This window comes from Schistocerca piceifrons, chromosome 6, assembly GCF_021461385.2.
Source record: "Schistocerca piceifrons isolate TAMUIC-IGC-003096 chromosome 6, iqSchPice1.1, whole genome shotgun sequence".
Classification (NCBI taxonomy): domain Eukaryota; kingdom Metazoa; phylum Arthropoda; class Insecta; order Orthoptera; family Acrididae; genus Schistocerca; species Schistocerca piceifrons.
In genome coordinates this window covers 495893739-496020887 of record NC_060143.1, presented here as the reverse complement: position 1 = coordinate 496020887, position 127149 = coordinate 495893739, and the positions used below count along the sequence as shown (strand labels likewise).

The following is a 127149-nucleotide window of genomic DNA, read 5'->3' as shown; positions in this document are numbered from 1 at the left end:
TTTTCTCAGTAATTCCTACTTGTTTTCCCTTTTCAGACTTTTAGTTTTCAGTTTCGATCAAACATTATAGAAGTACGGAAAAAATATTTTTGTGGATATTTTCTGGTTGTATTTCATAACTCAGATATTCTGAATATAATCATACGAGGATGTAATTTAAGGCTGTTGAATCAAACAGGTGGTATCCATATTCATGTGACCAACATAAAAAGATGTACTTTGAATATACTATTGAAATGCACAGCATTTAGGTATTAGAGAAAACTAGTGCACTTTAAAAACACTAAGAAGATAACTTTCAAAGTTTTGAAATAGAATAAGTTTTGTGTACTTCTTGTCAAACTTAATTCTTGGGTGAAACATGCTTCACACCCATTGTATCAGTTACACAGAAACTGGCAAGTCTTGAATCTTACCCCCTCAGGGAAAAATGTTTTGTGGATGGCTGTATCCATGACATTCCTTTTTGCAAATTGTAGAGGGTGAGGTTTTGTAAAGAATGATTCATATTCCTGCATCCAATAAAAATATTGCTGTACATTTTTGCAGTACATTGGCCTAAATATTTTATACACTCATTCAAATCATAAATCCTCCCTAATTTCTGTCATACATTGCAATTTACGTCTTTCTCTGATATTTTCTGCATCAGCACATAGAAATCCATGGGGATTAATTGCAACCCCTGCATCATAGTAAGACTTAACTGTTCATCACTATCATTTATTCATATCACATACCCTATAAAAATAATTTTTCTCTCATTAACGTCCTTCCACATAATCATATAATTCTCAAAGAAACTTATTTATTGTGTCCAAACATGTAACTGATGTAAAATATTCTTCCTGTTATATTATAAACCTCATCAGCACCCGGTCATGTACTGATTTACTTTTGTTACGAACTACTTTGGATTTTCCAAACACACGTACTGAAAATGCACATAGTTCTTCGTACAAATTCATTGCTACTACACTGACATTTATGCCACTGTTCAGCAGAGCACCAATCTCCATTCTAAGAATTTTTGTTTCCTAAATTGACATTAGCATTTCGTTTGTGTTGTAACTACCAAATGTATGTGTGTGCCATATCATAGTTCACAAGTGAAGTTTGTGTTTTATTTGGCCAGTAGAGGCCATCTGGCCTGCTAATAAGACAGCAGCTGTGTGCACAGCCTGCCGGCTGCACCTCCTGTTGGACTAATGAATATGTAGGCCAGAGCGCCAGTCTCCACTGACCACTTGTGCATTGCTTTTATTGTATCTTGTCTTTTACTTGTGTGAACTGTGTGAGCAATGAATAACAGTGCAGTGTTCCTTGATTACAGTGCTTACTGGCAAGAAGGATGGGATTCAACTCCACATGCCCACTTCAATCATTAGTCCTTTGAGTATAATTTCCATGGAAGTAGTGCTTATATCTCTTCTCAAGCAACAGCAGGTGCTGACAGTTGCTGTTTCCAGTTTAACAACTGCACTGACACAACCTGCGACAAGGCCAGCAACATATCCACCTCTGTTCTCTGTGTATGACAATGCAGCAAAAGACTGGAATGCTTACAGAAAATGCCTGTGGCAACACTTCCAGGCATTTTGGGCAACAGATGTAAAACATGCAAGACCCTTTTTTGTCATGGCTGTGTCAGCTTACCCCCTTACAAGAATCCTAAAGTCTTTCTTTCAATCAGAATAGTGAGTTACTTTCTACCTAACACTGTAAATGTAAGCATGTTATTGCTGCTCAGTGAACTTCCGATGTCATCCACAAGGTCATTTATGTACCGTATATTGTGAATAGCAACAGTCCTACGACACTCCCCTGTGGCACACCTGAAATCGCTCTTACCTCGGAAGACTTCTCTCCATTGAGAATGACTTGCTGCATTCTGTTATCTAGGAACTCTTCAATCCAATCACACAATTGGTCTGATAGTCCATATGCTCTTACTTTGTTCATTAAATGACTGTGGGGAACTGTATCGAACGCCTTGCGGAAGTCAAGAAACACGGCATCTACCTGGGAACCCGTGTCTATGGCCCTCTGAGTCTTTTGGATGAATAGCGCAAGCTGGATTTCACACGATCGTCTTTTTCGAAACCCATGCTGATTCGTACAGAGTAGATTTCTAGTCTCCAGAAAAGTCATTATACTCGGACATAGTACGTGTTCCAAAATTCTACAACTGATCGATGTTAGAGATATAGATCTATAGTTCTGCGCATCTGTTTGACGTCCCTTCTTGAAAACGCGGATGACCTGTGCCCTTTTCCTATCCTTTGGAATGCTACGCTCTTCTAGAGACCTACAGTACGCCGCTGCAACAAGGGGGGCAAGGTCGTTTGCATACTCTGTGTAAAATCGAACTGGTATCCCATCAGGTCCAGCGGCCTTTCCTCTTTTGAGCGATTTTAATTGTTTCTCTATCCCTCTGTCATCTATTTTGGTATCTACCATTTTGTCATCTGTGCAACAATCTAGAGAAGGAACTACAGTGCAGCCTTCTTCTGTGAAACAGCTTTGGAAAAAGACATTTAGTATTTTGGCCTTTAGTCTGTCATCCTCTGTTTCAGTACCATTTTGGTCACAGAGTGTCTGGACATTTTGCTTTGATCCACCTACCGCTTTGACATAAGCCCAAAATTTCTTAGGATTTTCTGCCAAGTCAGTACATAGAACTTTACTTTCGAATTCATTGAACGCCTCTCGCATAGCCCTCCTCCCACTACATTTCGCTTCGCATAATTTTTGTTTGTCTGCAAGGCTTTGGCTATGTTTATGTTTGCTGTGAAGTTCCCTTTGCTTCTGCAGCAGTTTTCTAACTCGGTTGTTGTACCACAGTGGCTCTTTTCCATCTCTTACGATATCTATCACATATTGTACGATGGTTTTGAACTTTGTCCACTGATCCTCAACACTATCTGTACTTGAGACAAAACTTTTGTGTTGAGCCATCAGGTACTCTGAAATCTGCTTTTTGTCACTTTTGCTAAACAGAAAAATCTCCCTATCTTTTTTAATATTTCAATTTACGGCTGAAATCATCGATGCAGTAACCGCTTTATGATTGCTGATTCCCTGTTCTGCGCTGTTTCAAATAGTTCAGGTCTGTTTGTCACCAGAAGGTCCAATATGTTATCACCACAAGTTGGTTCTCTGTTTAACGGCTCAAGGTAGTTTTCAGACAAAGCACTTAAAAAAAATTTCACTGGATTCTTTGTCCCTGCCACCCATTATGAACATTTGAGTCTCCCAGTCTATATCTGGCAAATTAAAATCTCCACCCAGGACTATAACATGGTGGGGACATCTACTTGAAATATTTTCCAAATTATCCTTCAGGTGCTCAGCCACAACAGCTGCTGAGCCAGAGGGCCTATAGAGACATCCAATTGCCATGTCTGAGCCTGCTTTAACTGTGACCTTCACCCAAATTATTTCACATTTCGGATCTCCGTCAATTTCCTTCGATACTATTGCACTTCTTATCGCTATAAACATGCCTACCCCTTCACTGTTCAGCCTGTCTCTGTGGTATACATTCCAATCTGAATTTAGAATGTCATTACTGTTTACATCTGGTTTCAGCCAACTTTCTGTCCCTAGTACCATGTGGGCATTGTGACCATTTATTAATGAGAGCAGTTCTGGGACCTTTCTATAGATGCTCCTGCAGTTTACTATTAGCAGATTAATATTGTTATTCCCTGTTGCATTCTGCCTACTCCTACCTTGCCACGTTTCAGGAGGCGTCTTGTCGGGCCTAGGGAGGGAATTCTCTAACCTAAAAAACCCACATGTGCACTCCACACATACTCCGCTACCCTTGTAGCCACTTCCTGCGTGTAGTGCATGCCTGATCTATTCAGGGGGACCCTACATTTCTCCACGCGATAGCGGAGGTTGAGAAATTTGCACCCCAGATCTCCCCAGAATCGTCTGAACCTGTGGTTTAAGCCTTCCACTCGGCTCCAAACCAGAGGACCACAAACGGTTCTGGGAACAATACTACAAATAGTTAGCTCAGATTCCACCCTGTGAGCGAGGCTTTCTGCCTTTACCAACTCCGCCAACCACCTGTATGAACTGAGGATGACCTCTGAACCCAGACAGCAGGAGTCATTGGTGCCAACATGAGTAACAATTTGCAGTTGGGAGCACCCAGTGCTCTCTATCGCCGCCAGCAGGGCCTCCTCCACATCTCAGATGAGACCCCCCAGCAAGCAGACAGAGTGAACACTGGCCTTCTTCCCCAACCTTTCCGCTATTTCCCTAAGGGGCTCCATCACCCGCCTAACGTTGGAGCTCCCAATCACTAATAAACCCCTCCCCCGGTGTGCTTGCTCGGACCTTGGAGCTCCCAATCACTAATAAACCCCTCCCCCGGTGTGCTTGCTCGGACCTTGCTGAAGGAGCGGCCACATGTCCACTCACAGGCAGAGCGGGCGACGCCACCTGGCCAGCCTCCACATTGACCCTCCGCCTTGTGCGCCATGAACGCCGCTACTCCCCTTGAGGAGAGGGTGGGCCAACCCTGCCCGTTACCCACGAAGACGTCTCGACAGCAGGGACAGTGGGTAAAGCATGTAACACCTGGGGTGTACCATGCAACGCACCAGACTCCCCACTGCCGTTGCACTCCAAGGCAGCAGCCTGAAGACAGCTGACAGCGGCCATCAACACGTTCAGCTGTTCGCGAACAGTGGCCAGCTCCTCCTGCGTCCGTACACAGCAGTCACACATCCTATCCATCCTAAGAAATCAATTTAGTGTAGAGAGTTAATCAAGTTTTAACTAGACTGCTAATTCAGTAAAGGCAGCTTAAAGTTGAATAAACTGTGGTTACTAGACACTTCTTGTAGAAGACAATGAAAATAGCACTACCTGTCTCTGGACTGTATTCAAAACAAACACTAGCACTACTGGCACTGTGGCTGACTAAAGGAACCCTCTCTGATTGTATTCAAAAGAAACATGAAATCTATGTAACACTATTACTAGCACTTGACAATTAAAGCTTCCTAAAAGCAAAAACACACGGAAGAAGAAGTGACAAGTAAGAAAAATGCAGTTCAGACGTAGCTCGCTGCACAGCAGACGTGACACAGATGGCGGTTACGATGACACTGATGCTACTGGCACTATGGCTGACTAAAGGGACTCTCTCTGACTGTATTCAAAACAAACACGAAATCTATGGAACACTATTACTAGCACTTGACTATTAAAGCTTCTTAAAAGCAAAAACACACAGAAGAAGAAGTGACAAGTAAGAAAAATACAGTTAATACTTAAATTAACATAGCTCGCTGCACAGCTTACGTGACACAGACGGCTACCAAGGCCAGAGACTGCAGTCATGTGTATGTGAGTTGTGTTTGTATGAGTGTGTGGGTGTGTGTGTGTGTGTGTGTGTGTGTGTGTGTGTGTGAGAGAGAGAGAGAGAGGGCGCACGCGCGCGTGTTATCTAATTCTGATGAAGGCTTATTTGGCCAAAAGCTTTGGTGACAGCCTTTTTGTTGTGCCTATCCACGACTCAGTATCTCCACTACGTAGTGAGTAGCAACTATCCTTTTCATAATATTATTATTCTTCCACTCTGGATTTTCCATTGTTTCAATCTATAAGCTATGTACACTCACTCTGTGACAAAATAACTTCGGCTTGTATGGTCCCACTGAACCTGGTAAATAAAAAATGAAATAACAACAATTTTTAATTGACTTTCTTGTGTTTCTTTTTTATATTGCAAATAATTTATTTTATGCATCTTATTTATTTTTCACAGACCCTTTGCGACCCTATGACAATGTAGAACGTACATTTCCAGCAGCTGATGTATCAAGAACTATATGTACGTTGTTCCTGATGATTATCCCCTTAATAGGAGTTGTTTGGGTTTACCTCGGACTGTATTTCTCAGATAAGGAGGACAAAGAGAAAGAGAAAGGTAAAAGCAATGAGCTGGTAACTGAAAATTTCTTTGCACTTTATTATATTAAAAATTTTGTAATTTATGTAATATCAACTACAATATTAACTTTATATTTTATAAGATATTATCACTTAAAGTATATTATTTTAATTTTAGTAGGTATTACACTCACAGACCAAAACTGATATCATTGCATCAGACTTTAGACCACTGCAAATACTATCAGATTTTTATGTCCCTACAATTTGACAAACTACATCTGCATCGACATTCATACTCCGCTAAACATTATGAAGTGCATAGAAGAGGGGGTATTTCTCAGTGTGCAAGTTAATAGTACCTATTTCCATTCCATAAACATATTGATTGTGGTAAGAATAATTGCTCAGACACTTCTGTGCATTAATTAGTCAGATCTTGTATGCATAATCCCTGTGTAGGGAGTTGTAGTATATTCCAAGATTTCATACTTAAAGTTTGTTGTTGAAACTTTGTAAGTAGTCTTTCACAGGATAGCTTACATCTATCTTCAAGCATTACCCAGTTCCGTTTTTTCAGCTCCTCTGTCACACTCTCCAGTTGGTCAAATAAACCTATAACTGTTTATGCTGCCTTTCTTTGAACACATCTGCTATACCCTGTCAGTCCTATTCGGTTTGGGTACTACACACTTCAGCAATATTCTATGATGATATGCACAAGTGTTTTGTAAGCAATCTCATTTGCAGATTGGCTGCATCTTCTCAGTATCCTACCAATAAACAGGAATTTGCCATCTTCTTTTCCTAAAATTGAGCCTATGTGATTATTCCATGTCCTGTTGTCACAAATTGTTGCACCCTAGTATTTAAAAAATGAAAAATAGAGGATGGAATGTAACAATATTATGAAAAGAATAGTTGCTACTCACCATATAGCGGAGATGCCGAGTCGCAGCTAGGCACAAGAAAAATACTGTCACAAAATAAGCTTTCAGCCACACACACACACACACACACACACACACACACACACACACATGCCCAAGGGCGGGCATAGGGAGAGTTAGCGGGGTAGGGGTAGGGGACAAGTGTAGAGCATGCAGGGATGAGATGGAGAGATGGTAGGGCAGCTATGCACCGCCAAGAGGTTACACGTACGGCGGGGAGGAACAAGGGGAGGGGCGGGTGACTGGAAAAGGAGAGAAGTAGAAAGACTGGGTGCATAGGTGGAATAGAGGGCTGTGTTGCGCTGGAATGGGAACAGAGAAGGGGATAGATGGGTGAGGACAATGACTGACAATGACTAATGCCAGGAGGATTGTGAGAACATAGGATACATTGCAGGAAGAGTTCCCACCTGCACAATTCAGAAAAGCTGGTGTTGTTGGCACAGGCTATGAAGCAGTCATTGAAATGAAGAATGTCATGTTGTGTGACGTGCTCAGCAACAGGGTGGTCCAGTTGTTTCTTAGCCACAGTTTGTTGGTGGCCATTCATGCAGACAGACTGTTTGTTAGTTGTCATGCTCACATAGAATGCAGCACAGTGGTTGCAGCTTAGCTTGAAGATCACATGACTGGTTTCACAGGTAGACCTGCCTTTGATGGGATAGGTGATATTTGTGACCAGACTGGAGTAGGTGATAGTGAGAGATGTATGGGACAGGTCGTTCATCTAGATCCATTACAGGGATATGAGACATGAGGTAAGGGGTTGGGAACAGGGGTTTGTTGGGATGGACGAATACATTGTGTAGGTTTGGTCGACCACAGAACACCACTGTGGGAGGGGTTGGAAGGATAGTGGGCAGGACATTTCTCATTTCAGGGCATGATGAGAGGTTGCCAAAACCCTGGCAGAGAATGTAATTCAGTTGCCCCAGTCCTGAGTGGTACTGAGTTATGAGAGGAATGCCCTTCTGTGGCTGGAAGGTAAGACTTTGGGAGGTGGTGGGTGACTGGAAAGAAAAGGCACAAGAAATTTGTGTTTGTATGAGGTTGGGGGAATAATTATGGTCTGTGATGGCCTCTGTAAGACCCTCAGCATATTTTGAGAGGGACTGCTTATCACTGCAAATGCAACAGCCATGGCTGGTTAGGCTATATGGAAAGGACTTCTTGGAATGGAATGGGTGGCAGCTGTTGAAGTGAAGGTATTGCTGGTGGTTAGTAGTTTCAATATGGACAGAAGTACCGATGTAACCATCTCTGAGGTGGAGGTCGACATCTAGGAAGGTGGCTTGTTGGGTTCAGTAGCACTAGCTGAAATGAATGGGGGAGAAGCTGTTGATGTTCTGGAGGAATGTGGATAGGGTGTCCTTACCTTCAATTCAGATTGCAAAGATGTCATCAATGAATCTGAACCAGGTGAGTGATTTAGGATTCTGAGTGTTTAGGAAGAATTCCTCTAGATGGCCCATGCATAGGTTGGCAGAGGGTGGTGCCATGTGGGTGCCCATAGCCTTAGCCTGGATTTGTTTATAGGTAATGCCATCAAAGGAGAAGTAATTGTGGGTGAGGATACAGTTGATCATGGGAATTAGGAAGGAGGTTGCTGGTTGGAATTCATTGGGCATTGGGAAAGATAGTGTTCAGTAGCAGTAGGGCCGTTGGCATTAGGGGTGATAGTATAGAGGGAGGTGTCATCAATGGTGATGAGCAGGGCACTGTGTGATAAAGGAACAGGAACTGTGGAGAGTCAGTGGAAGAAATTGTTGGTATCTCTTATATAGGAAGGTAGGTTCCAGGTAATAGGCTGTAGGTGTTGGTCTATGAGAGCAAAGATTCTCTCATTGGAGGCACAGTAACTGGTCACAGTGGGACATCTTGGATGGTTGAGTTTATAGACTTCAGGCAGCATTAAGAAGATAGGAGTGTGGGAAGTGGTAGAGGGGAGGAGAGAGATGAACTCCAGGGAGAGGTTCTGAGATATGCCTAAGGATTTGAGGAGAGATGGGAGACGCTGCTGGATTTTTGGAATGGGGTCAATGTGGCTATGTTTGTAAGTGGATTTATCTGACAGGTGGTGGAGTCCTTATGCCAGGTAATCCTTGTGGTTCCAAACAACAGTGGTGGAGCCTTTTTTTGCAGGTAGGGTTCTAAGGTTGAGATCAGTTTTTTGGTGGTGGACTGTGGACATCAGGTTAGTTTGCATGTTGAGGGATTTGGCAAATGATGGTGAGGCAAGATTCAAGGTTAAGAAATTCTGGAAAATTAACAGGGGTGGTTTTGGGGCAGTGGGATTGGCTCATGGTTGGATGGAGGAGTGAACTGTGTCAGGCAGGGTGCACTATTGGTCTTTGGTTGAGTCTGATTGGTAGGGTTGGTGGCGAAAAAGTATTTCCACTGTAGGGACTGGAAGATGGAGAGAAGGTATTAAACAAGTTCTGCATGATTAAATTTGGGAGTAGGACAAAAAGTGAGGCCTTTGGAAAAGGACTGATATTTCTTTGGGGCTTAGGCTTTTGGAGGAAATGTTCATGACTGTGCTTCATGTCTGTTTAGGTTCTGGATTCTGTGTGGTGGTGGTAGGGAGTTTTGGAGGGTGGAGTAAATGTAGTAGGTCAGTGAGACAGGGTTCACCAGCTATGAGAAAGCGTTGGGGAGGTTTTGAGGTTGTTGTACATGTGGTGGACAGTGGCTCACAAAGGTGGGAGTAGGAAGTGAGCAGGGTGGAGAGTTTTTTTAGGTGGCATTGTGCATGTTGCTCTATTTCCTGGAGGACAAGAGTTTCAATGTGTTGTGGGTTCCAGAATTTGGGATTGCATAGCAGTAGAATTTTATGGATGGAGAGAAGGTATTACAAGGAAGTTGGGACTTGATTAATATGGTTTTGCAGGACTATGTTGGTGAGCGCCAAGGAGTCGCAGAATCTGAACAGATGGAGGTCATTGTGGAAGGAAGAGTGGCAGCCGAAGATGGGTAATTCAATGATAAGACCATTTGGGGTGATTCAACGAGCCAAGCAACAATGCAGGAACAGTATGTGAGACTGGAGTCTTGCCTTGCCTTTCCTCACCATCATTCCCCAAATACCTCAACATGCAAACTACGAGGTGGAATCCAAAATTTTCGGGACTGGTGCTGCCATCTGGAATGGAGGAGTAGTAGATCTTTTCACCACTAGGTGGCAAGAGCTGCATATCTGATGAGTCAGTGTGCGGAGTGGCATCGTTGAACATGATGCTCACACTGGCAGGCCCGTTAGCCACACGATACTAGATACCATGGGATTTATGCAGAAAGAATTCAACCCAACCAACCAAACAGTGAATTCCACATACTACTGTGACATTTTGTGATGGCTCTGTGAAAACATGCTTCAACAATGGCCCAAACTTTGGCTTCAAGGGAACTGGCTGCTGCATCATGTCAACATGCCCTGTCACACGTCCTTGCTCACCAGGACCTTTTTGCCAAAAAACAACATGGCGGTTGTACCCCACCCACCGTACTCACCAGATTTGGTACCTTGTGACTAAAACTCAAGTTGAAAGGCCATCAGTTTGACACTCTAGAGAGGATTCAAGAAGCATTGCTGGCACTGATAAACACCCTCAAGGAATAGGACTTCCATAAAATATTTGACCAGTGGCAGAAGTGCTCGGACCAGTGTTTACATGTGGATGGGAACTACTTTGAGGGTGATGGTGATCATTAGTCCAAAGTAAGGTTTTCAACAGTCCTGAAGATTTTGGATTTTTTTTTTTGGTCATCAGTGTACTGACTGGTTTGATGCGGCCCGCCACAAAATCCTTTCCTGTGCTAACCTCTTCATCTCAGAGTAGCACTTGCAACCTACGTCCTCAATTATTTGCTTGACGTATTCCAATCTCTGTCTTCCTCTACATTTTTTGCCCTCTACAGCTCCCTCTAGTACCATGGAAGTCATTCCCTCATGTCTTAGCAGATGTCCTATCATCCTGTCCCTTCTCCTTATCAGTGTTTTCCACATATTCCTTTCCTCTCCGATTCTGCATAGAACCTCCTCATTCCTTACCTTATCAGTCCACCTAATTTTCAACATTCATCTATAGCACCACATCTCAAATGCTTCGATTCCCTTCTGTTCCAGTTTTCCCACAGTCCATGTTTCACTACCATACAATGCTGTACTCCAGACGTACATCCTCAGAAATTTCTTCCTCAAATTAAGGCCAGTATTTGATATTAGTAGACTTCTCTTGGCCAGAAATACCTTTTTTGCCATAGCGAGTCTGCTTTTGATGTCCTCCTTGCTCCGTCCATCATTGGTTATTTTACTGCCTAGGTTGCAGAATTCCTTGACTTCATTGACTTCGTGACCATCAATCCTGATGTTAAGTTTCTCGCTGTTCTCATTTCTACTACTTCTCATTACCTTAGTCTTTCTCCGATTTACTCTCAAACCATACTGTGTACTCATTAGACTGTTCATTCCGTTCAGCAGATCATTTAATTCTTCTTCACTTTCACTCAGGATAGCAATGTCATCAGCGAATCGTATCATTGATATCCTTTCACCTTGTATTTTAATTCCACTCCTGAACCTTTCTTTTATTTCCATCATTGCTTCCTCGATGTACAGATTGAAGAGTAGGGGCGAAAGGCCACAGCCTTGTCTTACACCCTTCCTAATATGAGCACTTCGTTCTTGATCGTCCACTCTTATTATTCCCTCTTGGTTGTTGTACATATTGTATATGACCCATCTCTCCCTATAGCTTACCCCTACTTTTTCCAGAATCTCAAACAGCTTGCACCATTTTACATTGTCGAACGCTTTTTCTAGGTAGACAAATCCTATGAAAGTGTCGTGATTTTTCTTTAGCCTTGCTTCCATTATTAGCCGTAACGTCAGAATTGCCTCTCTCGTCCCTTTACTTTTCCTAAAGCCAAACTGATCGTCACCTAGCGCATTCTCAATTTTCTCTTCCATTCTTCTGTATATTATTCTTGTAAGCAGCTTCGATGCATGAGCTGTTAAGCTGATTGTGCAATAATTCTCGCACTTGTCAGCTCTTGCCATCTTTGGAATTGTGTGGTTGATGCTTTTCCGAAAGTCTGATGGTATATCACCAGACTCATATATTCTACACACTAACGTTAATAGTTGTTTTGTTGCCACTTCCCCCAATGATTTTAGAAATTCTGATGGAATGTTATCCATCCCTTCTGCCTTATTTGACCGTAAGTCCTCCAAAGCTCTTTTAAATTCTGATTCTAATACTGGATCCCTTATCTCTTCTAAATCGACTCCTGTTTCTTCTTCTATCACATCAGAAAAATCTTCACCCTCATAGAGGCTTTCAATGTATTCTTTCCACCTATCTGCTCTCTCCTCTGCATTTAACAGTGGAATTCCCGTTGCACTCTTAATGCTACCACCGTTGCTTTTAATGTCACCAAAGGTTGTTTTGACTTTCCTGTATGCTGAGTCTGTCCTTCCGACAATCATATCTTTTTCGATGTCTTCACATTTTTCCTGCAGCCATTTCGTCTTAGCTTCCCTGCACTTCCTATTTATTTCATTCCACAGCGACTCGTATTTCTGTATTCCTGATTTTCCCGGAACACGTTTGTACTTCCTCCTTTCATCAATCAACTGAAGTATTTCTTCTGTTACCCATGGTTTCTTCGCAGCTACCTTCTTTGTACCTATGTTTTCCTTCCCAACTTCTGTGATGGCCCTTTTTAGAGATGTCCATTCCTCTTCAGTTGTACTGCCTACTGCGCTATTCCTCATTGCTGTATCTATAGCATTAGAGAACTTCAAACGTATCTCGTCATATCTTAGTACTTCCGTATCCCACTTCTTTGCGTATTGATTCTTCCCGACTAATGTCTTGAACTTCAGCCTACTCTTCATCACTACTATATTGTGATCTGAGTCTATATCTGCTCCTGGGTACGCCTTACAATCCAGTATCTGATTTCGGAATCTCTGTCTGACCATGATGTAATCTAATTGAAATCTTCCCATATCTCCCGGCCTTTTCCAAGTATACCTCCTCCTCTTGTGATTCTTGAACAGGGTATTCGCTATTACTAGCTGAAACTTGTTACAGAACTCAATTAGTCTTTCTCCTCTTTCATTCCTTGTCCCTAAGCCCATATTCTCCTGTAACCTTTTCTTCTACTCCTTCCCCTACAACTGCATTCCAGTCGCCCATGACTATTAGATTTTCGTCCCCCTTTACATACTGCATTACCCTTTCAATATCCTCACACACTTTCTCTATCTGTTCATCTTCAGCTTGTGACGTCGGCATGTATACCTGAACTATCGTTGTCAGTGTTGGTCTGCTGTCGATTCTGATTAGAACAACCCGGTCACTGAACTGTCCACAGTAACACACCCTCTGCCCTACCTTCCTATTCATAACGAATCCTACACCTGTTATACCATTTTCTGCTGCTGTTGATATTACCCGATACTCATCTGACCAGAAATCCTTGTCTTCCTTCCACTTCACTTCACTGACCCCTACTATATCTAGATTGAGCCTTTGCATTTCCCTTTTCGGATTTTCTAGTTTCCCTACCACGTTCAAGCTTCTGACATTCCACACCCTGCCTCGTAGAACGTTATCCTTTCATTGATTATTCAATCTTTTTCTCATGGTAACCTCCCCCTTGGCAGATTTTGGATAGTACCTCATATTCTTACATCCACAGGAAGAACTGCAGTCCACCATCTAAAAACTAATTCTGAGCTTTAATCCAACCTGCAATCAGAGGCTACACCACTGTTGTTTTGAATCACAAGGATTACCTGACAAAAGGACTCTGCCAGTTGCCAGATACATCAACCTACAAACCTTGCCACAGTGACCCCATTCCCGAAATCCAACAGGATCTCCAGTGTCAAATCCTTAGGCCCATCCCAGAGCCCCTCCCCAGATTCCATCTCTCTCCTTGCCCCTACCACTCCCCACACTCCTACCTTATACATGCTTTCTAAAGTCTATAAACCCAACAGTTGGATGCCCCATTGTGGCTGGTTATGGTGCCCCTTCTGAGAGAATCTCTGCTCTTGTAGACCAACCACCCATTCCTTACCAAGAAGTCCCTTCCATATAGCCTATCCACACATGGCCACCGCATCTGTAGTGACAAGTAGTCCCTCTCAAAATATACCAATGGTCTCTCTGAGGCCTTGACAGACTGTAATTATCCAAATGATTAATGGAAAATCTCATATAAAGATGTGAAACAAATACTAACAAAGAGATAGAGGGGCTGCCCAGTACTTACCTCAGCTCAGTACAGCCGATAGATACACATAAAACAGAACTGAAAATTTACATTCCTAGCTTTCGGAACAAATGTTCCTTCATCGGGGAGGAGAGAGGGGAAAGAAAGGGAAGAAGGGAAAGGAGATTCAGTTACTCACAACCCAGGTTATGAAGCAACAGGGAAAGGAAAATGGGAGGGTAGCAAGGATGGAGGCATGGTTGTCAGAGGGAAGCCAAAGATATTCTACTGTAAGTACTGTGCCAGCTTCAAACCAAAGAGGATGCATACAGAAATAAAGAGGTATATAGTATAAAGATAAACACAACTATGTAGGATGAAAAGATGCGTGAATGGCTAAAGAGGAAAGGGAACGAGGAGAAGACAGAAGAGTGAATGGGAGTGAGGTAGTTTAACGTAGGTTCAGTCCAGGGGGATGGCGGGATGAAAGGATGTGTTGGAGTGCAAGTTCCCATCTCCGCAGTTCAGAGGGACTGGTGTTGGGTGGGAGAAGCCAAATGGCACATACGGTGTAGCAGGTTCCTAGGTCCCTAGAATTATGCTGGATGGTATGCTCCGCTACTGGGTATTGGGCATCTCTTAGGCGGACAGTTCGTCTGTGTCCGTTCATGCGCTCAGCCAGTTTAGTTGTTGTTATGCCGATGTAAAAGGCTGTGCAGTGCAGGCATGTCAGTTGATAAATGACATGTGTATTTTCACACGTAGCCCTGCCTTGAATTGTGTATGTTTGACCAGTAGCGGGGCTGGAGTAGGTGGTTGTGGGGGGATGCATGGGGCAGGTCTTGCAGCGGGGTCGGTTACAGGGGTAGGAACCGCTGGGTAAAGAAGTTAGTCTGGGAATATTGTAGGGTTTAACAAGGATGTTACGGAGGTTAGGGAGGCGATGAAAGGCAACTCTGGGTGGTGTGGGGAGAATTTTGAGTGGTCTGGGGGTAGGAACATTGTTGTTGGACGGGGAGGAATGTATTGCTCGGGAAATCTGTTTGTGGACAAGGTCTGCAGGATAGTCGCGGGAGAGGAAAGCACTGGTCAGGTTATTGGTGTAATTGTTGAGGGATTCGTCACTGGAGCAGATACGTTTGCCACAAATACCTAGGCTGTAGGGAAGGGAGCGTTTGATGTGGAAAGGATGGCAGCTATCAAAGTGAAGGTACTGTTGTTTGTTTGTGGGTTTGATATGGACAGAGGTGTGTATGTGAGCTTCAACAAGATGAAGGTCAACATCCAGGAAGGTGGCTTGGGTTTTGGAGAAGGACCAGGTGAAATTCAGATTCGAAAAGGAGTTGAGGTTATGGAGGAATTAAGGAGTGTTTTTTCACCATGAGTCCAGATCACAAAGATGTCATCTATAAACCTATACCAAGCAAGGGGAAGCAGCTGTTGGGTCTTCAGGAAAGCCTCCGCCATGTGGCCCATGAAGAGGTTGGCATAGGACGGAGCCATCCTGGTTCCCATGGCCGTTCCCCTGATTTGTTTGTAGGTCTGGCCATCAAAAGTGAAGTAATTGTGGGTGAGGATGAAGTTGGTAAGTGTGATAAGGAACGAGGTTTTTGGAAGATCTTCGGGTGGGCGTTGGGGGAGGTAGTGCTCAAGGGCAGAGAGACCATGGGTATGTGGGATGTTTGTGTAAAGGGATGTAGCATCTATGGTGACAAGAAAGGTTTCAGGTGGGAGAGGAGTGGGAATGGATTTGAGGCGTTCTAGGAAGTGGTTTGTGTCTTTGATGTAGGATGGGAGTCTGCGGGTGATAGGTTGTAGGTGCTGGTCTACCAGAGCTGAGATAGAATCGGTTGGGGCTTTGAAGCCTGCTACAATGGGATGGCCAGGATGGTTCTCTTTGTGGATTTTGGGTAATAGGTAGAAGGTAGGGGTACATGGCTCAGGTGGAGTGAGTAATTCTATGGAAGCCGTTGTGAGGCCTTGTGAGGGACCTTGGATTTTTAGGATTTTTTGCAGCTCAGTCTGGATGGAGGGAATGGGGTCCTGGGTAACAGCTTTGTAGGTTGAGGTGTCAGAGAGTTGACGCAGTCCTTCTGCCACATACTCCACACGGTCAAGTACGACAGTAGTGGAGCCTTTATCCGCTGGGAGGATGGCAATAGAGCGGTCTATTTTCAGCTCCTTAATGGCACGGGATTCAGCTGTGGTGATGTTGGGGGTTGTCGGGATGTTCTTCAAGAAGGACTGGGAGGCAACGCTGGATGTGAGGAATTCCTGAAATGTCTGCAAGGGATGGTTTTGGGGGAGGGGAGGAGGATCCCTTTGAGAAGGTAGTCGGAACTGTTCTAGACAGGGTTCAACACTGGGTCTAGTATTTGGGGGCTGTGTTTGGGTAGTGAAGGGATATTTCCAGTTGAGGTTCCGGGTGAGTGAGAGGAGATCTTTAACGAGGGCAGTGTGGTTGAATTTAGGTGTGGGGCTAAATGTTAAGCCTTTTGATAGAACAGATGTCTCTGGAGGAGAGAGGGATCTGGATGAGAGGTTTTGGACTGAATTGGGACTGGTGATATGTGGCATTTGACTGTGGTTATAGTTGAGATTTGGTCTGTGTGGGGTATGTGCTGGGATGGGGAGATTGAGTAGGGTGGCTAGGCTAGGTTTATTGGCTATGAGGGGGGTTTGTTGAAGGTTCTGTTGTGGTTGGTGTTTGTGAGGGATAGGGAGAGGGACCCCACTTCTTAGGTGTTGCACTAGCACTGTGGATAGTTTTTTCAGGTGGTGTGTGGCATGGAACTCAAGTTTGCAGCTGGCTTCTAGGATGATGTTCCTGAGTGTGTTCTCCAAGCAAGGGTTTGAGAGGTGGAGGACTTTGAAGAGAGATAGGAGTTGAAAGGGATGGTTTTGGGGGAGGGGAGGAGGATCCCTTTGAGAAGGCAGTCGGAACTGTTCTAAACAGGGTTCAACTCTGGGTCTAGTATTTGGGGGCTGTGTTTGGGTAGTGAAGGGATATTTCCAGTTGAGGTTCCGGGTGAATGAGAGGAGATCTTTAACCAGGGCAGTGTGGTTGAATTTAGGTATGGGGCCAAACGTTAAGCCTTTTGATAGAACAGATGTGTCTGGAGGAGAGAGCGATCTGGATGAGAGGTTTAGGAAGTAGTGTAGAGATTCAGGCCAAGTTGGGTAAGGGCTAAGGATTGAAGGTTCTGGAAGTCCAGGAGAGACTGGTGGAAGGAGGAATTGCACCCGGAGATGGGAACTTTTAAGGTAAGCCCTTTAGGAGTGATTCCAAAGGTTAAGCAGGACCGGAGGAAAAGTATGTGGGATTGCAGTCTGGCTATGGTGAATGCATGTTTCCGGAATGAATGTAAATAATTTGGTATAGGATTAGGGTACATAGTGGGTAAATGGTGGGTAGGGAAATTAAATAACTAAAGTTGAAATAGTAATCATAAGAAGGAATGAAACACGGAGGGAAGGACGAGAAGGAAAGAAATTGTGTTGGTAATGTTCTATACCAAAGGAAGACCACTAAATAAGAAAAATATGAAAAAAGTTGACCAGACCAAGCAAGTATGTCCAGATCAGGGAAAAAGAACACACGTTGCTCAAAAACAGAGATAGCGAGTGGCGAAAAAAGATCGCGCGTGCCGCAAAAGCGATCGTGCGTGCCGCAAAAAAGATCGCGCGTGCCGCAAAAAAGATCGCGCGTGCCGCAAAAACGATCGCGCGTGCAGCAAAAAAGATCGCGCGTGCCGCAAAAAAGATCGCCCATGCCGCAAAAAAGATCGCGCGTGCCGCAAAAAAGATCGCGCGTGGAGTAGAAATGTCCCAAAAAAATTTTCTTGTGGCAGAGAAACATAGCCAACGGCACAAAAATATCGCCAGCAACAAGAAATCGACGGAATTGGATGAGACTGTTAGGTGTGGAAGAACCATCCCTTGCAGACATTTCAGGAATTCCTCACATCCAGTGTTGCCTCCCAGTCCTTCTTGATGAACATCCCGACAACCCCCAACATCACCCCAGCTGAATCCCGTGCCATTAAGGAGCTGAAAATAGACCGCTCTATTGTCATCCTCCCGGCGGATAAAGGCTCCACTACTGTCGTACTTGACTGTGTGGAGTATGTGGCAGAAGGACTGCGTCAACTCTCTGACACCTCAGCCTACAAAGCTGTTACCCAGGACCCCATTCCCTCCATCCAGACTGAGCTGCAAAAAAACCTAAAAATCCAAGGTCCCTCACAAGGCCTCACAACGGCTTCCATAGACTTACTCACTCCACCTGAGCCACGTACCCCTTCCTTCTACCTATTACCCAAAATCCACAAAGAGAACCATCCTGGCCGTCCCATTGTAACAGGCTTCAAAGCCCCAACCGAACGTATCTCAGCTCTGGTAGACCAGCACCTACAACCTATCACCCGCAGACTCCCATCCTACATCAAAGACACAAACCACTTCCTAGAACGCCTCAAATCCACTTCCACTCCTCTCCCACCTGAAACCTTTCTTGTCACCATAGATGCTTCCCCTGGCTTGGTATAGGTTTATAGATGGCATCTTTGTGGTCTGGACTCATAGTGAAGAAAAACTCCTTAATTTCCTTCATAACCTCAACTCCTTTTCGAATCTGAATTTCACCTGGTCCTTCTCCAAAACCCAAGCCACCTTCCTGGATGTTGACCTTCATCTTGTTGAAGCTCACATCCACACCTCTGTACATATCAAACCCAGAAACAAACAACAGTACCTTCACTTTGATAGCTGCCATCCTTTCCACATCAAACGCTCCCTTCCCTACAGCCTAGGTATTCGTGGCAAACGTATCTGCTCCAGTGACGAATCCCTCAACAATTACACCAATAACCTGACCAGTGCTTTTCTCTCCCGCAACTATCCTGCAGACCTTGTCCACAAACAGATTTCCCGAGCAATACATTCCTCCCCGTCCAACAACAATGTTCCTACCCCCAGACCACACAGAAGCATCCCCCTTGTCACTCAGTATTATCCTGGCCTCGAAAACATCAACAAATTACTCCACCAGGGATATGACTTTCTCAAGTCAACTCCTGAAATGAGATCATCCCTTGACAAAATTCTCCCCACACCACCCAGAGTTGCCTTTCGTCGCCCCCCTAACCTCCGTAACATCCTTGTTAAACCCTACAATATTCCCAGACTACCTTCTCTACCCCCTGTAACCGACCCCGCTGCAAAACCTGCCCCATGCATCTCCCCACAACCACCTACTCCAGCCCCGCTACTGGTCAAACATACACAATTCAAGGCAGGGCTACGTGTGAAACTACACATGTCATTTATCAACTGACATGCCTGCACTGCACAGCCTTTTACATCAGCATGACAACAACTAAACTGGCTGAGCGCATGAACGGACACAGACGAACTGTCCGCCTAGGAGATGCCCAATACCCAGTAGTGGAGCATACCATCCAGCATAATTCTAGGGATCTAGGAACCTGCTACACCGTATGTGCCATTTGGCTTCTCCCACCCAACACCAGTCCCTCTGAACTGCGGAGATGGGAACTTGCACTCCAACACATGCTTTCATCCCGCCATCCCCCTGGACTGAACCTACGTTAAACAACCTCACTCCCATTCACTCTTCAGTCTTCTCCTCTTTCCCTTTCCTCTTTAGCCATTCACGTGTCTTTTCATCCTACATAGTTGTATTTATCTTTATACTATACACCTCTTTACTTCTCTATGCATCCTATTTGGTTTGAAGCTGTCACAGTACTTACAGTAGAATATCTTTGGCTTCCCTCTGACAACCATGCCTCCATCCTTGCTACCCTCCCATTTTCCTTTCCCTGTTGCTTCATAACCTGGGTTGTGAGTAACTGAATCTCCTTTCCCTTCTTCCCTTTCTTTCCCCTCTCTCCTCCCTGATGAAGGAACATTTGTTCCGAAAGCTAGGAATGTAAATTTTCAGTTCTGTTTTATGTGTATCTATCAGCTGTACTGAGCTGAGGTAAGTACTGGGCAGCCCCTCTATCTCTTTGTTAGTATTTGTTTCACATCTTTATATGAGATTTTCCATTAATCATTTAGATCACCTATATGGTCCACATCCTTCATTGTTTTGTCCCTTTTGTTAACTATCACTTACGTCTGTCATCTTAACACTTTCTCTTCTTCAGTGTTTTATATATACATAAATAAATATTTTCGTCACCAACTGTGCGAGTTTCATCTTCCTCCTATTATCTTGTTCCGTTTATAGTCCTCTTCTCTTTTTTATTTATTGATTTATTTATTCAACATTCCATAGTTTTAACGTTTGTTATTCGCTGTTTCCCAGCCAACAGTCACTGCCAACAATCTCTTCCACACCTACCAGTATCATCCATTTCCGTCGATTTCTTGTTGCTGGCGATATTTTTGTGCTGTTGGCTATCTTTCTCTGCCACAAGAAAATTTTTTTGGGACATTTCTGCGCCACGCGCGATCTTTTTTGCGGCACGCGCGATCTTTTTTGCGGCACGCGCGATCGCTTTTGCGGCACACGCGATCTTTTTTCGCCACTCGCTATCTCTGTTTTTGAGCAACGTGTGTTCTTTTCCCCTGATCTGGACATACTTGCTTGGTCTGGTCAACTTTTTCCGTATTTTTCATATTTAGTGGTCTTCCTTTGGTATTGGACATTACCAACACAATTTCTTTCCTTCTCGTCCTTCCATCCGTGTTTTATTCCTTCTTATGATTACTATTTCAACTTTAGTTATTTAATTTCCCTACCCACCAGTTACCCACTATCTACCCTAACCCTATACCACATTATTTACACTCATTCCGGAAACATGCATTCACCGTAGCCAGACTGCAATCCCACATACTTTTCCTCCGGTCCTGCTTAACCTTTGGAATTACTCCTAAAGGGCTTACCTTAAAAGTTCCCATCTCCGCGTGCAATTCCTCCTTCCGCCAGTCTCTCCTGGACTTCCAGAACCTTCAATCCTTAGCCCTTACCCAACTTGTCCTGAATCTCTACACTACTTCATGTAACCACCACTCCCAACAGCTCCTATCTCTCTTCAAAGTCCTCCACCTCTCAAACCCTTGCTTGGAGAACACACTCAGGAACATCATCCTAGAAGCTAGCTGCAAACTTGAGTTCCATGCCACACACCACCTGAAAAAACTATCCGGGGGTGCTAGTGCAACACCTATGAAGTGGGGTCCCTCTCCCTATGCCTCACAAACACCAACCACAACAGAACCTTCAACAAACGCCCCTCATAGCCAATAAACCTAGCCTAGCCACCCTACTCAATCTCCCCATCCCAGTACATACCCCACACAGACCAAATCTCAACTATAACCAAGTCAAATGCCACATATCACCAGTCCCAATTCAGTCCTAAACCTCTCATCCAGATCCCTCTCTCCTCCAGATACATCTGTTATATCAAATGGCTTAACCTTTAGCTTCACGCCTAAATTCAACCACACTGCCCTGGTTAAAGATCTCCTCTCATTCACCCGGAACCTCAACTGGAAATATCCCTTCACTACCCAAACACAGCCCCCAAATACTAGACCCAGTGTTGAACCCTGTCTAGAACAGTCCCGACTGCCTTCTCAAAGGTATCCTCCTCCCCCCCCCCCCCCCCCAAAACCATCCCTTGCAGACATTTCAGGAATTCCTCACATCCAGTGTTGCCTCCCAGTCCTTCTTGAAGAACATCCCGACAACCCCCAACATCACCCCAGCTGAATCCCGTGCCATTAAGGAGCTGAAAATAGACCGCTCTATTGTCATCTTCCGGTGGATAAAGGCTCCACTACTGTCGTACTTGACCGTGTGGAGTATGTGGCAGAAGGACTGCGTCAACTCTCTGACACCTCAACCTACAAAGCTGTTACCCAGGACGCCATTCTCTCCATCCAGACTGAGCTGCAAAAAATCCTAAAAATCCAAGGTCCCTCACAAGGCCTCACAACAGCTTCCATAGACTTACTCACTCCACCTGAGCCACATACCCCACCTTCTACCTATTACTCAAAATCCACAAAGAGAACCATCCTGGCCGTCCCATTGTAACAGGCTTCAAAGCCCCAACCGAACGTATCTCAGCTCTGGTAGACCAGCACCTACAACCTATCACCCGCAGACTCCCATCCTACATCAAAGACACAAACCACTTCCTAGAATGCCTCAAATCCATTCCCACTCCTCTCCCACCTGAAACCTTTCTTGTCACCATAGATGCTACATCCCTTTACACAAACATCTCTCTGCCCTTGAGCACTACCTCTCCCAACGCCCACCCGAAGATCTTCCAAAAACCTCATTCCTTATCACACTTACCAACTTCATCCTCACCCATAATTACTTCACTTTTGAAGGCCAGACTACAAACAAATCAGGGAAACGGCCATGGGAACCAGGATGGCTCCGTCCTATGCCAACCTCTTCATGGGCCACATGGAGGAGGCTTTCCTGAAGACCCAACAGCTGCTTCCCCTGGCTTGGTATAGGTTTATTGATGACATCTTTGTGGTCTGGACTCATGGTGAAGAAACACTCCTTAATTTCCTCCATAACCTCAACTCCTTTTCGAATCTGAATTTCACCTGCTCCTTCTCCAAAACCCAAGCCACCTTCCTGGATGTTGACCTTCATCTTGTTGAAGCTCACATCCACACCTCTGTCCATATCAAACCCACAAACAAACAACAGTACCTTCACTTTGATAGCTGCCATCCTTTCCACATCAAACGCTCCCTTCCCTACAGCCTAGGTATTCGTGGCAAACGTATCTGCTCCAGTGACGAATCCCTCAACAATTACTCCAATAACCTGACCAGTGCTTTCCTCTCCCGCAACTATCCTGCAGGCCTTGTCCACAAACAGATTTCCCGAGCAATACATTCCTCCCCATCCAACAACAATGTTCCTACCCCCAGACCACACAGAAGCATCCCCCTTGTCACTCAATATTATCCTGGCCTCGAAAACATCAACAAATTACTCTGCCAGGGATATGACTTTCTCAAGTCAACCCCTGAAATGAGATCATCCCTTGACAAAACTCTCCCCACACCACCCAGAGTTGCCTTTCGTCGCCCCCCTAACCTACGTAACATCCTTGTTAAACCCTACAATATTCAAAGGCTAACTTCTCTACCCAGCGGTTCCTATCCCTGTAACCGACCCCGCTGCAAGACCTGCCCCATGCATCCCCCCACAATCACCTACTCCAGCCCCGCTACTGGTCAGACATACACAATTCAAAGCAGGGCTACGTGTGAAACTACACATGTCATTTATCAAGTGACACGCCTGCACTGCACAGCCTTTTACATCGGCATGACAACAACTAAACTGGCTGAGCGCATGAACGGACACAGACGAACTGTCCGCCTAGGAGATGCCCAATACCCAGTAGCGGAGCATGCCATCCAGCATAATTCTAGGGACCTAGGAACCTGCTACACCGTATGTGCCATTTGGCTTCTCCCACCCAACACCAGTCCCTCTGAACTGTGGAGATGGGAACTTGCACTCCAACACATGCTTTCATCCCGCCATCCCCCTGGACTGAACCTACGTTAAACAACCTCACTCCCATTCACTCTTCAGTCTTCTCCTCTTTCCCTTTCCTCTTTAGCCATTCACGCATCTTTTCATCCTACATAGTTGTGTTTATCTTTATACTATATACCTCTTTACTTCTGTATGCATCCTCTTTTGTTATAAGCTGGCACAGTACTTACAGTAGAATATCTTTGGCTTCCCTCTGACAACCATGCCTCCATCCTTGCTACCCTCCCATTTTCCTTTCCCTGTTGCTTCATAACCTGGGTTGTGAGTAACTGAATCTCCTTTCCCTTCTTCCCTTTCTTTCCTCTCTCTCCTCCTCGATGAAGGAACATTTGTTCCGAAAGCTAGGAATGTAAATTTTCAGTTCTGTTTTATGTGTATCTATCGGCTGTACTGAGCTGAGGTAAGTACTGGGCAGCCCCTCTATCTCTTTGTTTGTAATTATCCAAACTTGTACAAAAACAAATCTCCCGTGCCTTTTCTTTCCAGTCACCCACTACTTCCCAAAGTCTCACCATCTGACCACAGAGGAGCATTCCTCTCATAACTCAGTACCACCCAGGACTGGAGCAACTGATTTACATTCTCTGCCAGGGTTTTGACTACCTCTCATCGTGCCCTGAAGTGAGAAACGTCCTGCCCACTATCATTCCCACCTCTCCCACAGTGGTATTCCACCGTCCACCAAATCTACACAATATCCTCATTCATCCCTATATAAACCATGTTCCCTACCTCTTACCTCATGGTTATATCCCTGTAACAGACCTAGATGCAAGACCTAGCCATACATCTTCCCACCACCTCCTACTCCAGTCTGGTCACAGACATCACCTATCCCATCAATGACGGGGCTATCTGTGAAACTGGTAATGTGATGTACAAGTTAAGCTGCAACCACTGTGCTGCATTTTATGTGAGCACGGCAACCAAAAAGCTGTCTGTCCATATGAATGGCCACTGACAAACAGTGTCCAAGAAACAACTGGACACCCTGTTGCTGAGCATGCCACACAACACTACATTTTTCATTTCAGTGACTGCTCCACAGCCTGTGCCATATGGATCCTTCCCACCTACACCAGCTTCTCTGAATTGTGCTGGTGGAAAATCTCCCTGCAATACATCCTGCATTCCCATAACTCTCCTGGCCTCAACCTTTGTTAGTCAATGTCCTTGTCCATCTGGCCCTTTCTCTGTTCCCATTCCAGCAATACACAGCCCTCTGTTCCACCAATGCACCCTGACATTTTACTTCTCTCCTTTTTTGCTACCCTCCCCCCCCCCCCCTCACTCTCCCCCACCATCCATCTAATCTTCCAACTGCACCTAGCTGCCTCTATCTTGTCCTTGTATGCTTCCAAGCAACACCTCACCATCCACCACCCGTACGATGCTATCCGTCCTCCTCCCTGTCCCGCCCTCCTCCTTACCCATCCAGTTGCCACCTGCACTGCTATTGCTGCTGCTCATAGTCTGGCTTCAGCTGCCAGAGGCTGTAGTCATTTGTATGTGAGTTGTGTTTGCATGAGTATGTGTGTGTCTGTCATCTATTTATGACAATGGCCTTGTTGGCCAAAAGCTTATTTTGTGGCAGTCTTTTTGTTGTGCCTATCTGCGACTCAGCAGCTTCACTATGCCCTGGTGAGCAGCAACTATCCTCTTCATAAAACTGTTACACACTAGTGTTTGTACAAGCTGAATGGATCCCACTTGTGATTCCCTGATATTGAAGATATAGGATACTATGTTTTTTGGTGACTTGCTCAGTTTTAGAGTTATGAGAATTTGAAGCAAGTTGCCAATGTTTGCACCTCTTTGAAATCTTATCAAGATTCAACTGAATATTCATGCAGCCTATTTTTAGACATTAATTCGTTATAGATAGTCTGAGGTTACCATTAGTATTGTCTACAAGGTCATTGATATACAACATGAACTGCAAGGGGGTGAACATTCTTCCATGTAGCGCACCTGATGCAACTTCTACATTCTTTTAGGAGTCTCCCTTCAAGATAATAAGCTGTGTTTTTCCTACCTAGAAATCCTCAATTCAGTCACAAATTTCACTTGATACCCCATTTGATCATAATTTCAACAATAAATGTAGATGTGCCACCAAGTCAAATGCATTTTGGAAGTTGAAGAATGTTGTATGTGTCTCGCTGCCTTGTCCTATAGCTTTCAGGATGTTGTATGAGAAAAGTGTGATTTGGGTGTGACATGACAGTTGGTTTCAGATTCCTTGCTGGTTCACACAATACTTTCTTTATGTACTGTACATAACATTTTCTTTGTTAAAATAGAGCTCATCAGTGTAATTTTCCCATGACAGAAATTTGCCTGCCTCTATTCCCAAAAACCTGTTACAGTCCACTTCTAACTCTGCATCCCCAATCCTAAAAATAAAATACTGAGTCAACAAGGCAGAAGCATTAATTTCTCTGATCACTCCTAGAGCTTCGATCAGTGTTAAAAATTTATGTATATACTTCATTCTGTTAGATGTTTTGATTGCAGTTTAACATATTAATTGTTTGTATTTACAGTCACGTCAGATACAGAAAATTAACTTAGTTAATTTAATTGCAGATCCAGACAGGCCAGAACCTATTCCATATCTAAAATTTAAGGTGTTACTTTTATATCCTCAGGATTGTGATTCTTTCATGGCTACAATGAAAAGTCTGAAAATTTTTTTGCAGAGTTTTAACTGCTTTGAGGTGAGTGATTTTTCCAGAACTCAAAAAATTTTATAAAACTAGAGTTTAATATTGCTTGTTCTAACTCACTTTGTGTTGGTGAAGTGATTTAGTTGTTCAGAGACAATGAAATGATAATTAAATGGACACCCTAGCTGCAAACAGGCATTGATGTACTTCATTGGGGACATGTTGAAAATGTGTGCCCCGACTGGGACTCGAACCCGGGATCTCCTGCTTACATGGCAGACGCTCTATCCATCTGAGCCACCGCGGGCACAGAGGATAGTGCGTCTGCAGGGACTTATCCCTTCCACGCTCCCCGTGAGATCCACATTCCCAACATGTCCACACCACTACATTCATAGTGCGCCTAATAGATGTTTGCCCATCATACTCATTACTCGTGGCAGATTAATCTACCAAGTCCCGTACGAGTTCGGGCATAGCGTGTACGTTCGCACACAAGAAGGTCAATGGCCAGGAAACCATATTTTAACTATATATATGACGGTAGTATCTGTTCCAGAAAGAACATGGCGTCTGCCATGTAAGCAGGAGATCCCGGGTTCGAGTCCCGGTCGGGGCACACATTTTCAACATGTCCCCAATGAAGTACATCAACGCCTGTTTGCAGCTAGGGTGTCCATTTAATTATCATTTCATTCCTAGCAAAGCTGCATGGTCATCCACGGTAACTGTAACAGTGAACTTTCCATAAAACTGAAATTACTGTACACCATCTAAATAATAAAGAAGCCCAGAGGAAGCTACATGTGACTTTTGCTGGAACTGAAGGGCCACATGACTACAAGCCATAATACCTAGGAATCCTTCTGAACTGGGCCTTGACATTTGCGATGGGGTAGAAAATAAGTGTGGTTGAAGATTTCACATGAATGTGCATATACAAACGTTCATTAAAAAATGTTATTGCAAATTTTGGCTCTCACGTAAGTCTCAGGGGATGATTTTCACACTTGGTGCATTAGTACACTGTTCCACACCTGCACATTAGTTATAGTTTTTGAATTAATATTCATGAGTACAGTTTATGCTAGGGAACAAAAATTAGACGATTATTATAGCAAAATCATTTTTTCATGACACAGTTCAAGCACTATTTATTGGCATCGTCCTTTTCTTTCACGCAATGAAATTAGCACTGGTGAGATAGTTTACAGTTTTACTTTAATAATAATTTGACTCCAAGCCCCCAATAGCAGTAATGTAGGCTGCTATTAATGAAAATTAATCAATCAATTTGAACAGAACCACAAGTCCCACTGTCCTCTTTGTTCTAACAGTTTTGGCACGAAACCACAGCTCACCACATGTTCACTTATGCTGATGTATACCTCATAATTCGTACTCACACAAATAATGACAGCACTTCCAGTTCACCAAATATATTCTTGCACACTTGCACTATTAAACAATACTCTTTGTCAAAATAAATCGGTGCGAAAAATTCTTACTCAAATGACCACATGGGCCACCCACAAGTGGGGCTCGCGCATGCCACCCACTTGCCACATTACTGACTAACGACTGACCCCTGACCAAGATGGCTGCTTGCTTATATAGGCTCAGATGTCTACCCCCCTACCCCTTCCCCCTGGTTATGCAAGTACCAATCTCCCCATTTAAGGTTACAAATTTTTACACATACATCCCTCAACAGAAATAAGTACACCATCGGAACTGCACTAAAAAGTACATCTTATTTACTATGTTACGTTAATTTCTAGGATTATTCTATCGCCCGTAAATCAAGTTTTAATTTTTTGCACAATTTCGCCACTTAGCACAAATTTGTTTGCTTACATCTGTGCTGCAAAGTTTTAACACAGAACTGCATATAGCACTGTTTGTAGACGTAATCAATACCAAGCTACACATTGCGCTACTCAAAATCTTCATATCTGTAATAATTAATTAATTATGCGTGATAAATGTTAATAATAATTTGCAAACAATGAAAACTATTGCAAGTTAAGTGTATAGTATAACTTAACTAGTTTAAAATATGTGTGATGCCACCCAAAATATTATATAGTGCCGTTCTTTATGTCATGAATTTTCTATTGAATTTTATAAACAGTTTCCCATTTTAAAACACATGTGATGCCACCCAAAATATTATATAGTGCCGTTCTTTACATCATGAATTTTCTACTGAATTTTATAAACAGTTTCCCATCTAACTTTGTTTATTGCTCTTTACAAGCTTAATTATTTTTTATTTATGAATCTTAACATATGACTATGGTACTCGATCTGCTATGATGAGACGTTTTTAATGAGTGCTCACTCATCCCTGTAAGCTGTTATTTCCTATTTTTATTAATCTTTCAGTATTCATGATATTAACCAATTTTGAGGTCACTATAACTTTTGCGTCTCGTGACTTAAAATAAAGATCGATCTTTCAGAAGGTGCATATCGCTGACCACAATCCACTGCCGCACCACTCTTCTCAGTAAGTTACATAGTTTTCACGTAATGTGCGAAAAACCAAACAATGCCCCAAGCTGCGGGCCAAGTGGCCACCCGGCGTCGGATGCATCCCACCAACCATTGCAAATCTCAAGCGGGTGCACCATGCACTTCCATGAATGGCGCACCATGCCGCGTGCTTGCTCTCCACAAAGATATCCTTGCATACTAGACCTATTCATCTAGTAACGTGGGTTTGTAGCGTCACACATTGCAACAACAGTGCACAAGTTATCTAATAAACTTGGTTCAAGAGTGAATCCGCTTCCAAGATTGCCAGAAGCAGTTGCATTGCATTTGCTCTTTTGTATTCAGCTGGTGGACATTTTGGTTCAGTGTGTAAAAACAGCATGCACACACAACAAATATTGATGCATAACTTTATAAAACCATGAGAGTGACCATTAATGAGTTACACCTATTCCCTTCCAGTGGTTACCTGTCCTAGCTAATATTGCTCCATGAGATCTAAGGAGGAAATCAAATTTTCTCAACAAGATTGTATCTCATAAAAACTCTTCCTTGTATGATACCCTACAACATAATCAATAACTCATCTGAAAAGATATAAACCATCCTGGGTTTATTCAGAAAGTATCAATTCTTTTCACATGAGCTCCAGGTGATAACAATGCTGGAATGAACATCCATCCAACAATGCTCATCTGGTTCAAGATCCAAGAAAGGAGGTACATGGATTCCTGTCACTGTGCCAAACATGATCAAGGCTGAACAACATTGGGGCAGGTCAAGGGAGGTGTGGTTTCACCTTGAGGAACTGAAGTTTTCATTCATCTGCTGCCTGAAACTGCAAAATGGAGGACCAACAGTAGAATATATTGTTAAGGACTGAGTGCTGAGCAAGTTGTCACAGTGGTTAGCAGACTTGTCGCATTTGGGAGGATGACAGTTCAAACCCATGTCCAGCCGTCTGCTTTAGGTTTTCCATGATTTCCCTGAATTGATCCAGGCAAATTCTGGGATGTTTCCTTTGAAAGAGCATGGACAATTTTCTTCCCCATCCTTCCCTAATCTGTGCTTGTGCTCTGTCTCTAATGACCTCATTATCAACAGAAGGAAACACTAATTTCCTTCTTGCCCCCCATATTGTTAAGAAGTGTCCACTTCAAGCATTTGATGGTGATCAGAGTACTCTGCTCCAAGTGAATTCAAGTGCTGTCCATTGATTGTCGCATTTTAATACTTCCATGTGATTGTACTTTTGCATACTTGTAAAACCATATGATAAATAAAATAATAACCTACCATTAAGTCATTTTCTCAGTTTTTTCTATACCTTGCAATTTCTTGGCTTATCTGTAATCCACTCATCTGACCAAATGTCTCTTTCATTGTTAAATATTTAGCCTGTGAACATCCTGTTAACATTGACAATTAAAAATGAACCGTATTGTTATGTCTGTATCATGTGAGTTTTCATACTTTTGTTGTGCTAATGCAATGTAATCTTTGGACAGGTAAAACTGAAAGTGTTTGCTGGTATATTATTGTGAGTGTATATCTCAGGAATCAAGCTTCCTAAATCTCTTGCAGTCTGTTTTCAATAAATATTCATAATACATCCAAAAACTTGAAAATGTCAGAAATGCCACATAAATCTTCAGGCCTGCAAATCTTCATGGTACAAATAGGAATGTTTCTCTGAAGTTGTAGGAAAAAATCAATCTCACTCTTTGTTGATCAGCCCTCATAAAAATATGTAATTTTATATTCTTATCTTTCAATAATTTCTAGAGTAAACCCATTTGCTCAGAAAAGATAACAAAAATAGGCAGGTCCTGTTACTCTTTTTGTTCCAAATGTGACATACTCACTCTTTCTCCTTTATTCTCAAGTGTTCAGATTATTTTGTGAGATATATTTCCATTGTTTTCATACTTTGAATGTATAAAAGGTGATGTTGTCAGTGTATGTATGCATTAGAGAGAGAGAATCTGAACTCGATATTTACATTGTGTCTTGGTGCATGTAGTTAATGTGCTGGTATAATGTTGTTATGAAAGTAATTTTCTACAGTCTAAAAGGTGATAGATAATTGACAAAGGTCATTCTATACTCATTTCCTCTTTTTAATAACAAGATGTAAATCTACCAGTATGTGCATCCATATGCACAATGTGACTGGAGGATCATAAGCAAATGAAGACTAATATTTCATAACAAGTGTACAAAATCATTAACTCCCTAACATTGGACAAATATGGAGAAAGAAACAGTGACTTATTGCTACAAACTATTTTTCAGATTCATTCCATATCTCTTTTTTTCTGAAATAAATGCAACTGATTTACTATCATTATACTAGCAAAAGTAGCCAGACACATTTTCCAGAATCTACACTATGCTCCGTTTTCATTATTGCTTCCTTTTAGGAAGAATATTACAGATCCTAGACTTATTAAGGTTATGATATCCTTCTTTGCATTATAAATATTATGAAATTAAATAATTTTTTCCAGGTATATGATTACTTTGATCCCAAGAGGTTTGGAGAAATAGCATGTGATCCACAGGGTTGGATCAGCAGCCTACTTTCACATAAAGATGTGAGGATAATTCTAGCAGAAACTGATACTGCTTTGCTCCATCAACTAGCTATAGCAAAGATATGTGTTGTTAACTATGTTTCACCTTTGCCATATAGCAATCTTTTTGCATATGGTTTACAAAATCTTCTGCAGAGTCTCAGACCACAGGAATATAGTCGTATTTTTTTGATAAGGTAAGTAAGTACCAGTTGACACTTTTTTTCCTTTTTGGTGCATGTGTGATTCAGTTTTAAGTGTAATTTTTTTTACATCAATTTGTTGTAGATTATGATACAATGGTTTATCAACAAAGACTGACTCTGATTTTTTTCACAGATGTGTATTATTCCATTTCAATGTTTATGTGATCTATTTTGAAGTATTTCCCTCCTACTTCAATGCACTTTTTACAGTATACCTGACAGTCCTTGAATGCATAGTGCAGGCCATTCTATGTCAGCTCCTTGAAAATCACCTCTTTTTTCTTGAGCCCTGCTTCAGGGTTCTGGAATCAAATGTCCTGAAGCTTTGCCTTTAGTGATGGGAATAAAAACATCACAGAGGGGAAAATCAGGGTTAAACGGTGGATGTGGCAGACAGGTAATGTTAAATTAAGCCAGAAACTGCATGAGTTGATTTGTCACCTGAGGGCCTGCATTGTCATGATGAGTCACCACCCAGCCCAAGAAAGTTCTGGTTGTTTATTGAAATGTGCTTCTCCAGTTTAGCCAATACTGGCATGTAGTATGCTGCTGTAACAGTAATGTGAGGAGGAACTGTATGCTGGTAAATCATCCCATGTCGCTCAAAAAATATGCTCTCCATCACTTTCACCTTTTTTGGTTTTGGAGAACCTGGAGATCTCCACACTGTGCTCACTATTTTTCCTTCAGGACCATAATAGTGTAACTGTGACTCATCAGCCATTATAACTGATTCCAGAAATGCATCCCCTCCATCAGCAAAGAGTCATGGTCATAAGAAATTCTTTACACTTCACTGAGGTTACATAATGTTATCCACCAATCCTCATAGACAATCAGAGCAACTGTGTTGATGCTGACTTCAGTCAGCAGAAGTTGAAACTCCAGGCTTACGTTGCTTAGCACAGACAATTTGGCCTTTTTTGAAGCTCTGAACCACCTAAACACTGTTGCACAAGGTAGTGCATCTTTGCAGTACACTTGCTGCAAGTTTTTATAAGTTTCACTGGCTGTATGATTTATATGAACACAGAATTCTATTGTGCTGAACTCTTCCTCCAGCATCACCTCCACTGTTTGCTATGTGAAATGCAAAGAGCATAAACAAAATTGAGAATCACTGACCAATTGAGAGTACTCTCATGTATGGATATCACACATAAAAGCCAACTCTTTTCAGATATTCATGGTACAAATAGGAATGTTTCTCTGAAGTTGTAGGAAAAAATCAATCTCACTCTTTGTTGATCAGCCCTCATAAATATATGCAATTTTATATTCTTATCTTTCAATAATTTCTAGAGTAAACCCATTTGCTCAGAAAAGATAACAAAAATAGGCAGGTCCTGTTACTCTTTTTCTTCCAAATGTGACATACTCACTCAAAATAGTGACTTTGTTATGCATCTCGTGTATTACAAACACAAAAAAATTATTTACTAAATGTATTTGAAAAGTCATATTCTCACTTGTGTTAGGGGAAAAAACCCCTTGTGTGGCAAGTTATAAAATATGCAATCTGTTGCAAATATATAACAGAATTTCATCATTAGTAACAAACAATTGAAAAAAGTACAAACAAAAAACTGTGGTGTTCATTTAATAATTACAACAGTTAATTTCATGTAGAACACCACCAATTGCTCAGTGCAAGTGGTAAAAAATCTGGAAGATTCCATTTGCCTCACCATGTAAGTGAGGGGTTGATAACTTTGTAAGCTAGGCAAGTGTCATTATGTGCACAGTGTTAATGTATTTCCATTATAATGAAAAAATCCTAAGTTGGCACATGTATCAACAGCTGGCATGTGCCTTTCTTAACTTGTATATATATACATAGTTGTTTCTATTTTTGAGACGTGTTTTGTAACATGGAACCCTATTTTATATACTGTCAACTATCATTACAGAAATATACTGCTCATGCTGGTGACCAGCTGTTGACAGTTTCATTTGTTCAATTTTATTAGCGTATAGTACGTATGTCACTAAGATGATGAACGTAACATTTACATATGTCAAAGCACATGACAGTGGTATCATCTGAATCACATTTCAGCAGATAACACCTCACAGATATATTTTATGACTAAGTTTTACTACTTTTACTACATTCACAATTATTATAATGTCCATATTCTGGGCATTTTGTCACTCATGAACCAAGTATTTAAATTGATGGTGCTTTCTGGGAAAGAACTGAGGATATTCTCTAGTAAATTATTTCAGTCCTTTACTCCTCAACCAACTTATGATTATTAATCCTCAGTTTTGTCTCCAGGTTTAAATGCTTACTTTATAGTGATGGTCTTCCCTTTCCCCATATACACATTCTGTGATCAATGTACATCTTAATGCATTCCCATGTACTTTCAACCACACCAACATAATCCACTGCTGGATATGGGGTTATTTCATACTTCTTCATATTTTATGATCTTCAGCTTCCTGCATCCAAGATTTTCCTGCATCTTTAAGCTGACAATCCATTAGGCTGTCCTTTAGCTCTTACATTATCATGAGGAATTCAATAAGGAACATCATTTGGCGATAAATCACTTAAAGCCAGTTGTTGCATTCACATGAGGCAGATGACACAAGAACTCCACATCTCCATTGGCAGTGTAGTGGATATCCTGCACAACTGGTTGGACTACCAGAAGATATATTCTCACCAGGCACTGCACCAACACTCTGACCAGGATACAACCACAGTCACTTAATGCAGTATCAGACAGTGTGTTACATTCCTGTGCTGTATCATCACATGGTACAATATGTAGGTGGCTCATGTGATACCTGAGATGATTGCACCATTGTCATGGAGACACACCTCGACTCCCCACAAAGGAAGTTTGAAACAATGTAAAACAGATAGAAAATTACAGTCACAATACTGTCATTTACTGTACCATGCCGGAATGGTTGTGGACGGTGCTTCAGAGAAAAGGACTAGGATTTCTCCTGAAAAGTGTCATGTTGTTACAGAACAACATTTAAGAGCATATATCTCAGGTAAAAAAATAGAACATTTGAATATAATACTCAATTCCCAGATCATCTGTCAGGAGATTGTCGGGATACGTGAATAGTTACAGGAAACAGGAACTGCTAATATTTGCAGAAATAATACACCGTCAGAATGAAACATAGTTATGCTCTTTCAATAAATTTATCATGCAAAAAATACCTGATCTTGACTCTTGTGACCAAGTGCCATCAAAGCTGAAACCTAACAGTAATTTTTACTCAAACTAGTTTAGCAGTCCCTGTGAAGATATTCATCTATGGAGTAGAAGGATTTGCCTCCAAAAATTCTTTCAAACTCTGTTTAACTTGTGCTATATCAGATACCAAGTTTTTAGTGGTTGCTGGCAATTTATTGGAAATGTGTGTTTCTGAATATTGGATCCCTTTTTGAACCAAAGTAAGTGATTTTAGGTCTTTATGTAGATTGTTTTTACTCCTAGTATTGATATTATGTATTCAGTTATTGGTTGGAAATAGAGACATATTATTTGCAACAAATTTCATTAAGCAATAAATAAACTGAGGAGATGCAGTTAGAGTACACAATTCCTTGAACAGGTGTCTACATTATGTTCTTGAATTTACATGACAAAGGAGTCTATTACATGCTTTTGCACTCTAAAATCTTTTGCTCGGTTTGACAAGTTATCCAAGAATATGATGCTTTATGAACAAAAGTAAGCAAAGTATGCAAGTTCTTTTATATTTACATCTCTTGCATCTGACATCATCCACATTGCAAATACAGACTTGTTTAGGAACTTTTAGCAATTCTGTGGTAAGTCCTTCCCAATGGAATTTATTATTGAGATGTACCCAGAAACTTAACACTGTCAACCTCTCCTATATGCAAGTCTCAGTTGCGAATGATTTGGACCAGCATTTCTGATGGGCTTTAATGGATTACCCTCTATATAGCCCAGATATATGAAGCAATTTTCATCTCTTCAGACTGGTTGGTAGCTACTACAAACCAACATTCAAGAGGCTGTTAGTTAAGCAGCTTCTAGATCAGAACTCTGGTTTGTTTTATGCTGATTTCGAAAGATTTGTTCTACAGTGAAACAAACACATACGCCTCACTAAAATGCACAGTGGGAGGGTCATCTGACATAAATGTCAGAAAAATACCTACTACACTATTACATTGTTGTTCTCCTTTGAGGAGAAAACATTTTAATAGCTATAGATGACACTAATGATCCTTAGAATGTGTCTAAACTATACTCTATTTTTTCCCAGAGAAACGCGTCACATTAATATCCTATCATTCAGCAGTCATGAACAATTATGTTTACAGACAAACATAATGTATACTGAAAAGAATAGTCGCTGCTCACCATACAGTGGAGATGCTAAGTCGCAGACAGGCACAACAAAATGACTGTCACACAATTAGCTTTCGGCCAACAGTGCCTTTCTCAAAATTAGACAACATACACACACACACACACACAAATGCAACTCACACACACATGACCACAGTCTGTGGAAGCTGGAGTCAGACTGCCTTTTTGCGACTCAGCATCTCTGCTATGTAGTGAGAAGCAACTATCCTTTTCATTATATTGTTACAGTCCATCCAGGATTTTCCATTGTTTAAATGTAATGTATCATTGTTTAAAATATTGAAATGAAGGAAAATTAAGGTTTAATCAGTGGCGAATTTACATATAGGCCCACTAGGCATGGGCCTAGGGCAGCACCTTAAGGACGGAAGACATTATGTGCTCTGTACTCATTTTAAACTTTTGCATTTTAAAATAACTGCACTTACAAACAACAAAAATTTTGAATATTGTTAAACAACTTGCTAGTTTAAATGAGCCTTAAGAATGAAATTCGACAATACAAGCTTGGAAATATACATAGTTTACTTGGTGACTGAATGGAAATTTAACATTGGGTTTCTGTCTGGTATCACTGTCATGATTGTTCAAAATATTTTGAAGTAAGGTGTCAGGACAGCAATCTGCAAAATAATGTTTGAAACATTATTATTCCGAGAATGTTGTTGGCTTCTACTTAACCCTACCACATTTTCCCCGTGAAAATACCAAGACCCATGAAAAGCTGTGATAAACTAATCAGCAGTTTCTTAAATACTGTAACATGTGTGCGCCTCAGTATGTACAACCCGGCTCTCTTAAATTTCTTGTAGAAATTATGGGGAAGTATCAAGTCAATCATTCATTACTGTAATTAATGTGGAAGCTCTGTAGTCTTCAATATCTGAGCTTTGATTTAATGACACCTGTTTAACAAAACATGTTGATACTGGGCACGTTTTACAATTTTAAACACCTGTTTATATGAAAAGAACATAAGCAGAATATCTAATAATGTGTTAAATACACTTCACAACAGTCTAAAAATGTTATTTATTTATTTACTTAGTTATATGTAAAAACAAATATGATGTAAATTACCAAACGAAAGTGCTGGCATGTTGATAGACACACAAACAAACACAAACATACACACAAAATTCAAGCTTTCGCAACCAACGCTTGCTTCATCAGGAAAGAGGGAAGGAGAGGGAAAGACGAAAGGATGTGGGTTTTAAGGTAGAGGGTAAGGAGTCATTCCAATCCCGGGAGTGGAAAGACTTACCTTAGGGGGAAAAAAGGACAGGTATACACTCGCACACACACACATATCCATCCGCACATACACAGACACAAGCAGACGTCTGCTTGTGTCTGTGTACGGACAGGTATACACTCGTACACATATCCATCCACACATGTTCACTATTAGATTATAAAAGAAATTTGATTTTTCCACACCAGTCTGTGAAATTATGTAATAGCAAATCTAGTTCTGTGTTTGTTCATCTGTATTTAGCTATTTGCTCGTGCACCGAAATCTCTATTTCATTTTCATTTCCTACACTTTCCTATAGATTCACGTGTTAATACTGGATGTATGTGTGTGTGTGTGGGTTTTTTTTTTTTTTTTTTTTTTTTTTTCTTTTTTTTAAATTCTGCTACATATTCAGGTTAATAGATTGTACATATTAATTTCTAATGTATGACATGTTCACTTCAATGTTTAGATCATAACACAACTTCTTTATTTTCATTTTCAACAGTTTTGTGCAAAAGAACATATTAAAGGTGAATGTATAACAAAAATCTGTTGTCTCCTACACACTCTGCTGAATTTTTAGGCCATAAAAGAAAAGTTATTTTCCTTGCATTCATTTCTGTTATCTTTAGACAGAAGAATGTGTTAACACAATGCATTTTTAGGTTTGCCTTATTCACTGCCATACACCAAGTACAGTTCAGGAACCATATTACATTTTGATTGAGTACTGACATGTCCTTCAGAACAACGAATAGCAGAGTATGGAAACAAATCACAGCACTCCCTCCCAAAATGGCAGTTGTGAAGTGATCGTGTAATAGTTATTATTTAAAACTTTTTTTTGTGGGGGGGGAGGCATATAATATGGTGTGCCTAGGAGCACAAAATTTTTAAATCTGCCACTGGGTTTAATATCATGTTGATGATGGGCTCTGTAAGAGATAGTGTAGACGCTTGGATTGGGAAAGGATGCAGAATGAAAACATGCACCTACATTCCAAAACAGCCTTCCTGGCTTTAGTCTTAAGTGATTTACAGTAAGCAAAGCAAACATAAACCTCACTGGCCAGATGGGGATCGGAACCACGATCCTCCTGAATGTAAGTCCAGTGTTATACCGCCTGTGCCTCTTTGCTCAATTTTGTGAAATATGGGTATATCCAATCATGCAATAAAGATCTTCATTATCTGCCATCACTATCACCTCTTTCTTTTATGGGAAAAATATACCATAGTAATAAAAGTAGTAATGATAGTCACTTCCATTATGTGTTTTCCAGGTCTAAGATTTAACTATCTATAGAGTACAGTGTACATACCTCTGTGTGAGAAATATTTTTTAATTCCAGATTTGAAGATATTACTCAAGACAAGGAAATCCTTAAGCTTTCTAGATATCAGAGGTATAAACTTCCAGAACATGTCAGAAATCTTATTTCCCATATGAGCAAGTAAGTACACCTTGAAGATACACCTTAATTAATATAATATAATATAACAAATATAATACATAATTAATCAAAAGAATATCATGTAGATAGAGACAGAAGTTATAATTATTTAACAAAGACCGGTAGCCATATTCACAAATACGAGATTTTGAGTCAGTCACAGTTTGGATTCCACAGAGCACTCTTTACTTCCCACCAACTAAGATTCTTTTGTGGCCTGCCTAAGGCATTCAACTGTGTAAATCACAGTGTTCCTTTATAGAAATGTAAGGTTTATGGCTTTCAGTGTAGTACTGCCAGACACATTTAAAATTAAAAGTGACATACTACCTACCTTTAGGAACTAATAGTTCCTGTAGACCCTGCAATGATGTGCACTTCCTTTTTCAACCTTCCACAACTTATCCCCCTCTCTTCCTTGAGAAAGGGATTGTTAGTAACAAAATTTATGTAGTATGTCCCTGACAGAGTATAAATAGTAGTCTTTACTGGTGAAACAAGCACCATAATCTAGCCCAAAAGAGGGGCAAAAACAGAAGAGACAAGAATGAAATATCAAGAAAAATTATTGATTGGTTCCTGGAAAACAGCCTGTCACCTAACCCAGCTCACTTTTGTCTGTGCAAGGTAGTATATATTATCATCAACAACAGTTGAGCCTATGGGAAAGGAAATATCTAAAACAATGCTCAAAATTCCTGTGAGAGCATAACTGCTCTGATACTGAGATGGATACCACATGTTAAATATCTCCTCAAACACCTGAGGTCCGCAACATTTTTTCTACATGTAACTCTTGTTTAGCAATGAAAGCTTTAGAAAATTGGCTTACTTTGCCTACTTCCATACATGAACATAATATGGAGTAGTTTTCTGCATCATTTCTACACGTAGACACTAAACATTCATTGAACAGAGATCTACCTATGCCCAGTCCTAATACAGGCAACTATTTTTTTTTAAATTATGTACACTGGCAACAGCCCCTCAATAAATTCACTCTCTCCTAAAGATTGTTGTGGAAAGCTGGTCAAAATATGAAAATAATAGTATTTACACATGTTACACTACAAACGAGGCCAAACTCCACTATCCAGAACTCAATCTAACTCTTGCACAAATGTAGCCATCAAAATATTGGACCACCTCTTCATGAATCTGAAGCGTTGGCAGTTACTGGGAGTTTTAAAAATAAATTGACATAATTTCTGCTTGACACTCATTGGTGAATATCTGAATAGATAATATTTTTATGTGGTTGGGTTACGTTTCAGTGATTACACACACAATAATAAGTATGTGAGTAAAATGGAAATCACTTCAATCAGAAAACAGTTTAGAATTTCCATACATTGTCCAAATACAATCCATCAAATGTGCATGCCAATCAAAATTCAGTGCTGCCTCAAATATTTGATCATGCCTCCACCTGCAGCTGGGCATGCACCACTGTGCGCTGTTGTGGACAAGTAGAATCATGATGGTATTGCCAACTGAGGTGGCAGTATAGCATGACTGACAATGTAGGTTTGCCACAATATTTATTAAATTTTATTGTGCATTAAGAATCAAGTAAAACAGTTATAAGTGAACAGCATATTACCATCTCTTGAAGGGGGAAAAGGACACTAGCTAGAACAGTGTGACCACTTACCTAATAGCCTGTATGTCCACCATTGGCACAAACAACAGTAGTTCAGCTACATTTGCCATCCAGACAATCACCAAACTTTGAGACATCAATGTCTCAAAATCTGCTTACTTTGGCTGCTTCCATTCACTTATGTGTTATGGAATAATCTCCTGGGGCACTTCAAAACTCTTGGAAAAAGTCTTGACAAGTCAGAAAAAGGTCGTCCAAATTTTGTGTAGAGTGCCTCCAAGAACCTCACATCGCAACCTTTTTAAGCAAATAGGACTGCTAACCACTACTTTACAATATCTCATTTCAATCATGACATTCATGCTTCACAGTCCTTCTCAATATGAAACTAATGAAACATACCATCATCATAACACAAGAAGGAACTGTGACATACACTGTGACCTGAAAAATTTGAGTCTGGTGCAAAAAGGTGTAAAATACACAAGCACAAAAATCCTTAATGTATCTCCAAGCAGTATCAAATGTCTACAGGGTAAATATATACTATTTAAAAGTATGCTAAAGGAGTTCTTGCTTGAAAAAAAGTTTCTATTCTCTAGAAGTATCCTGTAGCAGAGATAGCTAATATTATTTACTACATATTGTTGTGCGTTCCAGATTCAGTATATCTTGCTGCTGTAATTAGATTAATTGGTGATCTATAAATCTTTTACTCTGTAAAAATTGTTTGGATAAGATATGAAAATAGCACCTTAACCTCTGTGAGTGGAATTAGAACTTACTGATTGCATTACTTTATTATTAGTTTCAATCTGTTTTCTTAATCTTTGTTTTTTGTCTTGCTGGAAACAAATGTAATTATGAATTAAATGTTTTGACTCATTCCACATCCATGCATTTCCATGCAAAAATGGTTCTATGGAATACATATTGCAATAAAAATAAAAGTCATGTCATGGAAGCAATGAGGCCTAGGTAGTCACTGGAGGGATATGGCACCACATCTGCACATACAAGTCACCTAATTCCTGTAAATTCCAGGGAGGGGGCAATAAGCTCTGCTGCTTCAATAACATCCCATGTGTTCAGTTGGTTCAGATCTGACAAGTTGGCGCCCAAAACATCAACTGGAACTCACCACTGTATTCCTTGAACCAGTCCCACACACTCTTGGCCTTGTGACAAGGCGAATTATCACATAGAAAAATGCCACTGCCATCCGGAAACATGGTCATCATGAAGGAGTGTACATGGTCTGCAACCAGTGTACAATACTCCTTGGCTGTCATGGTGGCTTGCACAAGCTCCATTGGACCCATGGATACCCATGTGAATGTTCCCCAGAGAGTAATAGAGCTGCCACTATCTTTTTTCTGTTCCACAGTACAGGTGTCAAGGAGCTGTTCACCCATGAAGAGGACAGATTTGCACCCTCCCATTAGCACGATGAAGAATGCAATAGGATTCCCGAGACCATGCAATGCTCTGACACTGTGCCAACATCCAGTGCTGATGGTCATGTGCCGATTTCAGCTGTAGTTGCCAATGTCTTTGTGTTAACATTGGCACATGCATGAGTTGTCAGGTGTTTAGTGTACTGTGTGTTCAGACATACTGTACTCTGCCCAGCATTAAAGTCTGTTGTTAGTTTCACCACAGTTTGCTGCCTGTCCTGTTTTACCAGTCTGACATCTGTAACAAGCAATGGCCACCCAACCCCACAACATCTGGATGTAGTTTCACCTTGGTTTTGCCACGCATTGAAGACACTCACCACAGTGCTCCTTGAACACTCAACAAGTCATGCAGTTTCCAAAATGTTCATGCTGAGCCTCTGGACCATCCCAATCTGCACTCAGTCAAACTCCTTCCCCATTCTGTGTACCGACAGCATGCTCACTGACACCCCATGCACTGTGTGTGTGTGTGTGTGTGTGTGTGTGTGTGTGTGTGTGTGTGTGTATCTAGCAGTCATTCCTCACCAGGTGACACTGCTATCACCTGGATGGGTTTATATCGATAATAGACCAGTGGTCACAATGTTGTGGCTGATTAGTGTATGTTATTTTTATTACCCATATAGAGCAGATTAGATTAGTACTTGTTCCATAGGTGATGAATACGACATTTCGTAATGATGATAAATAAAAGGTGTCTATACAAGGTATTACATTACAAAAAATATTACATGACACTCATTTCTCTCTCACTCTCTCTCTCTCTCTCTCTCTCTCTCTCTTCTTTTTTTTGGGGGGGTGGGGGGGTGGGGGGGGGGTAAAATGCTGTATGGCTATCTGTCAGACATTTGATGCTATTAGGTAAATGACCAAAGACTTTTGTGGCATCATAGTTTACCCCCTTCTGAGCCAAAGTTAGATTTAACCTCGAGTAGTGAAGATCATCCTTTCTCCTAGTGTTGTAGCCATGTACACTGCTATTACTTTTGAATTCGTTCGGATTGTCAATAACAAATTTCATAAGTGAATATATATATTGTGAGGCTACAGTGAAGATCTCTAGCTCTTTAAATAAGTGTCTGCAGGATGATCTAGGATGAGCTCCAGCAATTATTCTGATTACACGCTTTTGTGCAATGAATACTCTTTTACTCAATGATGAGTTACCCCAGAATATGATGCCATACGAAAGCAGAGAATGAAAATAGGCTTGGTTAGCTAATTTACTCAGATGTATATCTCCAAAATTTGCAGTGACCCTAATAGCATAAGTAGCTGAACTCAAACATTTCAGCAGATCCTCAGTGTGCTTTTTCCAGTTCAACCAATCATCAACACATACACCTAGAAATTTTGAATATTCTACCTTAGCTACCGATTGAAGTCTGTATTTATTAATGGTGTCATTCCATTTACTGTGGGGAGCTGTATGTACTGTGTTTTGTCAAAGTTTAATGAGAGCCCATTTGCAGAGAACCACTTAACGATTTTCTGGAAAACATCATTTATAATTTCACCAGTTAATTCTTGTCTGTTGGGTGTGATAGCTGTACTTGTATCATCGGCAAAAAGTACCAGCTTTGCATCTTCATGAATATAGAATGGCAAGCCATTAATATATATTAAGAACAGCAGAGGACCCAAGACCGAACCCTGTGGCATCCCATTCTTAATTGTTCCCAAGTTTGAGAAATCACCAGTTTTTTGCTTATTATGTGAACTGTTTATTTCAACTTTCTGCACACTTCCAGTTAGGTATGATTTAAACCATTTGAGCACTGTCCCATTCATACCACAGTACTTGAGCTTATCTAGAAGTATTCCATGATTTACACAATCAAAAGCCTTTGACAGATCACAAAAAATCCCAACGGGTGACCTCCGGTTACTCAGAGCATTTAATATTTCATTAGTGAAAGTATATATAGCATTTTCTGTTGAAAAACCCTTCTGAAAACCAAACTGACATTTTGTTAAAACTTTATTTTTACAAAGGTGTGAAGCTACTCTACAATACATTACTTTTTCAAGAATTTTGCATAAGGCAGTCAGAAGAGAGATTGGGCGGTAGTTGTTGACATCAGACGTATCCCCTTTTTTATGCAGTGGTTTAACAATGGCACGCTTCAGTCTATCTGAGAAAATACCCTGCTTCAGAGAGCTATTACATATGTGGCTAAGAATTTCTTGGGAACAAGCTTTTATTATCCTGCTGGAAATGCCATCAATTCCATGTGAGCTTTTATTCTTGAGAGAGTTTATTATCTTCCTAATTTCAGAAGGAGAGGTGGGTGGAATTTCAATTGTATCAAATGGTGTGGGTAAGGCCTCTTCCATCAACTGCCTTGCTTCTTCTAATGAACATTTAGGTCCTATTTTCTCTACAACATTAAAAAAATGATTATTAAAAATGTTTTCAACTTCCAGCTTGTTGTTTATCAAGTTTCCATTCGCTTTGATGATGATGCTGTCATCCTGTACTCTTGGTTGCCCTGTCCTCCTTGTAATAATGTTCCAAATTGTTTTGATTTTGCTATCAGAGGTATTAATCTCAGACATAATGCACATGCTTCTGGACTTTTTAGTAACCTTTCTTAATGTGGCACAGTAGTTTTTTATAATATTTGGCTGTTTCTGGGTCATTACTCTTTCTTGTTGTTAGATACAGTTCCCTTTTGTGGTTACAAGATATTTTTATTCCTTTAGTAAGCCAAGATTTTTTGCACGGTTTCTTATAATTAGATTTAACTACTTTTTTGGGGAAACAGTTTTCAAATTCTCTTACAAGTGTACCATGAAACAAGTTATATTTTAAATTAGCACTGTTTTCCTTGTACACCTCATCCCAGTCATGCAAATAACTCACTAGAAAAATAGCAAAAGGTCCTTTAACTATAACTGAAACAAAAGAAAATGAACTATCAAATATAATAATGCAGTTATTAAGGAAAAGGTAAGAGTTTAAAGCAAACAATAAAGACAATGATAGATCATGCTGAATTAATGAAAATTATTCAGATATATCAAATTATTCAGATGTATCAGTAAAATGATGTCAGAAGATACAATGAAAATCTAGTGAGATGAACATCTACATCTATACTCAGTAAACCACTGTGAAGTGTGTGGCAGAGGCCATTTTCCTATTGTACCAATTATTACTGATTTTTCCCAGTCAACACACAGACAGAACCTGGGAAGAATGGTCTGTGTGTTCTGTGAGTAATCTAACCTTGTCACCATGACCCCAATGGGGGCAGTATGCAGTTGGTTGTAGTACATCCTTAGAGTCACAATTTAAACCCAGTTCTTGAGATTAGCAGACTTTCTCAGGATAGTTTCTGTTTTTCTTCATGAGTCTGCCAGTTCAGTTCTTTCATCATATCTATGGCACTCTCCTGCAGGTCAAACAAACCTGTGGCCATTTGTACTGCCCTTCTCTGTATATGTTCAGTTTTCCATTTTAGTCCTATTTGATATGGGTCCCCAGCTCTTGGCCAACAAGACCTTTGTCAAAATCAGACAATATACACACATGCATACACTCATGCAAATGCATCTCACAAACACACACAACCACACCACAACCATTGCCAGACTGGCTCCATTTTTTTTTCCACAGGTATGATTAAAGCTGGATACAAAGTAACACAAAAGAAACTTGCTAAACAATCTGCAGAGGATTAGAATTACACAATACTGAATCTGCTTTAGTTCTGCTTAACAAGAATGGAAGCTGACAACATGCAACTTACCTGCCTCCTTCAGAATTTACTATCTGTTCACCAACTACACACAGAAAACATTGATGTTTAATGAAGGAAAGCAGCCAGTTAGCTCTAAATATATCAACATATTGTTTCAGATTTCAAGACAGTTTCTAATTCTGTTTCAACAAAGTCTATACTAAGCCCTTGAGAAGTTCAATATACTTAAAAATGCATACATCAATACTACTACTTCCATCAGGCATAATAAGGATAATGGTACATTCAGAATTGAAAAAGGAGTCACACTAGGTGCAACCCTATAGAAACTTTGCATCACTAAACTTGGAAAAAGAAGAAGGAATGTATTTCAAAGAAAAGTATGTGAACCATCTTCATTTTACTGGTAAGATGGAACTCAATACATTAGGTTTGAAAGCAGGCCTGAAAATCAATTACAATAAGACCAAAATGACGTAAATCAATAGTTCTTACAGAACAAATTAACAATGAAGTCATAGAATCATTTGATGAATTTTTATATGAAAACATCAACTGGATGGTCAGTAAAAGAAATAAATTTAAGAGCAACAAAGATAATAAAACTTATTAAATATGATATTTTTAAAAACTTCCCAGCATGTCTGAAATCTAAATTTTTCAACATACACAGTTTTACAGTGAATTACCAATTGTGCTTTATAGCAGTAACATGTGGACTTTTAATATGAAAACAATTAAAAAACTGGGCACTGCTCAGTAACCAATGAGGAAGTCATCAGTCTTCTGACTGGTTTGGTGTGGCCCACAACAAATTCCTCTCTTATGCCAACCTTTTCATCTCAGAGTAGCAATTATTTGCTGGATGTATTCCAGTTTCTGTATTCTTCTAAAGTTTTTACTATCTACAGCTCTCTCTACTACTGTGGAAGCTATTTCCTGATGACTTAACAGATGTCTGTCATCCTGTCCCGTCTTGTTGTCAGTGTTTTCCATATATCCCTTTCCTCACTGATTCTGCACAGAACTTTCTCATTTCTTGCCTTAGCAGTTCACCTAATTTTCAGCATTCATCTGTAGCACCATGTTTCATATTATTCGATTCTCTTCTGTTCCAGTTTTCTCATGATCCTTGTTTCACTACCATATAATACTGTGCTCCAAACATACATTATCAGAAATTTCTCAAACATTTGACACCAGTAGACTTCTCTTGGCCAGGAATGTCCTTTTTGCCAGTGCTGTTCTGCTTTTATACTTCATGATCCCCAATTCTGATGTTAAGTTTATTGCTGTTCTTGTTTCTGCTACTTCTTATTTTTTGATTTACTCTCAATCCATATTCTGTACTCATTAGACTGTTCATTCCATTGAACAGATCCTGTAATTCATCTTCACTTTCACTGAGGATAGCAATGTCATCAGTGAATCTTTTCATTAATATTCATTCACCTTGAATTTTAATCCTACTTCTAAACCTTTCTTTTGTTTCCATCATTGTTTCTTTGATGTGTAGATTGAACAGTAGGGGCAAAAGACTACATCACTGACTTACACCCATTTTAATCCAAGCACTTTGTTCCTGGTCTTCTGCTCCTCTGTTCCCTCTTGGGTCTTGTACATATCATATATTACCCACCTATCCCTATAGCTTAGCCCTATTTTATTAAGAATTGTGAACATCTTGCACCATTTTACATTGTTGAACATTTTCGATAGATTGAAGAATCCTATGAATGCATCTTGATTCTTCTTCAGTCTTGCTTCCATTACCAACCAAAGTCAGAATTATCTCACTGTTCCCTTTACCATTCCTAAAATCAAACTGAACATCTAAAAGCTCCTCAATTTTCTTTTCCATTTCTTATCAGAAACATGGATGCATAAGCTGTTAAACTGATTGTGCGATAACTCCACATTTGTCAGTTCTTGCTATTTTTGGAAGTGTGTGGAGAATGCATTTCCAAAAGTCTGACAGTATATCACCAGTCTCATACATCCTACACACCATTGTGAATAGTTTTTTTCCAGTTCCCCAGTGATTTTAGAAATTCTGATGGAATGCTAACCACACCTTCTACCTTATTTGATCTTACATCATCCAAAGCTCTTTTAAATTATGATTATCATATTCAATCCCCTATCTCTTCCCTGTCAGCTCCTGTTTTCTCTTCTATCGCATCATCATACAAGCCTTCAGTGTGCTCTTTCCACCTATCTGCTCCTCCTCTGCATTTAAGAGTCAAAGTCCCATTTTATGCTTAATGTTACCATCCTTGCTTTTAATTTCATTGAATGTTGCTTTGATTTTTCTGTATGTTGAGTCAGTCTTTTGAATAAAAGTTTCTTTTTTAATTTCTTCATATTTTTCATGCAGTCATTTCACTTTAGCATTCCTGCACTTCCTGTTTATTTCACTCCTAAGTCAGTTGTACTTTGTATTCCTGAATTTCCCTGAGCATCTTTGTACTTCCTTCTTTCATTGATCAGCTGAAGTATATCTTCTGTCATCTATGTTTTTCTCACAGTTACTTTCCTTGTACCTATGTTTCTTTTTTCAACTTCTGTGATTGCCATATTTAGAGGTGTCCATTCCTAGTCAACTGAACTTCCTACTGAGGTATTAATTATCGCAGAAGCTGTAGCCTCTGAGGACTTCAAGCATACTTCTCCATTCAGTAGTACTACTGTATCCCACTTCTTTGTGCAGTGATTCTTCATGAATTGACTTCTAAACTCCAGGATATTCTTCATCATTGCTAAATTGTGACCTGAGTCTGTATCTGCTCCTGGGTATGCCTTACAGTCAGTGGTGGAGATGGAAAAACCTCAAGGAGAGGGCACTAAAGATATCATCATGGTTGATAGTTGTGCTAATTACACAGAATGCCAGTCTTGCATGTGCATTAGTGCAGTATTCCAGGCGCATACGTAGTAAAAAGGATCCATTAATATTGAGTTTTGATGAGTGAGTTTGTGAGTCTCAAAATGTTACATAAGTGGCCGTATCACTTGATTGCATTGAATTAGAAGCTTCAATCTTTTACCCTGCCAAGGGTCCATTGGCCTTAGTAAGTGACATAAATTTCAATATCATACCTTTACCAGTTCCTGAAAAGAAGGGTTTTTAACAGTCGGACAGACAGGCAGAAAAGCAGATGGACCACTAAGTGATTCTATAATGGTTCCATTTTTACTATTCAGCAAATAGTCCATATTTATAATGCTACATATCAAAGGTTCTCTGTACATGAAAACAGTAGAATATTCATGACTTTTCTTGTACAAATGTCAGACAGAATAACATATCGAGATCACTAGAATGGCCACGACTTTTCTCGTAGGTACGTGTTAGCTATCTGTGTGCCAGACAGAAATGTATAAAATACAATGATGTGGATGCACATGATACATAGGAAAGTACAATTACTTGATAACCCGATTCAGTCCAGTCGACCGATGAAAGAAATGAACGAATATCGTGCGAGCTGACTGGCGGGGGCAGCGCGGGTGGAAATGTGGGCAGCCGCCCAAGAAGTGTGCGCGCGCCCCATGCACCTCCCATATGTATCCGCCACTGCTTACAGTCCAATATCTGTTTTTGGAATCTCTGCCTGACCATGATGATATATATCCGGAACTTTCCCATAGCTTTCGACCTTTCCCAAGTATACCTCCTCCTCTTGTGATTCTTGAACAGGCTGTTCACAAATACTAGCTTAAATTTATTGCAGAACTCAATTGGTCTATGTCCTCTCTCATTTCTACTTCCAATCCCATATCCTCCCATAATCTTTCTTCTACTACTTACCCTGTAACTGCATTCCAATCCACCATGACTGTTGAATTTGCATCTCCCTTTACATATTTAATTATTCATTCAATATCCTCATATACTTTCTCTGTCTGTGGCTCCTTAAAATCAGCAAAGTGCTTGTATAACGGGACACTTCATCATCTCTTCATCGTCTGCTTGCATCAGCATGTATAGTCATTTTTGGTTAGCTATCATTCTGATGAGATCAAGCATCTCACTGAACTATTCACAGTAACTCACTTTCTGCCCTACCTTCCTATTTGTAATGAACCGTACACCTGTTAAACCATTTTCTGCTGCTGTTGATATTATCCTACACTTGCCTAACAAGAAAGCCTTGTCTTCTTTGCATTTCATCCATTTCATTTCAGTGACTCTCACGACATTTAGATTGAGCCTTTGTTTTTCCCTTTTCAGATTTCTTAGCTACCTGCCATGTTCAAACTTCTGGCATTCTGTGCCCCAGTTCATAGGACTTCTTTACCTTTTCATTGATTATTCTGTCATTTTTCATGGTCACTTCCCCCTTGGCAGTCCTCTCCTGGAGATCTGAATGGGGGCTAGTCTGTAATCTTTTGCCGAAGAAGAGATCACCATGATACATTGCCAATTACAGGCAGCATGTTGTGTGCATACACGTTATGTGTCTTTAATGCAGTGGTTTCTGCATCCTCATGCTGTTGATCATTGCCAGATCTTCTGCATTTTAGGAGCATTTTCCCACCCCAAAAGCAAGAGAATGCCATAAACTTCTGTCCACTTCTCTGCACTCCTTAACAAGGCCATTGGCAGAACGGAGTGACTTCTTATGGCAGAAGTCTTCAGACACCGTTGCTGATGATTTTTATTCCAAATTTAAGCAATGGTGAGTTTTGAACCTGGAATCCAGGTTCTTTTGATCAGAAGTCAAAGACGCTGCTCTTAGCCCACAGGTGAGTGAGACTCTGCCCGTCATCACCCTCTTGTAACTCAAAGTCGATTAATTAATTTTGAAGTAAATTTAAATGTGGGTGGCTTGTCACAATTTCACAGCACTTGGCATGGTGAGATAGTGAGACATTGTCGAGAGAGGTAGCAAGGTAGAATTTGAATAAACAGTTTTCATAACACTCATCTTTTATTGTTCTTTGTTGTTGAAAGTTGTAGGCTCATAGTCCATTCTGAGATGCAACTTTATATACTGATCTAGAGGACGCTCAGATTCATTTTGTGAAATAATATGGACACTGGTGGAGTTTCTGTTATTGAATAGATATATTTTTAGTCATTTCACTTCACAGTACAAATTAACATCAGCCACCATGTTAACACAACAAACACATAAACTGTGCTACTACTCGTACTCCCAACTCATACTGAACAAGAACAAAGATTTACCTAGAACAACATGTAGCAAAGAAAATACGGTCATATATCAGTCTATAAAAGACCTCTATAAAAAACCCTCAGTCTGAAGATGTCCAACATGCTGATGAGATGCATGATTGTTGAGGTATAACAGTCATTAGTGGGCAAACTCTGGGAAACCTGCCACTCCTCAGTTTCACAAGGCTTACCTAGGCTCTCTGGGCTCTGCCTAGGTGGACTTTTATTTAGCTAGCTGCTTGTGGGACTGAAATGGACCCTTCAATATTTTCGTTTCCTTCTCTCAGTAGAAAGGTTCAGTCACTGATAGGTACCAACACCTAATCTAACAAGAGGGATCATGTAGCCAGTCCTCCTGACTCAGGAGTATTGTCTCAAGTAACAGAATGCATGTTGGTCATCAGAATGTGTTTTTAGTAGTGAAAAGAAAAGAGGGTAGATTTGAGAAGGTTTTCCCCTTCTTTATACAAAAGAATTAGAAGGAATCTGTGGCTCCTTAAAATCAATAAAGTGCTTGCACAGTGGGACACTGCTAGCAGAAACTTCAAATTTCCAGCAAACTACTAACGTCCAAAAAGCTAAATGCCTTGTGGATTATGCCATAGACACTGAACTGTGCAGCACCTTGAGTTACAGAAATGGTGTTGTGACTTTCAGGGATCTAGTCGACATTCCCAAGGTGGAACTGCAAGGTGAGTGGTTTCCAGAAGTTATAGTCAATGTGCAAAACATCATGAAGAGGGTGTATGGGGATCTTGTCAAATTCAACGCCTTTTTCCAACATTCGATAGTACAAAACTTCTTGAGCACATTAAGGTAGGTTTCCTTCTTCTACATATGAGGCCATGTGTCCCCAGCCCAATGCACTGTTTCAAATGCCAGCACTTTGAGCATACTATTATTGGGTGTAAGGGAGAAGCCACTTGTGGCAAATGTGGTAAGGCCAACCACAAAGCAGTCAGTTGTTCACCTCCTTTGAAGTGTGTGAATTGCTGTGGGGCTCACTCTGTGTAGAAGATTGAAAGATACAAGAGTTTAAGACTATAAAGTGTATCCCATATAATGAGGCCAGAAAGGGTATAAAGCCATGTTGCCCCCAACGTATGCCATTTCATTTGCTTCGGTTCTTAAGCAGCCACTGCTGGAAGCTGATGCTGCCACACAAACAGAGGTTACTAGTGTCAGCACTAGTACCTGTGCTTGTCAATGCACTTGTGCTGCTGCAGTCATTTCAAAACTTGTCCCTTTCCCATAACTTCAGAAAAGGCAACTGTTGCAAATGTTGTGGAACGCGCTGCTCCTCGAAAGACTCCATCTGGTCCAAAGTCCAGTGCTGTCACTATCACTTCTGCAGTTGTGACTGAAAAGCCTATTCAACCAAAAAATCAAAGCTGAAGATAAGGAATCACCCACTGCTAGAGGCAGGAAGTACACAGTCTGACAGTGTCAATATCATCCTGTCATAAGCCTCTCTCGATTCTTCTTCAGAGGCTATGGACCTTAATGTCAGACTGGGGTGCTCATCTCTCCGAAAGACTGAGCCTCCACCCACTGTGAGCTGCCTTCCCCGACAGAAAGTCAAGATGAAAGTTCTAAACCCCATGACAGATGGCTCCCTTCCTACAGTGGGACACCGATTGGTTCAGGACACTTGTGGAGGAACTAAACTCCTAGCACAGGCATGCCCCTGTGCTTGTGTTTACAAGAAACACATTTTAAAGCCACTGATGCTCCTGTGCTAAGGGGCTATGCTCTTCACTTAAAGGATGACCTGACTGAGGACAGAGCCAAGGGAGGGGTTACTGTGTTTGTCAATAACACGCACCACTCCTGTGCTCTCTCCTTGGTTACTGATTTACAAGCAGTAGCCTTTACTGTTCATGTGGGTCAGAAGATCACTATCCGCTCACTCTACTTACCTCTGAAGGATGCAATAAACTCTGAGGCTCTCACAGGTCTTATTGAACAAATCTGCCACCCATTTATTCTACAGGGTGATTTCAATGTCCATAATGTATTATGTGGCTCATGCTGTACTTGCTGTAGGGATCAAGGCTTGGAGAAACTCATTCTCTCAAGAGCTGTGCATCCTCAATACAGGCAGCCCCTTTCATTTCTTGGCTGCTACTTGATTGTCCTCAGCCACTGACCTCTTAGTCTGCTCTCCCAACCTTGCAGATTCAGCTCAGTGGGAAGCAACTAACGACATTCATTCTGGTGACCACTTCCCACTGTGGATCCACCTACTCAGCGGTGGTTTATTTCAAGAAAAGCAACTGAAATGGATGGTGACCAGGGCTAAATGGACACTGTTCAGCCAGCTGGCTGTGTCATCATGACACTGTCCAGGAGTGGGTCGACCACATCACACAAGTGATCGATAATGCTGCTGAGTTATTAAAGAAAAAGTCCTCAGGTCATCTTAGCAGGCAACCTACTCCTTAGTGGACTGGTGAGTGCTGCTCAGCAATCCAGGACAGGCATGCAGCTCTCTGTTTAAGTACTGATTGACCACAGACAATGTCACAGCATTTCAGGTCATGAGGGCCAAGGCTCTACACATAATTAAGGTGAGCAAGAAAAGGTCATGGCAAGTGTTCCTGGAGTCCATCAACCATTCCACTTGGCCTGCAAAAGTATAGGGAGCCATCAGGGAGATTTCCAGTAAACACAGTTGTTTACCCATAGAAGCAGTGCTGAAGCAGGGGTGTCTCCAAATAATACCAAAAGACATTGGCTTATGATGACAGAGCATTTTGCACTGACTACTGCTGGTGCCAGGCAGGATCTGGCATTTTGTTGCTACATATGACTGCAGAGAGGAGCAAGCCAGATTTCAGATTCCATCACTCTAAGTCTCACAACTGCCATTTCTCCATGTGGGGTCTGGAATTGGCATTGTCTGACACACGTAACACTGCACCTGGTCACTACCAAATCCAGTACTGCATGCTTCAACATTTGTCAGCCTCATCAAAGGAAATCCTCCTCAAATGTTTTAATTTGATATGGCAGACAGGCCAGTTTCCCAGCTCATGCACAGAGGCTATTTTGATACCTCTCCTCAAGCCAGGAAAGGACTGCACATGTCCCAGTAGTTACTGGAGCTTAGCCTTAATGAGATGTGTTGGAAAAACTCTGGAGTGAATGGTTAACCATTGGCTGGTCTGGTTGTTAGAGAAGAGGCAACTCCTTAGCCACTCTGAAGTGTGGATTCTGGAGATTTCAACATGACCTGACTACTAGAGGCAGCTATTCAGCAGGTTTTCCTATGTAAACATCAATGTCTGGGTATATTATTTGATATCAGTAAGGTGTATGACACTACTTGGAGACACAGTATTCTCATGCAACTCCATCAATGTGGCTTTCATGGCCAGCCCCATCTTCATATGGTCCCTTCTGTCTTAAGCACTTTTTAGGTCCTGAGTTGGTGACATGCTGTTGGATCATTTTGAGCATGAGAACAGTGTTCCCCAGGGCAGTGATTTAAATGCTACCCTCTTTGCCATAGCCATAAAGAGTATAATGTCTACTGTATGGAGTGCTCTTTATTTGTGGTTGATTTTGCTGTTTTCTGTTTCTCCTCTGGTATTGTAACACTGACCTCTCAGTTGCAACTTACAGTGCAGAGGTTAGAGGAGTGGTCTGCAAAGACAGGTTTTCAGTTTTCTGAAATAAATCTCTGTGTGTTCATTTTAATCATTCTCATCATATTTTTAATGTAGCTGATTTGCAGATGAGGGATACCATTATACATTTTAGAGACTGAATGAGATTTATAGACCTCATTTTTGGCTCCAAACTTCCGTGGTTTCACACCTGAGAGTCTGAAAGCTACAACCCAGAAGGAATTGAATATCATGAAGTGCCTTAGCCGCAGGTCTTGGGGAGCAGAGTGTGTCTGTTGCATTTTCATAGAGCTTTTGTGTGTTCATATCTAGACCGTGAATGTATAGTGTACTGGTCAGCAAGAACTTCTTACCTAAAGATTATTGATGCTATCGACCATGAGGGGATTAGGCTAGCCATAGGTGCTTACAGCACTAGCTCCATTCTCAGTCCATAAGCCTATTTGCCTAGGCTGGATAACCACCACTCATTATCCGGTGGCAGCTCTTCAAGATGCATCAGGTATGTAAATTCCTCACAGCTCATCAGAATACCATGCTATTGTTTGTCCATTCTGGAATGCCTTTTCTCTGATCATCTGTGAACAACAACGTCACTTGTGATCCATGTGTGGCATGCACTGGAGTCACTTGGCGTGGAGCAAGTACAACCCCACATCCAGAGTTTTAACCATCCGCCACCCTGGTTACTGCAGAGGCCCAGATTAATTTTAGATTTAGTGCAGTACTGGAGAGATTGGACTCCTGCATATGTTTTTAATACTTTATTTACTGTCATTTTAACTGAGCACCACAATTATACAGCTGCCTTTATGGATGATTCAAAACAGGGGGATTCTGTTTGTTGCTCTGTTTTCCCTGATTGTGTCTTCAAGGTCTGACTGCCTCAAGACATTACTGTCTGTGACACAGAAATGTATATGATCTCGCAGGCACTGGAGCAGATTAGCCATGCCTGTTTGTACTGATTCTCTGAGTGCCCCTCAGTCTCTACAGTGCATGTATCCAGCAGATAAAGTAGTCCAAAATATCCAAGATGCACTTCTTCAACAACAGTGGCAGGGGAAGGAGGTGTTTCTCTGTTGGGTACCGGGACAAATGTGTATTGCAGGGATCAAAAGGGCAGAGCACTCAAGGAGGCATGTAGTTATTTCAGTGTGCTATCCCCCTGCATGCTATCGCCTAACTATTGAGGTACAGAGTTATGTGTTGATGGGAAAATGAGTGGCTGGAGGTGGCTGATGATATTCTGCATCTAGTGGAACCCATTACACAGCAATGGTGTACCTCCTTTCAGCCATGAAGATGGGATTAGGTCCTGCTTACTCATGTGAGGTCTGGAATTGGCATTGTCTGGTACATGTGATACTGCACCTGGTCATGACCAAATCCAGTGTATGGAGTTTGTGGTGTATTGAGCAAAACATGGGTGATCTACTGAAAAAGAATGCCAACAATTTGGCTGAATGGAAGAAAGTATCCAACAAATAGAATGCATTAGGTGCAAAAATGCCACTGACAGTAAATGATACAAGGTTTGAGACTGTAAACAAATTTAATATGCTCTGTTCTAGTAACAGTTTTCCAGTGAGTGGCTCAGAACTAAAGCTGAATTCGAATGTTAAAGTGACATTCGATCTGCCAAAGCCTGAACTTCCAGCTCCGGGAAGAGAAATTTCTGCTGTGAATAAAACAACAAAGTGTGTTCATATTTTTGCAGACAGTCATGGAAGAGATATGGCCAAAATGCTAAAAAACAGTTTTTATAGTGCTGATTCTTGTGGATTCATGAAACCTGGTGCAAAAATTCAGGAAGTCGTAGCAGGCTGTGATCCTGACAGAGTAAAAAATGATTATGTGATTATAATAGGTAGTTTGAACAATGTAGCCTGCAATGAAGGTTTTGATGTTACATGATAACTCAAGGAGAAATTAATGGTGCTTCAGCTTTCTATGGTGTTTATTGTGAACATTCAAAAGAGACGACTTAATCCCACAGTCCTGTGTAAAATGAAACTGTCTCTCAAACAAACTCTAAATTAGCAAAGACTTGCAAACAATTTAGCAATACTTGTGTTGTGGATACGAGCAATTTTCAAAGAGAGTCGTTTACCAGACATGGCATGCACCTTAACAGGTCAGGTAAACAAACCTTAGGTACTCTTTTAAATGCAGCAATCATGAAAGAAATCAACAAAATATCTCCTCACTTGAAACCTATTCCCCTTAAGTGGCTCCAGCAATCCCAAACAGTAGCAGCTGATCAACACTGCCTGAGGAGGAGCCAAAGGCTACGTACAGCTGCTTCACTTAGTGATGATTTTTTATGGCACCAAATGAAGAAAAGGAAGAGATTGTGCAAGATCAGCCTGAAAAAATTGCAGATAAGTGTCAAAAATCAGCAACAAAGCAGCACTTCACCAGGTATTGGCAAAATAACAAATACTTGCCAAACTTTCAAGAAAATGAGTCAAAACATTCAGTGCCTCAAGAATAAAGTGTTATAATTAGAAGTCATCATAAACAAATTTGTAGATATCTCTTGTATTTGTCTATCAGAACATTGGTGCAGGGTCAGTGAATTAAGTCTTATAAATATAAGCAATTTTGAATTAGCATCTCATTATTGCTGCAGTGTTTGTAAAAATGGTGGAGTATGCATATACACTAGGACTGGGCTGCAATATAAAGTTAGATCTGAAACAAACCATCTAAATATCAAGAAACATTTTGAATCATATGACATAGAGCTAAAATCTGAGGAGAAGCATAAAAATCTAATTGTCATATCAATATACAGGTCACCACTAGGTGACAAAAACATATTTTTTTAAAATTTGGAAGCAGTGCTAAACATTTTGTATAACAATGAAGTGAACTTATTACTATGTGGGGATTTTAACATCATCTTGTTAATTGAAAATGAAGAAAAAAGACAGCTTTTGAGTATCCTAAACAGCTTTCACATGAAACCACTCTTCATAGACCCCACTAGAATAATGGAGTCATCTTCGTCCCTATTAGATAATATCTTTACAAACATAGAAAATGATGTTATGGGGGCACAAAATGTAAACTTAGCTCTTTCAGACTACAACACACTAGTAACATGCACAAATTCTTCTGTGCCTGAGGTTGTTAAATACAAGTGGGAACATAAAAGGCATTTCTGCCCAGAAAATGTTAATATTTTTATCCAATCATTAGAAAAGAAACTTGAGAAGATGTGTACTCAAAATCATCAACTGATGAATCATTCAATGCATTTTATGATACTTTCATGTCCATATTTGATATGCGTTTTCCAAAAAAACTGACAAGAATTAATGTCATGCCAAGAAACTGCAACCAGTGGATAACACATGTTATCAGAGTATCCAGTCAAAAGCTAAAACTTCTCAATCAACTGAGAAAAGACAACCAAGATGAACACTTTGCAGAATATGTTAAGACATATAAAAAAATTTATAAGAAAATAATTAAAACAGCCAAAACAATGCACAATGACAAAGTAATCATAGGGACACAAACAACTTGAAAGCAATATGGAATATAGTAAAAAAGGAAGCAAACAAAAGTCTTAAAAAGCAAGATGACATTCTATTAAAAGATGATCATGGTGTGTTACTCAGAAATGGTACTCTAGCAAATTACATAAATGACTATCTCTTGAACACTCCAGTCAATCTGAGTAAAAATTTTGCTAGTAATAGTAGTACCACAGTTCAAAGCGAGCGAAGTGGTAATTCAATATTGCTATGTCCCACAAATAAATTAGAAGTTCTTAAGATATTAAAAACAATGAAGAATAAACTGTCCTCTGGAATTGATGAGTTACCAGATTCAGTCATAATTAAATGCGCTAGTGTCATAGCAGAACAACTGTCACATATCATAAACATATCATTAACAGAAGGGGCGTTCCCACAAAGATTAAAAATTTCAAAAATAAAACCATTGTATAAAAAGGGTAATATATATGAAGTGGAAAACTATAGATCAATAGCTTTGTTATCTGTATTTTCAAAAATAATAGAGACTGTCATGAAAAATATAATCACAAATTACCTCTTGTCTGTAAACCAACACGGTTTTCGCACAGGCATGAGTACGGAAACAACAATTACCCAATTCATTGAAAACATTGTAATAGGACTTGACAGTAATAACAGTACAGTAGGAATAAACTTGGACTTATCTAATGCATTCAATACTGTTGATTATGATATCTTGCTAGACAAACTAGAAGCTATAGGTATACAAGTAGTTGCATTAAAATGGTTTCAGTCATATCTCCACAATAGAAAACAGGTAGTAGAAATCATCTCAGCAAACAATAAAAACCAAAGATTGTGTACAGATAGGACATACAGACTGTACCAGTCAGAGCATCTAAAGACAGCATTCTAGGACCTCTCTTATTTCTTACATATCTTAATGATATCAAGATCCCAATCAGTGGCACACACATAACTTTTGTGGAGTCGATAGTTCTTATTGACCACAAAACTTAATATCTCTGAACTCTAAGTGCTCTGTCGAGCCTCTATCTTGAACGACATGGGTTGTGCAGGCGGAGTGGCGAGAGGCAGGTCCACTTCGTAGTCAGTCAGCCACCGTAGCCGGATGAGACAGCGGCCGGCCTGGGAGTAAGTGGGTAGGGAGGTCCACAGCGTGGTGGAGGCGTGTGTGGCCCTTAAGTGCATCGAGCGGCACATAGAACTGCTCTGTCACACTCACGTGGGAGTGTGAAATTGTGTGCAAAGTTGACGTGTAAGGGACCATCTGATGGCGGGACCTCGGTATCTGTCAAAAGAATGAGCACTCAGTTGTCGAACATCACTATAGAAACTGAACCAGAGGCTCAGGTGGTTCTGTGACTGTGTTGGCTGCAGACTCCTTGACATGCACCATGGGGTGGTGAGTTTCTGGGTTCTGCTTAATAGGTCAGGAGTCCACTATACACAGGCAGTGGCTACACAAGTAGCGGGGGCTGTCTGGAAGGGAACAGGTGATTTTTTAGGTTAGAGGGTCTCAGGAAACCACATAAAGGGTATCTGTCTAAAAGGGTGCAGGTGAAACACAGTGACGGAAATTGTGCGCTTAGGCAGGCGCACCACAGGTACGTCCATCCGAGTGTGCAAGAACGTGGTGAGGACAAAATAGTGGGCTCCTAGGCCCAGCATTCGGAGGCATTGGTCACCTCAGACACACCTGCAGTCAGGCCTCAACTACTGGAGATGACAGTAGCTGTGTGTGTGGGCATCCAGTTATTATTGCTGTCACCATTTGCTAATATGCTTGTTATAACTGTTTCACATCCACATCCCATAAACTCCTTTCTCTCTTCTGCCCCACCCCTTCCCCTCCCTTTTAAACTTTTTCATCACATTCACAGTTTGTCCATATAACATTGTGGTCTGTGCCATTACTGAGTTGTAAAAAATGTTTGGCTTATACATTCCCTACTTTTAATCTTTGAATATACTGTAATATAAGATTTATTTGTTTAGTCTTTTTGGTACTACATTTGTGTCAATATAGTCACAAAATTTCACATATCTTTGTACAACAATCTTATCAGATGATGGCCTAGAAAGTTGAAACCTGGTTCATAATGTACTATTAAATAAATATTTTTGTGGAACATTAATACTGTGTGATCAAGTTTTCCATACTATAATTCTAAAAAATTAAGGTAACCTTTAATGTATATGGTAATTTAATTAAATACTAATGTAATATTGTTTTCTTCCTGTTTCAGCTGTAATCTAATTCCTTTCAAAGAAATAGAGGAATCAATTGAAATGAGAAGGCTAAAGCATTCCATAGATAAATTCAGACAATTCCAACAACAGAATCCTACTTATCATACAAAAATATGTGACAACCTAACAAAACTCATTTAAATTACTTCCATGAAATCAAGAGGTTTGTACAACATTTTTCTGCCTTGTAAAGTAGAAGAAACCTTATTTAGTAGCAAAAATTTTTATTGAAAGTAGAAGACTGCAGCATTCTTTGGAAGTACTCAATGATTTTAGATGATACCTTAAGATGGGGTAATATTGGATGGAATTTTAATATGCCTTAATGTAGCTTTACAAAGAATATTCAATTCATGCAACAAAAGTACATGATATTTGGGATGACATTGAAGAATAATATAATCAAAGAACATGAACTGGAAATATTTTTTAAGTATCCAGATCATAACAAATAAAATTGCCTCATATTACCCAATATAATGGGGTAAGTTTGGATGCTCATTGTATTTCCATTTAAGTTCCATATAATTTATAGATGTTAAGAAAACATTTGAAACATGTTTAGAAAAATTTTCACACATATATTTAGAAAATATTTGATTAATAATAGTTGATTAATAATGACAGTCTCCCCACCATGAACCATGGACCTTGCCATTGGTGGGGAGGCTTGCGTGCATCAACGATACAGATGGCCATACTGTAGGTGCAACCACAATGGAGGGGTATCTGTTGAGAGGCCAGACAAATGTGTGGTTCCTGAAGAGGGGCAGCAGCCTTTTCAGTAGTTGCAGGGGCAACAGTCTGGATGATTGACTGATCTGGCCCTGTAACACTAACCAAAATGGCCTTGCTGTTGTGGTACTGCAAACAGCTGAAAGCAATGGGAAACTACAGCCGTAATCTTTCCCGAGGGCATGCAGCTTTACTGTATAATTAAATGATGATGGCATCCTCTTGGGTAAAATATCCCGGAGGTAAAATAGTCCCCCATTCGGATCTCCGGGCGGGGACTACTCAAGAGGGCATCGTTATCAGGAGAAAGAAAACTGGCGTTCTACGGATTGGAGGGTGGATTGTCAGATTCCTTAATCGGGGAGGTATGTTAGAAAATTTAAAAATGGAAATGGATAGGTTAAAGTTAGATATAGTGGGAATTAGCGAAGTTCAGTGGCAGAAGGAACAAGACTTTTGGTCAGGTGAATACAGGGTTATAAATACAAAATCAAATAATGTAGGAGTAGGTTTAATAATGAATTAAAAAATGGGAGTGCCCGTAAGCTACTACAAACAGCGTAGTGAACGCATTATTGTGGCCAAGGTAGATATGAAGCCCACACCTACTACAGTAGTAAAAGTTTATATGCCAACTAACTCTGCAGATGAAGAAATTGATGAAATGTATGATGAGATAAAAGAAATTATTCAGGTAGTGAAGGGAGATGAAAATTTAATAGTCATGTGTGACTGGAATTCGACAGTAGGAAAAGGAAGAGAAGAAAACGTAGTAGGTGAATATGGATTGGGGCTAAGAAATGAAAGAGGAAGCCGCCTGGAAGAATTTTGCACAGTGTAACCTAATCATAGCTAACACTTGGTTCAAGAATCATGAAAGAAGGTTGTATACTTGGAAGAACCCTGGAGATACTAGAAGGTTTCAGATAGATTATATAATGGTAAGACAGAGATTTAGGAACCAGATTTTAAATTGTTTTAAATTGTAAGACATTTCCAGGGGCAGATGTAGACTCTGACCACAATCTATTGGTTATGAACTGTAGATTAAAACTGAAGAAACTGCAAAAAGGTGGGAATTTAAGGAGATGGGACCTGGATAAACTGAAAGAACCAGAGGTTGTACAGAGTTTCAGGGAGAGCATAAGGGAACAATTGACAGGAATGGGGGAAAGAAATACAGGAGAAAAAGAATGGGTAGCTTTGAGGAATGAAATAGTGAAGGCAGCATAGGATCAAGTAGGTAAAAAGACGAGGGCTAGTAGAAATCCTTGGGTAACAGAAGAGATACCGAATTTAATTGATGAAAGGAGAAAATACAAAGACGCAGTAAATGAAGCAGGCAAAAAGAAATACAAACGTTTCAAAAATGAGATCGACAGCAAGTGCAAAATGGCTAAGCAACGATGGCTAGAGGACAAATGTAAGGATGTAGAGGCTTATCTGACGAGGGGTAAGATAGACACTGCCTACAGGAAAATTAAAGAGACCTTTGGAGAAAAGAGAACCACTTGTGTGAATATCAAGAGCTCATATGGTAACCCAGTTCTAAGCGAAGAAGGGAAAGCAGAAAGGTGGAAGGAGTATATTGAGGGTCTATACAGGGGCGATGTTCTTGAGGACAATATTATGGAAATGGAAGAGGATGTAGATGAATATGAAATGGGAGCTATGATACTGCGTGAAGAGTTTGACAGTGCACTGAAAGACCTAAGTCAAAACAAGGCCCCGGGAGTAGACAACATTCCATTAGAACTACTGACAGCCTTGGGAGAGCTAGCTCTGACAAAATTCTACCATCTGGTGGGCAAGATCTATGAGACAGGCGAAATTCCCTCAGACTTCAAGAAGAATATATTAATTCCAATCCCAAAGAAAGCAGGTGTTGAAAGCTGTGATAATTACCGAACTATCAGTTTAATAAGTCACAGCTGCAAAATACTAACGCGAATTCTTTACAGACGAATGGAAAAACTGGTAGAAGCTGACCTCGCGGAAGATCAGTTTGGATTCCGTAGAAATGTTGGAACACGTGAGGCAATACTGACCCTACGACTTATCTTAGAAAAAAGAAAAGCAAACCTACGTTTCTAGCATTCGTAGACTTAGAGAAAGCTTTTGACAATGTTGACTGGAATACTCTCTTTCAAATTCTGAAGGTGGCAGGGGTAAAATACAGAGAGCGAAAGGCTATTTACAATTTGTACAGAAAGCAGATGGCAGTTATAAGTGTCGAGGGACATGAAAGGGAAGCAGTGGTTGGGAAGGGAGTGAGACAGGGTTGTAGCCTATCCCCGATACTATTCAATCTGTATATTGAGCAAGCAATAGAGGAAACGAAAGAAAAATTCAGAGTAGGTATTAAAATCCATGGAGAAGAAATAAAAACTTTGAGGTTTACCGATGACATTGTAATTCTTTCAGAGACAGCCAAGGACTTGGGAGAGCAGTTGAACGGAATGGACAGTGTCTTGAAAGGAGGGTATAAGATGATTATCAACAAAAGCAAAACGAAGATAATGGAATGTAGTCGAATTAAGTTGGGTGATGCTGAGGGAATTAGATTAGGAAATGAGACACTTAAAGTAGTAAAGGAGTTTTGCTATTTGGGGTGCAAAATAACTGATGATGGTCGAAGTAGAGAGGATATAAAATGTAGACTGGCAATGGCAAGGAAAGTGTTTCTGAGGAAAAGAAATTTGTTAACATTGAGTATTGATTTGAGTGTCAGGAAGTCGTTTCTGAAAGTATTTGTATGGAGTGTAGCCATGTATGGAAGTGAAACATTGATGATAAATAGTTTAGACAAGAAGAGAATAGAAGCTTTCGAAATGTGGTGCTACAGAAGAATGCTGAAGATTAGATGGGTAGATCACAAAACTAATGAGAAGGTATTGAACAGAATTGGGGAGAAGAGGAGTTTGTGGCACAACTTGACTAGAAGAAGGGATCGGTTGGTAGGACATGTTCTGAGGCATCATGGGATCACCTATTTAGTCCTGGAGGGCAGTGTGGAGGGTAAAAACCGTAGAGGGGGACCAAGAGATGAATACACTAAGCAGATTGAGAAGGATGTAGGCTGCAGTAGGTACTGGGAGATGAAGAAGCTTGCACAGGATAGAGTAGCATGGAGAGCTGCATCAAAGCAGTCTCAGGACTGAAGACCACAACAACAACAAATGACAGTCTACTTATAGAATAAATCATAAATCTACAATATGTTCTTAGTGAATAAAAAATTCACCTTTTGTTGTTTTGGAGTTGGCATCATTCTGAAAATTTGATGTTTGTTTGCAATATCATCATCTGGAGTTTCAGGAAAAATATCAGATTTTCCACCTTAAGGTGGATGCAAAATTCTGACTTCCACTTCTTTTGCACCCACTTCTGTTATAATTCCAACAACCTACTTGTTTAGCTCTTTCCTTTCAATTGTGTTTATTCTACATTGCTCAATTGCTATGTTAAATTTGCCTGATGCCTTTTGTATGACAGTTTTCTTGATCTTATAGGAAAGACCACCTTATCAAAATTCTGAACACAATTGCACCTCGAACGACATTGTGAGACCCATAATTTATTTGTAAATTCATGTTTTCTTCTTAACATTTAAATAAGTAAATTATAAGGAAATTGTGCTTGTCAATTTTTTTCTTCTAGTGCAGTGATGAAAGTATTTGCCTAATGACAACTAACAATAATTGTACACTGCACTGAAAACTGCTATACACCACCTTCCCCACTTCCAATTGCAAAAGGCCGTGTGTTTGAATCTACTTGACAATATGGAAGGTATAACCAGCAAAATGCTTGTGCAAAGTAAAAGCCTGCATCCAGTAATTTCAGTGTAACAAACAAATTTGCTGTTCCTGTCCCTGTGTACTCCTGTGTCTGATATTTCCCCATCTTAAGGTATGTACGGTGCTTGGAAAAGTATCCTGTATTCTTACAGGAGATTTTATTGGTTCTAATTAGAAAAAGAGTCTTGTAGATATATATTTGGAAATAAATACTTGTTGAGATACAAGCCATTCTATCCTACAATAATCATCTGTTTGTTTGTATTTGTATGTGTATTTATTTGGTCCAGTAAATCTTATATGTACAGAGCAGCTTATCAGTTGTTGGACATACCCGTGCAAATATACACTCCTGGAAATGGAAAAAAGAACACATTGACACCGGTGTGTCAGACCCACCATACTTGCTCCGGACACTGCGAGAGGGCTGTACAAGCAATGATCACACGCACGGCACAGCGGACACACCAGGAACCGCGGTGTTGGCCGTCGAATGGCGCTAGCTGCGCAGCATTTGTGCACCGCCGCCGTCAGTGTCAGCCAGTTTGCCGTGGCATACGGAGCTCCATCGCAGTCTTTAACACTGGTAGCATGCCGCGAGAGCGTGGACGTGAACCGTATGTGCAGTTGACGGACTTTGAGCGAGGGCGTATAGTGGGCATGCGGGAGGCCGGGTGGACGTACCGCCGAATTGCTCAACACGTGGGGCGTGAGGTCTCCACAGTACATCGGGTTTGTCTCCAGTGGTCAGCGGAAGGTGCACGTGCCCGTCGACCTGGGACCGGACCGCAGCGACGCACGAATGCACGCCAAGACCGTAGGATCCTACGCAGTGCCGTAGGGGACCGCACCGCCACTTTCCAGCAAATTAGGGACACTGTTGCTCCTGGGGTATCGGCGAGGACCATTCGCAACCGTCTCCATGAAGCTGGGCTACGGTCCCGCACACCATTAGGCCGTCTTCCGCTCACGCCCCAACATCGTGCAGCCCGCCTCCAGTGGTGTCGCGACAGGCGTGAATGGAGGGACGAATGGAGACGTGTCGTCTTCAGCGATGAGAGTCGCTTCTGCCTTGGTGCCAATGATGGTCGTATGCGTGTTTGGCGCCGTGCAGGTGAGCGCCACAATCAGGACTGCATACGACTGAGGCACACAGGGCCAACACCCGGCATCATGGTGTGGGGAGCGATCTCCTACACTGGCCGTACACCACTGGTGATCGTCGAGGGGACACTGAATAGTGCACGGTACATCCAAACCGTCATCGAACCCATCGTTCTACCATTCCTAGACCGGCAAGGGAACTTGCTGTTCCAACAGGACAATGCACGTCCGCATGTATCCCGTGCCACCCAACATGCTCTAGAAGGTGTAAGTCAACTACCCTGGCCAGCAAGATCTCCGGATCTGTCCCCCATTGAGCATGTTTGGGACTGGATGAAGCGTCGTCTCACGCGGTCTGCACGTCCAGCACGAACGCTGGTCCAACTGAGGCGCCAGGTGGAAATGGCATGGCAAGCCGTTCCACAGGACTACATCCAGCATCTCTACGATCGTCTCCATGGGAGAATAGCAGCCTGCATTGCTGCGAAAGGTGGATATACACTGTACTAGTGCCGACATTGTGCATGCTCTGTTGCCTGTGTCTATGTACCTGTGGTTCTGTCAGTGTGATCATGTGATGTATCTGACCCCAGGAATGTGTCAATAAAGTTTCCCCTTCCTGGGACAATGAATTCACGGTGTTCTTATTTCAATTTCCAGGAGTGTATCTTCATGTCAACATGATGTTTCCTATATTAATAAATACATTTTTTTTTTCATTCTGACTTATAATTAAACCACTTTAACTAGAAAATTATGACTGAAAACATGAATAAACTAATATTATTGACTAGTGTTTACATGCTACAAGTAGTTAATTACATTTACAAAATATTTTTGTAAGCAATGAAGAGTATGGCTTATACACTTAAAGTTAACTTTCTTAGGCACTCAAAGATTTTGGAAGAACACTTCCTGGCTATAGTACCAGTACATTAATAAATATTCTTTTAATACTGCTTTGACTTTTTTAGGTCAGTGATTACTTTAACTGAATTGACAAAATCAGAAACTCCTTATATCCACTACCACAAATGTGTGAGGAGAAGCAAAAATGAGATTATCAGAAGGAACAATGATTGAAAGTTGTTGAGAAAAATCCCACATTTTCTACCACATAGTATGTTATTCTAGAAACATAATACTGCACATACCTATGGTAGGAGCCAAAAGAATAATATGTATAACTATTTCATAGAGGTTTCTGTGTGGGCATGAGGGTTTATACATCAAATCAATTGCAACAAATGGCATTTTAGAGCAATTTATTAATGCATTGATAATATTACAGTGTTTAATATGTGCTGCATTGTAAACTATGAGCTTTGTGCAAAATGTCCTTCCACTTGTAGTTTTGTGTAATTTCTGTTTATCAGTCTAGCCTCCTTTATAATGCCACATTTACATTTGCTGCAAATACCTTTCCATCTGTTTCTTGGTGGTTCTACATCACTTGTATTATTAATGCTTTAACAGTGCAGCAGTAACAACTAAACAATGTAATAATGCAATGAAAACTGAGTAGAATATTAGTTGCACTATAGTCATATAGAATTTATATATATCGTTGGCTGTCAGCTGTTTAGTAATCAGGAACAACAATCGTAGAAAACAAAGTAAACTACCAAGCAAACGAATGAGAAACTGAAGAAAATGATATTTTCATTCATTAAGCATACAAATGCCTCATGACACTGGACATGAACTGTTTTTGGATGACATAGTAAAAGTTACAGGGTGTTTCAAAAATGACCAGTATATTTGAAACGGCAATAAAAACTAAACGAGCAGCGATAGAAATACCCCGTTTGTTGCAATATGCTTGGGACAACAGTACATTTTCAGGCAGACAAACTTTCAAAATTACAGTAGTTACAATTTTCAACAACAGATGGCGCTGCAAGTGATGTGAAAGATATAGAAGACAACACAGTCTGTGGGTGCGCCATTCTGTACGTCGTCTTTCTGCTGTAAGCGTGTGCTGTTCACAACGTGCAAGTGTGCTGTAGACAACATGGTTTATTCCTTAGAACAGAGGATTTTTCTGGTGTTGGAATTCCACCGCCTAGAACACAGTGTTGTTGCAACAAGACGAAGTTTTCAACGGAGGTTTAATGTAACCAAAGGACCGAGAAGCGATACAATAAAGAATCTGTTTGAAAAATTTCAACGGACTGGGAACGTGACGGATGAACGTGCTGGAAAGGTAGGGCGACCGCGTACGGCAACCACAGAGGGCAACGCGCAGCTAGTGCAGCAGGTGATCCAACAGCGGCCTCGGGTTTCCATTCGCCGTGTTGCAGCTGCGGTCCAAATGACGCCAACGTCCACGTATCGTCTCATGCGCCAGAGTTTACACCTCTATCCATACAAAATTCAAACGCGGCAACCCCTCAGCGCCGCTACCATTGCTGCACGAGAGACATTCGCTAACGATATAGTGCACAGGATTGATGACGGCGATATGCACGTGGGCAGCATTTGGTTTACTGATGAAGCTTATTTTTACCTGGACGGCTTCATCAATAAACAGAACTGGTGCATATGGGGAACCGAAAAGCCCCATGTTGCAGTCCCATTGTCCCTGCATCCTCAACAAGTACTGGTCTGGGCCGCCATTTCTTCCAATGGAATCATTGGCCCATTTTTCAGATCCGAAACGATTACTGCATCACGCTATCTGGACATTCTTCGTGAATTTGTGGCGGTACAAACTGCCTTAGACGACACTGCGAACACCTCATGGTTTATGCAAGATAATGCCCGGCCACATCGCACGGCCGACGTCTTTAATTTCCTTAATGAATATTTCGATGATCGTGTGATTGCTTTGGGCTATCCGAAACATACAGGAGGTGACGTGGATTGGCCTCCCTATTCGCCAGACATGAACCCCTGTGACTTCTTTCTGTGGGGACACTTGAAAGACCAGGTGTACCGCCAGAATCCAGAAACAATTGAACAGCTGAAGCAGTACATCTCATCTGCATGTGAAGCCATTCCGCCAGACACGTTGTCAAAGGTTTCGCGTAATTTCATTCAGAGACTACGCCATATTATTGCTACGCATGGTGGATATGTGGAAAATATCGTACTGCCTGAAAATGTACTGTTGTCCCAAGCATATTGCAACAAATGGTGTATTTCTATCGCTGCTCGTTTAGTTTTTATTGCCGTTTCAAATATACCGGTCATTTTTGAAACACCCTGTACTATCTCATTACATGCAAACCGTTAGATGGATGTGAGGTATTTCTATCACAGTCAGTTCTGCTAAACGATATATAATTCGCCATTATCTCATTTTGCAAAAAATGTAAACATGATGTGTTTCTAATTTTATCGAATCAGTTTCTTCTGGCAACTTCTCGTAAATAATTTTACCATGGTGTGATGTTTTTTTTTTGCATAACTGGCTTTTATTTGGAGCATGAGAAAGTCAGTTTTCTGTCTTGTGTTGTGATGATGTAGATTTTAATTTTTTGAGGAGGACACTAGGATTTGTTATTGCATATTTCTTAATAAAAATTGCACTTCCAAAGCTGTAAATACATGGAAGATGAAGGATCACCATATTTTTATATTAAGGTATACAGGGTTTGTTCCTTTGTATTGCTGTCATGATTCTCATTATTCTTTTTCACATCCTGAAGAGTCTTAGGCAGGATGGTAAGTTACTCCATAAAAAAATCACATACTTTCAGAATTAATAAACAATCATTAGACAGTCCTTACGGTAACAGTTTTCAAGCACTCTCATAACAGAGCACATGGTTCTTGGGCTCTTAAATAAGCTATCAGTGTGACTATCCCATCTAAGGTTTCCTGGAGCCAGATCACCAGAAGTTTTGTATTAGCTTCACTTGCAATAGCTTTGTCTGATATGTGAATTTTTATATCTTCTTCACTGTTTCTCTTGACATTATGAAACTTTGATGCTACTGTTTTACTTTTATTTATTATTGGTCTGTTTTGTTGAACCAGTTTCCATACTTTACATATTTACTTATTTGTAACCAGAATAGTGTCTGGTTGCTTTATATCTTCTTGAAATTATATTTCTACTACCTGTCTGTGGCCAGTAAGATATGATCCAAGCCAGTTGTTAGGTGTATCCCCGATACCCATACTATCAAGTTCCTGCAGCAATAGGATGTAGTCTATGATGTCAAAGTTCTTGGTCATATGCCACTTACTTTTCTCTACTCTCAAGATTTGAGAGCACTTTACTCAGAAATTCAAATACTGCTTTTTCTGTTGACTGGCCTTTCCACAAACCATATTTGGCTGTAGATAATATGTTGTACATTTGTAGAAAATCTAGCATCATCTTCGTCAAGTGTTTTTGAAAAGTCAGATAGCAAAGCAATAGTTCTACAATTGGTCATGCCTTCTTTCGTACCCCTTATGTGATCAGTGGCTTGAGTTTCACTGTCTTTAAGCTGGCGAGAAAGATTTCAGTTGCAATGAACTGTTGACTCTACAGGAAATGCTAAATGTTATTAGCATTCATTCTCATACATCCTAGTGTAACCACATCTGGTTACATTCAGGTTTGATCACTTATACAAGGCGAGATCAACAAATACAATGAATGAATTTTTTAGCAGCAGCTGCTGACACTACAACAATTTGATACAATTTGTCCAATTGCCTGATTATTTGAGACAGCCAGCTTGAAGTTGGAACATGTTCTTAATTGTCAGTTAGTTTCCAGAGATACTAGAGTGAGGCTGTGTGTAACATGTCTGGTGCGCATCATGGATTTCATACATGGCACTAAGTTCTGTTTCAAGTTGCAAAAAAGTGCCAAAGAAACTCAAGAAATGTGAAATTTGTGTATATAATGCTGTAACTCTGAAGACTATTTACAAGTGATATGAGCAATTTAAAAGCAGAAATGAGTCAGCAGAAGATGAACGACATTCAGGACGCCCATTAACCTAAGTGATATGGATAAGGTTTGTGCTCTTGTAGAACTGACCATGCATGAGAACAGTTAATGCCTTCAGCAGCATCAGTTCTTCAAATACTTGTTCTAAGAATCATCATCTACATGTTGCAACACTCATGCCTCCATATTTGTTGTGAGATCAGCTGTGGTCCCTTGTCATTTTGCAATTCTTCTGCTGTCTTCAAGTTGTTGGAACAGCCTGCTGAATATTTTTTTTCTAATTTTTTTTCCAAACAGAATGTCATGGTGAAGCTTTCATTTTGCATACATGACATGGGCCTGCCTATTAACATAGTTGGTTAAATAATGGCAGAAAATCACATCTGTCATATCCCATGTGAAATAATAGGATTCATTTTCATTGTTTATGTTGTGTACATGCAGTGGAATCACTGATTGATGTTGTTCTGGCACCAGCATGACCTCAAAACAGTACATATGAACTGGCTGATGCAGGAGACAGTTGTAAGAGATGTATGTAACAATAGCATCAAAGTGAAAAGACTAAATACAAACGCAGATGTAACCACCAGTTAATATTAACAGAAAGACAGCCTGTACTGCTGGGTATTGATCACCCAAACCACATGTATAGTAGTCTACATCTCAACAAATACTTGTTTCCAGAAATATATTAATACAACTTTTTTCTAGTTTCTACCAATACTGCCTTGTGTATAAGACTCCATTTAAATACCCTCAGTATAAGAGATTATTGGTGAATATCAAGAAACAACGTTTTTCTACAAATCATATAAAATATATTTTGCTTTGAAATGTTTCAGGGGAAGTGTGAAATGGATCTATTACTGCCAAGCAGGTGAATGATCTACCAGAAGTCGGAGTGAAAAATGAAGAAATTGACATGTTATGAACTGTTTAGGAGAGAAGAAAGAGCAGTGATTACAAAAGCAGCATGAAACTGAAATATCTGTGTATCATTGTCAGTACACTTCAAATGGTTTCCAGTACATGCAAAAGACTCGTTATTACATTCATGTAAATAACAGAATGGCGCCTGCAGGCAGTGCTACATTAACTATTGGAGAAATGAAAATGTGTATTTCCAGAAGCTAGTTCTTTGGATCTACTGTTTTCAGCATAGAATTATATTATGTGAAGATGTGTTGAGTGTGGTTTACCCAGCAGCAAATGTATCAACACACGCATTAACCCATTTGCAGCACTGACTTGCTCTCTGTGACTTTTTTCCCAGTTTCTTCATCTTGCCACTTATTGTTTCACACTTCCTGCCAGTGATGAACACTGGTATACAGCTGACACATTTTGTGGCCATGGTGACAACATTTTGAGACTAGAGCAGGCTCTTCTTTGGAACTGTCATTGTTTGAATAATTTGAAACCTTGTTCTTTCTTCCTGTAGCTTGCTCCCCATTTAGGGTGACAGATTTCTTGTTTTGCACAGAATTACTTGCTAAGGTTTTCTTGTTTCTTACAATCAAAACAATCTTCCAGCTTCTTGTTATATGTGTAGCTGGTCAGTACTGTGCTCCCTTTCCCTTTCTCCTAGCGAGATGGTTTTTGCACTTTTGGTACTGGTCTAATGTCCTTCAAAGGGTGGAGATGGAAACAGTATTTCATAGGAAAGGAGACTCAGGAAGGAGTGCAACATTATCACCCACTTCCAGCCAGAAATTTTCATTTTGTGTAGCATTTGATAGATGTTGGGTTTGGATTCTTGTTCAGGCATTTGGGAGTTCACTGTACACATTTATTTTTTTTCTAGTTGCCTGTTGTTAAGGGCTTCAGTAATAAAGTCAGTTTCATTGAGAATAGCATGACTGAAAAGGAAGATATTTCCAGTGTAAAATCCTCTGATGACATTAGATGTTGTTGATGCCTTCATAAAAACATTTTCCATCAGATAATCAATTTCATAACTGTGGCACTATCCAGACATTAGTTGCATAAAACTACCTTCATGTCCCATGGTTGTGAAAAGTTTTTAATGCTTCATAAATACCACACTGGAAGGCAGCATTTTGTAAATGATATGTAGTGGCAAGTGACCTGTGATGAAGTATATCAGCTCCAGCTGTTTGGTATGTAAATAGTGAGTATCTAAAGTACAGGTAAGAGGATCTTCAACTGACAGTTTCAAAAAGGAAGCAAATGTTATCCATCCAGTGACTGAAAAGATCATACTAGATCAATTCTGACTGATGGAACCTTGCAGTGTTCCAGGAGGATCTCCTTTCATTAAGTTAATATCATTTTTTCCTCCTATGGAAAATGATCATGGGAGAAACAAACTGACCGCCTACCTACATGCAGGTGACATTCATGTTGGTTTTGCTTTTTCTTCATTCCACTTTCTAATATTACCCATAGATGATAATTGAGCACATACTAAGATGCCGAAGTGCTTAATCTGCTATTGTGACACTCACCTGAAAAACTGAAGTTAAGAAAAGTATTTTTACAAAATATTACACCACTGGAATATTCTTTCAATGTTCTCTTATACTGTTTTAACTAACAGAGATTCAGTTATGCCTATGTGGTCATTACCCAATCAAAACTGAGGTCAAGAAAATTATGAACAAACTGGAAAAATACATTGCTGTCTTTATCGCCAAAAAGGAATCATTGCTAGCCCATTGACTAGGGGCACCCAAAAGCTACAAGTTGAAGTTGACTGCACCATGGATTCCACACCACAACTCACAGAACTATATCTGCATTGAGATATTTTAATGATTTTACTAACTTAAATTATTCTTTGAACATTACCTCACATTTATTAAGTCTATTAACAATGCTGCTTTCATCTCATTTTCCTTTATTTACTCAATTACACCCAGTCTATGTGAAATTCTTATCTCTCCAAGGTCTTTACTCATTTGTCCTCAGGTGATGGCAAAGGAAACCCCAGTCTGTTTTTATTATTTTTCCTTTGACATTCTATCAGTTAAACAACAATATGAATCTTTTCCTTGATTTTTAACCTACTGTGAACACACTTTCTAGATTTATAAGATTTTTCAACTAAACTTCTTTCTCTGAATGCACAGTAACTGTTCTTTCACAAATGTCTTAAAGAACTTCTTTATTTAGTTTGGAGATTACTGTGGTTGTAGCATCATCAAAGAACCTTCTCATTCATAAATCTTAATGACTAATTGGCAATTAAGTCCCATGACTATTTTAGTTACAGATATACACTGCCTGACAAAAAAACATGAAGCACCCAGAAGGATGGAGGGGGGGGGGGGAGGGGGATGGAATGAAAATTTGTGGTTTGGAGGATTTGTGATGTTACTGCAGTGATTGCAAAATTGAGTCAAATTTATAAATAACATGGTATTATGATCCCAATTATCAGTATGACATTATACACCCTCTGGCCTGAATGCGTGCACTGATTTGGTTTGGAAGCCAATGTATCCTCTCCCGAGACAAACATCGCCCCCCACAGGTGCTGCAACTGATCATTGATACCCTGGAAAATGGCACTACGACAAGGTTGATGTCCAAGCTAGGCCCACAGATGTTCTACTGGAGATAGATCTGGGGAGTGCCTTAATATCATGCGACTGTTCGCAGAGACACATCCCATACATGGATGAGCATTGTCATTCTGAAATATGAAACCATGATACTGTCACTTGAAATGTAACACAGGAGTACATAGAATGTCCATGATGTACTGATGCGCCATCAGAGTGCCCTCAATCACTACCAGACATGACCTGAAGTTGCACCCAATGGCACTCTATATCATGGCATCAAGAGTAACACCACTTTGCCTCTCCACAACATCGGAAGAATGCAAGGTGACCATATTTTCTAGACCCAAATTTGGGACACATTAAAAAAATATGTTGCATAAATAAATATATTAATCAAATGTAATAAATGCAAAAAAATTACTTTAATTTGTTATAAAAAGTGCATTAATTTATAGTTTACTAGTACCTTCTATGATGAAGGAACATGAGCAGACATACTGTATGTAACAGTGCAGTGTGAATTTTCTTCAGCGTATCTGCATTCTTCAACAGCATATGAAGAAACATACTGATACAGGTAAAATAAATAACTAATTGTGGATAAATTATTTCATAAAAGTTAAATCCAGGACAAATAGGTGTCATGAATTACCTTTGAAATAGTTTGAGTCAGAGCTACAAAAATCATTACAGTCCCAAAAAATAAAATGGGACAGAGGGTCACCTTAGAAGAATGGGTTCCCTCCCCAGGTCACCACCACAATCACCTACGATGGTCACCAGGATGACGTAGAATTACCATTCATCACTGAAAACAATGTGATGCCATTCATTGTTCAGTCCATGCTTCCTGGTCACATCACCAATCTAAACACAGCCACTTGCATTGTGGTGTCAAAAGCAGTCCACACGAGGAGGGGGAGCGAGGGGGGGGGGGGGGGGGCAGTATTCCACGGTCTGCCTGCTGCAAGTCTGCAGCCACTGGTATGCAATGACACAGAATGCCATGGTGTGCCTGTTCTTGTTTTTGGATGGCAGACTCAGATGTGAAGAGATTGCAATGTGATTGGTGCACAATATGGCAATCCTACCTTGTGGGAATCAGACTGGGTCAACTAGAACCCTGACAATGAGTAGGCCTGGCTTACGTTCCCAAGTAGTCCAGCATCAAGGCACTGTCACATCTGAATTCCACAAAATCTGGATATTCTATGATTTGGCCAGCTGGCCAAATGGAGACACACAACGAGGCTCCTATCAAGCCCTATCAGATGCTGATAATACTGTCTCATGCAAGTATGCTGTACCTGTGGGTCCTTCACAGTGCTCACCCAACATCCGACACTGTTCGCACCCTTTGTATACTCTGCCATGCCTTGTAACAACATTAAACACTAACAACATTCATACTCTCTGGTGACTGTTCTACCTGTCACTGAGAACTGCAACTCAAAACATTTACACACCTGTTGACACTGTGTACATGTGCAAAGTTACATTGACATCTGATCATATCTTCTGGGTGATTCACTTTTTTTGTCAGGCAGTGTAAATATTATGAGAAAAACCAACTGGAGAACTACTAAACCTGAGACAGAAATTTATAGTGGAGAAGGTTAAAAAGAAAGAGCTGTCTACTCAAATCTCCAGGATGAGATAGATGCATCTTAGGTGAGGATCCATTATGAATCTCGATTGAGGACATACTGTTTCTTCTTATTGTCAGTCTCTCCAGCAGCAGATAGAATTATTGTTGTATCCAGTGCATATGTCCATGGTAACGTGAAAGGATATAAACTGTTTCCGTCAGCAGTTTCTGAAAGGGAGAGGAGCATAACAGACTATTTTTACTTCAAAAGTTTATTCAACAGCCCAAGACATTCACTGCATGTCATTAACAGATTTTGAACCCTTGAATAAAGGGCTTCTTTAAGCAAATTCATTCACATGTGTAGAGCTCAACATCATTACCATGGTTTGTGAAAATCACTTTGCACCTAACTAAATTAAGTTTCTTTTCCCTGACATAACTGTAATGACAGCTACCTTTTGTTCCTGTATCATAAGCAAATCTGGACCTTAATTTGATCTTAAACTAGGTAAAATGAGCTGGTACCTTGCTCACATTTAATTTGAAGAGAGAAGAGATTTTGTTTTGCACATAGCCGTGATGTGATCATAAAGACAAGCAATGTACAGCATAATGTAGAAAAGTTAGTTATTTAGTTGTTTTGTGTAAAGAGCAATTAGTCCAAAGTCAAACAGTTTGGCAAAGGGTGGATCAAATAAAAAGTGTAGTATGAGACATTTCATTAATCTATAGTGACTCTATACTGTAGCAAATGGAATGTTTGGTTTTAGAAAATGAAACAAAGAGAATTACCTATAATTAATGCATGCACTAATACAAATGGCATTGGGACAGCTTAACCATAAGAGCTTCAGTCCAGCTGTGCTTGGTTATTATCCAAATGTGCACTAGTCATATTGATCAAACAGTACAGAACAACTGTCGTAAAGAAATGTGTTACATGTGTTTCAAGGAAACTATATTTTCTTCAGAGTCAATTACTTTCACATTAATAACTACAGTTTTCTGTGTTTTACTGTGCTACAGAGAGAAAGAGAGAGAGGTAACTATTCACAGCATGTATTTTTTGTAGTGTTGTTAAATGTTGCCAGTGACTGATTTCTTTATGTATTTTGTATTATTGTTACGTTAGTTTTGATGGAATATTGTCAATAAGTTATTTATTTATTTATAATTGTGCTTGTGATGTTTTATCATGTACTATGTGTATTTTCTGTTTCTAAAACCAAAGAAGGTATTTTCTTAATAAATGTGTCTATTATTTATTTATTTTGTGTCATTGTAACCTCACTTCAATATGACTGATATTCAATAAAAAAAAGTCTAAAGAAACATCTGGAAGCTTGATCAGAGTCATGCACCTGATTGCAAGTCATTCATTCTTTATTTATTTATTTCTCATTTACGTCACATCCTACCGAATAGGAAAATAATCAGGGATGTAGAATAAGTTATGACAGACATTAAAAAAGAAGCAGTGGTTAAAAATGACATAAATATGTAACTATCATTTTGAGCTAAAACCTATTTGCGAAATTCTAAGGACATGAACTGTGAGGCTGGGTACTACTTACCTTATGGAGGTGAGAATCCAAGTACCGCCAATAGAAACATTTAAAAGTAGAAAAAGCTATTCTAACCTTTGGAACTTATTTCCTTCCTCTGGGAGGAAAGATGATAGGTTGGGAAATAGGAAGATAGTACTATTTTTAGCAGAGAAGTTCCACATATGTTCAATCAGCAATGGACTGGGTGAACATGATGTTAAGAGTGGTAGCCCCAATTTACAGATGACTTTTGAGACAATCAAAGCAACACAGAATCAGGGAGTATCTGTTGGAATACTGTGCCAAGATAGTGTTGCAGGGAGAGTGTGACCTTTATCAATACATCTTTTTATGTAGAATAAATTTCTTTTTTATTTTCATCAACAATCACCGAGTGAGGTGGCACAGTGGTTAGCACACTGGACTCCAATTCAGGAGGATGATAATTCAAACACACACACACACCTATCCTCATTTAGGTCTTCCGTGATTTTCCTAAATTGTTTCATGAAAATGCTGGGATGATTCCTTCGGAAGGGCACAGCTGACTTCTTTCCCCATCCTACCCTAATACAATGGGACCAATGACCTTGCTGTTTGGTCCCCTCCCCCAAATCAACCAACCAACCAACCATCAATGATCAAAGAAATTTTTGGTCCTAGACAACCAATTTCAGTCAGCAATGACCATCCTCAAATTTCCAGCAAAACATGTGAAAAGAAATACATCTAGTGGACCATTTACACCTCAAAATAAGAAAATATGCCATAATGAAAAGCATTACTTCCATAGAAATATGCACTTAAAATACGACAAGACATACCTGCTTTACAATATGTCCCAATGTAGTGAAGCTATAGAAGCATCATCAAGAAATGCACACGAAATCAGCTTAGCTTGATCACACATATTCAAAATATGGTGTAAACAAGGCCACAATGCAGACAAAGTCATCCTATTAACAGCAGTGCTGTTCAAAATAAACTGAGGCAAAACAGCGACATAGTATATTTGCTTCATACACATGTTAGATTTTACTACTGTAATCTTATTTGTGCTCAATAATTTTATAATTGTCAAAAATGCAATAAATGAAAAATGCAGCAGGTAAAATATATGGTGAATTCATAAAGTGCATAAATTATTACAGTGATAAAATATAACAAATAAAAATAAAGTTAAATTTTAAAATTGTTAAAAAGGAAAAGTGACAATATGTGATTCTGAGACACTTTTGTGGTGATTTTAATTTAAAAAATAATATAGACAAGAATGAGTTACAGAGCTAACAAAACAATATGATTCATAAAATAATTGCAGTAAAAAGCCAAATGTAAAAAAGTAAGACTGAAGTAAATAATCAGCACCCTCTGTTGGCTTAGCTACTAGAATGCAGCATAGGCTGTTGTGCCTCAGTTTATTTTGAATAGCAGTGCTGTTGACAGGATGTCACCTAGTTTTCAGCATATTTTAAATACATGTGATGAAGCTAATTTTATGTATGTTTCTTGATGATACTACTATGGCTTCATTACATTAGGATGTGCTGTAAAACACACATCCCTCATCCTTTTTAAGTGCACGTTTCCACAGCTATCAAAGCAGTACATTTTGTTATGGCATATTTTGTTATTCTAAGGTGTAAACTGTCGACTAGTTGTATTTGTTTTTCCACATTTTGCTGCAAATCTGAAGAGGGTCATTGATGACTGGAACTGGAAGTCTAAGGACCAAAAGGTTTTGTGATCATTAGTAAAAAGAAAAATAACTTTATTCTACACTTCCTGGATCACCATTTTATTCCACAGCTATATCACAGCTTGTAAATCCATTTAAGAATTGTTGAGTGATGATCAACCCACTAGTACACATCAGGTAAGATAATCAATGTTACCCAATAGAAACTAAAACTTAGACAAATGTAATTTACTTAATCACTTGTACATGTTATCACAGTGATTTTATTTCTCACTTAACGTAATTCTAAGCTTGTTCATAAGACCATGTTCAGCAGCTAATGATTTGTTCAAACCCCAGTATTTTGTGTGATTTCAGTGCTGTGCACAGCATTACAACACTGTTTGTTTGGCTTGACCAATATGCATTGCCAGACAAAAAAGTGACTCACGCCGAAGACACGGTAGAATGTCAGTGTAACTGCAATTTTCTGTGACACAGCAGAGAGCATTAGTGCTGTTCATGTTTAGTCTGTTACCAGGCCTCTTAGGGTATATGAGGGGCTTGAAGAGTTCAGATGTTGAGTGATCACCATGGAGGACACAGAGATACTGTGTACTCATGTGAGACAGCATTATCAGCACTCATAGAGTCTGAAAGCGTGTCATTGTGGGTACCCATTTGGCTGGTTGGTGGAATACTGAAATATGTTGGACTACATGGGAATGTGGGGGCAGGGGAGGTTCCATCGTCGTGTCTGTCTAGCACAAGGGACAATCACAGTATTGTGCTCTGACCGTATTGAATCCCTTCAAATTTGTGCCTGTCATCTGAGAACAAGTAAGGGAGTCCACGCACTATTCTGTTTTATCCTGCACCATTGGTCATAGACTAGTAGCAGCTGGACAAAAGAATTACCATCCCACATGTAGGCTGCCATTAACACCACGAAACAAACAAATACATTTGGAGTGTTGCCATGACCAGCAAACATGAATTACTTATGAATGGCATCACATTATGTTCAATGATAAATCTGTAGTACCCCAGATGACCATCACTGACAGCCTGAGAAGACATCTTATTGTATAATGTTCTGGAGAGCACGCCAGTTTTATTTCTGGTATCATGGTGTAGGAAGCCATTGGGTATGATGTCAGGTGACAGTTGGTAGTAATTGAGTGAACTCTGATGGCACAAGAGAAGTCACTGATGTTCTGCATTCTCATAGGTTACCTCTCATGCAAAAATATCATGGTGCCATTTTTCAGCACAACATAGCTCGTCCATAAATGGCATATGCCTTTCTTTAGGAATGGTCTGTTGTGTGTTGAGGTACTCTCCCACAACCAGTAAGGTAGTTATAGATCCCCAGAGCTGTTCCTGACAGAACATATGTGAGACCAGATCACAAATCAGCTTCATTCCTGTGCCATTGTCAAGGACATCCAGAACCAGTTACAACAATTGCGAGCCAGCTTGTCTCAGGAGGGGATACAGTGGCATTATGACACCCTTCAGAACTGAATTAATGCAAGCATCCAGGCCAGAGGGGTGCAGCAACATAATGATAAGTGGGTATATACCACGTTTTTTTGTAAATCAGACTTGATTTTGTAATCACTGAACTAACATCGCCCACCCCCTCAAAATGAGAAATTTTGTTTCATTTCTTCCTTCCCTTATAAATACTTCCCCTTTTTTATCAGGCAGTGCAACTGTTGCTGTACTCACAAGGAACGTTACATACTTCAGCTGGTTCGAGACGCAGATTCTTCAGTCGCTGTATAAAATCTTCGAGTTTCGAATGGAGTGTTCGCATTTTCGTGCCAAAGAGCTCAGAAGAGAATTCAGATGTTTTACTAGGTAATACGTTAGGGCTCCTATGGGGCAAAGCGGCACCCCATAAAGTTGTAGAGGAAGTGGAGCTTGTACTTTTAAGGTCTTTTGCAGATGTTCAGGAAACTAACCGGATGTGATGGGGGTGGACGTCTTCCATTTTACTACATCTGTTGGATACTTCTGAAGACAGTGATACACTGAGCCCTGCAGTAAATTCGTCATCTTGCCAAAGTAAGTTGTTGCAGGCAGAAGAAAGTAGTGTTTCTCTTGTCAGTAGGTAAAATTACTAATTCTGTGTCTTCTCTTATGGAACAGAGCGCTTTTCTTTTTTTTCATTGTATATTTTCAGCTTGGGAGTCAGCATCCTAGTTACAGTTCAGCAAGTTTCGGTCCTTGTTTCTTCAGCAGTCCTACTGAGAAGTTTCAAGACACCTTATTCATTCATACTGACATTTATTTATTTATGTGGATCCCATAAATCCAATACTGCGAAGCATTCGCATGGATGTAGGACGTGTCAGAATTATTACAAATAATACAAAAGGAATACATAAGAGTACCTCTTGCAAGAGGATATCTGGTATAAGACAAAATACACATAAACAGGTATAGAAAAAATTACATTAAAATATGGTAGATCTTAATAGCTAAATGAAAAACACAGTAATGTTAACAGTGTTTGTGACTATCATAATGCACAATAGCGCATCAAATTAGTAAATGAGAAAATCAATTCCAGTTAACTCTACTGAAATATTCTTCTACCAAATAGAACGAATTATCTAATAAATACTGTTTGAGCTGTTGTTTAAATTTGGGAAGCTCTGTGTATAAGTAATTTCAGTGATGTAATGGACTCCTTTTTGTACAATAGCAAGGTTTTTTTATTCATAATGGAGGTCCATCTTCCTCCTGGTATTGTAGGTATGGTATGAATCACTGGTTTTGTACGATTGTCCATTTTTACCAATAAATCCAATACTGCGAAGCATTCGCATGGATGTAGGACGTGTCAGAATTATTACAAATAATACAAAAGGAATACATAAGAGTACCTCTTGCAAGAGGATATCTGGTATAAGACAAAATACACATAAACAGGTATAGAAAAAATTACATTAAAATATGGTAGATCTTAATAGCTAAATGAAAAACACAGTAATGTTAACAGTGTTTGTGACTATCATAATGCACAATAGCGCATCAAATTAGTAAATGAGAAAATCAATTCCAGTTAACTCTACTGAAATATTCTTCTACCAAATAGAACGAATTATCTAATAAATACTGTTTGAGCTGTTGTTTAAATTTGGGAAGCTCTGTGTATAAGTAATTTCAGTGATGTAATGGACTCCTTTTTGTACAATAGCAAGGTTTTTTTATTCATAATGGAGGTCCATCTTCCTCCTGGTATTGTAGGTATGGTATGAATCACTGGTTTTGTACGATTGTCCATTTTTACCAATGAAACATTACAGGGAGTAGATATATTGGCATGCAGTTGTCAGTATCCCTAATTTTCTGAAAAGGTTCCTACAAGAATGTCTAGGCTGGACTCCGCTCATTATCCTAATAACTCTCTTTTGGACAATGAATATTTTTTTTTTGATAGTGGCTGATTACCCCAGAAAACTATGCCATATAGCAATAATGCATGGAAATAACTAAAATAAGCAGTTTTTGTGGTGTCTCGCTCACATACAGTGGTGAGCTGAGTTTTTTGTGGAGGTGCAAAATATGTTCAGACCATTTTAGACTGTTGTCAATGTGTACACCCAGAAACTTGTTTGCCTCAACTTGTACTAACTCACTACCATTCAATGTAATACTTAATTGATCCTCAAATTGTTTATACTTGGAAATGCACAAACTGGGTCTTATTAACATTTAGTGATAACCCATTATTTACAAACCAATTACATACTTCACTAAAGACAATATTGGCCGATTCCTCAAGATTGAGGTTGGGAGTTATGTTGATGAGGATAGAGGTGTCATCAGCAAAAAGAGTAAATTGAGTTTTAAAGCTAGTATGCAAGGGAAGGTCATTGATAAAGATGAGGAAGAAAAGGGGGCCAAGTACAGAGCCCTGAGGAACACCACAGTCAATAGAGCCCCAGCTAGATGACACAGAGTACCCCTCAGAGTCGTTCAACATGACCTTCTGCTTTCTTCCAGCTAGGTAGGATTTAATCCATGAGCCAACTGAGCCACTTATACCATAATATTCAGTCTTTGCTAAGAGGATTTCATGATTAACACTGTCAAAGGCCTTAGAAAGGTCACAAAGATACCAACAGGAGATATGGTACTCGATGGCAAATGTCTTAGGAGTCGGCGCAAAATTTAGTCCATTTTCCAACACCGACATATCAACGTCACTCATTTGTCTGTGAAATTAAACACATTGCGTCTATATAGTTCGTGTTTTTGCGAAGACTAACGCATAAGGCTATGGAACTTGGAAGCCTGGCGCACCACGGCTTGCATCCAGTCTGAAAGCCACCACGTAGCACTGTCCACCCACTCCCAGGAATCCGCTGATATTCAAATGAAGTGAAAGCCTGCTGCTGGAGAGTGTGTCTACCTCTCGTCTTTTATAGCGTATTCTTTCTCTCACCAATGCCCTGCTTTACTCCTCTCTCTCTCTCTCTCTCTGTGTGTGTATGTGTTTGTGTGTGTGTTTGTGTGTGCGTGTGTGTGTGTGTGTTTGTGTGACCCGGGTTCGATTCCCGGCGGGGTCAGGGATTTTCTCTGCCTCGTGATGACTGGGTGTTGTGTGATGTTCTTAGGTTAGTTAGGATTAAGTAGCTCTAAGTTCTAGGGGACTGATGACCATAGATGTTAAGTCCCATAGTGCTGTGAGCCATTTGAACCATTTGTGTGTGTGTGTGTGTGTGTGTGTGTGTGTGTGTGTGTGGAGTTTAAGGGCAGTCAACGGCGAGATTATCAGCGTCCTTACGCAAATTAAAAGAAAAGAATGTCGACGAAATTACGAAAATGTTATCAAACAGTTTCCTTCTCACTGAAGGAAACGTATAAAATGACACTCTTGCACTTCCATTTTGACCACACAATTACTCTATCTCACATGCCCTAATACAACGGAGAAATGGAAGTAGAACAGAATTAACATGACAGTGGAGCTAAAAGAAAGGCACAGGAAAATGTGACTGGCTGGCCGCTTACAAAAAACGTGGGTGAGCAAGTCACCTTTAACACGTTAAAAAAAATTCCCTGAAATGTTCGGAAACATGTTGGACAAATATCAAAGCCTTTAAAACTCTCTCCACATTCGCCTGAAACCTAAAGCAGAGGACAGATCCGTCGGCAAATCTGCCGCTGACCGCTGGTCGTAAATTAAAACACAGTCTAATAAGATGTGGTGTTCAGTGTTACGTACGCCACGCATTGGAGGGTCCTCTCGCTGGAGCAAGAAGTTATGCGTGATGGGACTGTACATTATGCGAAGACGAGTTAGGAAAACTTCGTCCCGTCGACGTGGCTGGAAGGAGGTACGCCACGCCCGGGTATTTTCTGTCACTTCCAGCAACTCGTTCTCCCATGGACGCATGACTGTACCTCATCAGCGAGGGGACAACATGCGGGGGATGGCACGTCGAGCTAACCGACCATCGCGACACGCCTCCTTGTATGCTACATCTGCCCTTTCATTCCCCGCAGTACTCATCTGCCCTGGCACCCAGCAGAAAGACACCTTCTTCCCCAGCCGCTGTAGTTGGAGGAGGACGTCCTGGATATTCTGGACCACTTATTTACTGGACCGAAGCGTGGCAGAGAGTGAAGGCCACTCGAATCACGTCTCATGTGCTTCATTGCCCGCAAGATCGCATATAATTCCACATCGAAGACAGTAAAGTTGCAAAGCAGTCGGTCCTTGAGAGGATACGATCAGGGAAAGCATCAGAGCGGAGGCCTCCTTTTTCGATGAGACGGTTGTTGATATCTTTGTTCACTCCTGAGTTTGTGATTTGACATGTATATCATCATTCTGCAATTGGAACTCATCCATGTTAGACTGTATTGTCATACTGCCTTATCGTTGTTTACTTGGTAGTCTTCTTGCACACAGAAGCCATAGTTTGATGTTAGGTAGTAACATATCTAGAGTTTGTTAAAAATCCCAGAAAAATCTTGTGTTGTATCCAACTCCGTAAGGTAACTGTCGCCTACATGGAGCAGTTGCAGTTTGCCATGTAACTCATCCATTAGTACAGCCCTTCTAACATCAGCCAAATCCACTTTATTTTTATATTTCCTCGATATGGTTTTCAGTGCTTCCTTGCCAATTTTTCTCGATATTCCTCTTGCTGTCATACATCCTTCCCAAGCAGGAGAAACAGTAGTTTCGGTTGATGCCTCATCTCGCAGAGATGACTTTCGAGAACTGACCACATAGATGACTGTTAAATGCACCACACACTTCCTTCCTTAAAATTACACATCGTTCTTTCTTTAATTGTTCTTGGCAGTTCACTAGTACACCGTTGCACCCCTCTGGCAGTAATCTGATACGTGTACAACCTGCATCTGTCTGATATGAGTAGTGAGAGATATGCAGGTTTGAACACGTCAACAAGTTTCGACTTGTCTGACACTTTTTCTGACTAAGTATATGAAAACATCTTAGCACAGTCCCCTTGATGTAATACACATGCAGTAGCCCTCATACACTCTCAACTTTTCTCATCTGAGCTCCAGTTGTAGAATAAAGACATATAACGAATTTTCATGTCAAATCACAAGCACAGGGCTCATTAAAGATACTGGTAACCACCTTATCGATTTTATAAAGTCCTGTGATACGTGTCTACGAGAAAATATTTCGTCTTCGTTGGCTAAAGAACGTGGTACTATCAGATTGGAAGCAGTGATTTATAACTATAGAATGGATGGTGTGTCTGACCCAATGGAAGGCAGTCTAAGTGTATTAAACACCAGCAAACAGTATATAAGATTTGCTCTGCTGTACTCTGTACCTATTGCTTCTACGTGGTGTAAACTGCTGACCAGCTTGCAGAACAGTCGTTGTGTTGTATTTAACAGTGATTTGCAACGTGTCTACTGGGCCAACAAGAATACATAAAACTTGGCAGGTGTACGAGTAAATCTTCCAGACAATCAGGACCAAAGAAAGGTTATACAATATGTTCTGTTTGCCCACAGTTTTAATTATTTTCCCATAAACTACGCGGAAGTTGTTTAGACAAACTGGAACGAGGAAAACGTGTTATATTAAAGCTGGAAAGACGTACTTTTCTCAACATGAGACATTGTTCTCCACAAAACCATCATATATAGATATTTTTGAATTGCGATTGGTTCCCACGAATGGTGTTATACTTCAGATCTTAAGAAAAACAAGCAGTGCACTGAGCAGACTTAACCCATCTCCTATTACAGAAATTATTTCTCTAAGTGCAGTCAGTGTGTCATGAGCATACAAAAGAAAACTGGAAATGGAATAGGTCGAAGTCAAAAAACCAAAACTGCAGTGTCTGAAGGTAACATCTGTCACTATGAAAGAATATACAGGGTGTAAATTTGAAGTTGACAAACCAGAATAACTCGAAAAATAAGCTTCACACGAAAAAATGTGTAGAATCCAAAGTTGATTATTTTTTGGGGGCCATCTGCTGGTGCTAAAATTAGCCCGCCACCTGTAATGGTACTTGAATTACGTAACCATTACGGCAGCTCAACTTAACCTCTCGATACCAGCAATATTCTACTGTGTTTCTGTAAAGAAGTTAACATATTTCTGAGACAACATTCAGATTTGATTTCATTAATGTAGAGGTACTTTGATACATCGATATGTTTATGTTACAACGATATTATTCTTATGTGTTTTCTTTCTTTTGGCACTCTGATCTTTGCCGTACTTTTAACTCTGATTTTTGGGCGCGTAAGCGGTTATTAGAGTCGAGTCGGACCTTGAAAAAGTCAAGTCTTGGACGTCATGTTCGAAAGACGCATATTGTAATTAGCTTATAAAATGTGAACTTTAACAGTGAGGAAGATGTTTTCAAGTATGTTTTGTATTACGAAGTGATGTTATGTGTGTTACGTGATATTGCAACAAAAGCAATAAAAAGGAGGTGTAACTTAAATTCGGAGTGCTGATTATTTTTTACATCATCATTGTGCTAACTTTCAAAGGTTTAATCTTCAAGAATGGTTTGTGAAGCACATCTACAAAACTTTTGAGTATAGCAGAATAAAAACCTAGGCCTCTTTGCATCCGAGCTTGGAATCATTACCACCTAGATTTTCGAAAATTGAGCCATGATTTTACAACGAGACCAGCGTGGGAAATACGAAAAGATGAGTGCCTAGTTTATTTATTATTACGTGAAATGACTTTATTAACTGTGCTCTAATGACACCTGCCACATAATAACTTTGTTGATGCCCGAAAATGCAGTATTTAGCAGCATGAGCAACACCACAAACATTATTAAATTTTGGCCTTTGTTGTGGTAGGGTTGTTAGACACTCCAGCCCCCTGGGGGTGGGGCGGGAGGCAACTTTAAAATTTCAAATGAGAACCCCAATTTTTTATTGTAGAATCAGATTCTACAATAAAAAACTACGTATATTTTGTCTTAAACATTTCTTTTCATTCTTGGTAGTTGTCACTGTAATTCAAGAAAATCCATGTTCTCATTTTTGCGTGGAAAATGGTTACTGAAAAATAAAGAGTAGGATGTTAGGTTAGTTAGCTAGTCAGATGATTTGTTTGATAATTAAAAGTTGTGTGGCCTCACGACCACGAAACAAACAAAACTTATCCGAATCTGCGGAAAAATTTAATACAGTATTTGGGTCAACATTTGTAAAACTCTAATTCCTCTCTCTGAAACCCCACCCTATGGGGAGAGAGGGAGAGTTTTAGTTTTAGCGAATCAAAATTTACGAAGTAAATAAGTATTTTTTATTTATCCGTAACCATTTTCCACGCAAAAATGAGAACATGGATTTTCTTGAATTACAGCGACAACTACCAAGAATCAAAACAAATGTTTAAGGCAAAATGTACGTAATTTTTTACGTAGAATCTGATTCTGCAATAAAAAAAATGGGGGTTTCCATTTGAAATTTTAAAGTTGCCTCCCACTCCACCCCCAGGGGGCTGGGATGGCGGGCTAATTTTAGCACCAGCAGATGTCCCCCTCGAAAATAATCAACTTCGGATTCTACATATATTTTCGTGTGAAGCTTACTTTTCGAGTTATTCTGGTTTGTCAACTACAAATTTACACCCTGTATACTGCTACTGAAAAAATAATAAGCCACTGCAAATGTGCAAATAAAGCTTACAAAATTACTTTAAACACAGTATACTGAAAAATCTGTATACAATTTGGGAATAATAATTACCAGCATTAACTGCATATACAATGGAAAGTGGTATCGGAGTACTTGCAAAAAATGATGGATCCTAGGACGTCTATTACATTATAGGATATTCGAAAAATCTGTTATTAACCTCCATTCCTATTTGGACTCCTTAAAAAGGTTGCCCATTGTCTATACACTGATAAGCCAAAACATTATGACCACTGCCCACCGCCAGGTGAGATGCCGCATTATGACAATGGTTCAAATGGCACTGAGCACTATGGGACTTAACATCTGTGGTCATCAGTCCCCTAGAACTTAGAACTACTTAAATCTACCTAACCTAAGGACATCACACACATCCATGCCCGAGGCAGGATTCGATCCTGCGACCGTAGCGGTCGCGCGGTTCCAGACTGTAGCGCCTAGAACCGCTCGGCCACCACGGCCGGCACATTATGACAAAGGGCAGATTGATATTACACAGAGCCTATGAACGAGTATCTCGAAAACATCGAATCTGGTCGAATTTTCACGTACGACTGACGTGACCATTTATGGAAAGAAAATGAAAATACCACCAGGCGCTAAATGGTTGGACGTCCACGACTCTTTACAGAACATGTGGTTCGGAGGCTTGTTTGCTCTGAAAAGTAGGACAGACGGTGATCTGTGGCATCTCTGCCGAAAGAGCACAGTGCTTGTGAACGCACAAGGGTTCTTGAGCACACCGTTCATTGTACTTGTTGAACACGGAGCTCCACAGCAGACCGCCCGTACGTGCTAACCTGTTGACCTAACGACGTTGTCACTTTTACGATTGCACTGGGCACGGAACCATCGGGATTCGATCGTCCATCAATGGAAACGTGTCGGCTCTCCATGTGAATCACATTTTTGCTACACTAGATCTACATCTACATACATACTCCGCAATCCACCATACGGTGCGTGGCGGAGGGTACCTCGTACCACAACTAGCATCTTCTCTCCCTGTTCCACTCCCAAACAGAACGAGGGAAAAATGACTGCCTATATGCCTCTGTACGAGCCCTAATCTCTCTTATCTCATATTTATGGTCTTTCCGCGAAATATAAGTTGGCCGCAGTAAAATTGTACTGCAGTCAGCCTCAAATGCTGGTTTTCTAAATTTCCTCAGTAGTGATTCACGAAAAGAACGCCTCATTTCCTCCAGAGGCTCCCACCCGAGTTCCTGAAGCATTTCCGTAACACTCGCGCGATGATCAAACCTACCAGTAACAAATCTAGCAACCTGTCTCTGAATTGCTTCTATGTCCTCCCTCAATCCGACCTGATAGGGATCCCAAACGCTCGAGCAGTACTCAAGAATGGGTCGTATTAGTGTTTTATAAGCGGTCTCCTTTACAGATGAACCACATCTTCCCAAAATTCTACCAATGAACCGAAGACGACTATCTGCCTCCCTCACAACTGCCATTACATGCTTGTCCCACTTCATATCGCTCTGCAATTTTACACCCAAATGTTTAATCTACGTGACTGTGTCAAGCGCTACACTACTAATGGAGTATTGAAACACTACAGGATTCTTTTTCCTATTCATCTGCATTAATTTACATTTATCTATATTTAGAGTTAGCTGCCATTCTTTACACCAATCACAAATCCTGTCCAAGTCATCTTGTATCTTCCTACAGTCACTCAACGACGACACCTTCCCGTACACCACAGCATCATCAGCAAACAGCCGCATGTTGCTATCCACCCTATCCAAAAGATCATTTATGTAGATAGAAAACAACAGCGGACCTACCACACTTCTCTGGGGCACTCCAGATGATACCCTCACCTCTGATGAACACTCACCATCGAGGGCAACGTACTGGGTTCTATTACTTAAGAAGACTTCGAGCCACTCACACATTTGGGAACCAATCCCATATGCTCGTACCTTAGTTACCGAGCGAGGTGGCGCATTGGTTGGCACACTGGACTCACATTCGGGAGGATGACGGTTCAATCCCGTCTCCAGTCATCCTGATTTAGGTTTTCCGTGATTTCCCTAAATCGTTTCAGGCAAATGACGGGATGGTTCCTTTGAAAGGGCACGGCCGATTTCCTTCCCACTCCTTCCCTAACCCGAGCTTGCGCTCCGTCTCTAATGACCTCGTTGTCGACGGGACGTTAAATACTAACCACCACCACGTACCTTAGTTAGGAGTCTGCAGTGGGGCACCGAGTCAAACGCTTTCCGGAAGTCAAGGAATATGGCATCCGTCTGATACCCTTCATCCATGGTTCGCAAGATATCATGTGAAAAAAGGGCGAGTTGCGTTTCGCAGGAGCGATACTTTCTAAAGCCGTGCTGATGCAAGGACAGCAACTTCTCTGTCTCAAGGAAATTCATTGTATTCGAACTGAGAATATGTTCGAGAATCCTGCAACAAACCTATGTTAAGGATATTGGTCTGTAATTTTGAGGATCCGTCCGTCTACCCTTCTTATATACAGGCGTCACCTGCGCTTTTTTCCAGTCGCTCGTGACTTTACGTTGAGCAAGAGATACGCGATAAATGCAAGCTAAGTAAGGAGCTCCACAAACGCCGTCATCGAGGTTAATGGCAGCTCGAAATGTTCAGCGGGCCACGGACGCAGGCTTTTGGTAGCAGTATTAGGCTATGGGAGACATTCTCCTCCGCTCCAATGGGATCTGTGGTAGTAATCGAAGACAGCTGACAGCTGCGAACCACCTGCATCCATTATGCTTGATGTGTTCCCCGATATGTCATCTTTCAACAGTATAATTGTCCCTGTCTCGGAGGCATAACCTTGTTACAGTGCTTTGAGGAGCATTATAGTGAACTCCCGTTGTTGCCTGGGCGACCAAATTCGCCTGATGTAAATCCTATGCAACTTTCTGGATCGCTATCAGCGACCGTTATTTATGCGAATTACACGACCTGTGCGTTGAGATCTAACGCCACATACCTCCAGAAATCTACCAACAAACTGTCGGATCCGCGACACGCAGAATCAGAATAGAATAGAATAGAATCTTTATTTGCCTTTTAGTATGTTTTGCATACAACTGGCATCGTCAGTGTGTTCAATACATTTTTTTAATTATAATAATTATTATTGTACATAATTGTGCCTGTGCAGGGCAAGCAGATATGCATGCTAAAGTAATATTGATAATACAACAATTATTCATTCTCAACAGTAATAATAATAATTATAATAATAATAAATCATAACAGTTAAATATACAACAGTGTCAAGATATATTTATGGTACATCTTACGTATCCATGTAAAAAGTCTTTGTTGGTACAATACTGTCACAAACATATAGGTATAACTCATATGGCAGTTTTTTGTTTCATGTGGCATATCTCTTTTGTATCACTGTTTAGAAACTCATCAAGTGAGTAATATTGCGTACATTTGAGCCACACTTTTATTGTTTGCTTAAAGTTATTCATCGGTAGTTCGCTCACAGCCTTTGGGAGTTTGTTATAAAATTTCAAGCTAAGGTGTTTATGGCTCTTTTGTGTTAATGTCAGCCTTGTGTATGGTAGGTCTATGTTACTATTATTTCGAGTATTATGAACATGCACTTCAGATCTTAAATTAAAGTTCTCTATGTTCTCTTTAGCATATATTAAAGAATTATAAACGTATATACTAGGTAGTGTCATTATCTTTAGTTCTTTAAAATGATTTTTGCAACTTTGTCTTGGTGCTAGTCTTAAAATGCACCTGACTGCTTTCTTCTGCCACTTGAAGATGGTACTTGAACTCACTGAGTTACCCCAAAGAAGTACCCCATATTGCAGTTGTGAATGGAAAAAAAGCAAAGTATGTGGAGATTAGCAGATTTTTACTGATAACGTGTCTCAGCTTGTGTTATAGAAGGAGAGTTCGAGCAAGTTTGCCACATAGATAATTTGTGTGTCTGTCCCATGTAAGTTTTCGATCTATATGTAAACCTAGTAACTTCACATTTTTTGTATTCTGTTCAATTAGTTTCAGGGTGAAGTAAATTTCTTCAGTTTTGAATTTGTTTATTGATAAAAGGTTGGCTCTGCGCCAGTCACTGCTCATTTCAGTTACTACACTCCTGGAAATGGAAAAAAGAACACATTGACACCGGTGTGTCAGACCCACCATACTTGCTCCGGACACTGCGAGAGGGCTGTACAAGCAATGATCACACGCACGGCACAGCGGACACACCAGGAACCGCGGTGTTGGCCGTTGAATGGCGCTAGCTGCGCAGCATTTGTGCACCGCCGCCGTCAGTGTCAGCCAGTTTGCCGTGGCATACGGAGCTCCATCGCAGTCTTTAACACTGGTAGCATGCCGCGACAGCGTGGACGTGAACCGTATGTGCAGTTGACGGACTTTGAGCGAGGGCGTATAGTGGGCATGCGGGAGGCCGGGTGGACGTACCGCCGAATTGCTCAACACGTGGGGCGTGAGGTCTCCACAGTACATCGATGTTGTCGCCAGTGGTCGGCGGAAGGTGCACGTGCCCGTCGACCTGGGACCGGACCGCAGCGACGCACGGATGCACGCCAAAACCGTAGGATTCTACGCAGTGCCGTAGGGGACCGCACCGCCACTTCCCAGCAAATTAGGGACACTGTTGCTCCTGGGGTATCAGCGAGGACCATTCGCAACCGTCTCCATGAAGCTGGGCTACGGTCCCGCACACCGTTAGGCCGTCTTCCGCTCACGCCTCAACATCGTGCAGCCCGCCTCCAGTGGTGTCGCGACAGGCGTGAATGGAGGGACGAATGGAGACGTGTCGTCTTCAGCGATGAGAGTCGCTTCTGCCTTGGTGCCAATGATGGTCGTATGCGTGTTTGGCGCCGTGCAGGTGAGCGCCACGATCAGGACTGCATAAGACCGAGGCACACAGGGCCAACACCCGGCATCATGGTGTGGGGAGCGATCTCCTACACTGGCCGTACACCACTGGTGATCGTCGAGGGGACACTGAATAGTGCACGGTACATCCAAACCGTCATCGAACCCATCGTTCTACCATTCCTAGACCGGCAAGGGAACTTGCTGTTCCAACAGGACAATGCACGTCCGCATGTATCCCGTGCCACCCAACGTGCTCTAGAAGGTGTAAGTCAACTACCCTGGCCAGCAAGATCTCCGGATCTGTCCCCCATTGAGCATGTTTGGGACTGGATGAAGCGTCGTCTCACGCGGTCTGCACGTCCAGCACGAACGCTGGTCCAACTGAGGTGCCAGGTGGAAATGGCATGGCAAGCCGTTCCACAGGACTACATCCAGCATCTCTACGATCGTCTCCATGGGAGAATAGCAGCCTGCATTGCTGCGAAAGGTGGATATACACTGTACTAGTACCGACATTGTGCATGCTCTGTTGCCTGTGTCTATGTGCCTGTGGTTCTGTCAGTGTGATCATGTGATGTATCTGACCCCAGGAATGTGTCAATAAAGTTTCCCCTTCCTGGGACAATGAATTCACGATGTTCTTATTTCAATTTCCAGGAGTGTACTTTGTTGCATATTTTCTCCATCTGTTATTAGTGTCATATCATCAGCATACAGTACATTGTTGCATGGGATATAAATTGAGAAGTCATTGATGTAAACAATGAACAGCAAAGGGCAAAGCACTGAGCCTTGTGGAATTCCTCTCTTTATTTTCATGGGTGTTGACTTTTGATAGTTTGTTTTTACTAATTGAACCCTACTTCTTAAGTATGATTGAAAAAATTGTAATGGTTTGTCTACAATACCAGAAAGTTTTAGTTTTTTATCATTATTTCATGTGTGACTGAGTCGAAGGCCTTTGTTAAATCTAACAGTGATATATTTCGTTCCAAAGCGGAGAAACAAGATATTAAACAGATGGTCACAATGTTTTGGCTCATCAGTGTGGTCCACGTTTGATAGAGTCAATCATAATGTTTTTATGAACACGATAACTCAAGATATACTATCCATCTCGTGAGCCGAGCAGCTTTGCCTTTGGATAATGGATGCGATACTATTAATGTGATCAGGATGTAATGAAGTTGTCAGCAGTTACTTCTGTTCATGCCACGCCTCAGACACGTTAATAGGAGGCAGATTCATAGTAAGTGAAAGGCTCGGTAGCTTCTCTCGAGCGAGTGAGCTATGCGTGAGCTGTGCCGTCGGCTACGAGTAGTGAAGGCCAAGGTTGCGATGGGCGGATGACCTCGCCGCTGACACCAGGCTGTGTGCCTCTCGCGGTCTGACTGGCTCTCAAGAGTCAATTTCCGTTGCATACTGCAAACGAATATATGAGTCATAGACAAGATATACAGCACATGTCGAGCAAGCCATCGACCTTAATCTCTTATAAACAAATGCATACATATTCTAAAAATGAATGTAAGTTTGTATGTCCTGCATCTCCTCTTAAATCACTGGACCCAGTTCAACTGAACTTGGTGCGTGTATCACTTACTATATGGAAAGATCGCTGTGGAAGTAAGAATCACCTACGTGGCAAAGGGGTGGGGAGTAACAAAAAAAAAAAAATGTCGCCTTCAATGCGCAAGTACCCAGAATTCATTCATCCAGTTCTGGAGAATGAGAGCACTTAGCGACTTGCAACAAACTTTACGCATAATTTCAAACCTTTACGAAACTTTTTCTGTCTGACAACCCCCAACAAAATTATGAAAGGAAAAATGTTTATCGCTTACTACATTATTCCCTGTTCACGCTGTATAACTGCCGTATCAGACATGATAGACTAGTGGCCCTTAAAATTGCTACACCACGAAGATGATGCGAAATTTAACCGACAGGAATAAGATCCTGTGATTTGCAAATGATTAGCTTTTCAGAGCATTCACACAAGGTTGGCGCCGGTGGCGACACCTACAAAGTGCTGACACGAGGAAAGTTGCCAAACGATTTCTCTTACATAAATAGCAGTTGACCGGCGTTGCCTGGTGAATCGTTATTGTGATGCCTCGTGTAAGGAGGAGAAATGCGTACCATCACGTTTTCGACTTTGATGAAGGTCGGATTGTAGCCTATCGCGATTGCGGTTTATCGTATCGCGACATTGCTGCTCGCGTTGGTCGAGATCCAATGACTGCTAGCAGAAAATGGATTCGGTGGGTTCAGGAGGGTAATACGGAACGCCGTGCTGGATCTCAACAGCCTCGTATCACTAGCGGTCGAGATGACAGGCATCTTATCCGCATGGCTGTACTGGGTCGTGCAGCCACGTTTCGATCCCTGAGTCAACAGATGGGGACATTTGCAAGGCAACAACCATCTGCTCGAACAGTTCGACGACGTTTGCAGCAGCATGGACTATCAGCTCGGAGACCATGGCAGCGGTTCCCCTTGACGCTGCATCACAGACAGGAACGCCAGTGATGGTATACTCAACGACGAACCTGGGTGCACCAATGGCAAAACGTCATTTTTTCGGATGAATCCAGGTTCTGTTAACAGCATCATGATGGTCGCATCCGTGTTTGGCGACATCGCGGTGAACGCACATTGGAAGCGTGTATTCGTCATCGCCATACTGGCGTATCACCCGGCATAATGATATGGGGTGTCATTGGTTACACGTCTCGGTCACCTCTTGTTCGCATTGACGGCACTTTGAACAGTGGACTTTACATTTCAGATGTGTTACGACCTGTGGCTCCACCCTTCATACGAACCCTACATTTCAGCAGAATACTGCACGACCGCATGTTGCAGGTCCTGTTCGGGCATTTCTGGATACAGAAAATGTTCGACTGCTGCCCTGGCCAACACATTCTCCAGATTTCTCACCAATTGGAAACGTCTGGTCAATGGTGGCCGAGCAACTGGCTCGTCACAATACGCCAGTCACTACTCTTGATGAGCTATGGTATCGTGTTGAAGCTGCATGGGCAGCTGTACCTGTACACGCCATCCAAGCTCTGTTTGACTCAATGTCCAGGCGTATAAAGGCCGTTATTACGGCCAGAGGTGGTTGTTCTGGGTACTGATTTCTCAGGATCTATGCACCCAAACTGCGTGAAAATGTAATCACATGTCGTTCTAGTATAATATAAATGTCCAATGAATACCCGCTTATCATCTGCATTTCTTCTTGGTGCAGCAATTTTAATGGCCAGTAGTGTACTTTATTATTTATTCAGTACTAACTGCGTTTGTGACACATTCTCCAGACAGTTGCAACTGAAGGCACGCGCAAAATTATATCATTGTATGACACATAGTTCTGGAGGTGTGAATCCATAAACACTGAGATGCGTGAAGAAATGCAGTATCCTGCATGACGTTTAAATTTATTACTTATTTGCCACCACCTCTATTGGCAACACAATTCGCAGACACTATCCACACATGCCGCTGAATGTACCTAATAAATTATATCATTGTTCGACACATAGTTCACAGTTATTTCGTCATAAACTTTCAGCTTCGTGAAAACATAAATGCAGGGTGAACCGCTAGATATACAGGTGAAATATCTGTACAAATATGCGTGAAATGTGATGAATATATTGTGAGGTTACCTTCTGTTCAGACAAATATATGTGACAGGTGTGTATGCGGGCAAAGCCAGGGATAAAAAACTACTCTTGAAGTGGTGAATCGATTTTAACCAAACTTGGTACACATTTATTATCTGAAAATAAATAGTGTGGGAGTAAGAACCAGTAAAATTGGTGGGGCTGATAACTTGCAGAGAGAAAGGGCAGGAGTAGATGGACAGGGAGGGGGAAGGGGAAATAGAGGAAAGGAATAGGAGGAGATGGACAGAGAGCGGGGGATGGGGGGGGGGGGGGGACCGATGCACAGAGAGTGAGCGTGGAGAATGGAGAACACAGAAGATGGACAGTGAGGGATAAGAGGGCTGTGTACATTTCCATTTGGCCAGCTTTTCGAATTGTGGAATATTCAGCTTACTCGGGCATTTGGAGGTGACAGTGGCCTGATGTTGGGGGTAGACATACTCGGCGTCTAAGTTCTGATCGATCACATGTGACCACCAGAAGGGAGGACTGCTGTACTAATCACCAAGTACATCATAGCCGCTTCATGTCTGTGCCTCCCATCCGAGAACAAGTAATGGAATACTGCAGCATTATGTATCATCCTACATCATTGGCTGGAGACTGGCAGCTGCCGAACGAGGGGATTACCATCTTGTGTGTAGTTTGCCATTAACACCACAACACAAATGGCTGCATTTGGAGTGGTGTCCGACCAGGAAGCGTGGAATTCTGATGAGTGGCGTCATAGTGTGTTCAGCGATGAATCACAGTTCTGCACTGTCATCGCTAAACTTCGTCAGCGATGACTTTTTTGAGATGTTTACTCGTGGTGTCATGGTGAGGGAAGCCATCAGATTTGACTTCAGACCATTGATAATAGTGATTGAGGAAATTCTGATGCCACAATAGAATGTCACGGATATTCTTCGTTTCCTGTGTTACCTCTCCATTTTTCAACAGGATAATACTCATCCACATGTGGCACGTGTTTCTATGAACTGTCCGCCTGACATAAAGATACTCTGGTGTGGCCACCAAGATCTCCAGATCTCTCCTCCATACAACAATTACGATGTCAACTCCATCCCAGTGTCTGCATCCAGTATATCAATGATCAGTTACAATGGCTGTGGACCAGCTTGCTTCAGGAGAGAATACAACGGATTCATCATACCCTTCTCAATCAAATACATACATGATGCATCCAGGTCCAAGGGGGTACAATATCATACTTATAAGTGGACTCATATTGTCCTGTTCATTGTAAATTCTTGATTTTGTAATCACAGAAAAAACATCGAATATCTTCTCAGCTCATGAGTTTTCATTTCGTTTCTTCCTCTTCGCTTCTGTGTGCTTCAGTTTTTTTTCAGACTGTGTAGCACCAAAAAATGTTTTTCAGAGGTGTACAACAAATTAAGAAACTTTTAAATCCGCTCCCTTTTTTTCCCAATTGGCTCCCTTCATCTGCCACACTACAAGCTCACCTGGTATTTGCCTGTTAAGAAATGGACTCTATAATGAGCCAGATCTTGAATGACTAGCTCTACCCTTCGGTGTAGAGAATAAAACGTACAAAACACCCCAAGCTGTGAAAACTTCACTTACACGATGGTTGCATTGCCAGTTTTAGAAACCTACAAGCCCCTTTTCTATAAGGTTTTGTCTCTGAGTTTAGAAATAGTGGTATTTTTCAGCAACAACTAACTTTGGGCTGAACTCCAAGGCAGTATGTAGAAGGTATTGTGAGTGTGCAGTACTTATGAGAACTGCTTAACGTAAAATGGAAGAGAAGCCATACTTCATAATGACGTTCAAATAAAAGATAATCACAGTGAGCGTCTGCTAGCTGGTAAAAAATGTTGGAGCCCTTCTTATAGAAGCCGCATTTATTTCACCTGGCAATATTAGGGCCTTCAAGCTGTCTTTTACATCTAACCATATTTCCTCAATGAGGAAACATTACAATTGGTATGATACATGAGCAGTGTTTAATAATAATGACAAAAATAAAGGACTTACTTTTTCATGTGGATTAGAGATCAGTCTCAGCAGCTACAAACTCATGATAACTATCTGAGGAAAGAGGTCCAGCTCTTAGGTCGATTAATGAAACTGGGAGTTGTGCATTCTTTCATCTGTCTTGAGTTAACTATGTGCAACAGGGGAAGTTGAGAGTAGTGAAGAAAGGAAAATTCTGGCACATTTTGTATGTGCGGGTTGCATACATTCTTGGGGCTAGCAAACATTCAGAGGCAAATTGTTCCCCTCCCCTTAACCTGTTGCTATGTTAACTGATTTATGACCCCTTGGAGATAATCTGTCCTTGTGAAAAAAACTTCCTCTGCTCTTCCTCCCCTTCCTTTCCCCACCCATCTAGGAAAAGGGATACCAATCCTGGTGCTGAGAGGTCTGCAGTTGAATGCCCATCTCCACTAGGCTATGTGCACAACTACTGCTGGCCGGGAAAGGTTCCAAATTGGCGTGAAAACAGCATTCTTAGGAACGCAGCATTCTTCCCTCATCCACTTGGCAGGAAATGCTCGCAGATCATCAGTTTAAAAATATCACAGCCCTCTCAAAACTGAACTGTCAGTTATCCTACAGCCCTGGTGCTCTACACACTCACAAATCGTGGTTCAGTACATGCTGCCACAAGTGATGCAAAATGCTTTATTGCTCTAACTACATATTGAAATTGTTGGAAAACGACCACACATAAACAATGGAACATACACGACACATACATTTGAATCACACATACATTTTGCAAATCAAGTGCCAGCCAGTGTGGCCGTGCAGTTCTAGGCGCTTCAGTCTGGAACCGCACGACCACTATGGTCACAGGTTCGAATCCTGCCTCAGGCATGGATGTGTGTGATGTCCTTAGGTTATTTAGGTTTAAGTAGTTCTAAGTTCTAGGGGACTGATGACCACAGTTGTTAAGTCCCATTGTGCTAGGAGCCATTTGAACCATTTTGCAAATCAAGTAATTAAATTTCGAAACAAAAAACAATACTTGCCATATCACTAGATATATCTGTGGCCTTGTACACACTGACATTTGAAGACACAAGTACACTCCTCCATGTGATGCCCAAAACACACGCAATAACAAAGGCAGCCAATGCATACTGAGTAGTAGTTCACAAAACAGCTGCCAAAAAGACACCGCAGAAGCAGGCAAAAGCTAAATTTTTCGTGACTGCCCACCTAACTAACCTGTGACACCACCTGAGGAATGCATTATACCAGCTGTTGTCTTCCTTCGATCTTGTAGCCCCAAACAGTGCATTAGATGGTGGCATCCCCCTGGAATTTGATACCTGGGAAATTCTGTTTGTGTGTGGCCTTGAACACGAGCGCTCACATGCTGTCCACTGACTGCAGGAATGCTGGGAGCCATGGTCATGTCAGCCAGGAGAGAGCTAGAGGACAATGTGCATTGGCAGTGCCAACAGTTACACATCCATCTCCCAGCATCGACATGCTGGCTGTACTACACACTCATGGGCCAGAGAGACTGTCACCATGACTGCCAACCCATCAATTGATCAATTTACATATAGGGGATAATCGTCTAGCACAGACCCCCACCATATTGAATTTTCTAAAATTTCCACATAAAAACTGGAGAATACATGCAACACACATGTCCACTTCTGTCGCTATCCAAACAGCATGCTGGTTCGTTTGCTATTCAGCCACTAAAAGAACACCACAGACACCACTGCCACATCTTGTCCCCATGATTGTAGACATCTGCTGTCATATCAGAGCCTTTCTTTGTACTTGCCATTCACGAGAGGCTAAGCCACTGCTTTTTGTCAGCATGAGCCTCATGACCACTTCTGCTGCTGGCACTAGCACACTGTGAGACCAGCACGTGCGGCATGAACGTACAGTTCTAACTGCAATCCCGCTCCCGACAAAGACTCTCCAGTTTAAAAAATTCACTTTACCCAACCCAAAACAGGGATTTTGTTCTTCATACACCTTGAATTTCTCATGCAAGATTAGATTCCTCATTTTTATTCTAGTTATTTTCGAAGACAGAGGAAATCAGAGCACATATGCGCTGTGATGTCACTAAAGTATCGTTACTTGTCATGAAAATCTTTTACAACAGAATGGAATAGGTTATATTTCCTCTAAGTATTCACTCATGAGGTAAAAAAAGTCTGTACTTATTGGCTTACTATCCTTTACATCCTGCATCACAGGACTAGAACATTAAACTCGTTTTTGGCTCATGACACAGTGCTAAGAGCATGCACTGACTCTGTCACAGGGTGCCTTCTCTCTTAAGATAGCCAAATAACGGCATAAAGGATTTGTAAATATCAGGTTGGTAATATGTATCAGTTTATAAATTCGGTAATATAACTGATTTTATTACGATGTCCATCTCTCCACCTGTTGGTAGGAGATTGAAATTTCGTTAAACCACCTCGCCACAACGATGTCCATCTCTCCACCTGTTGGTAGGAGATTGAAATTTCGTTAAACCACCTCGCCACAACGAAAAAAAGTGCCTGATTACCGCTCCAACTCACAAATCGTGTCGGTGGTGTTCTCGCCCTAGCTTCTACGTCATTGATATCAATTTGATTGACTAAATAATTACATTGATCATGAGAGCCGCTCTGCATGTTGAGCAATATTTTTCCTGCAGTCGGATTACACTCGCCTGGAACCCGTCACAGGCAGTTCTGTGACATCTCTGGGGGCTTCCCACAAGCTAGCTAATCACTTTGTCCGATAGCAAAATGGATGGTAACAGTTGGCAAATAGCTAAAGGTATCCAGTGCTAATCACTTTTTGTCTGTTGGTTGGCTTGACATGATGGTGGAAGTAAGTCACTGATGGTCACCCTTGTCAAATAGCTGAAGATATCTAACGCCAATTACATTCTGCCTGTCAGCTGCCTTGTCACACTGCTGAGACCTGTCGGTCTATTGGGTGAATAGGATGCATCACTCTCTTCTCTACTCCTGCAAGGCCTCCACCCACCATTCGTGCCGCCGCCACTGGGTCTCATGCAAACAGCCGCCGCCACCGCTGCCAATAGGTTGCAAACCTCTGCCAGCACATCGGGACTATACCACTCTCGGCCGACAAGTCACCGCTCGCCATGCCGGACAGCTGTTAATGATTCCAGACTGACAAATGTTGTTCTATCTTTACCGTACGGACTTGGCGCTTAAATGCCACTCGGGTAAGTACCAAGACATTGAACAATACGCTTCCCATTTGCAAACCAAAACATTCTGGAATATGTCTTCGAAATATGCCAGAAAGGCTGACCCAGTGAACAAGAGCAAAATACCTGTCTGCTGACTTATCCGTCCCAAACGTGTATGAGCCTGCAGACATGGGTTTCTCTCATAATACAGCTCTGTAGAAGCATTCCTATTGGTTCCAGCAAAATTTGTGGGTAGATACTTCTAGAACTCAAATGGGAATCCCTGGAGGGAAGGCGATGTTCTTTTCAGAGAACACTATTCAGAAAATTCAGAGAACCAACATCTGAAGCTGACTGCACTAGGACTCTACAGCTACCAACATACGTTTTGTGTAAAAAAACAGTAAGGTAAGATACGAGAAATTAGAGCTCCTTTTTTTTTTTAATCATCATTCTTATGACTGGTTTGATGTGCCCTGCCATGAATTCCTCTCCTATGCTTACCTCTTCATCTCAGAGTAGCACTTGCAACCTACGTCTTCAATTGCTTGCTGGATGTATTCCAGTCCCTGTCTACCTCTTTTGTTTTTATCCTCTACAGCTCCCTCTCGTATCACGGATATTATTCCCTGATTTCTTAACAAATTTTCTATTATCCTGTACCTCCTTCACGTCAGTGTTTTCTATACATTCCTGCCCTCACTGATTCTGCACGGAACGTTCTCATTCCTTACGTCATCAGTTCACCTAATTTTCAAAATTTGCACCATATCTCAAATGCTTCGTTTCTCTTCTATTCTGATTTCCCACAGTCTATGTTTCACTACCAAACAGTGCTGCGCTCGCCGGCCGCGGTGACCGAGCGGTTCTAGGCACTTCAGTCCGGAACCGCGCGACTGCTACGGTCGCAGGTTCGAATCCTCCCTCGGGCATGGATGTGTGATGTCCTTAGGTTAGTTAGATTTAAGTAGTTCTAAGTTCTAGGGGACTGATGACCTCAGATGTTAAGTCCCATAGTGCTCATGGCCATTTGAACCATTTTCAGTGCGGCGCTCCAAATATACATTCTCAGAAATTTCTTCCTCAAATGAAGGCCTATGTTTGATAGCAGAAGACTTCTCTTTGCCAGGGATGCCGTTTTATCCAGTGCTGGTCTTCTTTTTGTGTCCTCCTTGCTCTGTTCGCCATTTGTTATTTTGCTGCCTAGTTAGTAGAATTCCTTCAACTCATCTACTCCGTGACCATCAATCTCGGTGTTAAATTTCTCGTTGTTCTCATTTCTGTTAGTTCTAGTTATTTTCGTCTTCAATTTACTCTCAGTCCATATTTTGCACTCAGACAGTTCATTTCATTCAGCAGATCATGTAATTCTTCTTCACTTTCACTGAGGATAGCAATGTCATCAGCAAACCGTGTCACTGATATCATTTCACCTTCAATTTTAATTCCACTTCTGAACCTCTTTTTTTTATTTCATCATTGTTTCTTGGATGTGTGGATTGAACAGTAGGGGCAAGAGACTACATCCCTGTCTGACATCCTTTTTAATCCGAATACTTCATTCCTCCTCTTCCACTCTTATTATTCCGTCTTGGCTCTTGTACATGTTGCAAATTACGCGTCTCTCCCTGTAGCTCAGCTCTTTTTTTCTCAGAATTTCGAACATCTTGCACCATTTGGCACAGTCAAACGCTTTTTTCACTTCGACATATTCTGTGAACGAGTCCTGTTTTCTTTTACTCTTGCTTCCATCATTAACCGCTGTGTCAGAATTGCCTCTCTGGTGCCTTTACCTTTCCTAAAGCCAAATTGGTTATCATTTAACACATCCTATTCTTGTCAGCAACTTGGATGCATGAAATGTTAAATTGATTGTGTGATAATAGTCGCAATTGTCAGCTCTTGCAGTTCTCGGAATTGTGTGAATGGTATTTTCCTGAAAGCCATATGGTTTATCGCCAGGCTCATACTTTCTACACACAAACGCGAATAGTGGTCTTGTTGCCACTTCCCCCAATGATATTAGAACTTCTGATGGAAGATCATCTATCCTTCTGCCTTATTTGATCTTATGTCTTCAAAAGCTCTTTTAAATTCTGATTCTAACACTGGATTCCCTATCCCTTCTACCGTGAAGAGCCAAAGAAACTGGTACACTTGCCTAATATCGTGTAGGGCCCCCGTGAGCACGCAGAAGTGCTGCAACACGACGTGGGATGGACTCGACTAATGTCTGAGATAGTGCTGGAAAAAATTAACTTCATGAATCCTGCAGGCCTGTCCACAAATCAGTCAGAGTGCGAGGGGTTGGAGATCTCTTCTGAACAGCACACTGCAACGAATCCCAGATATGCTCAATAATGTTCATGTCTGAAGAGTAGGGTGGCCAGCGGAAGTGTTTAAACTCAGAAGAGTGTTCCTAGAGCCACTCTGTAGCAATTCTGGGCGTGTGGGGTGTCGCGTTGTCCTGCTGGAACTGCCCAAGTCCGTCACAATGCACAGTGGAGATGAATGGCTGCCGGTTACCAGACAGGATGATTACGCACGTGTCACTTGTCAGAGTCGCATCTAGACGTATCAGGGTCCCATATCACACCAACTGCACACATCCCACACCATTACAGAGCCTCCATTAGAACAATCCCCTGCTGACAAGCCTGGTCCATGAATTCATGAGGTTGTCTCCATACCCGTACACGTCCATTCTGATCGATACAATACAGTACCCTGCTGACATGCACGGTCGATGAGTTCATGTGCTATCCCTAGACCACGGGGCGTATGGACTGTCTTTTTATCCTTCGCTCTATTTGCGAGTGGAATAGGAAAGGAAATGACTAGTACAGGTATAGGGCACCCTCCGCCATGTGCTGTAAGATGGCATGCGAATTATGCGTATAGATGTAGGTGTGAATTTACTCAACCTATTAAGATGTCAGTCCATCCATTTATAGGCACGAAAAGCTCCCGAATAATGTTGTCTCTCATTTATCGTGAAAACTAGACGGAGCTTCTGCTGTTGATTGTCTCTCAGTAAAAATATTTGTATTAGCCCCTAATTTTCCCATTCACTTCACGAAACGTAAGTGACAGGTAGTAATGTGTTTGCCCATAACACTTAGAAGAAGTGGTGTAGAGCTCACGTCTCAACTCCCATTTCGTCAGAGTGTTGCTTACTTGCCTTATTCTCACGAATCTTCCAGTCTTCGATGTATAGCGTTTGAATCCACCTGATGTCGACAAGTAAGAAATGTCTCTCACCAAGTCACAGACCCCGGCTAATTCTCTTGAAACCTAGTTACGTTCTGACAGCACTGTTCCATTAGTCAGAAGGCTATCTAGTCGTCCGTCCATCACTGACCAGGTAGAGAGCTATGACAACGAATAGAACAGCACACTAACATACAGGAGGAAAATCCTTACCATGCAGAGTACACATGGACTTCACAAAGAAAGTCAGAAGCATAATATGTATAATCGATCTCAAGTGACTGTCTATAAATATCCCCCTCTACGTGTCCTAAGCAATAGGTTAACCTATGTTCTGCGCCACTGTGTTAGTTCAGATTGCATACATTTAGGGCCAAAGTCGGCTAATATATGATCTCCTCTGCCGAACCTTAAACTATTGTTCTTTTAATTGATTTATAGCCCCCTGGAGGTCGATTTATGACCCCCTCGGGATAATCAATACCTCTGAGAGCCCCACCTGTCACCCTCCCCTCTGGTAAGCCCCCTGCCAATACAAGCACACTTTTGATATCAAATTAATTGAATAATTAAATTAATAGATCAATTAATTAATATATACCCATCTGTCAAATGCCCCCATCCCTCCCCTCCCACCCCACACTGCCTCCCATACCCTGTAGTGAGGAAAGGTCTCAGTCTACAGGGTGTAAATTTTAAGTTGACAAACCAGAATAACTTGAAAAATAAGCTCCACACGAAAAAATATATAGAATGTAAAGTTGATTATTTTCGAGGGGGACATCTGCTGGTGCTAAAATTAGCCTGCCACCAGAGCCCCCTGGGGGTGGGGCGGGAGACAACTTTAAAATTTCAAATGGGAAGCCCCATTTTTTATTGCAGAATCAGATTTTACATTAAAAAACTACCTACATTTTGTCTTAAACATTTGTTCTGATTCCTGGTAGTTGGCGCTGTAATTCAAGAAAATCCATGTTCTCATTTTTGCGTGGAAACTGGTTACGAATAAATAAAAAATACTTATTTACTTCGTAGGATGTTTGGTTAGTTAGTTATCTAATCAGATTATTTGTTTGATAATGAAAAGTGGTGTGGTCTCATGACCACGAAACAAACAAAACTTATCTGAATCCGCGGAAAAAATTAATATTTCGATCAACATTAGTAAAACTCTAATACCTCTCTCTCTTAACCCCCCCCCCTCCCCTTTGGGGAGAGAGGGAGAGTTTTAGTTTTAGCGAATCAAAATTTACGAAGTAAATAAGTATTTTTTATTTATCCGTAACCACTTCCCACGCAAAAATGTGAACATGGATTTTCTTGAATTACAGCGACAACTACCAAGAATCAGAACAAATATTTAAGACAAAATGTACGTAGTTTTTTATGTAGAATCTGATTCTGCAATAAAAAATTGGGGTTTCCATTTGAAATTTTAAAGTTGCCTCCCGCCACACTCCCAGGGGGCTGTGCTGGCGGGCTAATTTTAGCACCAGCAGATGTCCCCCTCGAAAATAATCAATTTTGGGTTCTACACATTTTTTCGTGTGAAGCTTATTTTTCAAGTTATTCTGGTTTGTCAACTTAAAATTTACACCCTGTATACTGGGGAGGGAGGATATCACGAAAGGAAATTCAAATCAAATTGCATAGCAAAGGATACGCCGTTTATTTATAAAATTCCATTCTCAGGGGTTGGATCCCTCTTTTATTTGGCGGCAAAAGCCCATCATTCTCTACTGGTTTTGGAAGACACAGGACTTGTACGTCGAAAAGAAGTAATTAAATATATCGCTTTTTTCCAATGGTGCAAGGACTACCGTCACGAAATCGACGTCAACATAACTCACTGCACATAATTACACTGTTAAAAAGTTATTCAATCGCGTATTCGCACAGGCTGCAGGGCAGACTTAACAAATGGCTCAAATGACTCTGAGCACTATGGGACTTAACTTCAGAGGTCATCAGTCCCCTAGAACTTAGAACTACTTAAACCTAACTAACCTAATGACATCACACACATCCATGCCCGAGGCAGGATTCGAACCTGCGACCGTAGCGGTCGCGCGGTTCCAGACTGAAGCGCCTAGAACAGCTCGGCCACACCGGCCGACAGACTTAACAGCTGGTACATTGCACACCCACACACCGACTGCTTCATCGGACTTCCGAGTGGCTGCACTACTCCCGCTTGGGCCCCACGACCACTGTCGGCCACCACACCCGCATCTGTCTCAAGGTATTAGCGCACCCCATGTGGCTACTTGTTGTCGTGTGCCACTGTAAATGAGAATTCTAACCAACCCGTCCAAACTAGCGTACAACAGTGTCTCACAATACTGAGCTCATTTTTTGTGAGCGTCCAGCAGCCAGGTCGCCCAGACAAACACAGTCCCCTTTGCTCACGGCAGTGTCCTTTACCACCTCAAGTGGCTGCTTCTGGTAGCAGCACCTGCACAATCTGGTCCCAAACACACACCTTCCATACCAGCAGCTGCTCTATGTGGTCACTCTGCTTTGCAAATACTGAAGCAGTTAGTTCACAATAACACCAGTAGAGGACACTGGAAGAATCAAGCCACCCACTCCTCCTAGCACCAGGGGCAGAAACTTTTTCATACAGGTGGTGCCAACTATTTGACATTGATATCTACAAAATTACTCTCTCTCTCTCTCTCTCTCTCTCTCTTATCAGGAGAAAGAAAACGCGTTCTACGGATCGGAGCGTGGAATGTCAGATCCCTTCATCGGGCAGGTAGGTTAGAAAATTTAAAAAGGGAAATGGATAGGTTAAAGTTAGATATAGTGGGAATTAAAGAAGTTCGGTGGCAGGAGGAACAAGACTTTTGGTCGGGTGAATACAGGGTTATAAATACAAAATCAAATAGGGGTAATTCAGGAGTAGGTTTAATAATGAATAAAAAATAGGAGTGCGTGTAAGCTACTACATACAGCATAGTGAACGCATTATTGTGGCCAAGATAGACACGGAGCCCATGCCTACTACAGTATTACCAGTTTATGGAGGATAAATAGTTTGGACAAGAAGAGAATAGATGCTTTCGGAATGTGGTGCTACAGAAGAATGCTGAAGATTAGATGGGTAGATCACATAACTAATGAGGAGGTATTGAATAGAATTGCGGAGAAGAGAAGTTTGTGGCACAACTTGACAAGAAGAAGGGACCGGTTAGTAGGACATGTTCTGAGGCATCAAGGGATCACAAATTTAGCATTGGAGGGCAGCGTGGAGGGTAAAAATCGTAGAGGGAGACCAAGAGATGAATACACTGAGCAGATTCAGAAGGATGTAGGTTGTAGTAAGTACTGGGAGATGAAGAAGCTTGCACAGGATAGAGTAGCATGGAGAGCTGCATCAAACCAGTCTCAGGACTGAAGACCACAACGACAACAACTCTCTCTCTCTCTCTCTCTCTCAGGTGTCTACTTTCTGCTCAGTGAGTATCTGTCTTGTGCCACATCACTCGTTTGTCCTGTCTATGGTGGTTACCTGATAAATTTCCAGCTGTGCATGTCTTCGAAATATTCCCTCACTCTGTCAAATTGAGTGGCTAATAATTTAATGAAATTGATACCCTTTGTGTGAGGGCAGTTTTTCCTTGCATTCTACTAGGTCTGGTATACGTGATCGGATTCAATCTAGCATCTGCCCCGTTTGAGGATTTTTTACCTTTTGCCGCCAGATGGAGGATTCCATTACATTGGAGGTAGCTGTGAATTTCAAATATTAGATCAGTTGCATGCTATGTCCTTCAGCAATCTGCAGAGGAGCAGGAGTGATGTGTGTGCTCTCAGTACCACTATTGGAAACAAGAAGTTGACCAGTTGGGGATTTGACCTGTCGATTGGAAATGATGCTGTATAAAATGATAGTTGGTATTTCAAATTTCAGCGTAAATTTATACCGTCACACTTGTGGAATTCCCGACCACTACAGATCTGCTAAGGGTATTTTATCACTATAGAATTCCTAAGTTTTTTTCCTCTCAGCTACACCAGGACGTAGATGGAGGAGGAAAGGGTCTATTGTGGGACAGGATAGTAACAACAATAAATACCACTATAAGACAGAGTGTGCTGCAATGTATTGAGAACCATTAAAAAAGTTCATAGTAATTGTCGTGGCTAGATGCCTGAGATCACTGACAACAATCATTCATACAGCACACTCACCATCCCAGATGTCCAAACCACAGCGCACCTGTCTCCTTGAACACCGTCAGCACGAAAGCTCAGAGCTCGGAGAAAACTGTCGCTGTGACTGTAGCTGCAGTTGTGGGCGCGCGTGTATACCAGAAGGCACCACCCCGGCCACGGAGGGCATCCGAGGATGACTGAGGTGGTAGGAATACGGATGTTACAATACGTCCAGTGACAACACTTGGCAGAGATCGATAGTGAATTATTCAGTTTTCCACAGAGAATATGTGCAACACATGCGATTGTGGAGACAGCCCAAGGCAGATGAATATCAGTTCAGTGTTCAGCTACCCAGAGAGCGCCGCGACGGCAGCCGTTGGGACTTGCCCCTGTGGCTACGGGCAAAAACCGACTACAGGCCCGGCTGGATTTTTTTTCTTTGCACGCGCCGCTCGCCGCAGGCTTAAGATGGTGGAGTCAATTCGTTCTGGTCACTGGGTACCCCCACCACGCACCAGAACTGCTGGCAGAGTCGCCCTAAGAAACCAGCCACATATTTGTCACTGTAATTACAATTAAATGTTATGATTGAAGCCTCAATCTGGTGGCATCCGAGAATGAGCGAAATATCCGATGTACCTATCAGAAATACCTGCTCCTGACGCCTGTCGCTCTGGGAGTAATCTCACACTGAATTTTCAATATCTATATTACCCTTATGATCGCACGTAATTTGCCACATAAAATATTTCACCCCCCTTACGGCTATCGATGTGCTGAAATTGCAGTTCTCCATGTCAGATACATACCTTCCTTAGGACTGGACCTAATCATTTTCTTCGCACATGTCGGAACACTGCCCTCAGTAACTTTACATCTCGACACACAATTTATAAGCCTGCTTATTGCAGCAAATACGCTCCTGGAAATTGAAATAAGAACACCATGAATTCATTGTCCCAGGAAGGGGAAACTTTATTGACACATTCCTGGGGTCAGATACATCACATGATCACACTGACAGAACCACAGGCACATAGACACAGGCAACAGAGCATGCACAATGTCGGCACTAGTACAGTGTATATCCACCTTTCGCAGCAATGCAGGCTGCTATTCTCCCATGGAGACGATCATAGAGATGCTGAATGTAGTCCTGTGGAACGGCTTGCCATGCCATTTCCACCTGGCGCCTCAGTTGGACCAGCGTTCGTGCTGGACGTGCAGACCGCGTGAGACGACGCTTCATCCAGTCCCAAACATGCTCAATGGGGGACAGATCCGGAGATCTTGCTGGCCAGGGTAGTTGATTTACACCTTCTAGAGCACGTTGGGTGGCACGGGATACATGCGGACGTGCACTGTCCTGTTGGAACAGCAAGTTCCCTTGCCGGTCTAGGAATGGTAGAACGATGGGTTCGATGACGGTTTGGATGTACCGTGCACTATTCAGTGTCCCCTCGACGATCACCAGTGGTGTACGGCCAGTGTAGGAGATCGCTCCCCACACCATGATGCCGGGTGTTGGCCCTGTGTGCCTCGGTCGTATGCAGTCCTGACTGTGGCGCTCAACTGCACGGCGCCAAACACGCATACGACCATCATTGGCACCAAGGCAGAAGCGACTCTCATCGCTGAAGACGACACGTCTCCATTCGTCCCTCCATTCACGCCTGTCGCGACACCACTGGAGGCGGGCTGCACGATGTTGGGGCGTGAGCGGAAGACGGCCTAACGGTGTGCGGGACCGTAGCCCAGCTTCATGGAGACGGTTGCGAATGGTCCTCGCCGATACCCCAGGAGCAACAGTGTCCCTAATTTGCTGGGAAGTGGCGGTGCGGTCCCCTACGGCACTGCGTAGGATCCTACGGTCTTGGCGTGCATCCGTGCGTCGCTGCGGTCCGGTCCCAGGTCGACGGGCACGTGCACCTTCCGCCGACCACTGGCGACAACATCGATGTACTGTGGAGACCTCACGCCCCACGTGTTGAGCAATTCGGCGGTACGTCCACCCGGCCTCCCGCATGCCCACTATACGCCCTCGCTCAAAGTCCGTCAACTGCACATACGGTTCACGTCCATGCTGTCGCGGCATGCTACCAGTGTTAAAAACTGCGATGGAGCTCCGTATGCCACGGCAAACTGGCTGACACTGACGGCGGCGGTGCACAAATGCTGCGCAGCTAGCGCCATTCGACGGCCAACACCGCGGTTCCTGGTGTGTCCGCTGTGCCGTGCGTGTGATCATTGCTTGTACAGCCCTCTCGCAGTGTCCGGAGCAAGTATGGTGGGTCTGACACACCGGTGTCAATGTGTTCTTTTTTCCATTTCCAGGAGTGTATATCACACATTGCCTGCTAAGTAGAATACGAGGGTCGCTCCAAAAGAAATGCACACTATTTCTGTAAAAATGCAGTTTTCATTCTGCATGTGTGAAAGTTTTACAGTGTGTAGATACATCCTTCACACTTGTTTTCAAACTTAGTTCAGCCTGTTCCCGTGAGTGGCGCCGTCACAACATGTCTTCAAGATGGCTGCTTCACATGACGTTCGTCTGAAGCAACGTGTTGTCATAGAATTCCTGTGCTGTGAAAACGAGACACTGGGAAACATCCACAAGAGGTTGAAAAAGGCGTATGGAGATGCTGGTGTCGATCGCAGTACAGTTAGTCGGTGGGCAAGCAGGTTACGTGATGAAAGAGGGCACGGCAATATTGAGGATTGTCCTTGCAGTGGTAGGCCTCGTACTGCACACACTCCAGACAATATACAGAGACTTAACGAATTGGTGACTGCTGACAGACGCATCACAGTGAACGAATTGTGACGCTACGTTGGGATAGCGGAGAGAAGTGTTTGCAGAATACTGAAAGTGTTGGTGTTAAAAAAGGTTTGTGTTAGGTGGGTTCCCAGGATGTTGACAGTGGCTCATAAAGAAACAAGAAAAACGGTATGCAGCGAACTTTTGGAACAGTACGAGAATGATGGAGATGAATTTCATGGAAGAATTGTGACAGGTGATGAAACATGGCTCCATCATTTTTCGCCAGAGACTAAGAGCCAATCAGTGGAGTGGCATCATGCAAATTCACCCAAGAAAAAACATTCAAAACCACACCTTCTGCTGGAAAAGTTATAGCTACGGTGTTTTTCAATTTCGAACGACTCTTGCTTGTGGACATCATGCCAAGTGGAACCGCCATAAATTCTGATGCATATGTGACGGCACTGAAGAAACTTCGAGCTCGACTGAGTCGTGTTCGACCACATCGGCAAAATCAGGATGTTTTTCTGTTGCACGATAATGCACGGCCACATGTCAGTCAAAAACCCATGGAAGCGATCACAAAACTCGGATGGACAACACTGAAACACCCGCCTTACAGTCCTGACCTGGATCCATGTTACTATCATCTCTTTGGGAAACTGAAAGACTCTCTTCGTGGAACAAGGTTTGAAGATGATGACTCCCTTGTGCACGCTGCCAAACAGTGGCTCCAACAGGTTGGTCCAGAATTTTACGGCGCGGGTATACAGGTGCTGGTTCCAAGATGGCGGAAGGCAGTTGAGAGGGATGGAAATTATGTGGAGAAATGAAAATATTGTTCCCAAAGGATGTATCTACCCACTGTAAAGCTTTCAAACATGTAGAATAAAAGATGGATTTAAAAAAAAATAGTGTGCATTTCTTTTGGAGTGACCCTCGTAGTTCACCAGAAACTGAATACTAATGGTACTAGACAATACCTAACGAAAATTTGCGATGGGTGAACATGCCTCATTTGTTTTTCTTACGAGTGGTACAAGTGTGTCTTAGGAAGAGAGACGTAATCGTCTTATAAGCGACCAGCTATTAAAAACACTATCGCAATGACTGTGTTACTATCACGCTGCATAAAAAGCGGTCTTGGAACTTCAGGCAAACACAACTATTGCTAACGATATCCATGCTAGAAACTACACATGCTTTATAAATCGGTGTATGGTTTTGTTTCTGAACGAAGTGTTGTTCCACACAAATACCGTGACATTGTAAATAGACGGTGATCGCTGGGGTGTGTATTAACAGACCGAAAGTGCGGGTGCACTTTGCCAGAGGTGTAAGCTTGGAATAGAACACCCTTGTCACCGAAGTTATAAAGTGATTCGGCTAAGGAACGTGTTGTTAAGCCGATATTTGCAACTCCCTCATGCCGCTACTAGATATTTCCCACGCTAACAAACAGTATTTGTAACGCATTCTATCTCGATACCATGTAGAAAGTGTAACAGAGGTTCTGCGATATATCTACGGGATTATAGGCGAGGAAGGATGATGGTTGATTGAGAATGATCCTGATGGTGTGCTACATCAGGAATCACTTAAAAAATGCAATCCTAGATTGAATTCATAAGAAATGTATAAAATCCTATGACCAATACACTGGCTTTTCAGTTCTATATCGTTAAGCTTTCTGATAAAAATTCTGTCTACGATTTGGAATCATGTCTTTCCATTCAACCACATGCTTGTGTTGGATCCTACGGAGATGTCTTTTAACGACTACAGCCACTGGTGATTCATGTTTGTGGCACTCTCATATCTCGAAACGCGTCACCTTCTTCGAACCTATCTGCTAAGGATCCTATACAGGGAAACCCCAGGGTGGTCTTAGACAGTCCCTCTGCTTCTTGTTAGTGTTCCTCAGTCTGTACCCCGCTCTGCCTGCAGCTTTATCCGTGTGATCGTTCCAGTTTAAGTCGGAACTGAGCGGACGTCAGGGAGCGTAATTCCTACCACCTTCTGCATCCTGTGGAGAAACTGGGTAAGCGGAGATAATGTGACAGGGCCGTCTTTTGACTACTCGGTGGAAATGGGAAAACATGTTGTCATAGCTCCCACCAACCATGCGCAATGTGTAAATGTGTAAGACCAGCGGCAAAGGACGCTCTCTCCTGCAACACGAGGTAACAGAAAGACAGTATAGGCAGTTACGGGAGTGTTTATTATCGGGAAAATTAGGAAGGCTTCACATAATATGGGAGCTGGAAGAAGAACGAGGATTTTGCTACTGCATTGCAGTGCATTTCCAAACTGTGAAAGGTGCTGCAGCCAAAAGGAGATCTGCATCTCTCAGGGTGCATTCATGTCTGTCACCCAAACATCCTCTCCCTCCTCGTTATTCTGAACCATCCAACAGAACAAAACCATGAACTATTAAAACTTCGCTAACGTGACATGGTAGAGAACTCAATAAGATATTATGAAGTCCCTCTTCCCACATCCCAAAAACTAATACCGTATGCATGCTGATTTTGAGGATATGAGGCAATCCTATTAAATATACAGGTATTAGTCCACTGGAGCCGGAGGTTAGGGATCGAAGTCGCTTGCACAGACTAGTGTAATGTTTCGTCGCCCATACTATAGGAAGACCATATCCCACAGATTGTCAGTCACAAGAGATATTTCTTCTGTTCATCTTTCTCTGGAAAGCTGAACAGTGAATTAATACTCAGTATGCATTGGGCTGTCTCCAGAATCACATGTATTGCACGTATTCTCTGTGGGAAATTGAATAATACAGCATCGACCTCTGCCAAGTATTGGGACTGGACATATTGTAACATCCGTATTCCTACCACCTCAGACATCCCTGGATGCCCTGCACGGCTGGGGTGGTGGCTTCGGGCATACACACGTGTCTACAACTGCAGTTGCAGTTACAGCAGCAGCTTTCTCCAACCTATGAGCATTGGTGCTGGCGATGGACAAGGTGACAGGTGTGCTGTGTTTTGAATATCTGAGGGGGGGGGGGATTGAGTAAGTTGTAGTATTATGAGTGTTTAGTGTTTTCAGTGGTTCTTAGTGGTTCTCAATACAGTGCACTCTGTGTTGTAGTGGTATTTATTGTTGTTGCTGTCTATCACGTGGTAGACCCTTTCCGCCTCCTCCTTTCTCCTGTTGTAGTTGAGAGAACAAACTTAGGAATTTTATAGTGATAAAATATCCTTAGCAGACATGTAGTGGTCGGGAATTCGACCAGTGTGATGGTATAAATCCATGCTGAAATTTGAAATTTCAGCTGTCCATTTCCAATCGAGGGGTCAAATCCCAAACTCGTCAATTCGTTGTTTCCAATAGGGGTACTGAGAGCACACACATCACTCCAACTCCTCAACAGATTGTTTAAGGACATAGCATGCATGCACATGCATACAACCTCCATCCTGATTTCGAAATGTAATCTGCTTACGTTGAAAATACAACCCATCCAGCGAAGCAATGGAATCAGACGTCTGCAACATAGTTACCAAACATTTGTCAGAATCATTTAAGTAAAGTGATGCTATGTGTGGTGCTCGCATCCACCATCAACAAATGTGCTGTTAAGACCACAGTCTCCATGTCACATACATGTATGTAGATACCCTGCTGATTTCAAAATGTAATTTACTTTGGAAGAAATATAAAAGCCAGTAATCCTTCAGTGCAAGTGGAATGAGCTGTGTGTAACTTAATTTCCATATGCCTGTCAGGGCTGTTTAAGTACAGTGATGCTATGTGTGAAACAATCTCCCACCATTAACAAAGGTTCCATAAACACTAGGGTCTTCCATATCATATACGAGTACATGCATATAGACCATTCTATTTCCGTAATATAATTTGGCTATGAAGAAAAGAATACCTAGTAATCCCATGGTGTGTTGGATGCAGAAGTGTGTAACATAGGTCTGAAACGACTGTCAGGACTATTTAAGTATAGTGATGCTCTGTAGGGTACTCTGTTCCATAATTAACAAATGTCCCATTAAAACTACAGTATTTCACACCATATATATCCCATACCGATTTTGTAAATATACTTCCGAATTGCTACCATTTAGACAGGATCAAACTTCAATAAACTATTTCCATGGTTACTAATCTGAGTTTGAAAATCAGTTTCTTTCAGCGGAGGAAGATTTAAGCATTTCTCCCAAATGTTACATTGTAGTACATATTCATTCAGATTATCAGAATCCATAAGATAGAAGTCATCCCTAGAAATCCATTACAGGGTGATGGTAGATTTCAACGTCAACCAGTTCTGATTTATGTAGATTTTTTTATATACCCACTGCGCCCGTACCAATTTCTCCTAATATCCACCATGCTCCTGTGGATGTGGACTCTGACCATAATCTACTGGTTATGAACTGTAGATTAAAACTGAAGAAACTGCAAAAAGGTGGGAATTTAAGGAGATGGGACCTGGATAAACTGAAAGAACCAGAGGTTGTACAGAGTTTCAGGGAGAGCATAAGGGAACAACTGACGGGAATGGGGGAAAGAAATACAGTAGAAGAAGAATGGGTAGCTTTGAGGAATGAAATAGTGAAGGCAGCAGAGGTTCAAGTAGATAAAAAGACGAGGGCTAGTAGAAATCATTGGGTAACAGAAGAGATACTGAATTTAATTGATGAAAGGAGAAAATACAAAAATGCAGTAAGTGAAACAGGCAAAAAGGAATACAAACGTCCCAAAAATCAAATTGACAGGAAGTGCAACATGGCTAAGCAAGGATGGCTAGAGGACAAATGTAAGTATTTAGAGGCTTATCTCACGAGGGGTAAAATAGATACTGCCTACAGGAAAATTAAAGAGACCTTTGGAGAAAAGAGAACCACTTGTATGAATATCAAGAACTCAGATGGAAACCCAGTTCTAAGCAAATAAGGGAAAGCAGAAAGGTGGAATGAGTATATAGAGGGTCTATACAGGGGCGATGTTCTTGAGGACAATATTGTGGAAATGGAAGAGGATGTAGATGAAGATGAAATGGGAGATATGATACTGTGTGAAAAGTTTGACAGAGCACTGGAAGACCTAAGTCGAAACAAGGCCCCAGGAGTAGACAACATTCCATTAGAACTGCTGACAACCTTGGGAGAGCCAGTCCTGACAAAACTCTACCATCTGGTGAGCAAGATGTATGAGACAGGCTAAGTACCCTCAGACTTCAAGAAGATATAATAATTCCAATCCCAAAGAAAGCAGGAGTCGACAGATGTAAAAAATTACCGAACTATCAGATAATAAGTCACAGCTGCAAAATACTAACGCGAATTCTTTACAGACGAATGGAAAAACTGGTAGAAGTAGACCACGGGGAAGATCAGTTTGGATTCCGAAGAAATGTTGGAACACGTGAGGCAATACGACTTATCTTAGAAGGAAGATTAAGGAAAGGCAAACCTACGTTTCTAGCATTTGTAGACTTAGAGAAAGCTTTTGACAATGCTGACTGGAATACTCTCTTTCAAACTCTGAAGGTGGCAGGGGTAAAATACAGGGAGCGAAAGGCTATTTACAATTTGTACAGAAAGCAGATGGCAGTTATAAGAGTCGAGGGAGATGAAAGGGAAGCCGTGGTTGGGAAGGGCGTGAGACAGGGTTGTAGCCTCTCCCCGATGTTATTCAATTTGCATATTGAGCAAGCAGTGAAGGAAACAAAAGAAAAGTTCGGAGTAGGTATCAAAAGTCATGGAGAAGAAATAAAAACTTTGAGGTTCGTCGATGACATTGTAATTCTCTCAGAGACAGCAAAGGACTTGGAAGAGCAGTTGAACGGAATGGACAGTGTCTTGAAAGGAGGGTATAAGATGAACACCAACAAAAGCAAAACGAGGATAATGGAATGTAGTCGAATTAAGTCAGGTGATGCTGAGGGAATTAGATTAGGAAATGAGACACTTAAAGTAGTAAAGGAGTTTTGCTATTTGGGGAGCAAAATAACTGATGAAGGTCGAAGTAGAGAGGATATAAAATGTAGACTGACAATGGCAAGGAAAGCGTTTCTGAAGAAGAGAAATTTGTTAACATCGAGTATTGATTTAATTGTCAGGAAGTCGTTTCTGAAAGTATTTGTATGGAGTGTAGCCACGTATGGGAGTGAAACATGGACGATAAATAGTTTGGACAAGAAGAGAATAGAAGCTTTCGAAATGTGGTGCTAGCATGGAGAAGTGCATCAAACCAGTCTCAGGACTGAAGACCACAACGACAAGAAGAAGCTTGCGCAGGATAGAGTAGCATGGAGAAGTGCATCAAATCAGTCTCAGGACTGAAGACCACAAGGACAACAACAACAACAACAAGTGCAAGTTCTTGTTCTTCTGTAAATATGTTTTTAAACTTTCCAGCCATTTTATCAATTTTGTAGTTAGTGTTTTCCCTTCTTTTTTGAATGTATCTTTCCAGAGTAGTCTGGGGAACGTAAAATTGGTTTGAAGACTTCAAATGCCTACAATGACCAGAAATAACTGCCTCCACAGCATTTTTCGTGGCCTCAGTGGACCATGACTGCCTATTTGTTTTTCTCTTCTATACTCGAACCATCTGCAATCGAAAGCAAGATAGATTAGGAGCCTAATAAAAGCGATCTCTTTGCTAAAAATGTAGCGGCGCAGAATGAGGTACTTCCCCATTCCACCCCAGGTACATCTTTTAGGTTACAGAGGTAAGGCCATTAAACAAAGATACAAAAAGAAACATTTAAACGCATGGTACTAAATATTATTAAACATATTTTAAGCATCTTCTAACAATAGTCGTAGTGTAAATAACCTTTTCTTTCTTCCAATTCGCCAGAAGTTACTAGGCAGGAGCAAAATTTACTCAACGAAAACTTCACAATCCAAAACTTACGAAAACCAAACAAACATGGCTCCCAAGATTGAGCAGTAACTGAACTAGTTCCACTTACTGCCGATCGTTGGCAGCACCTCTTTGACACGAAAATACGTACATCTTCATTCTGCCCCGGTACCCTGTTCTACACTAAGTTCCCCTATATGGTGCAAAATGCTTAGTTTTAATGGAACATTTGTTAATTATGGAATAGTGTACCCTACACAACTTAACTGTACTTAAACAGCCCTGTTCGGGACCTATGTTACATGCATCTGCTTCCAATGCGCCATAGGGTTACTTGGTATTTTTTTCTTCATGGGCAAATTACATTACGGGATTAGAATGGAGTCTATATGCGTGTATATGATATGGAAGACCCTAGTGTTAATGAAACATTTGTTAATGGCGGGAGAGCAGACGCATGGGAATTGAGTTACATGCATTTCATTCCACTGCACTGCTGGATTACTGGTTTTTTTCCTTCCTAAGTAAATTACATTTTGAAATCAGAAGGGTATCTATATGCACGTGTATGGCATGGAAGACTGTAGTCTTAACAGCACATTTGTTAATGGTGGGTGTGAGCACCACACACAGCATCACTTTACTTAAATAGTTCTGACAAACTTTTTGGTAACTATGCTGCAAACATCTGGTTCCATTGCTTCGTTGGATGGACTGTATTTTCATCGTTCGTAGATTACATTTCGAAATCAGGATGAACACTATATGCATGCGTATGGCGTGAAAGACTCTTGGTTTAATGGTACACTTATTAGTAATGGATGGGGTTACAACATACATCATCGCCGTACTTAAACAGAACTGACTGACTTTTGGATAGTATTTCGCAAATAATTGTTTTCTGTAAGCTCTGAGTTCCACCTTTATTTTATGCAAAAACTCTTGGAGTAGGTATACCGCCTTGCAATGATCTTTCATTGATCTTAGAATGACTGAGTGACCGAAACGACGAACAACACATCTCCATCTCAATGCTCCCACTGTCTTAAGCAAAACAATATCACTGATCTACACTCTCTTCATTGCAGTACATACCATTTCCTGTAGACCATGTACGTTCACAGCACTTTGTTCAAACTTAGACTACGTCCTCTGGTGACTCTTGAGCTGTTAATTTTAGCATAGCAACAGCATATATAATGATGGTTCAAATGGCTCTAAGCACTATGGGACTTAACATCTGAGGTCAGCAGTCCCCTAAACGTAGAACTACTTAACTCCAACTAACCTAAGGACATCTCACACATCCATGCACGAGGCAGGATTCGAATCTGCGACTGTAGCAGCAGCGCGGTTCCAGACTGAAGCGGCTAGAGCTGCTTGGCCACGCATATACAAGGGTCACTCCAAAAGAAATGCACACTATTTTTTTAAAAACCCATCTTTTATTCTACATGTTTGAAAGTTTTACAGTGTGTAGATACATCCTTTAGGAACAGTATTTTCATTTCTCCACATAATTTCCATCCCTCTCAACTGCCTTACGCCACCTTGGAACCAGCGCCTGTATACCCGTACAGTAAAATTCTGGACCAACCTATTGGAGCCACTGTTTGGCAGTGTGCACAAGGGAGTAAACATCTACAAACCTTGTTCCACGAAGAGAGTCTTTCAGTTTCCCAAAGAGATGATAGTCCCCTGGAGCCAGGTCAGGACTGTAAGGCGGTTGATTCAGTGTTGTCCATCCGAGTTTTGTGATCGCTTCTATGGTTTTTTGACTGACATGTGGCCATGCATTGTCGTGCAGCAGAAAAACATCCTGCTTCTGCCGATGTGGTCGAACACGACTCAGTCGAGCTTGAAGTTTCCTCAGTGTCGTCACATATGCATCAGAATTTATGGTGGATCCACTTGGCATGACGTCCACAAGCAAGAGTCCTTCGGAATCGAAAAACACCATAGCAATTACTTTTCCAGCAGAAGGTGTGGTTTTGAATTTTTTTTTTCTTGGGTGAATTTGCATGATACCACTCCATTGATTGCCTCTTCGTCTCTGGTGAAAAATGATGGAGCAATGTTTCATCACCTGCCACAATTCTTCCAAGAAATTCATCTCCACCGTTCTCTACTGTTCCAAAAGTTCGCTGCATACCGTTTTTCTTGTTTCCTTATGAGCCACTGTCAACATCTTGGGAACACACCTGGCACAAACCTTTTTTAACTCCAACACTTTCAGTATTCTGCAAACACTTCCCCTATCCCAACGTAGCGTCTGTCAGCAGTTTCCAATTCGTTAACTCTCTGCACATTGTCTGGAGTGTGTGCAGTACGAGGCGTGCCGCTGCAAGGACAATCCTCAATATTGCCGTTCCCACTTTTATCACGTAATCTACTTGCCCACCGACTAACTGTACTGCGATCTACAGCAGCATCTCCATACACCTTTTTCAACCTCTTGTGGATGTTTCCCACTGTCTCGTTTTCACAGCTTAGGAATTCTATGACAGCACGTTGCTTCTGACGAACGTCAAGTGTAGCAGCCATCTTGAAGACATGCTGTGACAGCGCCACTCACGGGAACCAGTTGAACTAAGTTTGAAAACAAGCGGGAAGTATATATCTACACACTGTACAACTTTCAAACATGCTGAATGAAAACTGTATTTTTACAAAAATAGTGTGCATTTCTTTTGGAGTGACCCTCGTGTAATAAGTATTGATGCTCTAACACTGCTGTTGTCGAAGACGGGAATGCCGAGACAGAGGGCGTCGTACTTAACAGTCAACTGCACCACGATACGGATGTGAGTTTGCTGCACAGCTTCCCCTACTGTGTTCGAACGAGCCCCACCTTCATACTTGTCAATACATCCTCAATTTCCACTATAACTCTCTGTCAGCTCCTATCCCAACATTAGCACGCATAGATCCGTTTGTGGTTAAATTATACGCACTGGCAGACAGTAACATTGATTCAACAGCCGGTCCCTACATAGTCACTGTCTACCGATCTTGTAAGCCCACATCTGTTCGTGTTGCGTGAGGGATCTGCGAAGCTAAAGCATCACGTGGATGCTGCTAGGATCGTATTGGCTGACGTACTGTATTCCAATATGTGACAGAAAAAAGTCTCTGGGAAAGACGATGTATTTATCTCGGAAACATGGTGGTGGATTACGTTATGTACGGAAGCATACAGATAACTTTTACTGGATCTGCGTGTGAGATTGGAATAGTTGGAAATCGATAATACTGATGCGACGTAGCGTGCACTGTAAAGCCGCTTGCAAAATGGTTCAAATGGCTCTGAGCACTATGGAATTTAACTTCTGAGGTCATCAGTCCCCTAGAACTTTGAACTACTTAAACCTAACTAACCTAGGGGCATCACACACATCCATGCCCGAGGCAGGATTCGAACCTGCGACCGTAGCGGTCTCGCGACTCCAGACTGTAGCGCCTAGAACCGCACGGCCACTCCGGCCGGCAAGCCGCTTGCAGTGTATTTGTTTTAGATGTGGGATATTCTTAGGTGTAGCAGTTGTCTGCAAGCAGGCTGGAAGATCTGTGGTGGAGTTGGTAGTTGACCTGAACGTAACTAAACCTATTACACATTAATACGATTAGAAAGACTGTACACTGCCACCGAAAGCGCTAACTGTCGTAAAATGCCTAGCAGTATGGATCTGGAGCGATCTGAAGTAGAATACGTACATCGGGTTCGAATTCATTTGGAATCTTAAGGGCAGCAATCCAAACACTAAGAACTGAGAAGTCAGTGAGCTAAAGCAGAAGAATAAGTCTGGCTTAAATTCATCTGCATGAATTTTTAAGGCGAATGTTATTCACCCACAAGATGTGATGCTGTAGGTGCCTGGTAAGTACAAATCCCGTCGGTATGTCATCTAGAGGCTGTAGCATTACAATTCAAATCGAGGTCTAAGAGGTACTAAGATGACTGCTGTTGCTGGAGGAAGCATTTATACTGATTTGGTCTGGCTTCTACGTCTTGGTTAATTGGCTCTCGCTGTACGATAGCTGGGCAAGTGTTGAAGTACTGCGTTTGCTTCAAAATAAATAACTAGTACTACACATATGTGTACTAGCCAAGTGGATATACTCAGCTCTACATGGATTAAAGTATTATGGTCGGCCCCCTATTGAACGGCACGTGCGGATAAAAAATGAACAATGCTCTGATTAAGTCCCGAATTTCCCCCTAATCCTGCAAAAGCACTAAATTATGCGTGGACTTGTGACACTGCACCGCAGATGTAAATGATTCAATGAGTAACATATTGGAAGCTCTGTGATACTATTAGATTCGTATTTTGCAGGTATGCTCCATTTGAAAAAAGATGATCCATTCCTCACGAAACGCTATGCTATCAACCCTCTGACACCATTGTACTGTCGTATTTCTAGCGTCGTAGTTATAGGAATACGAGAAAGGAAATTATGATACATACAGGGCTATATTTACAGACACCCATTCGATGTCGATGAACTGTAAATGTTACGCTTCTGAATTTCTTTGTGCAGTCCACGTGTACTCTGCATGGTTGTGAATTCCTCCGATACGTTAGTGTGCTATTTTTCTCGTTGAGATAGCCTTCTACGTAGTCAGTGACTTGTGGAGCACTGGATAACCATACAAATAATGGTACAGTACTGTCAGAACGTGACGATATTTTGAGAGAATCTGCGAGGATCTGTGAATGGGCGTGGAACACATCTTACTCGTCGAAATCTGGTGAATTCAAATGCTACACTCCTGGAAATGGAAAAAAGAACACATTGACACCGGTGTGTCAGACCCACCATACTTGCTCCGGACACTGCGAGAGGGCTGTACAAGCAATGATCACACGCACGGCACAGCGGACACACCAGGAACCGCGGTGTTGGCCGTCGAATGGCGCTAGCTGCGCAGCATTTGTGCACCGCCGCCGTCGGTGTCAGCCAGTTTGCCGTGGCATACGGAGCTCCATCGCAGTCTTTAACACTGGTAGCATGCCGCGACAGCGTGGACGTGAACCGTATGTGCAGTTGACGGACTTTGAGCGAGGGCGTATAGTGGGCATGCGGGAAGCCGGGTGCACGTACCGCCGAATTGCTCAACACGTGGGGCGTGAGGTCTCCACAGTACATCGATGTTGTCGCCAGTGGTCGGCGGAAGGTGCACGTGCCCGTCGACCTGGGACCGGACCGCAGCGACGCACGGATGCACGCCAAGACCGTAGGATCCTACGCAGTGCCGTAGGGGACCGCACCGCCACTTCCCAGCAAATTAGGGACACTGTTACTCCTGGGGTATCGGCGAGGACCATTCGCAACCGTCTCCATGAAGCTGGGCTACGGTCCCGCACACCGTTAGGCCGTCTACCGCTCACGCCCCAACATCGTGCAGCCCGCCTCCAGTGGTGTCGCGACAGGCGTGAATGGAGGGACGAATGGAGACGTGTCGTCTTCAGCGATGAGAGTCGCTTCTGCCTTGGTGCCAATGATGGTCGTATGGGTGTTTGGCGCCGTGCAGGTGAGCGCCACAATCAGGACTGCATACGACCGAGGCACACAGGGCCAACACCCGGCATCATGGTGTGGGGAGCGATCTCCTACACTGGCCGTACACCACTGGTGATCGTCGAGGGGACACTGAATAGTGCACGGTACATCCAAACCGTCATCGAACCCATCGTTCTACCATTCCTAGACCGGCAAGGGAACTTGCTGTTCCAACAGGACAATGCACGTCCGCATGTATCCCGTGCCACCCAACGTGCTCTAGAAGGTGTAAGTCAACTACCCTGTCCAGCAAGATCTCCGGATCTGTCCCCCATTGAGCATGTTTGGGACTGGATGAAGCGTCGTCTCACGCGGTCTGCACGTCCAGCACGAACGCTGGTCCAACTGAGGCGCCAGGTGGAAATGGCATGGCAAGCCGTTCCACAGGACTACATCCAGCATCTCTACGATCGTCTCCATGGGAGAATAGCAGCCTGCATTGCTGCGAAAGGTGGATATACACTGTACTAGTGCCGAGATTGTGCATGCTCTGTTGCCTGTGTCTATGTGCCTGTGGTTCTGTCAGTGTGATCATGTGATGTATCTGACCCCAGGAATGTGTCAATAAAGTTTCCCCTTCCTGGGACAATGAATTCACGGTGTTCTTATTTCAATTTCCAGGAGTGTATATACCGAAGACTGGATGATTCGTGAGAGTATGGCACGTAAGCGATACTCTGACGAAAGGGGATTTGAGAGGTGAGCTCTGTAGCTCTTCTTCTAAGAGTTGTGGAGAAAGATACTACAGTATCTCACATATGTGTCATGAATTTGACGGTAACGAGAAAATTATGGTAATGGGAAAATTAGGGGCTAACACAAAGATTTTTACCGAGAGACAATCGGCAGGAGGAGGTCCGTCTTTTGGTTTCCCAATAGATAAAGGACAATATTCTTCCATGAGTTGTGTGTGCCTATAAAAGAATGGACTGACATCTTAATAGGTATCCTTTCGTGCTCCTTTCGCAAATACAGTGAGGAAAAAAAGATTATCTATACACTTCCATATGAGCGCTAATTTCTCGTAACTTATCTAGTGGTCCTTACACGAAATTTATGTTGCAGCCATGCAATCCTTCTGCAGTCAGCATCAAACGTCGGTTCTCTAGATTTTCTCAACAGCTTTCCTCAAAAAGAACATCGCCTTCCCTCCAGGGATTCCCATTTGAGTTCTCGAGGCATCCACCATCTACTTTTGCTGGGACCAATAGGAATGCTTCTACAGGGGTGTATTCAAAGGGGAATCCAGGTCTGGAGGCTCATAGATGTTTGGGATGGAGTAGTCAGCAGACAGGTATTCTGTTGTGATACTTGAAGCTTTCCCGGAGTACTGGATGTTCAATGAGGTTTCGAGATTGCAGCTGGATCATCTTGACTTCTTGCCACGATATTTCGTCTGGCAAGCGTCCAGTCATCTTCAGGTGCATGTCCATCACTGGAGATTGCAAGTTTCCGGCGTCAGTTTTATAGCGCGGATTTTGATAGCGGACGCTCCTGTGAGTGCCACCAATGCCTGTGTGTTTCCATGCCAAATTTTGCTATAATGCCGATGCCGCGAACTTGCAATCTAAAATCGTTTTCCCCCATTGGCTCCTTTTATTCATACATATCCGCATCCTCTGCACCTCCCGCTGACTTGATGCCCCCCCCCCCATCCCCTGGTTGCTCCTCTCCTCTCAAATCCCCGCCCGCTGCCTTGCCTTCGGCATTGTGTCCCTGTACCCCCCACCTCCACACCCTCCACTCCTTTCCCAAGGTGGATTCCGTCAACTCCCCCTCCCAGATGATGCCCCCTCTCCCTCCATCTATCCCTCCTATCCACTCTGATCCTCACCTCCCCCTCCCTCCCTCTGTCCTTTTCCTGGGCTCCGTCTCCCCCCTTCCACCTGTTTTTCTCGCCGCCTACACTTTCTTTGACTCCTTTCTCTGCCCCGAGTCCTTTTGCTTTCTGCTCCTCTGCCTTCCCCAATCCTTCCCGCATCTGCCCTGCCCCCTCCTTTTATGTGTCCTCTCCATCCATCGGCTCCCCCTTTTTTCTTTTCCTCTCCCCCCTTTTTTCCCGCTCATCGGTCCAGATCCTCCCCTCTCCTCTCCCACCCCATCTGCTATCGTGTCGTCTCTTTAGTGCAGTTTTCAGTGAGTGTTCAGTGTTGTGCGTCCCCTTTCAGTGTTGCAATCAGACACCATACTGTCGCTATGTGTGGTTTTTAACTCTTGTAAACAGAAACCAAACTGTCACCATGTTTTTTTAATTGCGCCTGTCTACTTACTGTGTGTCTTCATTCGAGTCGTCAACGCCATGTTTTTATATTTTAACTTCCACAACTTTCCGCCATTTTATAGTTTTTTTAAAAGTCACCATTTTGTCGCCTGTTTTTATTGTTTGTTATATTCTCATTCTGTTTCTTTGTAACTCTTCTGTAGGCTGCAGAGCGGCCTTTTATGATGTTGCCAGCCCGCCCCTCCTCTTGGGGGGGGGGGGGGGGGGGGAGATCGAAATGCAAAAAAGGAAACAAAAAATAAATAAACTTGCAGTCTCCAATGATGGATACTCACCTGAAGATGGCTGGACAACTGCCAGCCGAAATATCGTGGCAAGAAGTCAAGATGATCTGGCTGCAATCCCAAAACCTCAACGAATAGGTATTTTGCTATTGTTCACTGATTCAGCCTTTCTAGCATATTTCGAAGAAACATCTAACAACATTTCAGTTTACATGTGAGAGGAGGGGAAGTATATTGTT

At 41.6% G+C, this 127149-nt stretch overlaps 1 protein-coding gene and 1 non-coding gene across 2 annotated transcripts; one reads left to right on the top strand and one right to left on the bottom strand.

Annotated features, from left to right (window-relative positions):
* The first annotated feature begins 5810 nt into the window (after positions 1–5810).
* Positions 5811–73907, top strand: LOC124803037. Its single transcript, XM_047264152.1, has 6 exons — positions 5811–5953; positions 26266–26396; positions 31355–31617; positions 38598–38699; positions 60048–60214; positions 71430–73907. Exons 1-5 carry the CDS (start codon positions 5872–5874, stop codon positions 60190–60192), a joined length of 723 nt encoding a protein of 240 aa, XP_047120108.1. The 5' UTR covers positions 5811–5871; the 3' UTR covers positions 60193–60214; positions 71430–73907.
* Positions 26579–26653, bottom strand: Trnat-ugu. Its single transcript has one exon. It is a non-coding gene; the product is annotated as a tRNA-Thr (tRNA).
* Positions 73908–127149: the final 53242 nt, after the last annotated feature.

What these genes read in the sequence shown, in the direction of transcription:
- LOC124803037 (XM_047264152.1), top strand. Translation starts at nt 5,872, where the DNA reads ATGATTATCCCCTTAATAGGAGTTGTTTGGGTTTACCTCGGACTGTAT. An exon ending in AGAGTTTTAACTGCTTTGAG is followed by an intron (nt 26,397 to 31,354) that starts GTGAGTGATTTT and finishes AATTTTTTCCAG; the next exon opens with GTATATGATTACTTTGATCC. An exon ending in CTTATTTCCCATATGAGCAA is followed by an intron (nt 38,700 to 60,047) that starts GTAAGTACACCT and finishes TTCCTGTTTCAG; the next exon opens with CTGTAATCTAATTCCTTTCA.